The 144,179-nt window shown below is 47.4% G+C and overlaps 1 protein-coding gene and 1 long non-coding RNA gene across 2 annotated transcripts; one reads left to right on the top strand and one right to left on the bottom strand.

Annotated features, from left to right (window-relative positions):
- Positions 1 to 35,921: 35,921 nt before the first annotated feature.
- On the bottom strand, positions 35,922 to 115,265 carry LOC141047950 (uncharacterized). The gene is made up of 3 exons (XR_012219929.1): positions 115,052 to 115,265; positions 109,610 to 109,711; positions 35,922 to 36,606 (listed from the first exon to the last, which is right to left on the bottom strand). It is a non-coding gene; the product is annotated as an uncharacterized lncRNA (long non-coding RNA).
- EPPK1 (epiplakin 1) lies at positions 71,353 to 141,702 on the top strand. Its single transcript, XM_073543326.1, has 3 exons — positions 71,353 to 71,433; positions 99,959 to 100,026; positions 124,543 to 141,702. The coding sequence occupies exon 3, from the start codon at positions 124,587 to 124,589 to the stop codon at positions 141,039 to 141,041; it is 16,455 nt and encodes a 5,484-aa protein (XP_073399427.1). The 5' UTR covers positions 71,353 to 71,433; positions 99,959 to 100,026; positions 124,543 to 124,586; the 3' UTR covers positions 141,042 to 141,702.
- Positions 141,703 to 144,179: the final 2,477 nt, after the last annotated feature.

Below are 144,179 nucleotides of genomic sequence, written 5' to 3'. Positions count from 1 at the left end.
GGGAACACCTCCTGAGGACTGAGCCCGCAGCTCCACAAACAGGGAACACCCCCTGAGGTCTGAACCCGCTTCTCCACAAACAGGGAACACCCCCTGAGGTCTGAACCCGCAGCTCCACAAACAGGGAACACCTCCTGAGGTCTGAGCCCGCAGCTCCACAAACAGGGAACAACCCCTGAGGTCTGAACCCGCAGCTCCACAAACAGGGAACACCTCCTGAGGTCTGAACCTGCAGCTTCACAAACAAGAAACACCCCCTGAGGTCTGAACCCGCAGCTCCACAAACAGGGAACACCTCCTGAGGTCTGAGCCCGCAGCTCCACAAACAGGGAACAACCCCTGAGGTCTGAACCCGCAGCTCCACAAACAGGGAACACTTCCTGAGGTCTGAGCCCGCAGCTCAACAAACAGGGAACACCCCCTGAGGTCTGAACCCGCAGCTCCACAAACAGGGAACACTTCCTGAGGTCTGAACCCGCAGCTCTACAAACAGGGAACACCCCCTGAGGTCTGAACCCGCAGCTCCAGAAACAGGGAACACCCCCTGAGGTCTGAACCCGCTTCTCCACAAACAGGGAACACCCCATGAGGTCTGAACCCGCAGCTCCACAAACAGGGAACACCTCCTGAGGTCTGAACCCGCAGCTCCACAAACAGGGAACAACCCCTGAGGTCTGAACCCGCAGCTCCACAAACAGGGAACAACCCCTGAGGTCTGAACCCGCAGCTCCACAAACAGGGAACAACCCCTGAGGTCTGAACCCGCAGCTCCACAAACAGGGAACACTTCCTGAGGTCTGAGCCCGCAGCTCAACAAACAGGGAACACCCCCTGAGGTCTGAACCCGCAGTTCCACAAACAGGGAACACTCTGTGACCTTTGAACCTGCAGCTTCATCTATGTGGAAGCAGAGGGGCTCATCCTGATAGAAAACTATCACTGAGATATTAGAGAGGTGAGACATAGAGTATTATTGCTGTAAGCGGTCCATAGAGGTGGACTACGGAGAATTCCATGGGCCAACAGCCGCTGCGGGGTCCCTTACCATGTGTGGCCTCCTGAAGGACATTGCATTAATAAACAGAAACATTAGGCCCCTCCTTCCCACCAGGGGTCATGAGTGACAGCTCTATCGCCATAAGGCGAGGCCGCCCTGGCTAATCCTGCTGGTTCAGTGTAACATAATGTGATATAATGGCAGAGCACCGGATTCTGGGCAATGATATCATGCTGCAATAATCCCCCAACTAAGGCCTCTTTCACACTTCAGTTTTTTACAATCAGTCACAATCCGCCAGGTTTGGGAAAAAAACAGATCCTCAATTTTCTTTTGAGGATCCGTTTTTTTCTCCATTGACTTCCATTACTGGCGAATTGTGACGGATTGCCGTCCGTTGCATCCGTTTTTTTTGCGGATCCGCCAAAAGTTGCTGTCCGTCACCATCCTCAAAGATTTGAAAACGGAGCTTGCAACGTTTTTTTTTCTGGCGGATCCTCCAGACACTAATTTAACCCGAAATATTCTCATTCTCTCTCTCTCTCTCTCTCTCTCTCTCTCTCTCTCTCTCTCTCACCAGCGTTACCTTTAAATTTCCTCATTTTCAGGATCCGTCTGAAAACGGATCCTGTGCCATCCGTTCACATCAGTTGGGAACGGATCCGCTTATCTGCCTTTTTGGCGGATTTGAACTGATGCAAAAAAAATGAAGTGTGAAAGAGGCCTAAGGGAAAGCTCACCAGATCCTGGGGGTGACTATGGGAGAGGACTGGGGCAGCAGTTCTCTAGTCAGGGAGCAATACCCTCATCTTCCGCTAATCATGTATCTATGACATTGCACCTGGTGGACAAGCTCCACAGTCTGATGAGCGACAGATGACGTAAGAGGAAGAACTACACTAAAATAATTATAGTAGGAAGGTTATACTCCAGTCCCACCCAAAGCATCACACACAGAAAGCACACAGTCCCCACACAAGCAGCACCCGGCTCAGGGCTGTCTGCAGACAGGGAAATGATCGCTGATAAATCACAGCCCAGTCCCTGGTGGTCAGTGGTACAGTCACAGCTCGGTCCCTGGTGGTCGATGAAACAGTCAAAGCATAGTGGTGATTGGTGGTACAGTCACCGCACAGTCCCTGGTGATCAGTGGTACAGTCACAGCACAGTCCCTGGTGATCAGTGGTACAGTCACAGCACAGTCCCTGGTGATCAGTGGTACAGTCACAGCACAGTCCCTGGTGATCAGTGGTTCAGTCACAGCCCACTCCCTGCTGATCAGTGGTACAATCACAGCCCACTCCCTGCTGATCAGTGGTACAGTCACAGCCCACTCCCTGCTGTTCGGTGATAAGGTCAGAGCATAGTCCCTGGTGGACCGTGGTACAGTCACTGCACAGTCCCTAGTGGTCTGAGGTACAATGACAGCACAGTCCCTGGTGATCAGTAGAACAGTCACAGCACGGTCGGTTGTATAGTCTCAGCCCAGTCCCAGGTGGTCGGTGGTACAGGCACAGCCCTGTCCCTGATGGTGGATGGTGCAAAGCTCAGTCCCTGGCAGTCGGTGGTACAGTCTTGGCACAGTTCATGGCTGTCAGTGGTACAGTCACAGCCAAGTCCCTGGTGGTCGGTGGTACAGTCACAGCCAAGTCCCTGGTGGTCGGTGGTACAGTCACAGTTCAGTTCCTGGTGGTTGGTGATACAGTCACGGTACAGTCCCTGGTGTTCAGTGGTACAGTCTCAGCCCAGTCCCAGGTGGTCGGTGGTACAGTGACAGCCCAGACCCTGTTGGTAGATGGTAAAGTCAAAGCTCAGTCCCTGGCGGTCGGTGGTACCGCGAGGGCACAATTCATGGCAGTCGATGGTACAGTCACGCCACAGTCCCTGGTGGTCGGTGGTACAGTCACAGCTAAGTCCCTGGTGGTCGGTGGTACAGTCATATTTCAGTCCCTGGTGGTCCGTGGTACAGTCATAGTTCAGTCCCTGGTGGTCCGTGGTACAGTCACGCCACAGTCCCTGGTGGTCAGTGGTACAGTCACAGCAAAGTCCCTGGCTGTCGATGGTACAGTCACAGCAAAGTCCCTGGTGGTCGGTGGTACAGTCACAGCCCAGTGGTGATTGCAGGTCACAGTCCGGATTCACCTGGGACTTGTGGTGTGGGCCTCAGTGCAGATGTGAGTCTCACCACTCAGGAACTTTACCTGTTGCTCCCTGAGGGCTCCTGACAGGTGAAACATAAATTACAGATAATGTTCTGTTTCCCCCAAAGCAAAACTATCAGCGAAGCCGAAAATTCCAGCACATCTGAGGCTGAGATCACATTCCTCCACCACAGCGCTGCCGCAGGTCAGAGGGGCTGTGAGAATCCCCCCAAAGTGGGAACGGTCTGATCACAAGGTCCCAACAGCTTCACCTCGTGTATATCAAAGGGCACGAGGGGCCCCAGACCCCAAAACACCCATCAATCAGGAGGGGCCGAGTATATACAACCTCTGATCAATAAGCGAAAATCAGACATCCGGGGGGCGGCCGGGACCACCCCTCTGTGTCTTACCAGAGCGGTTCTCACTTTTTGGGACTGTGTTATCGCCCTTTTATGACTTTTTCGGACTTTTTTGCCCTTTTGTGACTTTTTCGGACTTTTTTGCCCTTTTGTGACTTTTTCGGACTTCATCGCCTTTTGTGACTTTTCTTTGTAACAGCTATGATAATTACATGGCCCAGGGACGAGGTAGCGACGGTGACAGCACAATGAGGGGCGCTGGTGAGCGCGGACGTTGCTTGGATTTCGGTAACAGAAATGATAGTGTTACTCGCCCTCGAGCAGCAGCGCGGATGTAAGGAGCAGATCACAGATTCTACAACTGGAAGGCCGAGAGTTCTGGGGCTGCGCACACATCTGCACCCTGGGTCGGAGGCAGAGCCTTCATGTAGCCACCCGTACAGCACTGCACTATGAAACACTCCACAGACGTCGTCCATTGGTTGCAAACAAGACTATTATCTTGCACACCTGAAATAGACCATGTTGTAAAAATGAGTACACCCCAAAGAAAGTCTTCGGAGTAAAGGACAAGAAGATCAGTGAAGCTTCACTCATCAGTCAGATACTGGAGCAAAAGTGATAGAAAATGGAAGAAAGATGGAGCTACAGCTTCTCACAGAGAGGTCCAGAGACTGCAAAGTCACCCCGTGGGCCTTTTATGAACTCCTCATTGTAGCGCCACCAGCGCTGCCCCCGTGGGCCTTGTATGAACTCCTCATTGTAGCGCCACCAGCGCTGCCCCCGTGGGCCTTGTATGAACTCCTCATTGTAACGCCACCAGCGCTGCCCCCGTGGGCCTTTTATGAACTCCTCATTGTAACACCACCAGCGCTGCCCCCGTGGACCTTTTATGAACTCCTCATTGTAGCACCACCAGCGCTGCCCCCGTGGGCCTTGTATGAGCTCCTCATTGTAGCGCCACCAGCGCTGCCCCCGTGGGCCTTGTATGAACTCCTCATTGTAACACCACCAGCGCTGCCTCCTTGGACCTTGTATGAACTCCTCATTGTAACACCACCAGCGCTGCCTCCTTGGACCTTGTATGAACTCCTCATTGTAACGCCACCAGCGCTGCCCCCGTGGGCCTTTTATGAACTCCTCATTGTAGCGCCACCAGCGCTGCCTCCGTGGGCCTTGTATGAACTCCTCATTGTAACACCACCAGCGCTGCCCCCGTGGGCCTTTTATGAACTCCTCATTGTAACGCCACCAGCGCTGCCCCCGTGGGCCTTGTATGAACTCCTCATTGTAACGCCACCAGCGCTGCCCCCGTGGGCCTTTTATGAACTCCTCATTGTAGCGCCACCAGCGCTGCCCCCGTGGGCCTTTTATGAACTCCTCATTGTAGCGCCACCAGCGCTGCCCCTGTGGGCCTTGTATGAACTCCTCATTGTAACACCACCAGCGCTGCCCCCGTGGGCCTTGTATGAACTCCTCATTGTAGCACCACCAGCGCTGCCCCCGTGGGCCTTGTATGAGCTCCTCATTGTAGCGCCACCAGCGCTGCCCCCGTGGGCCTTGTATGAACTCCTCATTGTAACACCACCAGCGCTGCCCCCATGGGCCTTTTATGAACTCCTCATTGTAACACCACCAGCGCTGCCCCCGTGGGCCTTGTATGAACTCCTCATTGTAGCGCCACCAGCGCTGCCCCCGTGGGCCTTGTATGAACTCCTCATTGTAGCACCACCAGCGCTGCCCCCGTGGGCCTTGTATGAACTCCTCATTGTAACACCACCAGCGCTGCCCCCGTGGACCTTTTATGAACTCCTCATTGTAACACCACCAGCGCTGCCCCCGTGGGCCTTGTATGAACTCCTCATTGTAACACCACCAGCGCTGCCCCCGTGGGCCTTGTATGAGCTCCTCATTGTAGCGCCACCAGCGCTGCCCCCGTGGACCTTTTATGAACTCCTCATTGTAACACCACCAGCGCTGCCCCCGTGGACCTTTTATGAACTCCTCATTGTAACACCACCAGCGCTGCCCCCGTGGGCCTTGTATGAACTCCTCATTGTAACACCACCAGCGCTGCCCCCGTGGGCCTTGTATGAACTCCTCATTGTAACACCACCAGCGCTGCCCCCGTGGGCCTTGTATGAACTCCTCATTGTAACACCACCAGCGCTGCCCCCGTGGGCCTTGTATGAACTCCTCATTGTAACACCACCAGCGCTGCCCCCGTGGGCCTTGTATGAACTCCTCATTGTAACACCACCAGCGCTGCCCCCGTGGGCCTTTTATGAACTCCTCATTGTAGCGCCACTAGCGCTGCCCCCGTGGGCCTTGTATGAACTCCTCATTGTAGTGCCACCAGCGCTGCCCCCGTGGGCCTTTTATGAACTCCTCATTGTAACACCACCAGCGCTGCCCCCGTGGGCCTTTTATGAACTCCTCATTGTAGCGCCACTAGCGCTGCCCCCGTGGGCCTTGTATGAACTCCTCATTGTAACACCACCAGCGCTGCCCCCGTGGGCCTTGTATGAACTCCTCATTGTAACACCACCAGCGCTGCCCCCGTGGGCCTTGTATGAACTCCTCATTGTAACTCCACCAGCGCTGCCCACGTGGGCCTTGTATGAACTCCTCACTGTAACACCACCAGCGCTGCCCCCGTGGGCCTTGTATGAGCTCCTCATTGTAGCGCCACCAGCGCTGCCTCCTTGGACCTTGTATGAACTCCTCATTGTAACACCACCAGCGCTGCCCCCGTGGGCCTTGTATGAGCTCCTCATTGTAGCGCCACCAGCGCTGCCCCCCGTGGGCCTTGTATGAACTCCTCATTGTAACACCACTAGCGCTGCCCCCACGGGCCGTGTATGAACTCCTCATTGTAACACCACCAGCGCTGCCCCCGTGGGCCTTGTATGAGCTCCTCATTGTAGCGCCACCAGCGCTGCCTCCTTGGACCTTGTATGAACTCCTCATTGTAACACCACCAGCGCTGCCCCCGTGGGCCTTGTATGAGCTCCTCATTGTAGCGCCACCAGCGCTGCCCCCGTGGGCCTTGTATGAACTCCTCATTGTAACACCACCAGCGCTGCCTCCTTGGACCTTGTATGAACTCCTCATTGTAACACCACCAGCGCTGCCTCCTTGGACCTTGTATGAGCTCCTCATTGTAACACCACCAGCGCTGCCCCCGTGGGCCTTGTATGAACTCCTCATTGTAACACCACCAGCGCTGCCCCCGTGGGCCTTGTATGAACTCCTCATTGTAACACCACCAGCGCTGCCCCCGTGGGCCTTGTATGAACTCCTCATTGTAACACCACCAGCGCTGCCCCCGTTGGCCTTGTATGAACTCCTCATTGTAGTGCCACCAGCGCTGCCCCCGTGGGCCTTTTATGAACTCCTCATTGTAACACCACCAGCGCTGCCCCCGTGGGCCTTTTATGAACTCCTCATTGTAGCGCCACTAGCGCTGCCCCCGTGGGCCTTGTATGAACTCCTCATTGTAACACCACCAGCGCTGCCCCCGTGGGCCTTGTATGAACTCCTCATTGTAACTCCACCAGCGCTGCCCACGTGGGCCTTGTATGAACTCCTCACTGTAACACCACCAGCGCTGCCCCCACGGGCCGTGTATGAACTCCTCATTGTAACACCACCAGCGCTGCCCCCGTGGGCCTTGTATGAGCTCCTCATTGTAGCGCCACCAGCGCTGCCTCCTTGGACCTTGTATGAACTCCTCATTGTAACACCACCAGCGCTGCCCCCGTGGGCCTTGTATGAGCTCCTCATTGTAGCGCCACCAGCGCTGCCTCCTTGGACCTTGTATGAGCTCCTCATTGTAACACCACCAGCGCTGCCCTCACGGGCCTTGTATGAACTCCTCATTGTAACTCCACCAGCGCTGCCCATGTGGGCCTTGTATGAACTCCTCATTGTAATTCCACCAACGATGCCCACGTGGGCCTTGTATGAGCTCCTCATTGTAGCACCACCAGCGCTGCCCCCGTGGGCCTTGTATGAACTCCTCATTGTAGCACCACCAGCGCTGCCCCCGTGGGCCTTGTATGAGCTCCTCATTGTAGCACCACCAGCGCTGCCTCCTTGGACCTTGTATGAGCTCCTCATTGTAGCGCCACCAGCGCTGCCCCCGTGGGCCTTGTATGAGCTCCCCATTGTAGCGCCACCAGCGCTGCCCCCGTGGACCTTGTATGAACTCCTCATTGTAACACCACCAGCGCTGCCCCCGTGGGCCTTGTATGAACTCCTCATTGTAACACCACCAGCGCTGCCCCCGTGGGCCTTGTATGAACTCCTCATTGTAACACCAGCAGCGCTGCCTCCTTGGACCTTGTATTTATAGTGGAGAAGACCAGGCTGTGTGTGCTGACAGGGCACCGGGTCTGGAACTGCTGGGTCGAACCTACTGTTGCAGGAGGGAAGGAAATTGGAGGAGACGGAGCAGATCCTTAACCTGTGAAGAAAAGGTGTGTCGAACCAGTATAAAAGGATTTGCGCCATTTGCGCCAGAAAAGAAAGGGGCTTCCCACCAGAGACAGGAGTCAGAGAGGACCAGCGCCGGGCTGCGGTGAAAGAAAGGCCGTATAGTAGCGATCGCAGCTGGACTCCCAGGTTTCGGTGGGCGTTTTTGCCCGCCATGAAGGTGACTTCGGCTGCGCACACCATCGCTCATGAAATCCCTACGAGGTGTGCTGCACCAGTTCTGGAAAGTTACCGACAGATACCTCCCCAGATGTACAAAGAAGAGAAAGAGATATTAGCTCACATGCTGCAGAGTGGAGTGATACGAGAAAGTCAGAGTCTGCGGGCAGCTCCCATTGTTCTGGTCCAAAAAAAAGATGGGACCTTACATTTCTGTGTCGATTACAGACGGATGAATGCCTGTACGGTGCGTGACTCCTATCTGTTACCAAGAATTGGAGTCCCTATCGGCCTTGGGACAGGCGAAGTACTTTTCTTCCCTTGATCTGGCCAGCGGGTGCTGGCAGATGCCCATGGCTGAACATAACCGGCCAAAGACGGCGTTTGTATTGCCCATGGGACTATCTGAGTTCAACCACATGCCCTTTGGCCTGACTAACGCTTATTTCTGTGCTGTTTTGTGTATAAATATGTGACTCTTCAGATTTTGTATTAGTCTAGCCTGATAAAGAGACCTGAGTAGTCTCGAAAGCTTGCAAAGTGTTACCATCTTTTCAGTTAGCCATTAAAAGGTATCAACCACTGAGGACTCTCAATTCTAAATATTCTTCTAACGCTCCCGGGACATTCCAGTGCTTAATGGAGAGATGCCTGGGGGATTTGAATTTCGAGGCCACACTGATCTATCTTGACAATATTATCGTCTACGTGCCTACCTTTGAAGAACACCTCCGGCGGCTGGAACAAGTGCTTAGTTGGTGATAGAGCCACGGCCTGAAGGAGAAGCCACAAAAATGTCTTCTCTTTCGCAAAGAGATTGAATATTTGGGGCATGTTGTGTCCAGGGAAGGGGTAAGACCTGTACGTGAGAAGGTGGGGACTGTGCAAGAGTGATCCAACCCCATTATGGTGAAAGACGTATGGGCCTTCCTGGGGCTTACTGGGAACTACCGAAAAGATTTGTGGAAAATTTCACCCACATAGCCAACCCATTCCTAGACCAACTAAAGGGAGTGTTGGCCGGCTCAAAGAACTGAACCATTCAGTGGGGAGGCCGTCAAGAAGAAACCTTTCAAACTTTGAAAATGGTCCTGACAGAGGCCCCAATATTGGCCTATGCAGATTTCTCACAGCCCTTCATTCTCTATACTGATGGAAGTGGTCTGGGAGCTGTACTGTCACAAATGCAAGGGGAGAAAGTGATAGCCTATGAGATCTGGTCTCTTCACGACTCGGAGCGGAACCCAGACAATTAGGCTGTAGATTGATCTAGATGGATTTCATGCCTTCCTTCAACCTTAAATACTATGTTACTATGCTATGTTACTAATTATAGCTCTTTCAAGCTGAAACTGGTAGCGCTGGTGTGAGCAATGACAGATAAGTTTGCAGAGTACTTGTCCGGTTTAGCGGTCCTGGTGCGGACGGACAATAATCCCTTGGCCCACCTGGAAAATGCAAAGTTGAGGGCCTAAGAACAATGATGGATGGCTCGCATGGCAAAGTACAAAATTGTCTATCGTGTTAAGGCCGAGAACACTCAGGCTGATGCTGTCTCCAGGATGACTCATGAGCTACCTGAAAGTGATCGAGAAAAAGAGCTTGAGACGGAAGAGATCCCTGACTTCCGAAACTTGGCCAAATCGTTAGTGGTGACCAGCATCGGACTGGAGCACCTTGGGCCCATCAGAGAAAGTCATTCTTGGGGCCCACTATGTAGCTACATAGAAATAAATACAAGACCACCAAGTGTGCGGTAAAACGCACTAATATCAGGGTATAATATAAGGTAGTACACATCTTAATTATGCCGCAGGGGTAGGGTAGCCTCCCTCATAGAATATAATGCAGCCCCCTCATAGAATAGAAAGTAGCCAACTCATGGACTATAAAGTAATCAACTCAAAGAATATAAATTAGCCCCTCATAGGGTACAATGCAGCCCTTCACAGTATGTAAAGTAGCCCCCTCATATAGTATAATGTAGCCCCCTCACAGAATATAATGCAGCCCTCATATAGTATAATGCAGCCCCCTCATAGAATATAATGTAGACGCTCTCATAGAATATAATTCAGCCCCCCCATAGAATATAATGTAGCCTCCCCTTAGAATATAATGCAGCCAGCCTCATAGAGTATAATGCAGCCCCCATAGGGTATAATGCAGCCCCCTTCATATAGTATAATACAGGCCCCTTATAGAATATAATGTAGCCCCCTCATAAGGTATAATGCAGCCCCTCCATAGAATATAATGCAACCCTCCTCATTTAGAATAATGCAGGCCCCAACAGAATACAATGTAGCCCCCTCAGAGTATAATGCAGCCCCCTCATAGGGTATAATGCAGCCCCCCTCATAGGGTATCATGCTGCCCCCTCATAGGGTATCATGCTGCCCCCTCATAGGGTATCTTGCGGCCCCCCTCATAGGGTATAATGCAGCTCTCCCATACGGAATAATGCTGCCCTCCTCATAGGGTATAATGCAGCTCCCATATAGGGTATAATGCTGGCCCCTCATAGGGTATAATGCTGCCCCCTCATAAGGTATAATGCAACTCCCCCTATAGGGTATAATGCTGCCCTCCTCATAGGGTATAATGCAGCTCCCATATAGGGTATAATGCTGCCTCCTCATAGGGTATAATGCAGCTCCCATATAGGGTATAATGCTGGCCCCTCATAGGGTATAATGCTGCCCCCCCATAAGGTATAATGCAACTCCCCCTATAGGGTATAATGCTGCCCTCCTCATAGGGTGTAATGTAGCTCCCCTCATAGGGAATAATGCTGGCCCCTCATAGGGTATAATGCTGCCCCCCCATAAGGTATAATGCAACTCCCCCTATAGGGTATAATGCTGCCCTCCTCATAGGGTGTAATGTAGCTCCCCTCATAGGGAATAATGCTGCCCCTCATAGGGTATAATGCAACCAGGACTCACTGATATATATATATATATATATATATATATATATATATATTAGATTATGGCCCGATGCTATCGCATCGGGAGGATGCGATAGCATCACACCTCTTGCCATGTTAACCCTCAACACACACACTTTTCTCACCTTTCACCATCTCCACTCACTCTTTCACTCCACATACGACCCCTTCTCTCACTCCGTCTCTCATACTCACGCCGTCATCGCCGCTGCTCCACGATCCCCGACATCTTCTTCCGCCGGCGCCATCCTGGATCCAGACGTCGTCCTCACCGGCGACATGTTCTTGCGCGACGCCATCTTGAGTATAAAGGGATTTCGCCGATCCAAAATAGCGTCGCCGCAGGAACATGTCGCCGGCGTGGATGCCGTCGGGATCCAAAATGGCGTCGGCGAAATCTCGCGTGATTTTGCCGACGCCATTTTGGATCCCGACGTCCTCCACGCCGGCGACATGTTCTTGCGGCGACGCCATCTTGACTATCGCAGGATTTCGCCGATCCAAAATGGCGTCGCCGCAAGAACATGTCGCCGGCGTGGAGGACGTCGGGATCCAGGATGGCGCCGGCGGAAGAAGATGTCGGGGATCGTGGATCAGCGGCGATGACGGCGTGAGTATGAGAGACGGAGTGAGAGAAAGGGTCGTATGTGGAGTAAAAGAGTGGACGTGAGTGGAGATGGTGAAAGGTGAGAGGAGTGTGTGTTGTGAGGGTTAACATGGAAAGAGGTGTGCGGTGACGTGACCGGTTACAACTGGACGGAAGTTGTTACAACCGGAAGCTGCTTAGGGCATTTATTATTATAGATATATTAAAACATAATACTCACCTCTCCTCCTCGCTCCCACGCTGATTCCGGCGGCGGCTCTGCTCTGATGTCAGGAGCTGCGTTGCAGTCTCACCAGCGCACAGTGGGTACGTGATGAAGTGACGTCATCGTGCACCTGCTATATATCATAAGCAGAGAGGAATGATGGCAGAGGGAACGTCATCTGACGCTCTCTTCTCCATTATTGCTTTCAACAGTTGGATTCTGTGTGCATCGGCGCTGACGTCGGGTCCCACTGACTTTGGGCTCCATAGCAGCCACGTGTGCTTGGGGCCCCTGGGGGAGCGGGGGTCCTGGTCTGTGGGCCCTGATAGAGGGCAGAGTTAGCCGCAGCCTGCAGCAAATACTGCCCGCTATTAAAGTGAAATGAATATTCAGATCCTCTCCACACCCACGTGAATATTCATTTCTCTTTAGCAGCAGGAACAGGCTTCAGCTTCCTGTCACCCGCTGCTGCTCCTCTGGCACCGGGGGCCTCCATAGCAGCTGCATGGTGTGCCGCTATTAGTGATAAGCCACTGGCTGGGGGCCCCTAGAGCAGCAGGGACCCTAGGCAGCTGCTGGCCCAGTATGCCAGCTGGTGTCAGTGCTGGGCCCACCAGAGAATCGTCCAGTTCTCCGATGGCCCAGTCCAACCCTGGTGGCGACGCAGGGACAAATCAAAGAGGTGTCTGAAGAACAGGTACTGGGATGGCCCCGGGATGACTGGGTTCGACTACAACAGATGGAGAAGGAGATTGCCCAGCTGCGACAGTGGGTGGCACTGAAACAACTCCCCAGCCGGAGAGAGAGAAGCGTCCTATCTTTAGGAACCTTGCGGATTATGGGGCAATGGGAAAGGTTCTATTTGAGGGATGGATTGTTATACCAGAAGGTACAGCAGTTATGAGAAGAGGGGGTCACTTGGCAAGTAGTGCTCCTGGAGAAGTTGGTCAGAGTAGTGGCTATGGAGGCTCAGGAGCGCGGTGCTCACTTCTGTCCAGAGAAGACGTTCCGGTGGTTACAGAAGTTGGTGTATCACCCACAATTGAGGACTGCAGTGGAGAAGGCTTGACAACAATGTCGAAGCTGTGAGCTGGCCACATTCCCAGAGCAGCATGCCCCGATACAGACCATTGTGACCTCTGCTCCCTTGGAGGTTCTGATGATCGATTACTTGACTGTAAGTCCGGCACATCTTGGACATGAACATTGCCTGGTAATGACCAACCATTTCACAAAGTTTGCTGTGGTAAACCCGACCAGAGACCTGACCGCTAAGTCAGCTGCGCAGGCCATCTGCCAGGATTTCATCCGCGTGTCCGGCTGTCCAAAGAGAATCCATTCCGACCAGGGCACCTGCTTCCAGGGGTGAGTGATGGAAGAATTACACCGTTTGTACCAGATTGAGAAATCAAGAACTATTCCTTACCACCCACAGGGAAATGGGGTCTGTAAACGCTTCAATCGGACACTGATCCAGATGCTGCAAACGTTAGAGGAAGATCGGAAGATACAGTGGCTGGAGTTTGTGGCGAAGCTGATGTGGGTGTACAATAACCGAGTGCACAGTATGACAGGGTTCACTCCATACACCTTGCTGTTCGGGCAAAGGGGCCGAGAGATCACTGAGGTGGAATTGGACCTGGAGGAGGACTACCCACGGATGGGGATGTCATCCTGGGTCCGAGAGCACTGGCATTGACTGCAGACTCTCCGTTGGCTGGTACAGACGAAGTTCCAAGAACTAAAGCAACAAGAGGCTTCACCTATCCGAGAGACAGTTCTGAGACCCGGGGATCGGGTGCACGGCCGGGTGCAGCGAGGACTCCCAGGTTTTGGCGGGCGTGCAACGGAACGCACAAAGAGTGGAGGATTGTGGTGAACACCACTTTGCTGCGCTGCATCATAACAGACTGAGGGCTCAGCGGGTAAGACCAGTGACCGCCCGCTGCCGACAGAAGTGAGACTGATTTGTTAGGCGGGGAAGCCGGAAGAACTCAGCATCAGCCTCAGCCGGCAGCCGATCAGCGTTACGATCAACCATCTGATCGTAACGCCACCAGCGCTGCCCCCGTGGGTCTTGTATGAACTCCACATCGCAACACCACCAGCGCTGCACCCGTGGGCCTCGTATGAACTGATCGTAACACCACCAGCGCTGCACCCGTGAGCCTCGTATGAACTCCTCATCGTAACGCCACCAATGCTGCCCCCGTGGGCCTTGTATGAACTCATCGTAACACCACCAGGCGCTGCCCCCATGAGCCTCGTATTAACTCCTCATCGTAACGCCACCAGCGCTGACCCCATGAGCCTCGTATTAACTCCTCATATTAACGCCACCAGCGCTGCCCCCATGAGCCTTGTATTAACTCCTCATCGTAACGCCATCAGCGCTGCCCCCGTGGGCCTCGTATGAACTCATCGTAACGTCACTAGCGCTGCGCCGTGGGCCTCGTATGAACTCCTCATCGTAACGCCATTAGCGATGCGCCGTGGGCCTCGTATGAACTCCTCATCGTAACGCCACCAACGCTGCCCCCGTGGGCCTTGTATGAACTCATTGTAACCCCACCAGGCGCTGCCCCATGAGACTCGTATTAACTCATCGTAACGCCACCAGCGCTGACCCCATGAGCCTCGTATTAACTCCTCATCTTAACGCAACCAGCGCTGCCCCCATGAGCCTTGTATTAACTGCTCATCGTAACGCCACCAGCGCTGCCCCCGTGGGCCTCGTATGAACTCTTCGTAACGCCACTAGCGCTGTGCCGTGGGCCTCGTATGAACTCCTCATCGCAACGCCACCAGCGCTGCCCCCATGGGCCTTGTATGAACTCCTCATCGTAACGCCACTAGCGCTGCGCCGCTGGCCTCGTATGAACTCCTCATCATAACGCCACCAGCGCTGCCCCCATGAGCCTTGTATTAACTGCTCATCGTAACGCCACCAGTGCTGCCCCCGTGGGACTCGTATGAACTCCTCATCTTAACGCAACCAGCGCTGCCCCCATGAGCCTTGTATTAACTGCTCATCGTAACGCCACCAGCACTGCCCCCGTGGGCCTCGTATGAACTCTTCGTAACGCCACTAGCGCTGTGCCGTGGGCCTCGTATGAACTCCTCATCGCAACGCCACCAGCGCTGCCCCCATGGGCCTTGTATGAACTCCTCATCGTAACGCCACCAGCACTGCCCCCGTGGGCCTCGTATGAGCTCCTCATTGTAACGCCACTAGCGCTGCGCCGTGGGCCTCGTATGAACTCCTCATCGTAACGCCACCAGTGCTGCCCCCGTGGGACTCGTATGAACTCCTCATCGTAACGCCACTAGTGCTGCGCCATGGGCCTCGTATGAACTCCTCATCGTAACGCCACCAGCTCTGCCCCCGTGGGCCTCGTATGAACTCCTCATCGTAACGCCACCAGCGCTGCCCCGTGGGCCTCGTATGAACTCCTCATCGTAACGCCACCAGCGCTGCCCCCGTCGGTCTCATATGGACTCCTCATCGTAACGCCACCAGCGCTGCCCCCGTGGGCCTCGTATGAACTCCTCATCGTAACGCCACTAGCGCTGCGCCGTGGGCCTCTTATGAACTCCTCATCGTAATACCACCAGCGCTGCCCACGTGGGCCTCGTATGAACTCATCGTAACGCCACTAGCGCTGCGCCGTGGACCTCGTATGAACTCCTCATCGTAACGCCACCAGCGTTGCGCCGTGGGCCTCGTATGAACTCTTCATCGTAATGCCACCAGTGCTGCCCACGTGGGCCTCGTATGAACTCCTCATCGTTAAGCCACCAGTGCTGCCCACGTGGGCCTCGTATGAACTCCTCATCGTAATGCCACCAGTGCTGCCCACGTGGGCCTCGTATGAACTCCTCATCGTTAAGCCACCAGTGCTGCCCACGTGGGCCTCGTATGAACTCCTCATCGTAACGCCACCAGCGCTGCCCACGTGGGCCTCGTATGAACTCCTCATCGTAACGCCACCAGCGCTGCCCACGTGGGCCTCGTATGAACTCCTCATCGTAACGCCACCAGTGCTGCCCACGTGGGCCTCGTATGAACTCTATTTCATTCAAATAAAAATTAACCTTTATTGAATAATATTAAAATTTCCTCTGGACAAGTAGACACAGTGACACAAAAACTGAATTTAAAAATTGGTTTGGTCTCACCAATAGACGCTTTCCCTCAGCAGATTCATCATGGACAGGAGTAGGATATATGATCCAGTACCTTTGCTTGGGAGGGAAGAGATTTTTCTATTCTTTTCTGTTGTGCTCCGGCAATGCTCTCGTCCTTACAAGGACAGTCCCCAAGTATGTGCTGCTATGGGATGCCCACCATCACTCAGTAATTATGTGTCCCTACGCGTTTCTTCCCCAATAAGGGGGATTCATCTGGGGAATCTCAAAGTCATGCAGTAAGTGGGAGAAAGATGTGTTTCTCCAAAGTAGAGTATATATAGTGGAGCCCTGCAGTGGCAGGTGTCCTCCTATCTAGGTGTGACCATTTGCATCAGGGACCCTGTCTAAGTGAATCCATTCATGCCATTCACTTAGACAGGGTCCGTGATGCACTCTACTCACCAGTATCTGGGGTGACATTATATTTGCCCCACCATGCTCAGCTCTCACCACAATTGTTGCCATTGATATAAAACTAAGTAGACCACCTGATCCTCTAAGTTTTATGATTGTTGTTTAGGAAAATGTTCTATTTTGCTCATATTGTTGGTTATATCGTGGTGTGCGCATCATTAGGTATCTCTTTCTCCTCTTATTCCATCATCTCTAAACCCAGGGAAACCTGGACCAGTCAATATAGTCTGAAGATGTCTGAGATGCCTCGATCACATGGTGGTCCTGGGGAAGAGTCCTAGAGTCCTGAGGAGATCATTTGCATATTCCCAGTGCCTTCTGGGATAAGTGAAGAGTCTCCGCGAGCTCAACGATCACTGGGTTTTGGCCATTGCAGGTGAACAACTGGCTACGTCGATGGTGCCGTCAGCAACGATTTGGATTTCTGGATCACGGAGTGAATTACCTTTACGATGGACTACTTGCTAGAGATGGGGTGCACCTTACGAAGACTGGAAAACATGTATTTGGAAGTCGCCTTGCTACACTTGTAAGGAGAGCTTTACACTAGAACAACATGGGAAGGGAAGCAAAAGAGCAGAAAAAGCCATACGCCTGACAAATGCTATTGAGAACTCTGCTATTAGAAGTGGAAAGGAAGAACAAAGACGAAAGAATCTAATTAATAAAAATATTGGAGAAAGAGAAACCAATCACAAACTAAAGTGTTTATATACTAATGCACAAAGCATGGGCAACAAACAAGGAGAATTGGAACTACTAACACAGGAAAAGAAATATGATGTCATTGGAATCACTGAAACTTGGTGGGACAATACACATGATTGGAATACAAGACTAGAAGGATACAACTTATTTGCAAGAAACAGGCTTTATAAACGAGGAGGAGGTGTCGCATTGTATGTTAGAAACGCGTATATCTGCACAGAGATCCAAGCTTCAGAGACTGGGAGTTCTGTGGAAACTGTTTGGGTAAGAATACAAGGACAGAACAATGGAAAGGACACCATTGTAGGCATTTACTACAGGCCGCCTGTGCAAGCTGAAGATATGGATGAACTCTTTATGCATCAAATGGCCAAGTTCTCCAAAAAACATGACATAGTTGTCATGGGAGATTTCAACTATCCAGACATTTGTTGGGAATCTCTCTCAGGCAAAACTAACAGGTCAAGGAAATTCTTATCCTCTCTTGCTGACAACTTTATCTTCCAAAAGGTAGGGGAGAAAACAAGGGGAACTGCAACCTTGGATCTAATCCTTATAAACAGGGAGGAAATGGTTGAGGAGGGAAAAGTGGCTGGGACCCTAGGAGGTAGCGACCATGCTATTTTAGAATTTTGGATAACTAGAGGAGGAAGACCTGTGAAGACTCAGACGTCAAGGTTAGATTTCAGAAAGGAAGATTTTAAGGGATTCAGAAAGAGAATTGGAGGGATCCAATGGCTGGATATCCTTAAAGACAAAAATGTCCAGGAAGGATGGGAAATCTTGAAAAATGAAATTCTCAAAGCACAATTGTTAACAATTCCGAAAAGAGGGAAGAATAGGAAGCATTTAAGGGAACCAGGATGGATGAACACGGAACTTAAGCACATGCTAAAAAGGAAGAAAAAAAGAAAAAATGTTTATAAAATGGAAAGAGGGAGGCATATCTAAAGAAGAATATAATGCTGTCTGCAGAACCTGCAGGGCACAAATCAGATTATTAAAGCTGACAATGAATTGAGGCTTGCAAGAGATGTCAAAAGCAATAATAAAGGATTTTGGGGATATGTCAAAAGAAAAAGAAAAGTCAAAGATGCTATAGGATTTTTACAGGATGAAAATGATGAAATGGTAAGACAGGATGTTGAGAAGGCTGAACTTTTAAATTCCTATTTTGCATCTGTTTTCTCTCAGAAAGGAAATGTAACATCGACTGTTCTTCACTGTCCTATTAAGGGAATAGAAGATTCCAGGATATCTATAAACAGAAAGATAGTGAGGAAACACTTAGTTAACCTAAATGAATTCAAGTCTCCAGGTCCAGATGAATTACACCCCAGAGTACTGAAGGAGATAGCAGAAGAAATTTTTGAACCCCTCTCCATAATCTTTGAAAATTCTTAGAGAACAGGAGAAGTGCCAGAAGACTGGAGAAGAGCAAATGTTGTTCCTATCTTCAAAAAGGGGAAGAAGGTGGACCCAGGTAACTATAGGCCGGTGAGTCTGACTTCTATACCAGGAAAGATCTTTGAACAAATAATTAAACAACATGTATGTCAGTACCTGGAAAAGAATGAAGTGATTAAACAGAGTCAGCATGGGTTTGTAACTAATAAGTCAAGTCAGACTAACTTAATTTCCTTCTATGACGGAATCACTGATTGGGTGGATCAAGGAAATGCTGTAGATATAGTATATCTTGACTTCAGCAAAGCATTTGACAAAGTATCTCATACAATCCTTATTGAAAAAATGACTAAGTATGGAATGGACAAGGCAACTGTTAGGTGAATTCATAACTGGCTTAGTGATCGGACCCAAAGAGTGGTCGTAAATGGCTGCACATCCAGTTGGAAGAATGTCTCAAGTGGGGTACCACAGGGCTCTGTCCTGGACCCTGTATTGTTCAACATCTTTATCAACGATTTAGATGAAGGAATTGAGGGTAAACTGATTAAATTTGCTGATGACACAAAGCTAGGAGGGATAGCTAATACTAGAGAAGAGAGAGAGAGGATTCAAAAAGATATAAATAAACTGGAGCAGTGGGCAGCAACTAACAGAATGGTTTTTAACAGGAAAAAATGCAAAGTACTACGTCTGGGCAATAAAAATGAAAAAAGCATATACAGAATGGGAGGAATAGGGCTAAGCAACAGTACATGTGAAAAAGACTTGGGTATACTAATAGATCACAGACTGAATATGAGTCAACAGTGTGATGCAGCAGCAAAAAAGGCAAATGCAATTCTAGGATGTATTAACAGAAGCCTACAGTCTAGATCACGTGAAGTCATTATTTCCCTCTACTCCTCTTTGGTCAGACCTCATCTGGAATATTGTGTCCAGTTTTGGGCACCACATTTTAAAAAAGACATCAACAAACTGGAGCAAGTTCAGAAAAGAGCGACCAGAATGGTGACCGGTCTGCAAACCCTGTCTTATGAGGAAAGGTTGCAGGATTTGGGAATGTTTAGTTTGCAAAAGAGAAGACTGAGAGGAGACTTAATAGCTGTCTACAAATATCTAAAGGGCTGTCATATTGTAGAAAGATCAACTTTATTCTCATTTGCACAAGGAAAGACTAGAAGCAATGGGATGAAACTGAATGGGAGGAGACACAGATTAGATATTAGAAAAAACTTTTTGAGAGAGTGATCAATGAGTGGAACAGGCTGCCACGAGAAGTGGTGAGTTCTCCTTCAATGGAAGTCTTCAAACAGAGGCTGGACAGACATCTGACTGGGATGATTTAGCGAATCCTGCTTTGAGCAGGGGGTTGGACCAGATGGCTCAGGAGGTCCCTTCCAACTCTACGATCCTATGATTCCTATGATGGATGTACAAGGAGGTCAAATCAGAGAAAAAATGATTCTTGGAGCCTGAGAATACATTTTGGAGGAGGAGACAGCAGCATCTCCTCTGAGTTCAAGCTGGACCCTACAAATTGTCAGCTGCTTCTTGGTGTGATGTTGGTCCTTCTACACTTTATCAGGTCATTTAGACCTTTCCACTGGCTGGTGGATCACGTCAGGGTCAACAAGTCATCTGAGTCTCAACCCGCAATCAGAACAATGGAGATTTCATCCGCCAACACCCCGGGGGTGTAGATGTTAGCTGAAAGAGAGAGGAGAACTACAGGTGAGAAGCTAAAGGGTGCAGCTGGGATCAGACAGGAATATGGAGATATGGGTCTGTAGATCTTGTTGTGGAAAGGCAACTCATCCATTTTGAAGAGCATCTTTCGGAGAAGTTTCTGAAGGAGCTGTTACAGGCCTCGATTCACCGCCTGTATTCGGTGCAGAAAACACAATACAATACAATGCTTTTCTTCCATGCTGTAGAGGAATCCCTCACTGATGGCATTATTAATCGATGGTGTAAAGAAGATGCAGAATACGTGGTCTCCTTGTGGTAGAACGCTAGATGCTAGACGAGGAAACCCAAGAATCCAAAGCCATTTTTGGATGAAAGATCAGCATGTCCTGCCAGCCTGGTGCCAACAGGTGGCAGACTCGGCCTGGCCTCAGAAGTCCGGCATGTTCCATGACTTTATTACTGGCGCTGGATGTGTCTCTTCCAGATGGCACTTTCCTCAATGTTCAGAGCTTGAGCGGAAAAAAATCCACCTGTGACTCTGAGAAGAGCAAGGTCTCGGATTACCAGAGACCTGAGGACAGCCCTGTGTCTTCACTCAAGCTCTCAAGCACAGTCTTGTGCCAAAATGACAAAAGGATGAATGGGCAGAGAGCAAAGAAAATATTTAGACTCCAATTCTCCTTTTTATGGAATAATCCATGAGGCTCCACTGGCTGAATGTTAGGGCATGTGTGCGAGGAGGTTGTTGAGGAGTTTTTGGAGTAGATATTCTCTTGGCTTAAGTGTAGGTTAAGTTTTTGGTACAAAAACTGAGCAGAAACTCTGCAAATCTTCCTGAATAATGCAAAACTACTCAAAACTTCTGAGTTTCTTCTCTGTTCCACAAAGCTCCGCAAAAAAGTCGTTGTGTGATTCCTCATCAAAGGGATTGAGCATAGGACATGGTGTCTGCCTGATAAAGTGCAGCAAAATTGAACCTAGTGCACAGTAATGTAACATCGACCCGTGCACAGCTAACGTCTATGTCTCTGACGAGAACCGCTGCAGGGTCCTGAGACCTTCAAGTGAATAAAGACGCAACCGGTCCGTTCTTCTGGGGTTTTCCACCACTTTATATAATACAAGTCAATGGGAAACTCAAGTCAATACCAGACATTTTTTGGAGCATTTTGCCATCACTTTTGCTTAAAAAAATACTTTCGCTAGTGGTTATAAAATGGAATGAAAAAAAAGGTGAAAAATGACAGTAAGAAAAGAAACAACAGCGACTAAAACTGTCAGGAAAAACGCTCAGGGAATGACCAGAAAACAAAATGACATAAAGTAAAAGACAATTCAAGAAAAAAACTCCAAAGTTTCCTGAAGGTTTTTTTTTCTGCATGAAAAATTTGTTGGGCTGACCAGAAGATCTGAAGAGTTTCCTGAAGATTTTTGGGCTCACCTGAGGATTTGGAGTTTCTGAAGATTTTTGGGCTCACTTGAGGATTTGGAGTTTCTGAAGATTTTTGGGCTCACCTGAGGATTTGGAGTTTCTGAAGATTTTTGGGCTCACCTGAGGATTTGGAGAATTTCCTGAAGATTTTTGGGCTCACCTGAGGATTTGGAGTTTCTGAAGATTTTTGGGCTCACCTGAGGATTTGGCATGTCCTGAAGATTTTGGGGCTTACCTGGGGATTTAGAGAGTTTCCTGAAGATTTTTGGGCTCACCTGAGGATTTAGTGAGTTTCCTGAAGATTTTTGGGCTCACCTGAGAATTTGGAGAGTTTCTGATCGGCAAACAGACTGCATCACATTCCCTAAAACATGAAAATTTCCTGAAATGGTTTCTGCTTGAAAAACTGATGATTTTTTTTAACTCTTTAAAGAACTTAGTGGGAACATAACCTTATTATTATTACTATTATTATTTAACTGACTTCGGCTCGCTTTCGAGCCATGGCGACTTGATGGTTGAACGCTCTGTAGGAAAATCGATCTTGTGGAGCCTAAATAGGACAAACCATGGTCTTCCCCGCCATTATCTTGATTTTATGAAGCCATCGGGTTGCTGGTCTTCCTCTTCGCCTTGTTTCTTCTGTTCGTCAGACCATGATGTCCTTCTCAAGTGATTGCCCTCTTCGTATGATGTGTTCACAGGTTGTGGCTCAGTCATCCTTGCTTCTAGTGACATGTCTGGCTTGGTTTGTTCTTCTTGCCATCAATGGTATTGATAACATCCTTTACCAGATTCTCATTTCGAAGGCGTTAATTCTTCTTCTGTCAAATTTCTTTATTGTCCAGGTTTCACATTCATATGTTACCACTGAAAAGACCAGACTATGTACTAGCCATGTCTTTATCGCCAGTGAAATGTTCCTCGATTTGAAGACCTTGTCCAGTGACTTCATTATTGATTTACCCATAGCGACTTTCTATAGATTTCCAGTGTCATCGCGGCATAATAAGAATAATAATAAATTTTATTTCTATAGTGCCGACCTATTCCGCTGCACTTTACATTTCAGAGGGGATTTGTACAGACAATAGACATTACAGCATAACAATAATCACATAGATCATAACAGATACCAAGAGGAGTGAGGGCCCTGCTCGTAAGCTTACAGTCTATGAGGAAAGAGGTAGACACGAAAGGTGGGTGGTAGCAGTTGCCCTGATTGTATGGACCAGCCATAATGTTAAGTGTGTAACAGTGCAGACGCAGAGAGCTAATGGATGCATAAAGCATGAGGGAACATGATGCGGGGAACCTGGTTATGGTAAAAACTTTTGTCTGTGCCACATAGGGATAGATTAGGTTAATGTGTTGAGGCGGTAGGCCAGTCTGAATAAATGCGTTTTCAGGGCACACTTAAAATTGTGGCGATTGGGGACTAATTGTATTGACCTGGGAAGTGCATTCCAAAGAATTGGTGCAGCACGTGTAAAGTCTTGGAGACGGGAGTGGGAGGTTCTGATTATTGAGGATGCTAACCTCAGGTCATCAGCAGAACAGAGGGCGCGGGTAGGGTGGTATACTGAAACAAGGGAGGAAATGTAGGGTGGTGCTGAGCCATGGAGAGCTTTGTGGGTGAGGGTAATAAGTTTATACTGAATTATGGAGTGGATGGGTAGCCAGTGTAATGACTGCGGCATCTTGAGTGATCATTGATCCCAGTAGGTAGAAGTCATTCGCAATTTCAAGTTCGTTGCCATCCATCTCGAAAGTGGCCAGGTCATACCTGGCAGTTGTCAATATCTTTGTCTTATCTGTTTGGAGAAGCAGTCCCATGTTCCAGCTTTCCATCTTGACGCTCCAGAATAAGTCCTTCACTCCACTTACGCTTGTTGCGATCAATGTTGTATCCTCGGCGTATTTAAGATTGCTGATGATTGGCCCAGCACTTGTGATTCCTTCTCCTTTTTCGGCTAGTCCAGCCGCCCTGACAATAGATTCAGCATATAAACTGGACAGGACTGGTGACAGGATGCCGCCTTGTCTGATGCCTCACTCTCCTCTGAGCCATGCTGTGTCGCCGTGCTCCGTTCAGACTTTTGCCTGTTGGGCGATATAAAGGTCCCTAGTGAGACTGATCAGATGGTTCAGCACAGCCATATCCTTCATGGTATCCAAAGTTTCTGGTGATCAACACAGTCAAAGGATTTGATGTAGTCGATGAAGCAACAATCAATCTCCATGTTGTATTCTTTGGCCTATTCCATTGTCCATCTAATGTTATAAATCACATCTTTTGTTCCTTGGCCTTCTCTGAATCCTGATTGTTCCTCTAGCCACTATTTATCAGTAAGGCTGAAGCCATCTTTTTAGGATCTTCAGGAGTATCTTGCTGGATTAAGGCATGAGCGCCATAGTCCGATAGTTTCAACAGTCGTTAGCATCTCCCTTAGGAATAGGAATAAACCCGGATCTTGTCCAGTCCATCGGCCATTTACCAGTTGTTCATATCTGCTGACACCAGTGAGTGATGACATCTGCTGCGGCTTCAGAAGACTTTATTATTGGAATATTGTCACCTCCAGGCGCTTTGTTGTTTGACAGAAGCTTTATCGCAGCAACAATTTTATCTTTCAGGATGTTCGTCTCTATCATCTCCAGCCTCCGTTTCAATTTGTGTGAGATACATCAGCACTAAATAGTCTAAGTTGTCGAAGGGAAGTGAGAAAAATATAAGCATGAATTAAATTCATAAAATAAATAATAATTGTCATGTGTATATCTATTCACCCCTTTTGCAATGAAGCCTCTATACATTTCTGGTGCAAGAAACTCCCTTCATAAGTCCCATGCTTAGCGACAGGACGTTCCCTGTGGGCAATCTGTCAGTGCAAAAACTTTACCTTTTCTGAATGGCCACAGAGGCTCCAACATAATTAAAAAGAGGCACTACTAACCAAGCACCACTATGAAGACCAAGGAGATCATCAAACACCACCTTGAAGATCTAGAAAATCTCAAAACACCATCATGGAGACCAAGGCGATCTCCAAACACCATCATGAAAAGCAAGGAGATCTCCAAACACCACCATGAAGACTAAGGAGATCTCCAAACACTACCATGAAGACCAAGGTGATCTCCAAACAACACCATGAAGACCAAGGAGATCTGCAAACAATACCATGAAGACCAAGGAGATCTCCAAACATCACCATGAAGACCAAGATGATCTCCAAACAACACCATGAAGACCAAGGAGATTTCCAAACAGCACCATGAAAGCCAAGGATATCTCCAAACAATACCATGAAGACCAAGGAGATCTCCAAACAACACCATGAAGACCAAGGCGATCTCCAAACAACACCATGAACAACAAGGAGATCTTCAAACAGCACCGTGAACACCAAGGAGATCTCCAAACAACACCATGTAGACCAAGGAGATCTCCAAACAATACCATGAAGACCAAGGAGATCCCCAAACAATACCATGAAGACCAAGGAGATTTCCAAACAACACGATGAACACCAAGGTGATCTCCAAACAACACCATGAAGACCAAGAAGATCTCCAAACAAGTCTGAGATTCAGTTATGGAGAAGTACAAGTCAGTGTTGGGTTCTAAAAAAATCTCCCAATTTCTGATGATCCCCGGAGCACCATCAAATCTATTATCATCAAATGCAAAGAACATGGTACCACAACAAACCTGTCAAGAGAGGGTGCCCACAAAAACTCTCACCCCCAGCAAGAAGGATATTAATCAGAGAGGCAGCACAGAGACCCAAGGTAACCATGAAGGCGTTGCAAAGTTCCCAAGCAGAGACTGGAGTATCTGTCCATATAACCACAATAAGCCATAAGCTCCATAAAGATGGCCTTTATAGGAAAGTGGGCAGAAAAAAAGCCTGTACTTACAGACAAAAATTGTAAGGCTCATTTTGAGTTGTCCAGGAGACATGAGAAAGATTTCCCAAACGTATGGAGGAAAATGTTGTGATCAGATGCGACCACAATTGAACTTTTTGGCCACCAAGGTAAAAGCTGTGTCTGGCGCCAAACTAACACAGCTTTTCACACCAAGAACATCATCCCCACAGTGAATCATGGTGGTGGCAGTATCGTGCTGTGGGGATGTTCTATGGCTTGAGGGACAGGGAAAATGGTACGAGTTGAGGGGAAAATGGATGGTGCAAAATACAGGGAAATTTTTAAGCAAAACCTGTTTCAGTCTGTCTGTGATCTGAGACTGGAAAGGAGGTTCACATTCCAACAAGACAATGACCCAAAGCATACTGCTAAAGAAACACTCGAATTGTTTAAGGGGAAAAGTGTAAGTGTTCTGGAGTGACTAAGTCACAGCACAAACCTTCATCCAATCTGTGGTCAGACGTGAAGATCGCTGTTCACCAGAGGAAACATCTAACCTGAAGGAGCTGGAGCAGTTTTACCTTGAGGAATGGGAAAAATCCTAGGGGAAGATGTGGAAACCCATAAAGACTTATCAAAAGTGACCTGCAGCTGTAATTGCTGCAAAAGGAGGATCTACAGAGTAATGACTGTAAGGGGTGAATAGTTATGCACACTGAAGTTTTCAGTTATTTTGTCCTATTTATTGTTTGCTTCACAAGAAAAAGAAAACAAAATTTTCACAAAGTTAAATTTCAGGTTGTGAGGTAGCAAAACATGAAAAATGCCAGGGGTGAATACTTTCGCAACTCGCTGTATGTGTTCATAGTTTCCCAGGCTTTTTTTTGTATCTGTGTCCAGTGCTATAAGTTGGCTTTGTAGACCATTCCAGAAAACTTCAGGTATGTTGTTCAAATTGTAGTTGGAAATGGCCTGTGGTCTAGCCTGAGCAGCTTGACGTCAGGAGGTCAGGATCAGTTCCACAGTAAGATCCTGGCCTTGTTTTCGCAGTAATGACTGACAACCTCCATCTTTGGCAAATACATACTGTATGTACTCAATCTGACCTTATATGCCCCTCTTGGTGATGTCCATGTGGAGAGTCTGCGTGATTCTGGAAGGAGGTGTTCATGATTGACAGTTGATTTGTCGTACAAAAGTCAATGATTCTTCCTGCATTCACAAAAGCCAAAGTTTCCAACAATGGTTCCATGTTTTCCGTGCTCCACCGTGGCATTTTCGTCTCTCAAAGTCTTGTTTTGGCGATTTCTTCTTGATCATAGAATAGCTCAACGTCCTCCTCCTCAGCATCTGCTGTTGGTGAGTAGACTTGTGTCTCTGGCATGGCTTGGTGCTTCTCGTGGTTGTACGGAGATGACTCTCACTGACCGCGTTGTTCTTCAGCACAGTGCTTGTCAGGGATTCGGGGAGAGTTTGCCCCCCAGTTGTCAGGAATTTATATATTATATATGGTCGGGTGATATATAAATTCCCACAACTTATGTCTACACTTTCAGTTCCGGTTCGGAACCTGCAGCTCTCTGGGTACCCCTTACCCTCAGGTCTGTCAGGGAACTGCACCTGGGATAAGTAATATTATTATTATTATTATTATTATTATTTATTTATATAGCACCATTGATTCCATGGTGCTGTACATGAGAAGGGGTTACATACATATTACAGATATCACTTACAGTAAACAAACTAACAATGACAGACTGATACAGAGTGGAGAGAGGACCCTGCCCTTTCGGGCTTACATGCTACAGGATGGTGGGGAAGGAGACAGTAGGTTGGTGGGTTGCAGCAGTTCCGGTGTTGGTTGAGGTGATATCACAGGTAGTGGTGAGAGAGAAGGAGGTAGCGGGGTCATTGCAGGCTGTAGGCTTTCTTGAAGAGGTGGGTTTTCAGGTTCTGTCTGAAGGATCCAAATGTGGTTGATAGTCGGACTTGTTGGGGCAAAGAATTCCAGAGAATAGGGACTATTCGGGAGAAGTCTTGGAGGCGGTTGGGTGAGGAGCGAATAAGTGTGGAGGAGAGAAGGAGGTCTTGGGAGGACCGGAGATTATGTGAGGGAAAGTATCGGGAGATTAGTTCAGAGACATATGGGGGAGACAGGTTATAGATGGCCTTGTAGGTCAGAATTAGTAATTTGAACTGGATACGCTGAGGGAATGGTAGCCAGTGAAGAGATTTGCAGAGGGGAGAAGCAGAGGAGTAGCGAGGAGAGAGATTAATTAGTCAGGTGGCAGAGTTAAGGATGGACTGGAGAGGTGCGAGGGTGTTAGCAGGGAGACCACAGAAAAGGATGTTGCAGTAGTCGAGGCGGGAGATGATGAGGGCATGCACAAGCATTTTAGTAGATTGAGGGTTGAGGAAAGGACGGATTCTGGAAATATTTTTGAGCTGGAGGCGACAGGAGGTAGAAAGAGCTTGGATGTGCGGTTTGAAGGACAGGGCAGAGTCAAAGGTTACTCCGAGGCAGCGGACTTCTGGTACTGGGGAAAGTGTGATGTCATTAATTGTTATAGCTAGGTCGGGTAAAGAAGATCTGTGAGATGGAGGAAAGATTTTGAGTTCAGATTTGTCTACATTGAGTTTGAGGAAGCGAGAGGAGAAGAAGGAGGATATGGCTGATAGACACTCTGGGATTCTGGACAGCAGAGAGGTGACGTCTGGGCCAGAGAGGTAGATCTGAGTGTCATCAGCATAAAGGTGGTAGTGGAATCCGTGGGACTTTATGAGTTGCCCCAGACCAAGTGTATAGATTGAGAAGAGTAGGGGTCCTAAAACAGAGCCATGGGGGACTCCAACAGAGAGAGGGTGGGATGAGGAGGTGGTGTGGGAGTCGGAGACGCTGAATGTGCGGTTGGAAAGGTATGAGGAGATCCAGGATAGGGCAAGGCCTTTGATGCCGAAGGAGGAGAGGATCTGTAGTAGGAGGCAGTGGTCAACTGTGTCAAATGCAGCGGACAGGTCTAGAAGCAGGAGTATAGAGTATTGTCCATTTGATTTGGCTGTAAGTAGGTCGTTAGTAAATTTGGTCAGGGCTGTCTCAGTGGAGTGATGGGGGCAGAAACCAGATTGTAGATTGTCAAAGAGCAAGTTAGATGATAGGTGGGAGGAAAGTTCAGCGTGGACATGCTGTGCCAGGAGTTTGGAAGCGAATGGGAGCAATGATATTGGGCAATAGCTGGACATAGCGGTTGGGTCGATGGTTGGCTTTTTAAGAATAGGCGTGATTGTGGCATGTTTGAATGCAGAAGGGAAGGTACCGGACGTTAGTGATAGGTTGAAAAGGTGGGTTAGGGATGGGATAAGAGTGGTGGTGAGGTTGGGGAGGAGGTGGGATGGGGTCATGTGCACAGGTTGTGAGGTGCGATTTGGAGAAGAGGCGATTAAGCTCCTCTTCAGTAATGTTGGAGAGTGAGGTTATGGGGTTTGGGCATTGGTCTGGTATACGAAGGGGTTGTGGTGGTTGAGTGAAGACTTGCCTTGGTAGTCCCCCGAAAGGCTGCCTTGTCACATACCGGCTGTCAGGCACTCAGCAGTGAGGGCGGTATGTATATCACGAGCCCCAGGCAGGGAATACACACCTAAACCTGCGATCCGTCACTGCCAGGGTTTGCCAATACCACCATAGGACTCAATTTGACACCTGGATTCATGACTCATTACATGGACACAGTTCGCACCGCCACAAAAAGGTCTTAAGATGTCTAATAGAACTCTTGCACCTCATTTGCATGTATAACAAGAACCTTAATTTGATTTCCTTGGCCTGTCTCCAGCATCACCTCATGTCCGTCCTGTTGTAATTCCTATTTAAATGTTGCCGTCTCTTCTCAGTAATTCACTTGTAATTTAGCCTGATGAAGGGGCCGCCTGAGCCCTGAAAGCTTGCACATATAATTTCTCTGGTTAGCCAATAAAGGTATCACTCCTTGAATACCTTTCTCATTTTTTTAATACAAAAAGGGTGGGGGAACAAGAGGCGCAATAGTGCCCTATCACTAGTGACACTACGATGTGAGTGGTGTGATGCAGTTCCACTCACCTATTCCAGGTAGGTCTGCGTAGGAAGGAATAAAGAAGTACTTTGTTACAACATCTTGCATCCCAGGTGATTTTGTGGATTCAGCAGCGCGGACTGTGGCACATCTTGCTTCCCATATTCTCTGGCAGTTTCTCATTTTTTTGGGACATAAGTATTTACACCAATACCACCAGGACACTTTGCTGCCACCAGCTCCTCGTTTGATAGCAGAGACTATATCGGGTCAGGAATCAACCCGCACGTAGCATAATCTGGCGCGAAAGACGTATCGGTTCGATCATAGAGCCAAAAGAACGAAACTAGTAAACTTATAAGTTTACTCCAGAAAATATAGGCAGTGTTTACAAAAGTACAAAAGATATTACAAAAAAAGAGACAAAATACAGCATGTACAGACAGTTAGCAAATAAAAGGGATTAAAATAAGAGACTTACTCTATCTCAGTCACAGATGTGACGTGTTGATAAAGGGGAGAGGAGTTCCCAAAGACAAAGATTCAGTCCACAGCATGGATGGTAGCTGTTTCCCCAGGTCTGAACACCTCCCTGATTGAGCATCTGAACTTTATACTTTTCTCTTGCTGACCTCACTAGGTGGGCTGAGCTAGAAGATGTACCCCTCTTTTTTAAAAGTTATTAAAACTTCTACTTGCCATATCTCTGACTGGGGGGCTCACAGAGTATCATATTTTCTCTTACGAAATTATCTTTTGTTTGAGACCAAACACGACACGTCTGCGTTTCACTGGGGGGCCGTAAATGTTTTTCTGGTTTCTGATGACCCAAGAAATCGCAAAATGTTGCCGTGTGTAGCCTAAATTCTACCGATTCTGAAAATATATGTTTCCTGTCCCTAGGATTATTGTGTGTTATTAAATTTGAGTTTGAACAGACAAAGGACCATGTGGCCGGTAGAAAAATGCATTGAACTGGTCTGAGTAATAAAGTGACCAACAGCTGACCCAATGTTCGTTTGAGTGGAAATGTCCGGACTGAGTCCATCTTATAGTTCATTAATTTCATGTAAGTCCCGTTCTGTCCATTTCGTCTTTGACGATGAGTCCCGCCGGCCTGTGTGCTGCCAGTGTCGGCTTTTATCACAGTCGTGAAATACATGAATGAGTCTGTATGAGAAACATCTAGAAGAAACTGAAAAAGATAAGAAGACGCAGAGGAGTCAGCGACGGCTTCTGGCCGATGGCCGTGGTGTCTGCTCACAGCGACCGCCATTGCTGCCACCGGTGTCCTCATGGTGAACTGATGCCGGCTTCTCCTGGCCTCACTCCCCGGGGCAGGACCACTCTTTCTGTGGCTGCTGATCCCTATCGAGACTCCTCAGTCCTGCACTGCGTTGTGGAAGTCCCCTACGTGCTGGATGAGAAGATTTGAGCTTTCTCATGTGAAGATTTCACTTCTCGTATTTCTGGTTCTTAAATTCTTTATTGCCCTGAGATTTCTGCAATTAATCACAGAGGCGTCTGCTGCTCCTCAGGGCGCCAAAGATCGGGCGAGACAAGGATTGATGGTGCAAGTCTGGGGGCTCGAATAATTTATACCCCCGACCCCATGTGTCATATAAGTCATGAAGGGTCAGCTTGGTGGTTATAGCTGATGTTACAGAGGTCACAGCGTGGTCCCTGAAGATCAGTGGTTACAGCGTGGTCCCTGGTGGTCAATGATCACAGCGTGGGCCCTAGTGGTCAGTGGTCACAGCGTGGACCCTGGAGATCAGGGGTCACAGTTCAGGCCTTGGAAGTCAGTGGTCACAGCTTGGTCCCTGGTGGTCAGTGGTCACAGCGTGATCCCTGGAGATCAGTGGTCACAGTTCGGTTCCTGGTGGTCAGTGGACACAGCATGGTTCCTGGCGGTCAGTGGTCACAGTGTGGTCCCTGGTGGTCAGTGGACACAGCATGGCTCTTGGTGATCTGTGGTCACAGCATGGTCACTAGTGGTCAGTGGTCACAGCACAGACCCTTATGGTCACAGTGCGGACTCTTGTGGTCAGTGGTCACAGCACGGTCAATGGTGGTCAGTGATCACAGCGTGAACCCTGGTGGTTACCGGTCACAGCATGGTCCCTGGTGGTTTGTGGTCACAGTGTGGGCCCTGGTGGTCAGAGGTCACAGCGTAGTCCCTGGTGGTCAGTAATCACAGCGCGGACTCTGGTGGTCAGAGCACAGAACCTTGTGGTCAGTGGTCAAAGTGCAGTCCCTGGTTGCCAGTGTTACAGTCATAGCCCATTACCTGATGGTCGGCTGTATAGTCACAATCCAGTCACCGATGGTCAGTGGTACAGTCACAGCCCAGTCCCTGGTGGTCAGTGGTACAGTAACAGCCCATTCCCTGATGGTTAGTGGTACAGTCACAGCCCAGTCCCTGGTGGTCAGTGTTACAGTCCTTGCTCAGTCCCTGGTGGTTAGTGGTACAGTCCTTGCTCAGTCCCTGGTGGTCAGTGGAACAGTCTTAGTTCAGTGCCCGGTGGTCAGATGTACAGTCACAGCACAGTCCCTGGTGGTCAGAGGTACACTCATAGCCCTGGTTGGACAGTCAGACATCATCCATTCTCACTAGGATATAGAGGACGCTCCTAGGACTCGCTGTATTTCAGAGTGCAGACTGTATAATCATTATCAGCGATTATTCTCAGGAATCCTTTACGGATGTAATTATAGGACATCTGCATAATTTCAGGGAAGTGTCTTGACTGTGTTGCAGGTGACAGCTCATAATGTCCGCAGGGCTCCGAATTCACCAATTCAGCTAATATGCAGTAGATGGAATCTCTCCCTTCTGGAAGCTTCAGCAATGACACCAGAAAAAAAGATTTCTATCGCTAACTATGGGCCCACCAGGCCCAGAACGAAGGACAAAAGTAAATCTCAAGCACACTCAAATCCTGATATATTGTCTGCAATGAAAAGTGAGGAAAGATGTCACAACCTCTAGAAAAGTCTCCAAACCAAAACAACACTGAGCCTACACCCTCTGCCACCTCCTTACTGCCCTCACACCCTCTACCGCCTCAATATTGCCATCACACCCTCTACCACCTCCTTATTGCCCTCACACCCTCTGCCACCTCCTTACTTCCCTCACATCATCTACTGCCTCATTACTGCCCTCACACCCTCTACACCTCCTTACTGCCCTCACACCTTCTATCCCCTCCTTACTGCCCTGACACCTTATACTATTTCCTTACTGGAATCACACCCTCTACCTCCTCCTTACTGCCCTCACACCCTCTACCGCCTCTTTACTGCCCTCACTCCCTCTACCCTCTCCTTACTGCCCTCACACCCTCTATGGCCTCCTTACTGCCCTCACACCCTCCACCGCCTCCTTAGTGCCCTCACACCCTCTACCACCTCTTTCCTGCCCTCACACCCTCTACGCCTCCTTACTGCCCTTAAACCCTCGATTGCCTTCTTACTGGCCTTACACCCTCTACCACCTCCTTACTGGCGTCACACCTTATACCACCTCCTTACTGCCCTCACACCCTCTACCACTTCCTTACTGCCCTCACAACTTATACTGCCTTCTTACTGCCCTCACACCTTCTACCAAATCAGTACTGTTTATTTGCTGCCCTCTACCACCTCCTTACTGCCCTCACATCCTCTACCTCCTCCTTACTTCCCTCACACCCTCTACCTCTTCTTTACTACCCTCACTCCCTCTACCATCTCATTACTGCCCTCACACCCTCTACGCCTAATTACTGTCCTCACACCTTCTATCCCTTACTGCCCTAACACCTTATACTACTTCCTTACTGCCCTCACACCCTGTACCTTCTCACTCCTGCCCTCAATCCCTCCTCCTTACTGACTCTTAGCCTCTGCCTCCTCCTTACTGCCCCACAGACTCTATTACCCCATGTGACAACACAGCATTTCTCCTTAATTATTGCAGACATAAATTCAGTAGCTATTGTCTGAAGTATTGACTCTTCTTGTAGGTTGAATTGATATTTATAAATAGACGAATGGTTATTTACCTCTTATTTCAGCTCCTACAGTTTATTGTACTGTTATTCTTGCAAAACAGTAATCACATCTTTCTCTTGAACTCTGGATGCTTGAATAACTGTTGTAGACTATATTAGAAGACTTTGCCTCTGTTCCAAGAGACTCTACAGGATGTCAGCTTAGGGGACCACGACCCCAGCTGGAAGAACACAGGACTACTTCATTGACCATCACTGAACCCTCAGAGACGTCTTGAAGAATCCAGGTCGGGGCAATCAGGCCACATACGTCACTGCTCTCAGTCAGATTCCTAAGTCTGTCATTAAATACTCTCTATGGGGGCCTGCCAAAAGCGGGGAGCCACTGGTGAGGGTAGTCGGCCCTGGAAGCAGCTCTAATCTCAGAAAGTCAGGAAGAGTGAGACTCTGTAATTTGCACCATCTTGGGTAATTGCTGGGACTGTTCTATATGCTTTTGTTTGTTGGTATTAAAAATTATTGCCACACTGTGTTACCCTCACCCTGTGTTGTCTGACTAGTGTTCTTCCCACAGGGAGAGAGAGCGGGTGTTCAGTGGGAAGAGCCCTGGTCCATGCAGTCCTTCTAAAGACAGCCAGGCTAGCGGACGGACGAGAGCATCTACTGACCCTGTGTCTCCACCCCTCCATACTGACCCTACAACCTCTACTGCCTTCTTACTGCTTTCACACCCTCTACCTCCTCCTTACTGCCCTAAACATACTACTGCCTACTTACTGACCCTACATCGTCTCATATATCCTTTCTGGCCCTACATTCATTACCGTCTCCTTACTGACACTCCACCATCTACCACCTTATAATTCACACTACAAGCCCCACCTGCTCCTTACTCACACTACACCCTGTGCCTCTTCTTTACTGACACTACACTCCCCACCTCCTCCTTACTGACACTACACCCTCCACCTCCTTCTTACTGACACTACACCCTCCACCTCCTCCTAACTGAGACTACACCCTCCACCTCCTCTTCACTGACACTACACCCTCCACCTCCTCCTAACTGAGACTACACCCTCCACCTCCTCTTCACTGACACTACACCCTCCACCTCCTCCTTACTGACACTACACCCTCCACATCCTCCTTACTGACACTACACCCTCCACATCCTCCTTACTGCCACTATACCTTCCACCTCCTCCTGACACTACACCTTCCTCCTCCTCCTTACTGATACTACACCCTCCACCTCCTCCTTACTGACACTGAACCCTCCACCTTATTGACACTACACCCTCCACATCCTCCTTACTGACACTACACCCTCCACCTCCACCTTATTGACACTACACCCTCCACCTCCTCCTTACTGACACTACACCCAACACCTCCTCCTTACTGACACTACACCCTCATCCTCTTCCTTACTGACACTACACCCTCCACCTGTCCTCCTCCTTACTGACAGTCCAGCCTCCACCTCCTCCTTACTGACACTACACCCTCCACCACCTCCTTACTAAAGGCCCCGTCACACTAAGCGACTTACCAGCGATCCCGACACCGATATCAAGGTGTCAGGATCGCTAGTAAGTTGCTATGCTGGTGAGCTGTCACACAGACAGCTTCACCAGCGATCAGCACAGCGATGCCGAGCGCCCGGCATCGCTGGCCATCGCTGTAAAAAATAGAATCAAAATAAAAAATATAGTTATTCTCACCTTCCGACGTCGCGTTCAGCCATCCCGCCTCTCTCCACGCTCCGGTCCCTGTGATCCTTTGCACGAATGACCGCGAGATGTCACGGTCTCGCGGGATAACAGAGTCTCGCGGTCATTCGTGCAAAGGATCACTGGGACCGGAGCGTGGAGAGAGGCAGGATGGCTGAACGGGACATCGGAAGGTGAGAATTACTATATTTTTTATTTTTTTTATTATTTTTTACACCTGATCGCTGGTCTCCCGCTGTCACACACAGCGATGCGTGCTGGCCAGCGGGAGACCAGCGACCAAAGAAATGTCCAGAGGTTTCTCGCAGCGATCAGCGATACCGGCAGGGGGGCCGCTCGCTGATCGCTGTCACACACAGCCATCTCGCTGGTGAGATCGCTGTTACGTCACAAAAGTTGTGACTCAGCAGCGATCTCGCTACCGAGATTGCTTAGTGAGACGGGGCCTTAACACTACACCCGTACAGGGGACACAGTGACTAAAAACCTGGGAATGGTGAACGATCACTTTAAGGTTTTTCACATTTTCGGGGCAGAGACTCTGTGTGGAAGGAGAAGAATCAATGACCACGGTGTGGCTGCATATCTCAGGCAGCTCTGCAGACAGCTCCTCTGATCTCAGCTTCCTCCTGTGGGTGTGACATTGGGGAGGGAGATATTAGGAATTTCTCCAGTCACACCTGTTTTTTTTGGCCTGAACTGGATCCAGGAGCAACGAAGAGCAGCGATAAACCCTCTAAGTCTTCAGTAAATAGGTCTGATCTCACGATCTCTGGAATTTTGGCTTCAGAGTTCATCCAGTGCTGGCGTGGGTGCTGAGGGCCCATCCTGGGTGCTGAGTGCCCGTCCTGGGTGCTGAGTGCCCGTCCTGGGTGCTGAGTGCCCGTCCTGGGTGCTGAGCGCCCAGCCCGAGCAAGGAGTCTGCCCGGCCAAAGCAAGGGGTTTGCCTGGTCCAAACAAGGGGTCCACCTGGCCCGATCAAAGGGTCCGCCCGGCCCAAGCACAGGGTTTGTCTGGCCCAAGCAAGGAGTCCGCCCGGCCCGAGGAAGGGGTCTGCTCGGCCAGGATAAAGAGTCCACCCAGCCAGGCCGATCCATGTGCTGGGGAATCTGCCAGTAATTGCGGTGCCGTGTGCGAGGTGTTCAAACCAGGTCTGCAGACCGAGCAGCAGGGTGTTATCTGATGAAGATACAATGACAGAACATTACAGGGCCCCGCTGCACATTATTGCCTATTATTTGCAGTGACTTTTTGAATTGTTTTTATGGCGTACAATATTTTTTAACCCCTTCATGACAGCACAATTTCCCACCTATATAAACATATCACCAACCTATTCGGCAGCAATTTACATTTCAGAGGGAACTTGTACGAACACAATAAAACAAAACAGAGTGACACATAGTTCAACACTTACAAGACTAGTGAAGGCCCGTTGCTCATAAGCTACAACTGAGGACGCACAAGGTAAAAATATAGTGTTTGGAGTTTACGGTCCGGCCATCAGTATAATCCAGAGGGGTCAGCAAATAACACTGCATGAACCGGTCACCGGCCAGAGTGTGGACAGTATGGGTACAAAGTGCTACCAAGTGTGTGGAAGAGACAACAGGGGATGGTTAGACTAGTGAGGTGATGGGACATTCTAAAGAGATGTGTTTTAGGGCATGCCTGAAACTGGGAATACTGGGAATCAACTTGATTATCTGGGGTAGTACAATCCAGAGGTCTGGTGCGGCAGGAGGAAAGTCCTGGGAAGAGAGATGGAGGTTCCGAGTATATTAGGGACATTAGTCTTAGGTAATTAGCAGAACGGAGGGTATGGGAAGGGTTACACAGTGATGAGGAGGCGATGTAGGGCGGTGCCGCACTGTGGAGAGGATGGGTAGGTGATAGATGAGGAGGAGATGTAGGGTGGTGCAGCACTGTGGAGAGGACAGGTAGGGTGATAGACAGAGATGAGGAGGAGATGTAGGGCGGTGCAGCACTGTGGAGAAGACGGGTAGGGTGATAGAGATGAGGAGATGTAGGGCGGTGCAGCACTGTGGAGAAGACGGGTAGGGTGATAGAGATGACGAGGAGGTGTAGGGCGGTGCAGCACTGTGGAGAGGAAGGGTAGGGTTACACAGAGATGAGGAGGAGATGTAGGGCAGTGCAGCACTGTGGAGAGGAAGGGTAGGGTTACACAGAGATGAGGAGGAGATGTAGGGCGGTGCAGCACTGTGGAGAGGATGGTAGGGTGATAGACAGAAATGAGGAGATATAGGATGGTGCAGTACTGTGGAGAAAACATATAGGGTTATACAGAGTTGAGGGAGGAGATGTAGGGCAGTGCAGCACTGTGGAGAGGGCAGGTAGGTGATAGACAGGGATGAGGAGGAGATGTAGGGTGGTGCGGCACTGTGGAGAGGATAGACAGAAATGAGGAGATGTAGGATGATGCAGTACTGTAGAGAAAACATGTAGGGTTATACAGAGATGAAGAGGAGATGTAGGGCGGTGCAGCACTGTGGAGAGGGCAGGTAGGTGATAGACAGGGATGAGGAGGAGATGTAGGGTGGTGCAGCACTGTGGAGAGGATAGACAGAAATGAGGAGGAGATGTAGGATGATGCAGTACTGTAGAGAAAACATGTAGGGTTATACAGAGATGAAGAGGAGATGTAGGGTGGTGCAGCACTGTGGAGAGGACTGGTAGGGTGGTAGACAGAGATGAGGAGGAGATGTAGGGCAGTGCAGCACTGTGGAGAGGACTGGTAGGGTGGTAGCCACAGATGAGGAGGAGATGTAGGGCGGTGCAGCACTGTGGAGAGGACTGGTAGGGTGCTAGACACAGATGAGGAGGAGATGTAGGGCGGTGCAGCACTGTGGAGAGGACTGGTAGGGTGCTAGACACAGATGAGGAGGGAGATGTAGGGCGGTGCAGCACTGTGGAGATTACTGGTAGGGTGAAAGACAGAGATGAGGAGGAGATGTAGGGTGGTGCAGCACTGTGGAGAGGATAGACAGAAATGAGAAGGAGATGTAGGATGATGCAGTACTGTAGAGAAAACATGTAGAGTTATACAGAGATGTGGGAGGAGATGTAGGGCGGTGCCGCACTGTGGAGAGGGCAGGTAGGTGATAGGGTTGAGGAGGAGATGTATGGTTGTGCAGCACTGTGGAAAGGACAGGTAGGGTGATAGAGATGAGGAGATGTACGGTGGTGCAGCACTGTGGAGAGGACAGGTAGGGTGATAGAGAGAGATGAGGTAGGAGAAAAAGGGCAGTGCAGAACTGTGGAGGGCTTTGTGGGTGAGACTGATAAGTTTATATTGGATTCTGCAGCGAATGGGTAACTAACTAGTGCAATGACTGGCACTAGGTGGAGTCATCGGTGTAGCAACTGGACAGGAATACACCCTTGTCTAGCATTTAGATTGGAGAGGCCAGAAGGAGACTGATTAGCACAGAGTTGCAGTAGTCCAGGTAGGAGTGAATAAGAGCGACAGTCAGAGTTTTTGCTAAGTCATAGATAAGGAAAGGTCGCCTTTATGGCTGCAAACTAAATGTTTGGTTGCTCCGGAATTAGAGCCATTATTGCAGGTTATATTGGATATGTGCTCCGCAATTCATTTTTTGAACTGGCAGGTTGTACATCCAATATAATTAACTTGGCAGTGCAGACATTGGATGCAGTAAACTACATGATTAGTGTCACAATTAATAAAGATGTAATAGTGTGATTGATGGTGGATGAAATGCAGAAAAATGTATTCAGGGCATAGTTATAGAGTTACATCTGTTGCCCCACATTTCTGGAAGCCCCTAATAGACAGCCAGGTGGAGGGAGAGCTGTGACTTTTTTAGGACACGGGGGATAGCATGTTGCAGAGGGTGAGACCCCTTTTGGCAACACATATGCACGTAAAGTGTCGTCTTGGCTGGTGACAGGTAGAAATTTTCAGATAATCTTGCTGATTTAAAGGAACTGGGGACTACAGGGAATAGAAAAGGTTAATGTGGCTGGGAAACTGTTCACACGAGACGTAGGTGCGGTGACACTTGGAGAAGGTCTCCGTTTGGTGGAATCAGAGTTGAAAGCTCTTGTGACTTTTTGGTTGTTGTAGCCTCTCAGACAGTCGTTTGTGGATAATGGCACTTTTATGATTGAAAGATGCTGGAGTGTAGCAGATTCATTTGGATCGATTACATTCTCCAATAGGAATGGCTCAGATCGTGTAGGGGATAGGAGCAAGAATGGGGTAACACAGTGTTACCAGATTTTTTTTGCAAAATAGAAAGATGTCTACCTTTTGTGTAATCATATCACCAAATAATGTTATATCAAAGACAGAAGTCTCCTTGGAGTGGCTGTGGCACCCCAGGAGTCCGGTTGCCACAATGGCATTGCCACTCTCACACGGGGTGATGTCAGGCCTGAAGCAAGGAGGGATCCCCTGACCAGGTATACACAGCAGCTGCATGCAACACAGTTCCTGCTCCGGGACAGCAGCTCTGAACCCAACTTCGGGGGAGCTGCTCTCTCTGGTCAGGAGGAGGAAGTTAAAGTTTCAGTCAGTCAGTACTGGGGGACTGGACGAGTGATGAGCTTGTCCCCAGACTGGAGTGCATTATGAGTCAAACAGGAAGAAAAAAGTACAGGGAAGCTTGGGAAGAGGAGCTGTGACCACGCTCATCCCAGAGCTCGAGAACTGGACACCGGAATCCGTGGCTGCAGACCACTATGGTCTCAGTAGCTAAATCCAGAGGGCAGAAGATTGCAGGTCTTCTGGCCCCATCACACACCTGAAGGCACAGCAGCAGGTTATAGCCTGGAGACGCCATGTGGAGCGACACCTGTGAAAGGCTCAAGCTGCCTGCCATGCGGGTAACGTTTTTTGACAGACAGTGAGAGGAACAGAGGACTGAGCAGAGCTTTAGGCAGCAAGGACCTCAAATAGAGCAGCACAGTAAGGAGGCCAACAACCCACCTGGCTGAGTGGATCCTGAGTTGCTTCAGGCTGCCAGGACCTACATTGTCATCTATAACCAGTATTCCAGTCTGCACCTCTATACCTCCAGTAAAGGTAAAGGAAACTACAACCCCGTTGTGTCCTCAGATTTGTTTGCTATACCATCTGCCCTGCACTACAACCACCATCATCATCTCATCACTCACACATACAGTCGCCCTGGGGCCTAGCTCTACCTGTGGAGAGCTGTAACAACTCTGCTGCATCACCATCATCCCCAGCGGACTCTGAAGCAGTGTCAGCTAACACCTTATTTGCCGATTACCACAGGTGGTGTCACAAACTAATTCCCTTTTAAATCATCCCCTATAAACTTTATTCAACATTTTCAATGGACGCCCAGGGCCACGGACTAGGTCACCGCTGTCGTTACACTTCCCCTTTAAGAACCCCATGGTCCTGGCGGGTGCGCCCCTGCCACTGACTGTGGATCTGAGATTGTGGCTGTTAGAATTTATATATGTGGAGAATATTGGCACTAAAGACGGATCACCCTGACAAACCAACAGTAAGTCGTCCACATATCTCCAAACCATAATATATCATTGAAGAAGGAACCATTGGTGGAGAAGATGAATTCATGCTCCCACCATGCCATATATAAAATGGCTAAAGATGGTGAGAACCTCGAGCCCATCGGGGCTTGTAGGTAGAATTTAGAATGGAGCATAAAGAAATGATGGTGAAGGAGAAACTGGAAGGCCAGAATGATAGAATGGTGAAGATTGGAGGTATACTGACAATACCGTGCAAAATGATGGGAAATAGCCATGAAGGCAAGATGATAGGGAATGGTAGAATGGAGATTCACAACATCAAATGTCATCATTCCATGTGAAATACATTGAGAACAGAGGTGATGTCCTTGAGATAAGCATGGGTTCTAATAACTAGTGGATGCAAATGGCCATCTACCGTTTGGCTCAGATTTTCATATAGGGACCTCATCATTGAGATAAAGGAGGGAAGGAGAAAATATCCCTTTGTGGGTTGTGGGCAGCCCATGAAATATGAGCATAATAGGATGATCCACCAGTAACCATCTGTGCATCTTATTATTAATGACCCCCCTCAAGGATATTTCGTCCCCTAAGACTTGGGATAAGACAAGTTTGAAAGTATCAGTGGGATCTGAATGCAGAGATGTATGTGTAGAGACATCACTAAGGATAATTTCCACCAGTTTAATGTAAAGCGATGGGTCAAGGGCTGCGATGCAGCTTCCCTTGTCATACTGTCTAATGGTTAGATTCAGGTCAGAGGAAAGGAAAGGAAAGTACAGGAAACGTTGCCCTGTGTGAACTGTGCTGTTGATGTGAAGAATTCAGATAAGAAGATGTCTGTGTTTGAACTGTGCTGTCTGAGATAAATATGCTGCAGTCTAGTAAAGTACAACTTTTGGAAAAGAACGGTGGCTTTGTGGTGTTTCAAGGAACCTGGGAGCCAGAAGTTGGAGTAACAGAGGTAACCAACTGTTTAGCAGTATCAGGACTTTATTTGTCTTTTCATGTACAATGTGTCGGGGTGCTCACTCATTGTTGCTTAGTAAACTTGCCCACAACTACCACCCCGTGCCACCTTGTTACAGTACCTTGGCTTTTGTTATGTAGAGTCTTTCCTGGAACATAGTCAGATCCCCTTTTGATAGTTCACAACTATTTTTCAGACCATCATCCACAGGTCAAGGGAAAGGTGTGATGAGGTAATCCCTCATTGAGTATTAAATCAATCTGCATAGTTTTTCCTTCACTGTTTTCTGGTCAACAAGCTGCATGGACTAATACAATGGGTAATCAACATATTAGCAAACCAATTGTTCCATTACCCTGCTTCTTTATCCTGCATCCCTGTCGTCCAGGTATAGCAGCACAATAAGTTGCAAACAAATATCAATTTAAGAGTCAATTTTCATGCTCATATGAACAAAGGCTTAGGTCTCTTGACCTGTTGAATAACATGTCTGACATAATCTCTATATTTAAAAATGAATGTGTGTGTGTGTGTATCACCAACCAATCACGAAGCATCTTTCATTTCACCAGAGCTGTTCAAAAGAAGCTGAGCTGTGATTGGTTGCTATGACCAACAGTTTTCCCACTTGACAACACCTCAGCAGACACTGACATGGTGGGAGAAATATAGCATCCCTGGGAACATACGCTCCCAGCCATTGTCTGCCCCCATGAAAGGAGCAGAGAGCACATGACAGAAATGAATCCCCCCTGCCGTGCCTATATACCCATCACACATCCTCTGTTGTGAGTTCATTTTCCCCTTCATTACTGAGGCCCGAGGAACTCCCTCTTCTGGTAAAGAAAGGTAGTGAGCCTGATTATCAAACACCTGAGGCTGATGATGATGACTGGCTGAGTGGAGTTACTGACTGGATATAAGGCTGCCGACGCCCTTCTGCCCTGCGGGTGATTTCTCTGTGGGATCCTTGGAGACCAGTCTGAATTCCTGCTCCTCTAAAGCTAAGTTTGCTGCTCGGCCTTTTGCTTTGGTGCTTTGACTTTGTTTTGCTTTGTTTTTCTGGATTTCTGCCATTCCCTGCTGGGGTGTGCTGAATTCATTTAGCTCTGTCTTCTGAAAATACCTGAGTGCTGATTTAGTTTTTGAAGCCTAGCTGCTTCAGGGCCTTTTTCATATCAGCTTGTTGGCTTATGTCTTTGATAGGGTTTTGGCAGATTGCAGACAGCAGCCTTCCTGTCCTTTCCTATCTAGGTAGTTTTGGCCCCGTCTTTGCTCAGTCTATCTTTCTGTCTGTGTTAGTATTTTCATCTTGCTTCACCGTCATTATATGTTGGGGGCTGCCTATTGCTTTGGGGTCTGCTCTGGGGCAGTTTAGATTTTCCCTTTCTTTCTTTAGGCCTATGTAATTCTCCGGCTGTGATCGAGGGGTCTAGGGCATCGTAGGAACCCCCCACGGCTACTGCTAGTTGTGTTGATAGGTTCAGGGGTCGGCAATCTGATAGTTGCCAACTTCTCTGGTTTTCTGGACTTAGCTTGTATTTCTGCTTTTGCCTCCTACGGTGACTCATTCATAACAATCCTCCATCTCAGAGTCACATCTTCCCTCTTAAAGGGATCATTGGTATGGAAGTCAGAGCAAATCCATCCAGCGCTTTGGTTTTCATAGAATCATAGAATCGTAGAGTTGGAAGGGACCTCCTGGGCCATTTGGTCCAACCCCCTGCTCAAAGCAGGATTCGCTAAATCATCCCAGTCAGATGTCTGTCCAGCCTCTGTTTGAAGACTTCCATTGAAGGAGAACTCACCACATCTCGTGGCAGCTTGTTCCACTCATTGATCACTCTAACTGTCAAAAAGTTTTTTCTAATATCTAATCTGTGTCTCCTCCCATTCAGTTTCATCCCATTGCTTCTAGTCTTTCCTTGTGCAAATGAGAATAAAGTTGATCCTTCTACAATGTGACTGCCCTTTAGATATTTGTAGACAGCTATTAAGTCTCCTCTCAGTCTTCTCTTTTGCAAACTAAACATTCCCAAATCCTGCAACCTTTCCTCATAAGACAGGGTTTGCAGACCGGTCACCATTCTGGTCGCTCTTTTCTGAACTTGCTCCAGTTTGTTGATGTCTTTTTTAAAATGTGGTGCCCAAAACTGGACACAATATTCCAGATGAGGTCTGACCAAAGAGGAGTAGAGGGAAATAATGACTTCACGTGATCTAGACTGTATGCTTCTGTTAATACATCCTAGAATTGCATTTGCCTTTTTTGCTGCTGCATCACACTGTTGACTCATATTCAGTCTGTGATCTATTAGTATACCCAAGTCTTTTTCACATGTGCTGTTGCTTAGCCCTATTCCTCCCATTCTGTATATGCTTTTTTCATTTTTATTGCCCAGATGTAGTACTTTGCATTTTTCCCTGTTAAAAACCATTCTGTTAGTTGCTGCCCACTGCTCCAGTTTATTTATATCTTTTTGAATCCTCTCTCTCTCTTCTCTAGTATTAGCTATCCCTCCTAGCTTTGTGTCATCAGCAAATTTAATCAGTTTACCCTCAATTCCTTCATCTAAATCGTTGATAAAGATGTTGAACAATACAGGGCCCAGGACAGAGCCCTGTGGTACCCCACTTGAGACATTCTTCCAACTGGATGTGCAGCCATTTACGACCACTCTTTGGGTCCGATCACTAAGCCAGTTATGAATCCACCTAACAGTTGCCTTGTCCATTCCATACTTAGTCATTTTTTCAATAAGGATTGTATGAGAGACTTTGTCAAATGCTTTGCTGAAGTCAAGATATACTATATCTACAGCATTTCCTTGATCCACCCAATCAGTGATTCCATCATAGAAGGAAATTAAGTTAGTCTGACATGACTTATTAGTTACAAACCCATGCTGACTCTGTTTAATCACTTCATTCTTATCCAGGTATTGACATACATGTTGTTTAATTATTTGTTCAAAGATCTTTCCTGGTATAGAAGTCAGACTCACCGGCCTATAGTTGCCTGGGTCCACCTTCTTCCCCTTTTTGAAGATAGGAACAACATTTGCTCTTCTCCAGTCTTCTGGGACTTCTCCTGTTCTCCAAGAATTTTCAAAGATTATGGAGAGGGGTTCAAAAATTTCTTCTGCTATCTCCTTCAGTACTCTGGGGTGTAATTCATCTGGACCTGGAGTCTTGAATTCATTTAGGTTAGCTAAGTGTTTCCTCACTATCTTTCTGTTTATAGATATCTTGGATTCTTCTATTCCCTTAATAGGACAGTGAAGAACAGTTGATGTTACATTTCCTTTCTGAAAGAAAACAGATGCAAAATAGGAATTTAAAAGTTCGGCCTTCTCAACATCCTGTCTTACCATTTCATCATTTTCATCCTGTAAAAATCCTATAGCATCTTTGACTTTTCTTTTACTTTTGACATATCCCCAAAATCCTTTATTATTGCTTTTGACATCTCTTGGAAGCCTCAATTCATTGTCAGCTTTAGATAATCTGATTTGTGCCCTGCAGGTTCTGCAGACAGCATTATATTCTTCTTTAGATATGCCTCCCTCTTTCCATTTTATAAACATTTTTTTCTTCCTTTTTAGCATGTGCTTAAGTTCTGTGTTCATCCATCCTGGCTTCCTTAAATGCTTCCTATTCTTCCCTCTTTTCGGAATTGTTAACAATTGTGCTTTGAGAATTTCATTTTTCAAGATTTTCCATCCTTCCTGGACATTTTTGTCTTTAAGGATATCCAGCCATTGGATCCCTCCAATTCTCTTTCTGAATCCCTTAAAATTTTCCTTTCTGAAATCTAACCTTGACGTCTGAGTCTTCACAGGTCTTCCTCCTCTAGTTATCCAAAATTCTAAAATAGCATGGTCACTACCTCCTAGGGTCCCAGCCACTTTTACCTCCTCAACCATTTCCTCCCTGTTTATAAGGATTAGATCCAAGGTAGCAGTTCCCCTTGTTTTCTCCCCTACCTTTTGGAAGATAAAGTTGTCAGCAAGTGAGGATAAGAATTTCCTTGACCTGTTAGTTTTGCCTGAGAGAGATTCCCAACAAATGTCTGGATAGTTGAAATCTCCCATGACAACTATGTCATATTTTTTGGAGAACTTGGCCATTTGATGCATAAAGAGTTCATCCATATCTTCAGCTTGCACAGGCGGCCTGTAGTAAATGCCTACAATGGTGTCCTTTCCATTGTTCTGTCCTTGTATTCTTACCCAAACAGTTTCCACAGAACTCCCAGTCTCTGAAGCTTGGATCTTTGGATCTCTGTGCAGATATACGCGTTTTTAACATACAATGCGACACCTCCTCCTCGTTTATCAAGTCTGTTTCTTGCAAATAAGTTGTATCCTTCTAGTCTTGTATTCCAATCATGTGTATTGTCCCACCAAGTTTCAGTGATTCCAATGACATCATATTTCTTTTCCTGCGTTAGTAGTTCCAATTCTCCTTGTTTGTTGCCCATGCTTTGTGCATTAGTATAGAAACATTTTAGCTTGTGATTGGTTTCTCTTTCTCCAATATTGTTATTAATTAGATTCTTTTGTCTTTGTTCTTCCTTTCCACTTCTAATAGCAGAGTTCTCAATAGCATTTGTCAGGTGTATGGCTTTTTCTGGTCTTTTGCTTCCCTTCCCATGTTGTTCTAGTTTAAAGCTCTCCTTACAAGTGTAGCAAGGCGACTTCCAAATACATGTTTTCCAGTCTTCGTAATGTGCACCCCATCTCTAGCAAGTAGTCCATCGTAAAGGTAATTCACTCCGTGATCCAGAAATCCAAATCGTTGCTGACGGCACCATCGACGTAGCCAGTTGTTCACCTGCAGAATCTTATTCCACCTCCTTGTTCCATGGCCATCCACTGGGAGGATGGAAGAGAAGACCACCTGCGCTCCCAGTTCTCCCAGTTGACACCAGGCCTCTCTTAAAGGGATCTCCGGTATGGAAGTTAGGACAGTTCCACTCAGCTCTGTGGTTCTGACCCCAGGGTCTCTTAAAGGGATTATTGGTATGGAATTTAGGGCAAATCCACTCTGCGCTTTGGTACTGACCCCAGGCCCTTCTTAAAGGGATCCCCAGTATGCAAGTCAGGGCAAATCCACTCAGCGCTCTGGTTCTGACCCAAGTCCCCTCTTAAAGGGATCCTCGGTACGGAAGTGAGGGAAAATCCACTCTGTGCTTTGGTACTGACCCCAGGCCTCTCTTAAAGCGATCTCCGGTATAGAAGTTAGGTTAAATCCCTCAGCGCTCTGATTCTCACCCCAGGCTTCTATTAAAAGAATCATTGGTATGGAAGTCAGGGCAAATCCCCCAGCGCTCTGGTTCTGACCTAAGTCCCCTCTTAAAGGGATCCTCGGTATGGAAGTTAGGACCGTTCCACTCAGCACTCTGGTTCTGACTCCAGGCTGACGGGATGATGTGGGATATTAGGGGTAGTAATCAGGTGGCTCTGGCTGACGGGATGATGTGGGATATTAGGGGTAGTAGTCCGGTGGCTCTCGCTGACGGGATGATGTGGGATATTAGGGGTAGTAGTCCGGTGGCTCTGGCTGACGGGATGATGTCGGATATTAGGGGTAGTAGTCCGGTGGCTCTGGCTGACGGGATGATGTGAGATATTAGGGGTAGTAGTCCGGTGGATCTGGCTGACGGGATGATGTGGGATATTAGGGGTAGTAGTCCGGTGGCTCTGGCTGATGGGATGATGTGGGATATTAGGGGTAGTAGTCTGGTAGCTCTGGCTGACGGGATGATGTGGGATATTAGGGGTAGTAGTCCGGTGGCTCTGGCTGACGGGATGATGTGGGATATTAGGGGTAGTAGTCCGGTGGCTCTGGCTGACGGGATGATGTGGGATATTAGGGGTAGTAGTCCGGTGGCTCTGGCTAACGGGATGATGTGGGATATTAGGGGTAGTAGTCCGGTGGCTCTGGCTGACGGGATGATGTGGGATATTAGGGGTAGTAGTCCGGTGGCTCTGGCTGACAGGATGATGTGGGATATTAGGGGTAGTAGTCCGGTGGCTCTGGCTGACGGGATGTGGGTTATTGGGGGTAGTAGTCCGGTGGCTCTGGCTGACGGGATGATGTGGGATATTAGGGGTAGTAGTCCGGTAGCTCTGGCTGACGGGATGATGTGGGATATTAGGGGTAGTAGTCCGGTGGCTCTGGCTGACGGGATGGTGTGGGATATTAGTGGTAGTAGTCCAGTGGCTCTGGCTGACGGGATGATGTGTGATATTAGGGGTAGTAGTCCGGTAGCTCTGGCTGACGGGATGATGTGGGATATTAGGGGTAGTAGTCCGGTGGCTCTGGCTGACGGGATGATGTGGGATATTAGGGGTAGTAGTCCGGTGGCTCTGGCTGACGGGATGATGTGGGATATTAGGGGTAGTAGTCCGGTGGCTCTGGCTGACGGGATGATGTGGGATATTAGGGGTAGTAGTCCGGTGGCTCTGGCTGACGGGATGATGTGGGATATTAGGGGTAGTAGTCCGGTGGCTCTGGCTGACGGGATGATGTGGGATATTAGGGGTAGTAGTCCGGTGGCTCTGGCTGACGGGATGATGTGGGATATTAGGGGTAGTAGTCCGGTGGCTCTGGCTGACGGGATGGTGTGGGATATTAGGGGTAGTAGTCCGGTGGCTCTGGCTGACGGGATGATGTGGGATATTAGGGGTAGTAGTCTGGTGGCTCTGGCTGACAGGATGATGTGGGATATTAGGGGTAGTAGTCCGGTAGCTCTGGCTGATGGGATGATGTGGGATATTAGGGGTAGTAGTCCGGTAGCTCTGGCTGACAGGATGATGTGGGATATTAGGGGTAGTAGTCCGGTAGCTCTGGCTGATGGGATGATGTGGGATATTAGGGGTAGTAGTCCGGTGGCTCTGGCTGACAGGATGATGTGGGATATTAGGGGTAGTAGTCCGGTGGCTCTGGCTGACAGGATGATGTGGGATATTAGGGGTAGTAGTCCGGTAGCTCTGGCTGACAGGATGATGTGGGATATTAGGGGTAGTAGTCCGGTAGCTCTGGCTGATGGGATGATGTGGGATATTAGGGGTAGTAGTCTGGTGGCTCTGGCTGACAGGATGATGTGGGATATTAGGGGTAGTAGTCCGGTAGCTCTGGCTGACAGGATGATGTGGGATATAAGGGGTAGTAGTCCGGTGGCTCTGGCTGACAGGATGATGTGGGATATTAGGGGTAGTAGTCCGGTAGCTCTGGCTGACGGGATGATGTGGGATATTAGGGGTAGTAGTCCGGTAGCTCTGGCTGATGGGATGATGTGGGATATTAGGGGTAGTAGTCCGGTAGCTCTGGCTGATGGGATGATGTGGGATATTAGGGGTAGTAGTCCGGTGGCTCTGGCTGATGGGATGATGTGGGATATTAGGGGTAGTAGTCCGGTAGCTCTGGCTGACGGGATGATGTGGGATATTAGGGGTAATAGTCCGGTGGCTCTGGCTGATGGGATGATGTGGGATATTAGTGGTAGTAGTCCGGTTGCTCTGGCTGACAGGATGATGTGGGATATTAGGGGTAGTAGTCCGGTGGCTCTGGCTGACAGGATGATGTGGGATATTAGGGGTAGTAGTCCGGTAGCTCTGGCTGATGGGATGATGTGGGATATTAGGGGTAGTAGTCCGGTGGCTCTGGCTGATGGGATGATGTGGGATATTAGGGGTAGTAGTCCGGTAGCTCTGGCTGACGGGATGATGTGGGATATTAGGGGTAGTAGTCCGGTGGCTCTGGCTGATGGGATGATGTGGGATATTAGGGGTAGTAGTCCGGTAGCTCTGGCTGACAGGATGATGTGGGATATTAGGGGTAGTAGTCCGGTAGCTCTGGCTGACAGGATGATGTGGGATATTAGGGGTAGTAGTCCGGTAGCTCTGACGGGATGATGTGGGATATTAGGGGTAGTAGTCCGGTGGCTCTGGCTGACGGAATGATGTGGGATATTAGGGGTAGTAGTCCGGTGGCTCTGGCTGACGGGATGGTGTGGGATATTAGTGGTAGTAGTCCAGTGGCTCTGGCTGACGGGATGATGTGTGATATTAGGGGTAGTAGTCCGGTAGCTCTGGCTGACGGGATGATGTGGGATATTAGGGGTAGTAGTCCGGTGGCTCTGGCTGACGGGATGATGTGGGATATTAGGGGTAGTAGTCCGGTGGCTCTGGCTGACGGGATGATGTGGGATATTAGGGGTAGTAGTCCGGTGGCTCTGGCTGACGGGATGATGTGGGATATTAGGGGTAGTAGTCCGGTGGCTCTGGCTGACGGGATGATGTGGGATATTAGGGGTAGTAGTCCGGTGGCTCTGGCTGACGGGATGATGTGGGATATTAGGGGTAGTAGTCCGGTGGCTCTGGCTGACGGGATGATGTGGGATATTAGGGGTAGTAGTCCGGTGGCTCTGGCTGACGGGATGGTGTGGGATATTAGGGGTAGTAGTCCGGTGGCTCTGGCTGACGGGATGATGTGGGATATTAGGGGTAGTAGTCTGGTGGCTCTGGCTGACAGGATGATGTGGGATATTAGGGGTAGTAGTCCGGTAGCTCTGGCTGATGGGATGATGTGGGATATTAGGGGTAGTAGTCCGGTAGCTCTGGCTGACAGGATGATGTGGGATATTAGGGGTAGTAGTCCGGTAGCTCTGGCTGATGGGATGATGTGGGATATTAGGGGTAGTAGTCCGGTGGCTCTGGCTGACAGGATGATGTGGGATATTAGGGGTAGTAGTCCGGTGGCTCTGGCTGACAGGATGATGTGGGATATTAGGGGTAGTAGTCCGGTAGCTCTGGCTGACAGGATGATGTGGGATATTAGGGGTAGTAGTCCGGTAGCTCTGGCTGATGGGATGATGTGGGATATTAGGGGTAGTAGTCCGGTAGCTCTGGCTGACAGGATGATGTGGGATATTAGGGGTAATAGTCCGGTGGCTCTGGCTGACGGGATGATGTGGGATATTAGTGGTAGTAGTCCGGTGGCTCTGGCTGACGGGATGATGTGGGATATTAGTGGTAGTAGTCCGGTAGCTCTGGCTGATGGGATGATGTGGGATATTAGGGGTAGTAGTCCGGTAGCTCTGGCTGACAGGATGATGTGGGATATTAGGGGTAATAGTCCGGTGGCTCTGGCTGACAGGATGATGTGGGATATTAGGGGTAGTAGTCCGGTAGCTCTGGCTGATGGGATGATGTGGGATATTAGGGGTAGTAGTCCGGTAGCTCTGGCTGACAGGATGATGTGGGATATTAGGGGTAGTAATCCGGTAGCTCTGGCTGACGGGATGATGTGGGATATTAGGGGTAGTAGTCCGGTAGCTCTGGCTGACAGGATGATGTGGGATATTAGGGGTAGTAGTCCGGTAGCTCTGGCTGATGGGATGATGTGGGATATTAGGGGTAGTAGTCTGGTGGCTCTGGCTGACAGGATGATGTGGGATATTAGGGGTAGTAGTCCGGTAGCTCTGGCTGACAGGATGATGTGGGATATAAGGGGTAGTAGTCCGGTGGCTCTGGCTGACAGGATGATGTGGGATATTAGGGGTAGTAGTCCGGTAGCTCTGGCTGATGGGATGATGTGGGATATTAGGGGTAGTAGTCCGGTAGCTCTGGCTGATGGGATGATGTGGGATATTAGGGGTAGTAGTCCGGTAGCTCTGGCTGATGGGATGATGTGGGATATTAGGGGTAGTAGTCCGGTGGCTCTGGCTGATGGGATGATGTGGGATATTAGGGGTAGTAGTCCGGTAGCTCTGGCTGACGGGATGATGTGGGATATTAGGGGTAATAGTCCGGTGGCTCTGGCTGATGGGATGATGTGGGATATTAGTGGTAGTAGTCCGGTAGCTCTGGCTGACAGGATGATGTGGGATATTAGGGGTAGTAGTCCGGTGGCTCTGGCTGACAGGATGATGTGGGATATTAGGGGTAGTAGTCCGGTAGCTCTGGCTGATGGGATGATGTGGGATATTAGGGGTAGTAGTCCGGTGGCTCTGGCTGATGGGATGATGTGGGATATTAGGGGTAGTAGTCCGGTAGCTCTGGCTGACGGGATGATGTGGGATATTAGGGGTAGTAGTCCGGTGGCTCTGGCTGATGGGATGATGTGGGATATTAGGGGTAGTAGTCCGGTAGCTCTGGCTGACAGGATGATGTGGGATATTAGGGGTAGTAGTCCGGTAGCTCTGGCTGACAGGATGATGTGGGATATTAGGGGTAGTAGTCCGGTAGCTCTGACGGGATGATGTGGGATATTAGGGGTAGTAGTCCGGTGGCTCTGGCTGACGGAATGATGTGGGATATTAGGGGTAGTAGTCCGGTAGCTCTGGCTGACAGGATGATGTGGGATATTAGGGGTAGTAGTCCGGTGGCTCTGACGGGATGATGTGGGATATTAGGGGTAGTAGTCCGGTGGCTCTGGCTGACGGAATGATGTGGGATATTAGGGGTAGTAGTCCGGTAGCTCTGGCTGACGGGATGATGTGGGATATTAGTGGTAGTAGTCCGGTGGCTCTGGCTGACGGGATGATGTGGGATATTAGGGGTAGTAGTCCGGTGGCTCTGGCTGACGGGATGATGTGGGATATTAGGGGTAGTAGTCCGGTGGCTCTGGCTGACGGGATGATGTGGGATATTAGGGGTAGTAGTCTGGCGGCTCTGGCTGACGGGATGATGTGGGATATTAGGGGTAGTAGTCCGGTGGCTCTGGCTGACGGAATGATGTGGGATATTAGGGGTAGTAGTCCGGTGGCTCTGGCTGACGGGATGATGTGGGATATTATAGTGAATGTGGCTATGCGGAGTGGGCGGGGCTCAACACTCATTTTTATATATATATATATATATATATATATATATATATATATAATCATTATAATTTGTTATAAGTAACCGTAGTTAGTTACTATGCTCGGGCAGCGCCGGGCTCTTCAGCTCGTTAAGAATACATGCTGTGTCGTCACTTACCCCCAATCGTAATAATTTTTTGAGGTTTTTTTGCATTTAGTTTTTGGTGAGTCCAGTAACATGATCCATCACACTGACTTTTTTGCGCAGTGGATAACACCATGTGTGCTTGCTGGTGGATTTATTTATGCCCCCATCTTAATTAGCCGGACGTGAAAAGCTTCCAATCATCCTTCTCCCCTTCTCGGAGACAGTCTATCAGCATTTCTTTCAGCACTGATACGAATGTAAGAAGTTTCACCTTCATGAGAACGAAACGTTCCAGTTTCTTCAAAACATATTCCATGTCTTCCTTGTGAAAAAACTCCTCAATCCCCACAGGTGTGCCACTGTCACGGGGCAGATGGGACAAAGCAGGAGACGTGGAACCGGGGCCCTGAACTGCCCCTCAGGCTAAGGAGGTGCCCTGACTTTCCTTAACTTGGGGGTACACTTGAAGGTAGTGAGGCCCAAGTCCCCGACCTGTCCCTGTCTCCTGTTTAGCCCTGAGCTAAACCCCCAACCACCTCCCCAGGAGGTGAGACAGGGAATAAAGTGTACTGCACAACACCCAAAGGAAAAACACCACAACACTTATCTTGCTCTGCTGCAGTCATCAGGCAGCAGAGTGAATCACCGGATACACTTTTCGCAGTGGCTCAACACCTAAGAGCCAGCTGCCACCTTCACCATCTGACTCTGCTGCGGACGCCGGGCAGTCAGAGTTCACACCAGTTTCAACAGTGGCTGTTCACCTCAGAGCCCCCGCTCACTTCACTGTGGTTCACATCCAAAAGGAAAACGCTGCTATTACCAACACCTGCTCATAGACCATGAGACCCTATATAGGAAGAGGGAATGGTCAAATGATCAGGGGTCAAAAGCTGCTATAACCCCAGTGACCACCGGGGGCAAAAGGTAAACTAAAGAAAGTATCAGATGTAATGACACTTGTGGCCACCGGGGGCAAAAACCCATATCAAGCCCCCAGAAGCCTGAAAATAAAGGTTTTCATGATGGAACCCAGACTCTGACACGGATCCAAGAATTGGACCGTGACAGTACCCCTCCTTCAATGAGGGGCCTCTGGACCCTCAACACCGTATTACACTGCATAACACCTACAGTGCGGACGCCTTGTTCCATGAGAGTTCACTTCAACCATCATCTGACACTCCGGGTCATGGCAAGAGTGGGTAGATGGAGGCGAAGACGTATACTCTGGAGGCCCCACAAATCTCCAGAGCGCCGACCTGGGGAACGAGCTAGGCCTGGGTATAACAAAGGATAACTCAGACACCCATGCAATCACGTACGCACCCAGGTCCGGACCTGAGCGTTTACTGCCATTCACTCTCCTGCCACTAGATGGTGAACTCCTCACAGCACCGACAACAGAGGCGTCCCCCCCGTGTCGTAACACTCACACCCCCACAAGGCTCAGAGGCAAACTCTCCTCTCTGCCCCCCCTCCTAGGAGGACTCCGACTCAGAGGGGCAGCTTGTGGTAAGGGTTGCGACTTACCCCTACTCCCTGGCAGCACCCCTGCTGCCATTACTGGAGGAGAAGGGGACGGGGATATGGAGGAAAAATTCACTCCTTGGTCGTCTTCCTCCACACGACCAGGAGGGGGCGGCTTGTTAGATGGTAAAGAATTTTCGGCGTGAGCCCTGCGGACCATATCACCAGTGTGCTCACTACAGGGACGTACCCCTTCACCTCGGGGAACCCCAGACAGCAACACGGGACACCAACTCCTTCCACCTGCCTAGGTGCGTCCGCCTGTATGAGCAAGTCCCACTCCCCAGCAGGGACTCCAGGGGGCATATTCGCCAAAGCCGCAAAAAACTCGTCCACCGACCGTAGAGATGGTGAATCAGCCGGCAGGGAGAAGTGTCATGAACTCATTTTCTGCTCCACCAGTTGAGAGTTCCCCTTCCGCTCTCCCTCTGGTGGTGACAGGAGGTAGTGCGGTTGGTTTAAGTGGTAGTGATCTGCCACCTGATGAGGAAGATAACGATTGGATCTCTGGAGTATCAGACTGGATATAAGACAGCCAACGCCCTATTTCAGAGTGCTGATATAGGTTTAGAAGTCTAGTGACTTCAGGGTTAATTTTGCTATCAGAAGTGTTGGACAATATTTTTGTAGGTTGTTTTTGGCAGATTACAGTGTCTTTCCTTTTCTGTCCTTTTTAGTTAGCCGGGCCCCATCGTTTGCTCAGCCTATTTTCGTGCCTTTGTTTGTATTTTCATCTTGTTTTACCGTCAATACATGTGGGGGGCTGTCTTTCCTTTGGGGTCTGCTCTGGGGCAGTTAGTTTTCCTCTTTTCCTGCTTTAGGCTTATGTAGTTCTCCGGTTGTGATGAGGCGTCTAGGACCAACGTAGGTACGCTCCACGACTGCTTCTAGTTGTGCGGTTAAGATCAGGGATCTGCAATCTGCATAGTTACCAACTTCTCTGGTTTTCTGAGACTTAGCTTGTTGTCTTGTTTTTCCTCCTCGGTTTCCCATTCATAACAGAGAAGGCCCAGGATAGGAGATCACCTTCAAGGAGAGATACAATGAATCCCACCCGCTGTACCTCACTCCCTAATAAACGAGGGCGGAGCCTGAAGTGTAGCTTGCAGGCCTCCTGAAAAAAACAAAAAACTCTCTCTCCCTCCAGAAAACCTGTCAGGGAGAGATAACTTGGGCTCTGGTTGAGCCTGCATCTGAGCTGAGGCCGCATACCCCTCCCACTGCTGCAGCTGCTGCTCCACCACACCACGCAGCACCCCACACTCCTCAGTGAGAGTCTGCAGCAATTGGAGACAGGTCTGCCTTAGGGCCATGGCTCACCAGGAAAAACTGTGATGATTGGTAATAATGTCACGGGGCAGTAGGGAAAAAAGCAGAAGACGTGGAACCTGGGCCCCTGAACTGCCCCTGAGGCTAAGGAGGTGCCCTGACTCTCCTTAACTTGGGGGTACACTTGAAGGTAGTGAGGCCCAAGTCCCCGACCTGTCCCTATCTCCTGTTTAGCCCTGAGCTAAACCACCAACCCCCTCCCCAGGAGGTGAGAACTAAAGAAAGTATCAGATGTAATGACACTTGTGGCCACCGGGGGCAAAAACCCATATCAAGCCCCGAGAAGCCTGAAAATAAAGGTTTTCATGGGGGAACCCAGACTCTGACACGGATCCAAGAATTGGACTGTGAGAGCCACAGCCTCCTCCGCGATTCTTCAGCTCAAATATACAGATTCGCCCGTCCTGATGGAACAACTCCTACAGCTCCATATCCCATATATCATCTGGTAAATTGTCCACGTAAATGCGCTCATTCCCAGAGTGCTGACCCCCGGGAGATGGCCACTCGGCGGCCTGGTAAATGGTGTTCTGGTGTAAGGATGCTGGATTTTTCCTTTGAGCCTGTTTGCCCTTGTCCAAGACGGAGTCTTGTGCATCGCCCTGTCCTGGAACTTCCTGTCTGTCCTGCTATTTAAGTCCAGCTCAGAAGATCCTCCTTGCCTGAGTATTTTGTTGCTTCTGGCTTATAAGCTTCCTCCTGGTCTGCTCCTGGAGTTCCTGCTGCTGCTGCTCGTTCCTCGGTGCTCTGCCCCTCCACTTACCGCTGCTTTCAGCCTTCTGTGCGGCTTCCTGATCCTGGCCGGTGCTACTTATTGTCCGGATTTCTAGTGTGGAGCTACTCATCTCTGGAACTGCTGTGGTCAGTAAGAGATTCTGACATCGTTATCATTTCTTGGACTGTGTGCTGTGTGGGCTGCTGTGCTGGACTCAAGCAGGACTTTTTAGCCCTAAAGGTACTTTTAGTAACCTTCTCCTGTTAATGCTCCACCTGTGTATTGCTGGACTTCTACGTTAAGTGCTGTGCACGCTCTTGCTTATATTATTGCTGGACTTCTAACTCTCCCCTCTCTCCCAAATAACCTGCAGGTAGATCCTCTTGGGAAGTTGAACCAGTTGCCATGAAGGTGGATGCCTTACAGCGGTGTGAGAGTAATGAGCGCAGGGAGCATAGTTTTCGGGAAAGTCTGTGTTTTTATTGCGGTCAGTCAGATCACTTCCTTATTACTGTCCCAAGCGGCCTCGCAAGGTACCAGCTGCCGTAGTGGAATACGAGAGTCGGGATGCTGAATCGGTTGCTTCTGAGTCCAGTTTTTCTGTGAATGCTGTTTTTAATTTCCTATCTGTGACTGCCTCTCCTAAACTACGGAAGGACAAAGAGACACATTGCTCCCTTCCCATAAAGATCCGGTTGTCGGGACAATGGATCACCTGTGCAGCCATGGTGGATTCAGGGGCAGGAGGTAACTTTATGGACTTAACCTACGCCAAGGAACATGGCATACAGACTCAGCAGAGAGCCGCCCCAGTAACCATGGAAACTGTGGATGGTTCCCCTCTAGTTTCAGGACCGGTGGATCAGGAGACAGTTCCTTTGGAGGTTTTCATTGAACCCAATCATCAGGAAATGTTATCCCTTATGTTAATTTCTTCACCACATTTCCCTTTAATTTTAGGAATTCCCTGGCTGCAGTCGTTGAATCCAATTATCAACTGGGAGACCAAGGAGATCACTTTTCCACCAAGGGAGACACCAGTAACGAGTCAGGCAAGTCCTCGGGATATAGCGTGTACCACTGAGGTATCTATGTTACCATCCATTTATAATGAATTCTCTGACATTTGTGAAAAGAAAATGGCAGACCAGCTTCCTCCTCACAGACCTTATGATTTCTGTTGTGAGTTCATTCTCACCAGTTGTGAGTTCCCCTTCTGGACTCCCTCTGGTGGTGATGGGAGGTGGTGCGGCTGGTTTGATCGGTGGAGATCTGCCACCTGAGAATGAGGATGATGATTGGATTTCAGGATTCTCAGATTGTATTTACGACAGCCGACGCCCTATTCAGTTGCTGGTGATTCCTTCTGGCTTGTCAGCTCTTGGTTTTCAGCTCTGTTCCAGTCATCTAAAGCTAAGTTTTTCTGCTAATGTTCACACTTGATTTTGTTGGTCTATTCAGTTTTTTGTGTGGTCTGCCAGCCCCGGCTGGGGGCTGAGCTGAATTTCCACTCTTATTTATCAGTATTTTCCCAATTGGCTTTTTGCCCCTTACTAGTTTGGTCTCTTTTTGCTCTGTCTCAGAATATTTCAGAGTGTTGATATAGTGGGAGAAGTCTAGGTGACTTCAGGGTTAATTTTGTTATCAGAAGTGTTGGACAATTTTTTGTAGGGTTTTTTGCAGGTTGCAGATAGTGTCTTCCCTTTCCTTTCTAGTTAGTTTGGGCCCCATCATTTGCTCAGCCTATTTTCCTGCCTGTGTTTCATAACAGAATCACCAGCCATGCCGCAGATTCTAGCGTACTCAAAAGCAGGAAAGAATTGTAAAAAAACAAACAAAAAAAAGTGTCAGAATTTTTTTTTTTTAATTGTATATTTTTCCTCTTTTTCTCTGGGGCCGTAGGAGGATTTTTTTTTTTTCAAATGGAGATTAAGCAATTGTCTGATCGTGAGGAGTAGCTCACTGCTGAAGTGCGGGGAATTTCCTCCAATCTCGCTCATTCATATGCTGCTGAACCAAGGATCCCTACTCCTGATGTGTTTTTTGGGGATCTGTCTAAATTTTTGAATTTTAAGAATAATTGTAAATTATTTCTTCCCTTGAAGCCTAATTCATCGGGGAGCCCCGCGCAGCAGGTTAAAATTGTCATCTCCTTGCTGCGCGGCGATCCCCAGGATTGGGCTTTTTCTCTGACACCTGAAGATCCTATTCTGACTAATGTGGACGCATTTTTTCAAGCCTTGGGGTTGTATGATGAACCTAATGCTGTTGATCAAGCTGAGAGAACCCTGTTGGCATTAAGCCAGGGTCAGGATTCTGCAGTTATACTGTCGAAAATTCCGAAAGTGGGTGGTCCTTGCTACCTGGAATGATGGTGCCTTGGCAGCCCTCTTTCGGAAGGGTTTGTCAGAAACCGTAAAAGATACTATAGTGGGATTTCCTGTTCCCTCTGGTCTGGATGGCTCTATGTCATTAGCCATTCAGGTTGATCGGCGTTTACGTGAACGTAAAACTACACGGGAGGCGCTGCCACCTTTTGAACAAATGTCAGAACCTATGCAATGTGATGGGGTTTTGTCTAGGGTGCAACGTCAGGAGTTTAGAAGGCGTAATAAGCTGTGTTTTTTCTGTGGAGACGCCTCTCATACTATTTCTGTCTGCCCTAAACGAGAGAAACGTTTTGCACACACATTTGCTGTGGGCAGTATACAACCGAAGTTTCTTTTGGCAATTACTCTGATCTGCTCCTTATCCACGTTTTCCACGAAGGCTTTTGTGGATTCAGGAGCAGCTCTGAATCTGATGGATTTGGACTTTGCTAAACGTTGTGGTTTTTCCATGACGCCTTTGCGGACGCCCATTCCATTGAGGGGTATTGATGCCACTCCTTTGGCAGAGAATAAACCTCAGTTTTGGACCCAGGTGGTAATGCGGGTAGCCCCGGACCACCAAGAAAATTGTAAATTTTTGGTGCTGCATAAATTGCATGATACCATTGTTCTGGGGTTTCCCTGGTTGCAAACTCATAATCCAGTTTTGGATTGGAAATCTGGGTCTGTGGTGAGTTGGGGTTGTCAGTGTGTTCTTAGGGACGCTCCTGTTTTCTCCACCTCTCCTCAGTCTCATGATATTTCTGATTAACTGGCTGATTTTTCTGATGTATTTAGTGAGAGTAAGTCTGCGTCTTTGCCTCCTCATAGGAGTTATGACTGTGCAATTGAGTTGATGCCTGGGTGTAAATTTCCCAAGGGTCGGCTTTTCAACTTATCAGTACCCGAACATGATGCCATGCGATCCTATATTAAGGAGTCGTTGGAGAAGGGTCATATTAGACCATCCTCTTCACCTTTAGGTGCTGGGGTTTTTTTGTGGCCAAGAAAGATGGTTCATTAAGACCGTGTATTGACTATCGTTCCCTTAACAAGATGACGGTTATATATCAGTACCCGTTACCTCTGATGTCTGATTTATTCTCCAGAGTTAAAGGTGCTTGCTGGTTTACCAAGCTTGACCTCAGGGGAGCGTATAATCTTATTTGCATCAAGCACGGGGATGAATGGAAGACGGCGTTTAATACTCCGGAAGGACATTTTGAGTACCTGGTGATGCCTTTTGGGCTCACTAATGCCCCTTCTGTCTTCCAATCCTTTATGAATGATATTTTCCGTGACCTTGTGGATAAGTTTTTGATCATCTATCTGGATGATATTTTGATCTTTTCTAGTTATTGGGATTCTCATGTGGAACATGTTCGGACTGTGTTCCGGATTTTGAGGGAGAATTACCTGTATGCTAAGGGATCGAAATGCCTCTTTGGTGTACAGAGAATTTCATTTTTAGGATTTATCTTATCCCCATCGACTATTGAAATGGACCCGGCCAAGGTACAGGCCATTTATGATTGGGTTCAGCCTACTTCTTTGAAGGCCCTCCAGAAGTTTTTGGATTTTGCTAATTTCTATTGTAAATTTATAGGTAATTTTTCAGGTATTGTCAAACCACTGACTGATCTGACCAAGAAGGGCGCTGATGTGCTGAATTGGTCTCCTGAGGCTATAGTTTTACGGCAACCTGATGTCTCACTTCCATTTCAGGTGGAGGTAGACGCTTCTGAGATTGGTGCAGGAGCTGTTTTGTCCCCAAAAGACCCTGTGACTTCTAAGATGAATCCCTGTGCCTTCTTTTCTCGAAAGTTCTCCCCATCTGAACGCAACTATGACGTGGGGAATCGGGAATTCTTGGCCATGAAGTGGGCATTTGAGGAGTGGAGACATTGGCTGGAGGGAGCTAGACATCAATTTGTGGTCCTCACCGATCACAAGAATCTGATTTATCTGGAGTCGGCCAAACGCTTGAATCCTAGACAGGCTAGATGGGCCTTGTTTTCACGCGTTTTAATTTTGTGGTCTCTTTTCTTCCAGGCACTAAGAATGTTAAGGCAGACACCCTTTCTAGGAGTTTCTTTGCCGATTCTCTTAGTGTGACCGAGCCTACTACCATCCTAGGTGAGGGAGTAGTTCTTTCTGCCATTTCGCCCGATTTGAGACGCGCCCTGGAGGAATTTCAGGAGGATAAACCTGAGCGTTGCCCTATGGGAAAATTGTATGTTCCTGACCAGTGGAGAAAGAGAGTGATGTCTGAAATTCACTGCTCCACATTGGCTGGTCATCCAGGTATTTTTGGTACCAGAGATTTGGTGAGTCGGTCCTTTTGGTGGCCTGCCTTATCTCGTGACGTCAGGAATTTTGTACAGTCCTGTGGGACTTGTTCTCGGTCTAAACCCTGTTCTCGTTCTAGTGGGTTGCTGATGCCCCTGCCGGTGCCCAAGAGGCCATGGACCCATATCTCAATGGATTTTATTTCTGATCTTCCTGTCTCTCAGAGAATGACTGTTATCTAGGTGATTTGTGATAGATTTTCGAAGATGGTCCATCTTGTACCACTCCCAAAGTTGCCATCTTCCGCTGAGTTGGTGCCCTTGTTTTTACAACAGGTGGTTCGGTTACATGGGATTCCTGAGAACATTGTGTCCGACAGAGGAGTCCAGTTTGTTTCCAGATTCTGGAAAGCCTTTTGTTCCAATCTGGGAATTCAGATATCCTTCTCCTCCGCGTTTCATCCCCAGACCAATGGACAGACTGAGAGAACAAACCAGACCTTGGAGTCTTATTTGAGATGTTTTATATCTGCTGATCAGGATGATTGGGTCTCATTTTTGCCGTTGGCCGAATTCACACTGAACAATAGAGCTAGTTCTGCCACTTTGATGTCACCCTTTTTCTGCAATTTTGGGTTTCATCCTCGATTCTCTTCAGGGCAAGTGGAATCTTCGTCCTGCCCAGGTGTGGACACTGTGGTTAAGAGAATGCAGCAGATATGGGACCAAGTGGTGGATAAGTTGTCACTCTCTCAGGAAAAGGCCCATCGATTTTCCAACCGGCATAGAACCATTGGTCCCCGGTTTAAAGTGGGTGATATGGTTTGGTTGTCGTCTAAGAATATTCCTATGAAGGTTGCATCTCCTAAATTTAAGCCAAGATTTATTGGTCCTTATAAGAATTTGGAAATTCTTAATCCTGTTTCTTTTCGATTGGCTCTTCCAGTTACGTTCAAGATCCATAACTTATTTCACAAATCTCTGTTGAAGAGGTTTGTTGAGCCAGTGGTTCCTATGGCAGCACCTCTTGACCCTGTGTTGGTTGAAGGCAATGTGGAATATGAGGTAGAGAAAATATTGGATTCTCGTTTGGTTAGACGGAAACTCCAGTATTTGGTCAAATGGAAGGGTTATGGTCAGGAGGATAATTCTTGGGTCCCTGCCTCCGATATTCATGCCAATAGATTGGTTCGTGCTTTTCACCGGGCCCATCCTGATCGGCCTGGTGGCGTGGATGAGGGTTCGGTGACCCCTCCTAAAGGGGGGGGGGTACTGTTGTGAGTTCATTCTCTGGTTCACCAGTTGTGAGTTCTCCTTCCAGACTCCCTCTGGTGGTAACAGGAGGTAGTGAGGCTGATTTGATTGGTGGAGATCTGCCACCTGAGAATGACGATTGGACCTCAGGAGTCTCAGATTGGATTTAAGACAGCGACGCCCTATTCAGTTGCTGGTGATTCCTTCTGGCTTGTCAGCTCTTGGTTTTCAGTTCTGTTCCAGTCATCTAAAGATAGTTTTTCTGCTAATGTTCACACTTGATTTTGTTGGTCTATTCAGTTTTTTGTGTGGTCAGCCAGCCCCCGCTGGGGGCTGTGCTGAATTTCCACTCTTATTTATCAGTATTTTGCCAATTTGCTTTTTGTCCCTTACTAGTTTGGTCTCTTTTTGCTCTGTTTCAGAATATTTCAGAGTGCTGATATAGTGAGAGAAGTCTAGTGACTTCAGGGTTAATTTTGCTGTCAGAAGTGTTGGACATTATTTTTGTAGTGTTTTTTGCAGGTTGCAGACAGTGTCTTTCCCTTCCTTTCCTGTCTAGTTAGTTTGGGCCCCATCGTTAGCTCAGCCTATTTTCCTGCCTGTGTTTGTGCCTTCATCTTGTTTCACCGTCAATGCATGTGTGGGGGCTGTCTATTCCTTTGGGGTCTGCTCTGGGGCAGTTAGTTTTCCCCTTTTCATGCTTCAGGCTTGTTTAGTCCTCCGGCTGTGACGAAGCGTCTAGGAACATCGTAGGCACGCTCCACGGCTGCTGCTGGTTGTGTGATAGGATCAGGGATCTGCAATCTGCATAGTTACCAACCTCTCTGGTTTCCTGTGACTTAGCTTGTTTTGCTTTTTTCTCCTCGGTGACCCATTCATAACACCCTACCCAACATTCCTACAGTCCCTATTCCTATCCCCTTCTGTACACCTGCTTTGGCAAAACTAATGTGTATTTAGTCCTGCCAATAAAGCTTCTTTGAATTGAATATATATAGGGGGTGTATATATAGGGGGTGTATATATATAGGGGTGTATATATATATATCTGGGGTATATACTGTATATAGGGGGTGAATATATATCTGGGGTGTATATATATATGGAGGAGATAAAGACTCTGCTCAACACAGTGTGCAGGAAACTAATGTGACTGGACGGAAACAACACCATTAATAAACCAGTCAGAGATCCGGTGTGTCCTACACAGCCATACTCATTACAAGGTATATACACTCAAGATATATAGAAAAATGACCTCACTTACAATCAGCAGCTGGAATATTCAGGGTCTCAACACCTTGGCCTTTGGATGTAAAACAAATGACCCTGACTTTATACAAAGACTGAGAAATATAGACATTCAGATCCTCCTGGAAACATGGACCAGAGCCGAAGACGAATCTCTGGTGCCCATCGGATACAGGGAAATCTCTGTCCCTGCCCTGAAAAATAAGAACATCAAACAGGGCCGGAGCTCAGGAGGAATACTGATCTGGTATAAAGAGGAGCTCCACCAGTACATCAAACCGGTGAAGAGAGGAGGCAGCCACATATGGATCAGGATCAGCAGCTCCATCCTCACCTCTCAGTCTGATGTCCACCTCTGCGCCACCTATATACCACCGCCAGAGTCACCCTACTTCAATCCAGACTGCTTCGAGAACTTACAAAGAGAAGCCGCCCACTATCAGGGCCTGGGCAAAGTTCTCATCTTTAGAGACCTCAATGCAAGAACAGGGAGAGAAAACGACTTCCTGACCACGGATGGGAACATCTACATATTTGGAGCAGAGAATGACGGCCAAGACTCAGTAGTCACAGAGAGAAACAGCTATGACAGTACAGTCAACAAAAGTGGTAAAAAGCTCCTGAACGTATGCAGAAGTTTAGGACTTCATATTCTTAACGGACGAACCAAAGGAGACTCCTTAGGGAGGTGCACACTAAACTCCCATGTAGGGAGGAGTGTAGTAGATTATGCCATTACAGATATGAACCTGGCAAATATCAGCGCCTTCATAGTCTCCCCACAAACGCACCTGTCAGACCACAACCAACTTCTTCTGTACCTGAAATCTACAGAGAAACCATCCACTCAAAAGCCACAGCAGAGCGGCCTCTTCACCCGGCCTCCATCCTATAAATGGCACAAAACGTCGACATTAAAGTATAAAGAGGTTCCCAGCAGACCTGAAATACAGCGGATGCTCCACCACTTCTACAACTACGAGTACCAGCCTAACCCAAAGGGAGTGAGTCAAGCTGCAAAAGACCTCAACAATATATTCTATGCAATGGCCAGACTGTCCGACCTTAAAAAAGTCAACTACGAGAGATCAAAAGAAAAACAGATCAACGGATGGTTTGACAGAGAATGTAAAGCCGTACGGAAGACCCTGAGAACAGCCTCAAACAAGAAACACAGAGACCCCAACCACCCGGGTCTGAGGGAAGCCTATGAAACCATACAAAGGCAGTACAAAACCATCCTCAGGAGGAAGAAGCAGAGTTACATCTCCACCAAACTTAACCAACTCCAAGACGCCCTCCAAGACAACTCCTTCTGGGAACTATGGAACCACATGGGCACAAAAGACCAGAAAAACAACATCCATATCCAAAATGGCAACATCTGGCTCCAGTACTTCAGAGACCTCTATAAAGACATTCCAAAGGAAGAACTAAGCCAAGAACAGGAAAACATAATGGCAAAACTAAAAGCAATGGAGGAAAAAGTAAAAAATTTCCAAAGCCCCGTGGATGCACCTATTACATTACAGGAAGTAGCAGAGAGAATCTCTTCCATAAGATGTAGAAAAGCCGGTGGCCTGGATGGAATCCTACCAGAAATGCTGAAGTACAGCCCACCAGAAATACAGGCCGCAATGGTTAAACTCTTCAATATTGTGCTAAGTGCCGGCTACTTCCCTCCTACCTGGAATCAAGGCCTCATCACACCCATCCACAAGAATGGGGACAGGTATGACCCAGCCAACTACAGAGGAATATGTGTCAGCAGCAACCTGGGAAAACTGTTCAACAGCATCCTGAACAAGAGGATCCTCAGTTTCCTCACCGAGCACAACGTCCTCAGCAAGAGCCAAGCAGGCTTCATGCCAAACCACCGCACTACTGACCACATCTACACCCTGCACAGCCTCATTCAGAGCCACATCCACAATACAAAGAACGGGAAGAAATACACCTGTTTCGTGGACTTTAAAAAGGCCTTTGATTCGGTGTGGCACCCAGGCATATTCCTGAAACTGCTGGAGAGCGGAATAGGAGGAAAGACCTATGATGTTATCAAAAGCTCCTACACCGAGAACCTCTGCAGTGTGAGTGTGAACGGCAGAAGAACGGCTTATTTCCAGCAGAGCCGGGGAGTCAGACAAGGCTGCAGCCTAAGCCCAACGCTCTTCAACATTTACATCAACGAGCTGGCCACCGCTCTGGAATCTTCCACAGCACCAGGTCTCACCCTCCACGACGTGCAGGTGAAATTCCTGCTGTACGCAGATGACCTGCTGCTTCTGTCACCAACCGAGAAAGGCCTCCAAGACAACCTGAAAATCTTAGAGAAATTCAGCTCCACCTGGGCTTTACCGGTCAACCTAAAGAAAACCAACATCATGGTGTTCCAGAAGAGAAAGAGAAAATCAGACCAGCACCCTTCATTTATCCTCAACAACTGCGCCCTTACAGGAACGGACAAATATACCTACCTGGGCCTAGAGATTCACCGATCAGGGAGCTTCAAACAAGCCATAGAGACCCTGAAAGACAAGGCCTGCAAAACCTTCTATGCCATCCGAAGGAAACTCTACCATCTAAAGCCACCAGTGAGGGTCTGGTTAAAAATCTTCCATTCTATCATCGCCCCAATCCTCCTGTATGGCAGCGAAGTCTGGGGTCCTCACACCTACCCAGACTGGTCAAGGTGGGATTCAAGCCCAACAGAAATATTCCACCTGGAATTCTGCAAGCACCTTCTCCAAGTCCATCGGAGCACCTCCAACAGTGCTTGCCGGGCCGAGCTGGGCAGATTCCCTCTACACCTAACGGTTGTAAAGAGGGCACTGTCATTCCGGGCTCACCTACACAGGAGCAATCCAAGCTCCCATCACCATAAAGCCCTGACACATGTAGGGGAAACAGAAAAACCAGGACCCTCGGAACAGCTCACCCAAACCCAACCTGACCAGAAAACCAATCACAACAACCTGACAAAAGCCGGAATCAGGAAGATGGTAGACGAAGGCCAGGAGAGGTACGTAAGTGACTGGAAGAACGACATCATCAGCTCACAGAAACTGACCATGTACCGGAGTCCACAGAGAGACTACAGACTGGCTCCATACCTGGAGAAACTCCCGGACCCCAGAGACCGCAAGATCCTGAGCCGGTATAGACTCAGTGCCCACAGTCTGGCCATCGAATCCGGCCGACACAGGCAGAGCTACAAGCCCAGGGAGGAAAGACTGTGCCAACACTGTGACCAGGAGGCCCTGGAGGATGAGACCCACTTCCTGCTACACTGCTCCAAGTACTCAGCAGTGAGGGACACTCACTTCAGGAGACTCTCACATCTCTTCCCGGATTTCACCACCATGAAGGAGGAAGAGAAAACATATATCCTGCTGGGGGAAGAAGAGAGAGCAGTGGAGATAGCAGCGCAATATGTGAGCGAATGCCATAGACTGCGAGAAAGAGAACTCTGATATGCCATGGACTTCTATGGCCCCCACCCTGGATATGCCCCAATCCCCCATCCACCTTCCCTATGCCATGGACTTCTATAGCCCCATCCTGGATCTGCCCCATCCACCTTCCCTATGCCATGGACTTCTATAGCCCCATCCTGGACCTACCCCACCCACCTTTCCTACAGCCCCTTCCCAACATCCCTACAGTCCCTATTCCCTTCTGTACACCTGCTTTGGCAAAACTAATGTGCATTTAGTCCTGCCAATAAAGCTTCTTTGAATCTTGAATCTGAATCTTGAATCTATATAGGGTGTATATATATAGGGGGTATATATATATAGGGGGTGTATATATAGGGCGTGCATATATATATAGGGGTGTATATATATGTGGTGTATATAGGGGTATATATAGGGAGTGCTTATATAGGGATATATGTGTGGTGTATATAGGGGTGTGTATATATAGGGGGTGTATATATAGGGGGTGTATATATATATATATATATATCTGTGGTGTATATAGGGGGTGTGTATATATAGGGGGTATATATAGGGGGTGTATATATAGGGGGTATATATATAGGGGGTGTGTATATATATAGGGGGTATATATATATATATGGGGTGTATATATAGGTGGTATATATAGGGGTGTATATATAGGGGGTGTATATATATAGGGGGTGTATACATATAGGGGGTGTATATATAGGGGGTATATATAGGGGGTGTATATATATATATAGGGGTGTGTGTATATATATATATATAGGGGGTATATATATATAGGGGGTATATATATATATATATATATATACAGGGGGTGTATATATATATGGGGTGTATATATATATATAGGGGTGTGTGTGTATATATATGGGGTGTATATATATAGGGGGTATATATATAGGGGGGTGTATATATATATATAGGGGTGTGTATATATATATATATAGGGGGTATATATATATATATGGGGGGTGTATATATATGGGGGTATATATATATATGGGGGGTGTATATATATATGGGGGGTGTATATATATATATATGGGGGGTGTATATATATATGGGGGGTGTATATATATAGGGGGTGTATATATAGGGGGTGTATATATATATATGGGGGGTGTATATATATATGGGGTGTGTGTATATATATATATATATATATATATATGGGGGTATATATATATAGGGGGTGTATATATAGGGGGTGTATATATAGGGGGTGTATATATATAGGGGGTGTATATATATGGGGGTGTATATATATATATATATAGGGGGTATATATATATGGGGGGTGTATATATATATGGGGGGTGTATATATATATATGGGGGGTGTATATATATGGGGGTGTATATATATATGGGGGGGTGTATATATATATATATGGGGGGTGTATATATATATGGGGGGTGTATATATACATGGGGGGTGTATATATATATGGGGGTGTATATATATATGGGGGTGTATATATATATATAGGGGGTGTATATATATATGGGGGTGTATATATATATATATATAGGGGGTGTATATATATGGGGGTATATATATATATAGGGGGTGTATATATATAGGGGGTGTATATATATATGGGGGTGTATATATATATAGGGGGTGTATATATATATGGGGGTGTGTATATATATATATATATATAGGGGGTGTATATATATGGGGGGTGTATATATATAGGGGGTGTATATATATGGGGGGTGTATATATATGGGGGTGTATATATATATAGGGGGTGTATATATATGGGGGGTGTATATATATAGGGGGTGTATATATATGGGGGGGTGTATATATATATATGGGGGGTGTATATATATATGGGGGGTGTATATATATATGGGGGTGTATATGTATATATATAGGGGGTGTATATATATATATGGGGGTGTATATATATATATATATAGGGGGTGTATATATATGGGGGGTGTATATATATATAGGGGGTGTATATATATATGGGGGGGTGTATATATATATATATATGGGGGGTGTATATATATGGGGGGGTGTATATATATATGGGGGTGTATATATATATATGGGGGGTGTATATATATATGGGGGGGTGTATATATATGGGGGGGTGTATATATATATGGGGGGTGTATATATATGGGGGGGTGTATATATATATGGGGGTGTATATATATATATGGGGGGTGTATATATATGGGGGGGTGTATATATATATGGGGGTGTATATATATATGGGGGGTGTATATATATATATGGGGGGGTGTATATATATGGGGGGTGTATATATATATATGGGGGGTGTATATATATATGGGGGGGTGTATATATATATGGGGGGTGTATATATATATGGGGGGGTGTATATATATATAGGGGGTGTATATATATATATATATATGGGGGGTGTATATATATGGGGGGTGTATATATATATGGGGGTGTATATATATATGGGGGGGTGTATATATATATAGGGGGTGTATATATATATGGGGGGTGTATATATATGGGGGGTGTATATATATAGGGGGTGTATATATATATATGGGGGGTGTATATATATATGGGGGGGTGTATATATATATGGGGGGGTGTATATATATATAGGGGGTGTATATATATATATGGGGGGTGTATATATATATGGGGGGGTGTATATATATATGGGGGGTGTATATATATATGGGGGGGTGTATATATATATGGGGGGTGTATATATATGGGGGGGTGTATATATATATGGGGGTGTATATATATATGGGGGGTGTATATATATGGGGGGTGTATATATATATGGGGGTGTATATATATGGGGGGTGTATATATATATGGGGGGTGTATATATATGGGGGTGTATATATATATGGGGGGTGTATATATATATGGGGGGGTGTATATATATATGGGGGGTGTATATATATATGGGGGGTGTATATATATATGGGGGGTGTATATATATATAGGGGGTGTATATATATATGGGGGGGTGTATATATATGGGGGGTGTATATATATATGGGGGGGTGTATATATATATAGGGGGTGTATATATATATATGGGGGGTGTATATATATATGGGGGGTGTATATATATATGGGGGGTGTATATATATATGGGGGGGTGTATATATATATGGGGGGTGTATATATATATATATATATGGGGGGTGTATATATATATGGGGGGTGTATATATATATGGGGGGGTGTATATATATGGGGGGTGTATATATATATGGGGGGTGTATATATATATAGGGGGTGTATATATATATATATATATGGGGGGTGTATATATATGGGGGGTGTGTATATATATGGGGGGGTGTATATATATGGGGGGTGTATATATATATGGGGGGTGTATATATATGGGGGGTGTATATATATGGGGGGTGTATATATATATGGGGGGGTGTATATATATGGGGGGGTGTATATATATATGGGGGTGTATATATATATGGGGGGGTGTATATATATATGGGGGGTGTATATATATATATATATGGGGGGTGTATATATATGGGGGGTGTATATATATGGGGGGTGTATATATATATGGGGGGTGTATATATATATGGGGGGGTGTATATATATATGGGGGGTGTATATATATATATGGGGGGGTGTATATATATGGGGGGTGTATATATATATATGGGGGGTGTATATATATATATGGGGGGGTGTATATATATATGGGGGGTGTATATATATATATGGGGGTGTATATATATATGGGGGTGTATATATATATGGGGGGTGTATATATATATATGGGGGGTGTATATATATATGGGGGGTGTATATATATATGGGGGGGTGTATATATATATGGGGGGGTGTATATATATGGGGGGTGTATATATATATGGGGGGTGTATATATATATATGGGGGGGTGTATATATATGGGGGGTGTATATATATGGGGGGGTGTATATATATATGGGGGGGGCTGTGAGCTCTGGGCGCAGTGCAGGCTCTCAGCAGACATTAACCCCTTCCTCCCCAGCCCTCGGTGGCTCCGCTCGCTCCCCCTGTCCTGGGCAGTGTGTGGGGAGCGCGTTGTATACGGGGCCCCTGAATTAACCCTTCCCGATGATTCCATTGTGTGTTAACCTGTTCATGGCCGGAGTGTTAACCCTCTCCTGACCTTCTGAGCGCGGAATGTGACAGAGGCGCCTCTTGTCCCCGGAGCTGACAGTCCATGAGGAGCAGCGCCCCCTGCTGACTGCAGCGGCTCCTGGGCGTGTCTCACCTGGCGGGGGCGGGGTCTGCTGAGCGCCGGTATATAATGTGCGGGCCGCGGAGAAGGACACAGCGCGGAGGAGACGAGACTGACGGCAGGTGAGCGGCTGAGGCACAGCACTGAGATACACCGCTGACAGGGGCTGAGATACACCGCTGACAGGGGCTGAGATACACCGCTGACAGGGGCTGAGATACACCGCTGACAGGGGCTGAGATACACCGCTGACAGGGGCTGAGATACACCGCTGACAGGGGCTGAGATACACCGCTGACAGGAGCTGAGATACACCGCTGACAGGGGCTGAGATACACCGCTGACAGGGGCTGAGATACACCGCTGACAGGGGCTGAGATACACCGCTGACAGGAGCTGAGATACACCGCTGACAGGGGCTGAGATACACCGCTGACAGGGGCTGAGATACACCGCTGACAGGGGCTGAGATACACCGCTGACAGGGGCTGAGATACACCGCTGACAGGGGCTGAGATACACCGCTGACAGGGGCTGAGATACACCGCTGACAGGGGCTGAGATACACCGCTGACAGGGGCTGAGATACACCGCTGACAGGGGCTGAGATACACCGCTGACAGGGGCTGAGATACACCGCTGACAGGAGATGAGATACACCGCTGACAGGAGATGAGATACATCGCTGAGATACACCGCTGACAGGGGCTGAGGTACACCGCTGACAGGGGCTGAGGTACACCGCTGACAGGAGCTGAGGTACACCGCTGACAGGGGCTGAGGTACACCGCTGACAGGAGCTGAGATACACCGCTGACAGGGGCTGAGATACACCGCTGACAGGGGCTGAGATACACCGCTGACAGGGGCTGAGATACACCGCTGACAGGGGCTGAGATACACCACTGACAGGGGCTGAGATACACCGCTGACAGGGGCTGAGATACACCGCTGACAGGGGCTGAGATACACCGCTGACAGGGGCTGAGATACACCGCTGACAGGAGCTGAGATACACCGCTGACAGGGGCTGAGATACACCGCTGACAGGGGCTGAGATACACCGCTGACAGGGGCTGAGATACACCGCTGACAGGAGATGAGATACACCGCTGACAGGAGATGAGATACATCGCTGAGATACACCGCTGACAGGGGCTGAGGTACACCGCTGACAGGGGCTGAGGTACACCGCTGACAGGAGCTGAGGTACACCGCTGACAGGGGCTGAGGTACACCGCTGACAGGAGCTGAGATACATCGCTGACAGGGGCTGAGGTACACCGCTGACAGGAGCTGAGATACATCGCTGACAGGAGCTGAGATACACCGCTGACAGGAGCTGAGATACATCGCTGAGATACACCGCTGAAAGGGGCTGAGGTACACCGCTGACAGGAGCTGAGGTACACCGCTGACAGGGGCTGAGGTACACCGCTGACAGGAGCTGAGATACATCGCTGACAGGAGCTGAGATACACCGCTGACAGGAGCTGAGATACATCGCTGAGATACACCGCTGACAGGGGCTGAGGTACACCGCTGACAGGGGCTGAGGTACACCGCTGACAGGGGCTGAGGTACACCGCTGACAGGAGCTGAGGTACACCGCTGACAGGAGCTGAGGTACACCGCTGACACAGGGGCTGAGGTACACCGCTGACACAGGGGCTGAGGTACACCGCTGACACAGGGGCTGAGGTACACCGCTGACACAGGGGCTGAGGTACACCGCTGACACAGGGGCTGAGATACACCGCTGACAGGAGCTGAGGTACACCGCTGAGAGGGGCTGAGGTACACCGCTGAGAGGGGCTGAGGTACACCGCTGAGAGGGGCTGAGGTACACCGCTGAGAGGGGCTGAGGTACACCGCTGAGAGGGGCTGAGGTACACCGCTGAGAGGGGCTGAGGTACACCGCTGAGAGGGGCTGAGGTACACCGCTGAGAGGGGCTGAGATAGACGGCTGACACGGGGGCTGAGGTACACACCGCTGACACTGGGGCTGAGGTACACACCGCTGACACTGGGGCTGAGGTACACACCGCTGACACTGGGGCTGAGGTACACACCGCTGACACTGGGGCTGAGGTACACACCGCTGACACTGGGGCTGAGGTACACACCGCTGACACGGGGGCTGAGGTACACACCGCTGACTGGGCATCGTAGTATCTCACAGGAGCAGTCTTGCATACAGTACTGACAGTACCACACACAAGGGGCTTAGATACAGTACTGACAGTATATCACAGAATGAGGATTAGATACAGTACTGACAGTATCTGATAGGACAGGGCTTAGATACAGTAGTATCAGTACCACTCACAAGGGGCTTAGATGCAGTATATTACAGGACCAGGCTTAGATACAGTACTGACAGTATCTGATAGGACAGGGTTTAGATTCAGTACCACACACAAGGGGCTTAGATACAGTACTGACAGTATATCACAGGACGAGGATTAGATACAGTACTGACAGTATCTGATAGGACAGGGCTTAGATACAGTAGTATCAGTACCACTCACAAGGGGCTTAGATATAGTACTGACAGTATCTGATAGGACAGGGTTTAGATTCAGTACCACACACAAGGGGCTTAGATACAGTACTGACAGTATATCACAGGACGAGGATTAGATACAGTGCTGACAGTATCTCACAGGACGGGGCTTAGATACAGTACTGACAGTATCTCACGGGACGGGGCTTAGATACAGTGCTGACAGTATCTCACAGGATGGGACTTAGATACAGTGGTGTCAGTACGCATCCAGTGTCCGCACACTATAGATGTTGATTTAATGATGAGGGTTGTAGTCCTGTGTGTGTATAACCGGCTCATGAATGTTATCTCTCTGTAATGATCCCATTGGGCACCGGTTTCTGTCTGCCCGGTCCTGATCACAACTGAGGGTTTGCTGCACTGTGTACATTCATGGCCACACTGCGGCTGCCTGTGCACATGGATTTTGCTGGAGATTTCAAATCGTGCAAAAACATAATATAATAATGGTGGGAAAGTGACGGACGTGTCCATTCTCTGACAACAAGCAGAGATCTTCAACACGTGAGGAGCTGAAACAGAAAGTACAGAAAGTAGTGCACCTCGTCCTGAGCAGCGCAAGTCACCGCGCAGTGTGTGCGCGCGGGCCCCGGATAGTTATGAGCTGGCGGCATCTCTGGTGGACTCGCCGTGGCTGATGATGTCTCTGGTGGACTCACCGTGGCTGGCGGCGTCTCTGGTGGATACAGCGTCTCTGGTGGATGCAGTGTCTCTGGTGGAGTCACCGTTGCTGGCGGCGTCTCTGGTGGACTCACTGTGACTGGCGGCGTCTCTGGTGGATGCAATGTCTCTGGTGGACTCACCGTGGCTGGTGGCGTCTCTCTTGGATGCAGTGTCTCTGGTGGACTCACCGTGGCTGGTTTCGTCTCTGGTGGACGCAACGTTTCTGGTGGACTCACCGTGGATGGCGGCGTCTCTGGTGGATGCAGCATTTCTGGTGGACTCACCGTGGCTGGCGGCGTCTCTGGTGGTGCAGTGTCTCTGGTGGACTCACCGTGGCTGGTTTCATCTCTGGTGGATGCAGCGTCTCTGGTGGACTGACCGTGGCTGGTGGCGTCTCTGGTGGATGCAGCATCTCTGGTGGACTCACCGTGGCTGGCGGCGTCTCTGGTGGTGCAGTGTCTCTGGTGGACCTACCGTGGCTGGTTTCATCTCTGGTGGATGCAGCGTCTCTGGTGGACTGACTGTGGCTGTTGGCGTCTCTGGTGGATGCAGCATCTCTGGTGGACTCACCGTGGCTGGCGACGTCTCTGGTGGTGCAGTGTCTCTGGTGGACTCACCGTGGCTGGTTTCATCTCTGGTGGATGCAGCGTCTCTGGTGGACTGACTGTGGCTGTTGGCGTCTCTGGTGGATGCAGCATCTCTGGTGGACTCACCGTGGCTGGCGACGTCTCTGGTGGTGCAGTGTCTCTGGTGGACTCACCGTGGCTGGTTTCATCTCTGGTGGATGCAGCGTCTCTGGTGGACTCACCGTGGCTGGCAGTATCACTGGTGGATGCAGTGTCTCTGGTGGACTCGCTGTGGCTGGTGGCGTCTCTGGTGGTGTCTCTGGTGGATGCAGTGTCTCTGGTGGACTCGCCGTGGCTGGTGGCATCTCTGGTGGGCGCAGCGTCTCTGGTGGACTTGCCGTGGCTGGTGGCATCTCTGGTGGGCGCAGCGTCTCTGGTGGACTCGCCGTGGCTGGTGGCTTCTCTTTTGGATTCACCGTGGCTGGTGGCATCTCTGGTGGGCGCAGCGTCTCTGGCGGACTCGCCGTGGCTGGTGGCTTCTCTGTTGGATTCACCGTGGCTGGTGGCATCCCTGGTGGTCTTTTGTATCACTGGCTGTTTTGCAGGAGACTCCAGAAATCTTCCTGTCTGTCATTTCCAGTGGTCTTGCTGGCGTCTGAAGATTTTGCTGACATTTCAGTGGGTCTAATAAATCAGATCCCGCTCACCCACATTGAAGTAGCCAACCTCCGCTGTATGATAGACCTATCCTGCTCGGTGGTAGCAATGGGGAAGGGTAGGGGGGATCCAGACGGTTTTTGAATAAAAATAGTCAAAAAATTTGTATTAGTAAAACGGAATAAAACCTGGACGATCCCAGTGCAAAAAAAACTCAATGTCAGCGTTTCCTACAGCATTCCGACTGAAGCTTGGTCCTCACTCGTGGGGCAGTTTTTTATGTGTTTTATCCCAAAAAAAAAGTCTGGATATCCGAATCTTGTTCTATTTCCAGTGATTTGCCTGTGCCGGCCGAATCCGGTGGTCTCTGCTGCTACTGCCAGGATTTTCAGAGGACATAGAAGTCACAGCTGCAATCAGTCTTCCTACTGCCAAATCCAGTTGGTCTTGTTGTTCTCCTTGGTTTTCCTATTGTCACATGCTCTCTTATTATCACACACTCTCTCGCTGCAAGTTTCCCTTGGTCTTGCTGTTGTCACCTGTACTCTCTCATTCGTTTCCCTTGGTCTTGCTGTTGTCTCCTGCTCTCTCATTATTCCTCATGCTGTTGTCACCTGCCCTCTCTCATTAGTTTCCCTTGTTCTTGCTGTTGTCACCTGCCCTCTCTCGTTATCACACACTGTCTCACTGCAAGTTTCCCTTGGTGTTGCTGTTGTCACCTGCTCTCTCATTATTCCTCATGCTGTTGTCACCTGCCCTCTCTCATTAGTTTCCCTTGGTCTTGCTGTTGTCTCCTGCTCTCTCTCGTTAGTTCCACCTTGGTCTTGCTGTTGTCACCTGTACTCTCTCTCATTTGTTTCCCTTGGTCTTGCTGTTGTCACCTGCTATCTCATTATTCCTCATGCTGTTGTCAACTGTCCTCTCTCATTAGTTTCCCTTGGTCTTGCTGTTGTCACCTGCTATCTCATTATTCCTCATGCTGTTGTCTCCTGCTCTCTCTCGTTAGTTCCACCTTGGTCTTGCTGTTGTCTCCTGCTCTCTCTCGTTAGTTCCACCTTGGTCTTGCTGTTGTCTCCTGCTCTCTCTCGTTAGTTCCACCTTGGTCTTGCTGTTGTCTCCTGCTCTCTCTCGTTAGTTCCACCTTGGTCTTGCTGTTGTCACCTGCCCTCTCTCATTATCACACACTCTGTCTCGCTGCAAGTTTCCCTTGGTCTTGGTGTTGTCACCTGCTCTCTCTCATTAGTCACCATTGCTCTTGCTGTTACCTGTTCTCTCTTATACACGTGGTCAAAATTGTTGGTACCCCTCGTTTAATGACAGAAAAACCCACAATGGTGACAGAAATAACTTGAATCTGACAAAAGTAATAATAAATCAAAAATCTATGGAAATGAAAGTCAGACATTGCTTTTCCACCATGCTTCCACAGAATTTATAAAAAATAAAACTCATGAAATAGGTCTGGACAGAAATGATGGTCCCTTAACTTAATATTTTGTTGCACAACCTTTTGAGGCAATCAAACGATTCCTGTACCTGTCAGTGAGACTTCTGCTCCTCTCCACAGGTATTTTGGCCACTCCTCAAAACTGCTCCAGTTGTCTCGTGTGTGAAGGTTGCCTTTTCCAGACGGCATGTTTCAGCTCTTTCCAAAGATGATCCATAGGTTTTAGGTCAGGGCTCATAGAAGGCCACTTCAGAATAGTCCAGTGTTTTCCTCTTAGCCATTCTTGGGTGTTTTTAGCTGTGTGTTTTGGTCATTCTCTTCTTGCAAGACCCATGACCTGCGAATGAGACCAAGCTTTCTGACACTGGGCAGCACATTTCTCTCTAGAGTCCCTTTATAGTCTTGAGATTTCATTGTGCCCTGCACAGATTCTAGACACCCTGTGCCAGATGCTGCAAACCAGCCCCAGAACATAACAGAGCCTCCTCCATGTTTCACAGTAGGGACAGGGTTCTTTTCTTGATATGCTTCATTTTTCCATCTGTGAACATAGAGCTGATGTGTCTTGCCAAAAAGTTCCATTTTTGTCTCATCTGTCCATAGGACATTCTCTCAGAAGCTTTGTGGCTTGTCGACATGGAGTTTGACAAATTTCAGTCTGGCTTTTTTATGATTTTTTTACAGCAATGGTGTCCTCCTTGGTCGTCTCCCATGAACTCCACTTTGGCTCATACAATAACGGATGGTGCGATCTGACACTGATGTTCCTGGAGCTTGAAGTTAACCTTCAATCTGTTTAGAAGTTTTTCTGGGCTCTTTCTTGTTAACATTCGTATTATCCGTCTCTTTGATTTGTCATCAGTTTTCCTCCTGCGGCCATGTCCAGGGAGGTTGGCTACAGTCCCATGGAGCTTACATTTCTGAATAATATGTGCAGCTGTAGTCACAGGAACATCGAGCTGCTTGGAGATGGTCTTATGACTTTTACCTGTAACATGTTTGTCTATGATTTTCTTTCTAATCTCCTGAGACAGCTCTTTCCTTCGCTCCCTCTTGTCCATGATGAGTGTGATACACACCATGTCACCACACAGCACGGTGAGGATCTGTAGCCTCTATACAGGCCACTCCCTGACTCCAGGATTGTAGACACCTGGGATGATAATTAGTGGACACACCGCAATGTAACATGTCCCTTTTGTCACATTATTGTCAGGGGCTACCGTCATTTCTGTCCAGGCCGATATTCATGAGTTTTGTTTTTTATAAATTCTGTGGACGCATGGCTGAAAAGCAATGTCTGACTTTCATTGGTTCATTTTCATTGATTTTTGATTTATTATTACTTTTGTCAGATTCAAGTTATTTCTGTCACCATTGTGGGTTTTGCTGTCATTAAACGAGGGGTACCAACAATTTTGACCACGTGTGTATTAGTTCCCCATGCTCTTGCTGTTGTCACCTGCCCTCTCATTAGTTCCTCTTGGTTTTGCTGTTGTCACCTGCTATGTGTCATGTTTGTCCCCTGCCCTGTTTAGTTCCCCTGGTCTCGTTGTTAGCTCCTCTTGTACAGAGCCCCTCACCCTCAGCCCTGCAGGGGTCTTGTCCACTCTCCTGTATTCTGTAATTACGGGCCCCATCATTCAGGTTTGGTCGGAGGCTCAGGACCCCTCCTCTCCAGAGCATTCAGGGGTCTGAATAGTGACTGGAGAGCAGCACAGGAATGCGGACTTGCCCAGACACTGGGCTCCCGGCCCAGCCTGCCAGTCTGGAGTAATTACACAAGACTGCAAATATCTGACAGTCGGCGCTAGTGATGTCACGGCTGACAATTGGAGGGTGGCGACTTCATGGCTGACAGTTGGTGGGCAGCAATGTCATGGCTGACAGTCGGCGCTAGTGATGTCACGGCTGACAATTGGAGGGCGGGCGACGTCATGGCTGACACCTGGCACTAGTGATGTCACAGCTGACACCCGACAAGTGGCAATGTCGCGGCTGGCATCTGGAGGGCGGTGTTGTCGCAGATGACTAACTGGAAAGGAGCAGCATCGTGGAGTCACATGGTCTAATAAGGGCTCATACCTGACTTGTGATAACCAACCAGTAACACATCAGATTGCGCCAGGCCCCCTGTCTTTCGGGGGCCGTGCAGATGAACCATGATTTCACTGACCGCACCTGTGTGACATGAATCGCAGTGTGAACGGTTTCCTCCAGAAATTGGATGAGGCTCCACCAATCCGGTCTATGGGTGTGAGGGGGAAAAAAGAAGCCTGCACCAAGCCGCAGAGTAGTCTGATTGTCCCGGATACTTTGTAAATCAGAAACTAAATGATTGATGGCAGCAGAGTAAAAAGCGACAAGCGAGGGAATCATTGCAGCACTGTGAAACGTTGAACGTGTGCATCCGCCCCAATGGGACCACAAGCTGATGGCTGCACCTTATACCCCTCTATTGTTACAGGGGTGAGCGGAGTTCGACAAGCGTCATCATCATCATCAGGCAACGTTCTGCACAGACCGTCAGTCATCCGGCTCCTGCCTGCAGCATGCGGGTGGTCAGGACACGTCCTCAGGTCGAGCAGGACTGTCCTGTATGACCTCTGGCTGCGGCTCCACTGCTTATTACTGAACATTCCCGAGAACACGTCCAAATCCAAATGTGAGGTTGTGTTCTCTGTTATCAGCCCAATCCAAATCAGGCATGTCCCTGCATTCTGGGCTGGGTCTGATGGCCGGTGTGGTCCCTCGGGGCGATGTGGAAGAACAGCTCGCACAGTGCGGAGGCAGCGAAGGCTGTGAGTCGCGTCTTCCATTATCCATCCACCCGAAATACAGAAAGATGGCGCAAAATGAAAGCGGCACAGTACCACTCCTCCTGTATATATACACTGCACAGTACCACTCCTCCTATGTATATATACACTGCACAGTACCACTCCTCCTATGTATATATACACTGCACAGTACCACTCCTCCTGTGTGTATATATACACTGCACAGTACCACTCCTCCTGTGTGTATATATACACTGCACAGCACCACGCCTCCTGTGTGTATATATACACTGCACAGTACCACTCCTCCTGTGTGTATATATACACTGCACAGTACCACTCCTCCTGTGTGTATATATACACTGCACAGTACCACTCCTCCTGTGTGTATATATACACTGCACAGTACCACTCCTCCTGTGTGTATATATACACTGCACAGTACCACTCCTCCTGTGTGTATATATACACTGCACAGTACCACTCCTCCTGTGTGTATATACACTGCACTACCCCAAAGACCGCAAGATCCTGAGCCGGTATAGACTCAGTGCCCACAGTCTGGCCATCGAATCCAACAGACACAGGCAGAGCTACAAGCCCAGGGAGGAAAGACTGTGCCAACACTGTGACCAGGAGGCCCTGGAGGATGAGACCCACTTCCTGCTACACTGCTCCAAGTACTCAGCAGTGAGGGACACTCACTTCAGGAGACTCTCACATCTCTTCCCGGATTTCACCACCATGAAGGAGGAAGAGAAAACATACATCCTGCTGGGGGAAGAAGAGAGAGCAGTGGAGATAGCAGCGCAATATGTGAGCGAATGCCATAGACTGCGAGAAAGAGAACTCTGATATGCCATGGACTTCTATGGCACCCACCCTGGATATGCCCCAATCCCCCATCCACCTTCCCTATGCCATGGACTTCTATAGCCTCATCCTGGATCTGCCCCCATCCACCTACCCTATGCCATGGACTTCTATAGCCCCATCCTGGATCTGCCCCATCTACCTTTCCTACAGCCCCTTCCCAACATCCCTACAGTCCCTATCCCCTTCTGTACACCTGCTTTGGCAAAACTAATGTATATTTAGTCCTGCCAATAAAGCTTCTTTGAATCTTGAATCTTGAATCACTGCACAGCACCACGCCTCCTGTGTATATATACACTGCACAGTACCACTCCTCCTGCGTATATACACTGCACAGTACCACTCCTCCTGTGTGTATATATGCACTGCACAGTACCACTCCTCCTGTATATATGCACTGCACAGTACCACTCCTCCTGTGTGTATATACACTGCACAGTACCACTCCTCGTGTGTGTGTGTATATATATATATATATATACACACTGCACAGTACCACTGCTCCTGCGTATATACACTGCACAGTACCACTCCTCCTGTGTGTGTATATATACACTGCACAGTACCACTGCTCCTGTGTATATATACACTGCACAGTACCGCTCCTCCTGTGTTTATATATACACTGCACAGTACCGCCCCTCCTGTGTTTATATATACACTGCACAGTACCACCCCTCCTGTGTGTATATATACACTGCACAGTACCGCTCCTCCTGTGTGTATATATACACTTCACAGTACCACACCTCCTGTGTATGTATACACAGGTATGGCTCCATACCTGGAGAAACTCCCGGACCCCAAAGACCGCAAGATCCTGAGCCGGTATAGACTCAGTGCCCACAGTCTGGCCATCGAATCCGGCCGACACAGGCAGAGCTACAAGCCCAGGGAGGAAAGACTGTGCCAACACTGTGACCAGGAGGCCCTGGAGGATGAGACCCACTTCCTGCTACACTGCTCCAAGTACTCAGCAGTGAGGGACACTCACTTCAGGAGACTGTCACAACTCTTCCCGGATTTCACCACCATGAAGGAGGAAGAGAAAACATATATCCTGCTGGGGGAAGAAGAGAGCAGTGGAGATAGCAGCGCAATATGTGAGCGAATGCCATAGACTGCGAGAAAGAGAACTCTGATATGCCATGGACTTCTATGGCACCCACCCTGGATATGCCCCAATCCCCCATCCACCTTCCCTATGCCATGGACTTCTATAGCCTCATCCTGGATCTGCCCCCATCCACCTACCCTATGCCATGGACTTCTATAGCCCCATCCTGGATCTGCCCCATCTACCTTTCCTACAGCCCCTTCCCAACATCCCTACAGTCCCTATCCCCTTCTGTACACCTGCTTTGGCAAAACTAATGTATATTTAGTCCTGCCAATAAAGCTTCTTTGAATCTTGAATCTTGAATCACTGCACAGCACCACGCCTCCTGTGTATATATACACTGCACAGTACCACTCCTCCTGCGTATATACACTGCACAGTACCACTCCTCCTGTGTGTATATATGCACTGCACAGTACCACTCCTCCTGTATATATGCACTGCACAGTACCACTCCTCCTGTGTGTATATACACTGCACAGTACCACTCCTCGTGTGTGTGTGTATATATATATATATATATACACACTGCACAGTACCACTGCTCCTGCGTATATACACTGCACAGTACCACTCCTCCTGTGTGTGTATATATACACTGCACAGTACCACTGCTCCTGTGTATATATACACTGCACAGTACCGCTCCTCCTGTGTTTATATATACACTGCACAGTACCGCCCCTCCTGTGTTTATATATACACTGCACAGTACCACCCCTCCTGTGTGTATATATACACTGCACAGTACCGCTCCTCCTGTGTGTATATATACACTTCACAGTACCACACCTCCTGTGTATGTATACACAGGTATGGCTCCATACCTGGAGAAACTCCCGGACCCCAAAGACCGCAAGATCCTGAGCCGGTATAGACTCAGTGCCCACAGTCTGGCCATCGAATCCGGCCGACACAGGCAGAGCTACAAGCCCAGGGAGGAAAGACTGTGCCAACACTGTGACCAGGAGGCCCTGGAGGATGAGACCCACTTCCTGCTACACTGCTCCAAGTACTCAGCAGTGAGGGACACTCACTTCAGGAGACTGTCACAACTCTTCCCGGATTTCACCACCATGAAGGAGGAAGAGAAAACATACATCCTGCTGGGGGAAGAAGAGAGAGCAGTGGAGATAGCAGCGCAATATGTGAGCGAATGTCATAGACTGCGAGAAAGAGAACTATGATATGCCACAGGAAAGATGTACCGTATATCTTTGTACCGTGTTAGCCAGTGGATAGAAAAATATTCAGGATTGAGAGTCCTCAGTAGTTGATACCTTTTAATGGCTAACTGAAAAGATGGTAATACATTGCAAGCTTTCGAGACTACTCAGGTCTCTTCATCAGGCTAGACTAATACAAAATCTGAAGTCACATATTTATGCACAATACAGCCTAGAAAAAATGCAATAGATAAGACAAGTGACGTGAAGCAGAACTATCAATATGGGAGAGGGAGAAACATAAATATAAACATTGGACCAGTTCATAGATAAGGAGTCTGGATGTTTTATGGTCCTCTGATTGGGGTCTAGTTCTGTGTTGCCCCGCAAGGTTTTAAAAGGAAATTCCTTAATTGATGTAAAAAGACATAAATCCATGCGACACATTCATTCCAGCACTGAGAGTGTCAAAGTTCGTCATAAATTTGTACTCCCAAACTCGTCTCTCTCTCTGAGATGTGAAGTTACCTTTCAATACCAGTAATTTCATATCCATGCTGCTGTGATCAGGGATACAGAAATGTTTTGCCACAGGTAGATCCATTCTTTTTTCTCTTATTGTGTGACGATGAGCATTCATCCTTGTTCTAAGCTTTTGCCCTGTCTCCCCCACATACAGACCCCCAGTTGGACATTTAGTACAAATAATTAAGTATACCACATTAGATGTAATGCAGGTGAAAGTACCTGGGATCTTGTAGTCCTGATGTGAGTTGGGGATCTTTATCTTGTCCGTGGTCATTATAAATGGACAGGTTTTACATTTTTTCTGGTTGCACGGAAAGGTTCCTGCAGCTGTTGAGGACAGGGAGCTTCTGACAATGATGCTTCTTAAATTTGGGGGCTGCCTAAACCACAGCAGTGGGGGGTCTGGAAAAATGGATTTTAATCGGGCATCTTTTTGTAGTAAAGGTTGTAATTTCTGTGCAGCTCCCCTTAGCACCTCCAGATTTGGGTTGTAGGTGACTACTAGAGGCACTCGGTTATTTTCTTCTTTAGCTTTGTAATGTAGCAGGTGATTCCTTGACAATCTGGTGGCTCTTGTAATTTGGTTTTCAATTGTTCTTGGATGGTAACCCTGATTCAAAAAGGTCTTTTTGAGGCGACCAAGGTGTTTGTCTCTATCCATGGGGTTGGAACATATACGATTGTATCTGATGGCTTGGCTATAGATAATAGAGTTCTTTATGTGTTTTGGATGGAAACTGTCCCATTTAAGGTATGTTGGACGGTCGATTGGCTTCTGATACAGGGATGTCTCTATTTCATTGTTTTTTAGCTTAATGATGGTGTCCAAAAAATTAATCTCGGTACTGGAGTAGTTGAGTGTTAAATTGATGGTGGGATGAAATTGATTAAACTGTTCGTGGAACGTCTTTAGCTGTTGCTCAGACTCCGTCCAGATGATTAAAATATCATCAATGAAGCGGTAGTAGGCCAGGGGCCTGATGGGGCATGAGGACAAAAAATCGCTTTCAAGCTTGGCCATGAAAAGATTTGCATACTGTGGAGCCATTTTACTTCCCATAGCTGTGCCAGTCTCCTGTAGATAGATCCTGTTGTCAAATTCAAAGTAATTGTGGGTGAGGATGAATTTTATAAGTTTCACCTTTCCGTGCAACCAGAAAAAATGTAAAACCTGTCCATTTATAATGACCACGGACAAGATAAAGATCCCCAACTCACATCAGGACTACAAGATCCCAGGTACTTTCACCTGCATTACATCTAATGTGGTGTACTTAATTATTTGTACTAAATGTCCAACTGGGGGTCTGTATGTGGGGGAGACAGGGCAAAAGCTTAGAACAAGGATGAATGCTCATCGTCACACAATAAGAGAAAAAAGAATGGATCTACCTGTGGCAAAACATTTCTGTATCCCTGATCACAGCAGCATGGATATGAAATTACTGGTATTGAAAGGTAACTTCACATCTCAGAGAGAGAGACGAGTTTGGGAGTACAAATTTATGACGAACTTTGACACTCTCAGTGCTGGAATGAATGTGTCGCATGGATTTATGTCTTTTTACATCAATTAAGGAATTTCCTTTTAAAACCTTGCGGGGCAACACAGAACTAGACCCCAATCAGAGGACCATAAAACATCCAGACTCCTTATCTATGAACTGGTCCAATGTTTATATTTATGTTTCTCCCTCTCCCATATTGATAGTTCTGCTTCACGTCACTTGTCTTATCTATTGCATTTTTTCTAGGCTGTATTGTGCATAAATATGTGACTTCAGATTTTGTATTAGTCTAGCCTGATGAAGAGACCTGAGTAGTCTCGAAAGCTTGCAATGTATTACCATCTTTTCAGTTAGCCATTAAAAGGTATCAACTACTGAGGACTCTCAATCCTGAATATGATATGCCATGGACTTCTATGGCCCCCACCCTGGATATGCCCCAATCCCCCATCCACCTTCCCTATGCCATGGACTTCTATAGCCTCATCCTGGATCTGCCCCATCTACCTTTCCTACAGCCCCTACCCGACATCTCTACAGTCCCTATTCCCTTCTGTACACTTGCTTTGGCAAAACTAATTTGTATTTAGTCCTGCCAATAAAGCTTCTTTGAATATTGAATCTATAGACACTGCAGAGTACCACTCCTCCTGTATATCTACACTGCACAGTACCACTCCTCCTGTATATCTACACTGCACAGTACCACTCCTCCTGTATATACACTGCACAGTACCACTCCTCCTGTATATACACTGAACAGTACTGCTTCTCCTGTGTATACCCTGCACAGTACTGCTCCTCCTGTATATATACACTGCACAGTACTGCTCCTCCTGTGTGCATACACTGCACAGTATCACTCCTCCTATGTATATATACACTGCACAGTACCATCACCTTCCTGTATATGTACACTTGACAGTACCACCCCTCCTGTATGTATACACTGCACAGTACCACTCCTCCTGTATATACACTGCACAGTACCGCTCCTCCTGTGTATATGCACTGCACAGTACTGCTCCTCCTGTGTGTATATATACACTGCACAGTACCACTCCTCCTGTCCTGTATATATAGACTGCACAGTACCGCTCCTCCTGTATATATAGACTGCACAGTACCGCTCCTCCTGTGTGTGTATATATAGACTACACAGTACCGCTCCTCCTGTGTGTGTATATATAGACTGCACAGTACCGCTCCTCCTGTGTATATAGACTGCACAGTACCACTCCTCCTGTGTATATATGCACTGCACAGTACCACTCCTCCTGTGTATATATGCACTGCACAGTACCACTCCTCCTGTGTATGTATACACTGCACAGTACCACTCCTCCGGTGTGTGTATATATACAATGCACAGTACCACTCCTCCTGTATATATGCACTGCACAGCACCACTCCTCCTGTATATATACAGTACCATCACCTTCCTGTATATGTACACTGGACAGTACCACCCCTCCTGTGTATATATACACTGCACAGTACCGCTCCTCCTGTATATATACACTGCACAGTACCGCTCCATGTGTGTATGTATGTATGTGTGTGTGTGTGTATGTGTATATATATATATATATAACACACACACACACACACGGAGCGGTACTGTGCAGTGTATATTTACAGGACAGGAGGAGTGGTACTGTGCAGTGTATATATACACAGGAGGAGTGGTACTGTGCAGTGTATATATACAGGAGGAGCGGTACTGTGCAGTGTATATATACAGGAGGAGTGGTACTGTGCAGTGTATATATACAGGAGGAGTGGTACTGTGCAGTGTATATATACAGGAGGAGTGGTACTGTGCAGTGTATATATACAGGAGGAGTGGTACTGTGCAGTGTATATATACAGGAGGAGTGGTACTGTGCAGTGTATATATACAGGAGGAGTGGTACTGTGCAGTGTATATATAAACAGGAGGGGTGGTACTGTCCAGTATATATATTATACTGGACAGTACCACCCCTCCTGTGTGTGTGTGTGTATATATACACTGCACAGTACCACTCCTCTGTGTATATATAATGCACAGTACCGCTCCTCCTGTGTATATAATGCACAGTACCACTCCTCCTGTGTGTGTATATACACTGCACAGTACCACTCCTCCTGTGTGTATATATACACTGCACAGTACCACTCCTCCTGTGTGTGTGTGTGTGTGTGTGTGTGTATGTGTATATATATATATATATATATATATATATATATATATATACATACACTCACTGGCCACTTTATTAGGTACACCATGCTAGTAAGGGGTTGGACCCCCTTTTGCCTTCAGAACTGCCTCAATTCTTCGTGGCAGAGATTCAACAAGGTGCTGGAAGCATTCCTCAGAGATTTTGGACCATATTGACATGATGGCATCACACAGTTGGCGCAGATTTGTCGGCTGCACATCCCTGATGCGAATCTCCCGTTCCACCACATCCCAAAGATGCTCTATTGGATTGAGATCTGGTGACTGAGGAGGCCATTTGAGTACAGTGAACTCATTGTCATGTTCAAGAAACCAATCTGAGATGATTCGAGCTTTATGACATGGCGCATTATCCTGCTGAAAGTAGCCATCAGATGCCTGTTCTTAGCTGAGAGGAGTGGTACCCGGTGTGGTCTTCTGCTGCTGTAGCCCATCTGCCTCAAAGTTCGACGCACTGTGCGTTCAGAGATGCTCTTCTGCCTACCTTGGTTGTAACGGGTGGCAATTTGAGTCACTGTTGCCTTTCTATCAGCTCGAACCAGTCTGCCCATTCTCCTCTGACCTCTGGCATCAACATGGCATTTCCGGCCACAGAACTGCCGCTCACTGGATTTTTTTTCTTTTTCGGACCATTCTCTGTAAACCCTAGAGATGGTTGTGCGTGAAAATCCCAGTAGATCAGCAGTTTCTGAAATTCTCAGACCAGCCCTTCTGGCACCAACAATCATGCCACTTTCAAAGGCACTCAAATCACCTTTCTTCCCCATACTGATGCTCGGTTTGAACTGCAGGAGATTGTCTTGACCATGTCTACATGCCTAAATGCACTGAGTTGCCGCCATGTGATTGGATGATTAGAAATTAAGTCTTAACACACAGTTGGACAGGTGTACCTAATAAAGTGGCCAGTGAGTGTATATATATATATATATACTCTGCACAGTACCACTCCTGTATATATGCACTGCACAGTACCACTCCTCCTGTGTATATACACACTGCACAGTACCACTCCTCCTGTATATACACACATTGCACAGTACCACTCCTCCTGGACTTCTATAGCCCCATCCTGGACCTACCCCCACCCACCTTTCCTACAGCCGCTTCCCAACATCCCTACAGTCCCTATCCCTATTCCCTTTTGTACACTTGCTTTGGCAAAACTAATGTATATTTAGTCCTGCCAATAAAGCTTCTTTGAATCTTGAATCTATAGACACTGCACAGTACCACTCCTCCTGTATATCTACACTGCACAGTACCACTCCTCCTGTATATATACACTGCACAGTACCATCACCTTCCTGTATATGTACACTGCACAGTACAACCCCTCCTGGACTTCTATAGCCCCCATCCTGGACCTACCCCCACCCACCTTTCCTACAGCCCCTTCCCAACATCCCTACAGTCCCTATCCCTATTCCCTTCTGTACACTTGCTTTGGCAAAACTAATGTATATTTAGTCCTGCCAATAAAGCTTCTTTGAATCTTGAATCTATAGACACTGCACAGTACCACTCCTCCTGTATATCTACACTGCACAGTACCACTCCTCCTGTATATATACACTGCACAGTACCACTCCTCCTGTGTGTATACACTGCACAGTACCACTCCTCCTGTGTATATATACACTGCACGGTACCACTCCTCCTGTATATATACACTGCACGGTACCACTCCTCCTGTGTGTATACACTGCACAGTACCACTCCTCCTGTGTGTATACACTGCACAGTACCACTCCTCCTGTGTATATATACACTGCACGGTACCACTCCTCCTGTATATATACACTGCACGGTACCACTCCTCCTGTGTGTATACACTGCACAGTACCACTCCTCCTGTGTATATATACACTGCACGGTACCACTCCTCGTGTATATATACACTGCACGGTACCACTCCACCTCTATATACACTGCACAGTACCACTCCTCCTGTATATATACACTGCACGGTACCACTCCTCCTGTATATACACTGCACAGTACCGCTCCACCTCTATATACACTGCACAGTACGGCTCCTCCTGTGTATATATACACTGCACAGTACCGCTCCTCCTGTGTATATATACACTGCACAGTACCACTCCTCCTGTATATATACAGCTGTGGCCAAAAGTATTGACACCCCTGCAATTTTGTCAGATAATACTCAGTTTCTTCCTGAAAATGATTGCAATCACAAATTCTTTGGTATTACTATCTTCATTTAATTTGTCTTGAATGAAAAAATACAAAAGAGAATGAAGCAAAAAGCAAAACATTGATCATTTCACACAAAACTCCAAAAATGGGCCGGACAAAAGTATTGGCACCCTCAGCCTAATACTTGGTTGCACAACCATTACCCAAAATAATTGCGACCAACCGCTTCCAGTAACCATCAATGAGTTTCTTACAATGCTCTGCTGGAATTTTAGACCATTCTTCTTTGGCAAACTGCTCCGGGTCCCTGATATTTGAAGGGTGCCTTCTCCAAACTTCCATTTTTAGATCTCTCCACAGGTGTTCTATGGGATTCAGGTCTGGACTCATTGCTGGCCACCTTAGAAGTCTCCAGTGCTTTCTCTCAAACCATTTTCTAGTGCTTTTTGAAGTGTTTTGTGTCATTGTCCTGCTGGAAGACCCATGACCTCTGAGGGAGACCCAGCTTTCTCACACTGGGCCCTACATTATGCTGCAAAATTTGTTGGTAGTCTTCAAACTTCATAATGCCATGCACACGTTCAAGCAGTCCAGTGTCAGAGGCAGCAAAGCAACCCCAAAACATCAGGGAACCTCCGCCATGTTTGACTGTAGGAACTGTGTTCTTTTCTTTGAATGCCTGTTTTTTTTTTCTCCTGTAAACTCTATGTTGATGCCTTTGCCCAAAAAGCTCTACTTTTTTCTCATGTGACCAGAGAACATTCTTCCAAAACGTTTTTGGCTTTTTCAGGTAAGTTTTGGCAAACTCCAGCCTGGCTTTTTTATGTCTCTGGGTAAGAAGTGGGGTCTTCTACCTTACAGTCCCTTTTCATTCAGATGCCGACGGATAGTACGGGTTGACACTGTTGCACCCTCAGACTGCAGGGCAGCTTGAACTTGTTTGGATGTTAGTCGAGGTTCTTTATCCAACATCCGCACAATCTTGCGTTGAAATCTTTTTTCAATGTTTCTTTTCCGTCCACATCTAGGGAGGTTAGCCACAGTGCCATGGGCTTTAAACTTCTTGATGACACTGCGCACGGTAGACACAGGAACATTCAGGTCTTTGGAGATGGACTTGTAGCCTTGAGATTGCTCATGCTTCCTCACAATTTGGTTTCTCAAGTCCTCAGACAGTTCTTTGGTCTTCTTTCTTTTCTCCATGCTCAATGTGGTACACACAAGGACACAGGACAGAGGTTGAGTCAACTTTACTCCATGTCAACTGGCTGCAAGTGTGATTGAGTTATTGCCAACACCTGTTAGGTGCCACAGGTAAGTTACAGGTGCTGTTAGTTACACAAATTAGAGAAGCATCACATGATTTTTCTAACAGTGCCAATACTTTTGTCCACCCTCTTTTTTATGTTTGGTGTGGAATTATATCCAATTTGGCTTTAGGACAAATCTTTTTGTGTTTTTTCATCTAAGACAAATTAAATGAAGATAATAATACCAAAGAATTTGTGTTTGCAATAATTTTCAGGAAAAAACTGAGTATTATCTGACAAAATTGCAGGGGTGTCAATATTTTTGGCCACAACTGTACACTGCACAGTACCGCTCCTCCTGTGTATATATACCCTGCACAGTACCGCTCCTCCTGTGTATATATATATATACACTGCACAGTACCGCTCCTCCTGTATATACACTGCACAGTACCGCCCCTCCTGTGTATATATACACTGCACAGTACCACTCCTCCTGTCCTGTGTGTGTATATGTGTGTGTGTGTATATATATATATATATATATATATATATATACACTGCACAGTACCGCCCCTCCTGTGTATATACGCACTGTACAGTACCACTCCTCCTGGACTTCTATAGCCCCATCCTGGACCTACCCCCACCCACCTTTCCTACAGCCCCTTCCAAACATCCCTACAGTCCCTATCCCTATTCCCTTCTGTACACTTGCTTTGGCAAAACTAATGCGTATTTAGTCCTGCCAATAAAGCTTCTTTGAATCTTGAATCTATGAATCTATAGACACTGCACAGTACCACTCCTCCTGTATATAGACACTGCACAGTACCACTCCTCCTGTATATATATACACTGCACAGTACCGCTCCTCCTGTGTATATATACACTGCACAGTACCGCTCCTCCTGTGTATATATACACTGCACAGCACCGCTCCTCCTGTGTATATATACACTGCACAGCACCGCTCCTCCTGTGTATATATACACTGCACAGCACCGCTCCTCCTGTGTATATATACACTGCACAGCACCGCTCCTCCTGTGTATATATACACTGCACAGCACCGCTCCTCCTGTGTATATATACACTGCACAGCACCGCTCCTCCTGTGTATATATACACTGCACAGCACCGCTCCTCCTGTGTATATATACACTGCACAGCACCGCTCCTCCTGTGTATATATACACTGCACAGCACCGCTCCTCCTGTGTATATATACACTGCACAGTACCGCTCCTCCTGTGTATATATACACTGCACAGTACCGCTCCTCCTGTGTATATATACACTGCACAGTACCGCTCCTCCTGTGTATATATACACTGCACAGTACCGCTCCTCCTGTATATATACACTGCACAGTACCGCTCCTCCTGTATATATACACTGCACAGCACCGCTCCTCCTGTATATATACACTGTACAGCACCGCTCCTCCTGTGTATATATACACTGCACAGTACCGCTCCTCCTGTGTATATATACACTGCACAGTACCGCTCCTCCTGTATATATACACTGCACAGTACCGCTCCTCCTGTATATATACACTGCACAGCACCGCTCCTCCTGTATATATACACTGTACAGCACCGCTCCTCCTGTGTATATATACACTGCACAGTACCGCTCCTCCTGTGTATATATACACTGCACAGTACCGCTCCTCCTGTATATATACACTGCACAGCACCGCTCCTCCTGTATATATACACTGTACAGCACCGCTCCTCCTGTGTGTGTGTGTGTGTGTGTATATATATATATATACACTGCACAGTACCACCCCTCCTGTGTATATACACTGCACAGTACCACTCCTCCTGTGGACTTTAAAAAGGCCTTTGATTCGGTGTGGCACCCAGGCTTATTCCTGAAACTGCTGGAGAGCGGAATAGGAGGAAAGACCTATGATGTTATCAAAAGCTCCTACACCGAGAACCTCTGCAGTGTGAGTGTGAACGGCAGAAGAACGGCTTATTTCCAGCAGAGCCGGGGAGTCAGACAACGCTGCAGCCTAAGCCCAACGCTCTTCAACATTTACATCAACGAGCTGGCCACCGCTCTGGAATCTTCCACAGCACCAGGTCTCACCCACCACGACGCGCAGGTGAAATTCCTGCTGTACGCAGATGACCTGCTGCTTCTGTCACCAACCGAGAAAGGCCTCCAAGACAACCTGAAAATCTTAGCGAAATTCAGCTCCACCTGGGCTCTGCCGGTCAACCTAAAGAAAACCAACATCATGGTGTTCCAGAAGAGAAAGAGAAAATCAGACCAGCACCCTTCATTTATCCTCAACTGCGCCCTTACAGGAACGGACAAATATACCTACCTGGGCCTAGAGATTCACCGATCAGGGAGCTTCAAACAAGCCATAGAGACCCTGAAAGACAAGGCCTGCAAAACCTTCTATGCCATCCGAAGGAAACTCTACCATCTGAAGCCACCGGTGAGGGTCTGGTTAAAAATCTTCGACTCTATCATCGCCCCAATCCTCCTGTATGGCAGCGAAGTCAGGGGTCCTCACACCTACCCAGACTGGTCAAGGTGGGATTCAAGCCCAACAGAAATATTCCACCTGGAATTCTGCAGCACCTTCTCCAAGTCCAACGGAGCACCTCCAACAGTGCTTGCCGGGCCGAGCTGGGCAGATTCCCTCTACACCTAACGGTTCTAAAGAGGGCACTGTCATTCCGGGCTCGCCTACACAGGAGCAATCCAAGCTCCCATCACCATAAAGCCCTGACACATGTAGGGGAAACAGAAAAACCAGGACCCTCGGAACAGCTCACCCAAACCCAACCTGACCAGAACACCAATCACAACAACCTGACAAAAGCCGGAATCAGGAAGATGGTAGACGAAGGCCAGGAGAGGTACGTAAGTGACTGGAAGAACGACATCATCAGCTCACAGAAACTGACCATGTACCAGAGTCTACAGAGAGACTACAGACTGGCTCCATACCTGGAGAAACTCCCAGACCCCAAAGACCGCAAGATCCTGAGTCGGTATAGACTCAGTGCCCACAGTCTGGCCATCGAATCCGGCCGACACAGGCAGAGCTACAAGCCCAGGGAGGAAAGACTGTGCCAACACTGTGACCAGGAGGCCCTGGAGGATGAGACCCACTTCCTGCTACACTGCTCCAAGTACTCAGCAGTGAGGGACACTCACTTCAGGAGACTCTCACATCTCTTCCCGGATTTCACCACCATGAAGGAGGAAGAGAAAACATATATCCTGCTGGGGGAAGAAGAGAGCAGTGGAGATAGCAGCGCAATATGTGAGCGAATGCCATAGACTGCGAGAAAGAGAACTATGATATGCCATGGACTTCTATGGCCCCCACCCTGGATATGCCCCAATCCCTCATCCACCTTCCCTATGCCATGGACTTCTATAGCCCCCATCCTGGATCTGCCCCACCGACCTTTCCTACAGCCCCTACCCGACATCTCTACAGTCCCTATCCCTATTCCCTTCTGTACACCTGCTTTGGCAAAACTAATGTATTTAGTCCTGCCAATAAAGCTTCTTTGAATATGAATATATACACTGCACAGTACTGCTCCTCCTGTGTATATACACTGCACAGTACCATCACCATCCTGTATATGTACACTGGACAGTACCACCCCGTATGTGTGTGTGTGTGTGTGTGTATATATATATATATATATATATATATACACTGCACAGTACCGCTCCTCCTTTGTATATATACACTGCACAGTACCACTCCTCCTGTATATTTACACTGCACAGTACCACTCCTCCTGTGTATATATACACTGAACAGTACCCCTCCTCCTGTGTATATATACATTGCACAGTACCACTCCTCGTGTGTGTGTGTATGTGTGTGTGTGTGTATATATATATATATATATATATATATATATATATATATACACACTGCACAGTACCACTCTTCCTGTATATACACTGCACAGTACCACTCCTCCTGTGTGTGTATATATACACTGCACAGTACCACTCCTCCTCCTGTGTATATATACACTGCACAGTACCACTCCTCCTCCTGTATATATACACTGCATAGTACCCTCCTCCTGTCCTGTATATATACACTGCACAGTACCACTCCTCCTGTATATATACACTGCACAGTACCACTCCTCGTGTGTGTGTGTGTGTGTGTATATATATATATATATATACACTGCACAGTACCACTCCTCCTGTCCTGTGTGTGTGTGTGTGTGTGTGTGTGTGTATATATATATATATATTATACACTGCACAGTACCGCTCCTCCTGTGTATATATACACTGCACAGTACCGCTCCTCCTGTGTATATACACTGTACAGTACCACTCCTCCTGTATATATATACACTGTACAGTACCGCTCCTCGTGTGTGTGTGTGTGTGTGTGTATATATATATATATATATATATATATATATATACTGTACAGTACCGCTCCTCTTGTGTATATATTTGTAGTGCAGGTGTAACTAGACAAGATGCATTAGCAGAATTGTGAGTGCAGCTCTGGCTGCACATAGGATGTGTCAAATGTTAGTGCGTTCATGTGGAGGTGTGGGCCGTGTCTCTTGCCGTTAGTCGTACTCCGGCAGTGGGTGCGGTGCGCTGTATTACACGAGGCCGTGTGTGAATATTAATTACGACACGAGTAACTACATAATGATTACATTGGTAGGACGGAGGCGCGATCCTCCGAGCCGGGATAGACAGAAGTCAGTACACCCCTGACATTTTAGTACATATTTTATTCTGCTTTTTCCTTGGACATCATTGAGATCTGACTGTGATATGATGTAGTCGATGTGAGGCTCGTGTAACAGTGATGTCTCCTCACAGCCATTAAACCGCTGGCAACTAAAGTGAGTACACCCCTCAGTGAAAATGGGCAGATTGTTCCCAGTGTGAATATTTTGTGCAGCAACCATTATTTTCTGCCTTATGGAGGTCACTTGAACGTCACCGGTGGCCCCTGGAATCCTCCTCCATGACGACATCACGGAGATGGTGGTTGTTGGAGACCTTGTGCTCCTCCACCTTCCTTTTGAGGAGGCCCTACAGATGCTCCATAGGGATCAGGTCAGAAAACACGTTTGGCCGCTCCACCACCTTTACCCTCAGTTTCTTTGTAAGGCAGGGGTCGTCTTGGAGGTTTTTTCGGGTCCGTATGTTGGATTACTGCCCTGCGGTCCAGTTTCCAGAGGAGGGGATGATGCTCTGTGTCAGTATATCACAGGACATGTTCGCATTCATGGTTTCCTCAATGACTTGTAGCCCCCCCCCCCCCCACAGCCGACCTCACTCGTGCAGCCACAAACAATGACATTCCACCACCATGCCTGACAGTAGGCAGGACACACTTGTCTTTGTGCTCCTCACCTGTTGTCACCACACGCTGGACACCATCTGAACCTAATAAGTTTCTCTTGGTGTCATCAGAGAACAGGACACGGCTCCAGTAATCCATGTCCTTAGCTGGGGGGTCTTGAGTGTTTGTTGCCTTCTTGTGATTCATCTTCAGAAGAGGCTTCCTTCTGGAACGACAGCCATGCAAACCATCGTGATGAACTGACAGGCCGATCCTCCACCCCTATAACCTCTTCAGCAATGTGTATGGTCTGTGCACTGACAGGCGGACCCCCCCTTACCCCTGTATGGTCTGTGCACTGACAAGCGGACCCCCCTCACCCCTGTGTATGGACTGTGCACTGACAGGTGGACCCCCCCCCTCACCCCTGTGTATGGTCTGAGCACTGACAGGCAGGCGTCCCCCTTACCCATGTATGGTCTGTGCACTGACAGGCGGACCCCTCCCCCCCCTCACCCCTGTGTATGATCTGTGCACTGACAGGCGGACCCCCCTCACCCCTGTGTATGGTCTGAGCACTGACAGGTGGACCCCCCCCCCTCACCCCTGTGTATGGTCTGAGCACTGACAGGTGGACCCCCCCCCCTCACCCCTGTGTATGGTCTGAGCACTGACAGGCGGACCCCCCTCACCCCTGTGTATGGTCTGAGCACTGACAGGTGGACCCCCCCCCCCTCACCCCTGTGTATGGTCTGTGCACTGACAGGCGGACCCCACTCACCCCTGTGTATGGTCTGAGCACTGACAGGTGGACCCCCCCCCTCACCCCTGTGTATGGTCTGTGCACTGACAGGTGGACCCCCACCTCACCCCTGTGTATGGTCTGTGCACTGACAGGCGGACCTCCCCTCACCCCTGTGTATGGTCTGTGCACTGACAGGCGGACCTCCCCTCACCCCTGTGTATGGTCTGTGCACTGACAGGCGGACCTCCCCTCACCCCTGTGTATGGTCTGTGCACTGACAGGCGGACCTCCCCTCACCCCTGTGTATGGTCTGTGCACTGACAGGCGGACCTCCCCTCACCCCTGTGTATGGTCTGTGCACTGACAGGTGGACCCCCCCCCCTCACCCCTGTGTATGGTCTGAGCACTGACAGGTGGACCCCCCCCCCCTCACCCCTGTGTATGGTCTGAGCACTGACAGGCGGACCCCCCTCACCCCTGTGTATGGTCTGAGCACTGACAGGTGGACCCCCCCCCCCTCACCCCTGTGTATGGTCTGTGCACTGACAGGCGGACCCCACTCACCCCTGTGTATGGTCTGAGCACTGACAGGTGGACCCCCCCCCTCACCCCTGTGTATGGTCTGTGCACTGACAGGTGGACCCCCACCTCACCCCTGTGTATGGTCTGTGCACTGACAGGCGGACCTCCCCTCACCCCTGTGTATGGTCTGTGCACTGACAGGCGGACCTCCCCTCACCCCTGTGTATGGTCTGTGCACTGACAGGCGGACCTCCCCTCACCCCTGTGTATGGTCTGTGCACTGACAGGCGGACCTCCCCTCACCCCTGTGTATGGTCTGTGCACTGACAGGCGGACCTCCCCTCACCCCTGTGTATGGTCTGTGCACTGACAGGTGGACCTCCCCTCACCCCTGTGTATGGTCTGTGCACTGACAGGTGGACCTCCCCTCACCCCTGTGTATGGTCTGTGCACTGACAGGCGGACCCCCCCTCACCCCTGTGTATGGTCTGTGCACTGACAGGCGGACCTCCCCTCACCCCTGTGTATGGTCTGTGCACTGACAGGTGGACCTCCCCTCACCCCTGTGTATGGTCTGTGCACTGACAGGCGGACCCCCCCTCACCCCTGTGTATGGTCTTACCAGTGACGGGTGGACCTCCCTTCACCCCTGTGTATGGTCTGAGCGCTGACAGATGGACCCCCCCCCCCTCACCCTTGTGTATGGTCTGAGCACTGACAGATGGACCCCCTGCCCCTGTAACCTCTGCAGCTCTCACATATCTATTCTGAGCAGACAACCTCTGGAGATGACGCTGAGCGTGTATACTCACCTTCTGTGTTCGTCCATGGCGAGGCCGGACCTGAGTGGACCCTGTCATACACCGCTGGGTGGTCTTGGCCCCGTGCTGCGGTCAGTGTCCAGATGTCGGTGATCTTCTTCTAGCCTCAACCATCTTCACATAGAACAAGTCTTTCTTTGGAACCTCAGATCTTCACCATAAGGAGCCATGATGACCCCAGTGACTGGTGTGAGAAGACCAAAATTGTTCCGGCCTTCCTCATTCACACCTGATACCTGTTGGCACTAATGAGTCACATGACACCGGGAAGCGGTGGGCTCATCGGGCACAATCTGGCTGCTTTCACTTAGGGGTGTACTCACTTCTGTAGCCAGCGGTGTAGACATTAATTTACGCTGTTACACTGTCCTCAGTATGTGGCTCGTTTAACAGACCTGCAGGAAGAGAGGATGGAATAATGGCGGGGATGTACTCATTTCTTTGATCTGTAGAAGTAGTAATCGTGGGGGTGTACTCTTTTCTGTGATCTGCTGTAGATGGAGTATTGGCGGGGCTGTACTCTCTTCTGTGATGTGCTGTAGATGGAGTAATGGCAGGGGTGTAATCTCTTCTGTGATCTGCTGTAGATGGAGTATTGGCGGGGCTGTACTCTCTTCTGTGCTGTAGATGGAGTAATGGCAGGGGTGTAATCTCTTCTGTGATCTGCTGTAGATGGAGTATTGGCGGGGCTGTACTCTCTTCTGTGATGTGCTGTAGATGGAGTAATGGTGGGGGTGTACTCTCTTCTGTGATCTGCTGTAGATGGAGTATTGGCGGGGCTGTACTCTCTTCTGTGATCTGCTGTAGATGGAGTATTGGCGGGGGTGTACTCTCTTCTGTGATCATACCCAGTACTGATATCACTGGCCCCAGGTGCAGCACAGACATGTTCAGTAGAAGTGTGATTGCAGCTCTGGATGTGACTGGAGCAGAAGTTGTGCTGTGCCAGGTGATGTCAGTCACCGGTGACGAATGCTCTGCGAGTGAGCGGAGTTATGTCATATCTATGGTATGGGGAGCCGCGCCTGGTGCTGGGGGGGCCGCGGGGGGGGAGGAACTGAGCTTCTTAATCATCTGCTTCACTTACCCTGACCTGCATAATCTCTCATCCTCCAGTCACCCCCAGAGCTGCGGTCACTATTCTGCTTCTATTCTATATGCAGACAGCGATTGCACAGTTTGAGTTGAGCTGTGAGGTCACGTGACTGCTGAGATGCAGCTTTGGCAGTGAGTGGAGCGGTGCCTGGTCCTTGGCGTGGTGTATCTGGATCCGTCAGGCACAATAGTAGGGAAGCGCGGTGTCAGCGGCGGTTCTCTCGCCCTCCTGGCCGCGCCCGGCCTCATCTTGAATCGCCACGTTTGTTTCCAGTGTTTACCTGCACACCGCAATAACAAATTACAGCCAGATCTGCCGCCAGGGCCGCCACCACAGGGGTGTCGTTACCCATAGCAACCAAGCGGCGCTCCTGTAATGTCTGGTATCGCTGGTGTCACACCCGACCAGACGGTGACATCATCGACCGCACAGAACAGTGATGATGTCATCAGCCGAGTGATGTAATGTAATAACAACGGTCGCCCCCCCCCCCACCAACAATGGTCCCGATACCGGGGACGCCGCCCCCCCAACAATGCTCAGGTCTCGGATGACTCCAGCGGACCTCGGTTCTGACCTGCTTCTCTTTCTCTCTCTCTCTCTTGCAGATCTTCACACTCTGTCTCCGCAGCGTAAGGACACCTGAACCGAGACCGGGGGATCCCGCTTGATACAGGTAATCTGCTGATGACCGGATTCCCACAGCTGAGGCTTTGTTACAATGTATCACTACTGACGAGACATTTGTTCTGCTGCTGTAAGTACACTGATACAATGCAGCAAACCTTCAGCTGTGTGAAAAGTGGAAACCCAAAAGTGTAATAGAAGATTACAGGACACAACATTATACTCAGAATCCCCCCAGCAGAATAGTGAGTGCAGCTCTGGAGTATAAAACAGGATGTATCTCAGGATCAGTAATGTATGTACACAGTGACTGCACCAGCAGAATAGTGAGTGCAGCTCTGGAGTATAAAACAAGAGGTAACTCAGGATCAATAATGTATGTACACAGTGACTGCACCAGTAGAATAGTGAGTTCAGCTCTGGACTATAATACAGGAGGTAACTCAGGATCAGTAGGTGGCGGTGATCCCGAATCTCTCCATCGCTCGCTTCCACCATCCACAGATCTATCTCTGTATAATTCTGTGGCAATAGCCTCAAAAATGTCCCCAATGTGTCAGAACCAGTTCTACCTGGAGAAAGTTGCGGCATTTTATAGATTGTCCTTGTGATATGGCATGCGAACGCCGCTGAGTAAAAAGCGCTTATCTGTGTGGGAGCATGACGGGTGTGGGAGAAGGGACGCGCTGCGCGAGTCAGGACTTCTTGGACTTGCCGGTTGTCAGGCGAGGACAGGATTCTTCTACTGATTGGTTGGGGTCACACCAGCGCACGGCTTCGGATCTGATCTGCTAATAAGCCCCCCGGCTCCGGCTCTGCTGCGGTGCGATCGGGCCAGCTGCGTTCCGCTCCACTCGCAGGCAACAGTCGGATCACCGGTGCGGAGTGACTAGTCTCCTCATCTCCTCCGTGGCCTATCTAGCCATATATTGGACAGTACTCTGATGACATATGAGTGCAGTCCGATGGTTAGCCCATAGACTGGTATGAATGCGCACAGTGCGAAATCGACATGAGATAAAAAAAGGCAGATCTGCCCCCGAGGATACCAGCGGTCTGATAACGCGTCACATAGCACCCCGCTAGTGTTACCCCATCCTTGTAATGAACGCCGTTCATACCGTACATGGCGGCTGCGGATGACGCACTGCTCTGTATCCCGGCTGCGCAGGTTGGGAGTTTCCACGTCAGATGTTAGAGGTGGTGGTGTTAGGAATGACCGGACCCCTCACACCCCTCAGACCCTCGTGTCGCCCACATCTGATCTCAGATGTTAATCTTCTCACACGCTGTTTTGCCATTTTGCCGTCTCACTTTTGCCGTCTCACCCTAAATTCCACACGGCCTGATCAGCACCATCCTGGGCAAAGGTCAAGGCTGCAAAATCCTGGCCCCCATCCCAGGACTGCGGGGCCGGAGTAGTCGCCAACTAACTGAGATGTGGGCGATGCTGACAATGGGAGGAATGTGCCGAGAATGCAGTGAGTGACGGGAGGAGCTGGCGAGGAATCCACTGCAGACCAGGTGTGATATCTGGGGACTGTATGGCAGTATTATCAGTCATTATATAGCTGTGATATCTGATGATAATACCGCCATACAGTCTCCAGATATCACAGCTATATGACTGATAATACCGCCATACTGTCCTCAGCTCCGCTACAGTATATGCAGGTGCTATATATATATATATATATATATATATATATATATATTCAAAAAAATAAAGGGAACACTTCCATTTGCAACAGGCTGTTTGTGGTCCCTTTATTTCTTTGAGGTGTGTGTGTGTGTATATATACATATGTATATGTGTGTATATTACGAACTGGATCCTCTCGTCACACTCCTGACATTTCCACCAGTGTCAGTGCAGTGTGCACTCCAAAGCATCGATATCTGCGCCCCCCCCTGTACCTCTCATGCTCCACTACAGTATATGCAGGCGCCATATATATAGAGAAGTCTCCTCAGTGGGTTATGGGGGGTCATACTGTGCCCCTGTATGTTACTCAGGGCTGTGGTCTTACAGGTCTCGGCTCGTTCTCAGCACCGACCTGTGAGGAGACTGTTGGCATAGCTGAGCGGGGCGAGGCCTGTCAGCCGGGGATGACGCCCCTGACATTATTCTCATTCACTCCTCGTGCCTGTAATAACAAATCATTTCTGACTGTCTCCACTCTCACCCCTAACCGGTTATTATGCAAAGTGTATTGCTGACTGTCTCCCATTGTTTTACAGACTGTATTCCTGACTGTCTCCGCTCTGACCCCTGACCGGTTATTATACAGACTGGATTGCTAACTGTTTTTGGTAATTATACAGACTGGATTGCTGACTGTCTCTGGTTATTATACAGACTGGATTGCTGACTGTCTCTGGTTATTATACAGACTGGATTGCTGACTGTCTCTGGTTATTATACAGACTGGATTGCTGACTGTCTCTGGTTATTATACAGACTGGATTGCTGACTGTCTCTGGTTATTATACAGACTGGATTGCTGACTGTCTCTGGTTATTATACAGACTGGATTGCTGACTGTCTCTGGTTATTATACAGACTGGATTGCTGACTGTCTCTGGTTATTATACAGACTGGATTGCTGACTGTCTCTGGTTATTATACAGACTGGATTGCTGACTGTCTCTGGTTATTATACAGACTGGATTGCTGACTGTCTCTGGTTATTATACAGACTATATTGCTGACTGTCTCTGGTTATTATACAGACTGGATTGCTGACTTTCTCTGCTCTCACTCCCAACTGGTCATTATACAGACTGTATTGCTGACTGTCTCTCATGACTGACCGGATATCATACAGACTATATTGCTGACTGTCTCTGGTTATCATACAGACTGTATTGCTGACTGTCTCAGGTTATTATACTGACTATATTGCTGACACTGCTGGGTAACTTCCAGTTTTTGAAGGTTCCTTACAATGCATCTTTCATCTGCTGCACTAAGTCTCCTCAGCCAATCGCTGCATCTTCATCTTCGGCGTCACACATTTCTTACAGCACTTTGTAACTCCCCTGTCGCTAAGACCTTTCCCCAGGAGACGCCTCACTGATGCAGTAGAACTACCTTGTGTCCTGTAGCTGTGCTCAGTCCTGCTCTGTGTGTGACGTGGAACTGTCTTCCACAACCTTACCCTTTGTAGCAGAGTTTGGTTGTTCCTCACCCACCTGCGTTATCAACCATCCAGTTTCCAGGACAGTTTTTAAAACTAGGGCACTTTTCCCTGTCTGTAAAAGAAAAAAAAAAACTAAAAAAAATTTAAGGCCTCCGTGATTGTTTTTTTTGAAGCTGTAGAAAGTTGTGCAGATTGTGACTGCAGTTATCATTTTCTTGTTTATAGTGACTTCTGCTGATGTCTCATTTTGGTTTTCCAATGTGTCTGTAAAAATCCAAACAAAAAGTCGGTCTGTGATTTTTTTTATTTTTTTTAATTTTTTTTTTAATAAGCTGACTCCCACATACACAGCTGTTTCTGTATCAGTTACTGACATGAAAATGATGGTCACTATCGCCCAGGTGGTGTAATTTGTTAGAATCATAGAATCGTAGAGTTGGAAGGGACCTCCTGGGCCATCTGGTCCAACCCCCTGCTCAAAGCAGGATTCGCTAAATCAATATGCCCAACCAGCCTCATATGCCCAACCAGCGTCGGACTGGGGTGTCTGGGGCCACAGAAAAGATGGACCCTAGGGGCCACCCTACAGTTATAGGCAAATACCTGCAAGCCGTTATCCCCATTATGGTGGAGTGTCTGCTGTAAAACACCGGCGGCTCCTGCACATCTTCTGTGTTCCCCCATAACTGGGATGTACAACTATGGGAGCTTACATTAAAGGGGGTCTTTGATTAAAACAAGTCAACGCCGATCTACAGGATGAGCGATCGTTTAGGTCCGACTATGAGAAACTGCACCAATCGGAAGAATTAGGAAGTTTTATCCCCATTTTATAATGCAGCAGCAGGTGCGATGTCTGACCACAGCTCCATTCATCCTCTTTGGGGCTTCCAGAAAAAAAAACAAGTGTAGCCATTGAGGTAATGACAGGATCAGTGGTTAAGGCGCACATGAGCTCCAGGCTAAGGCCGTGGCCACACTTGCAACTGCAATGCAAGAAACTCTCGTGTGTCTCTCTCCTTAATACCCGGCACTGGCACTCGGGACTGAAGCGTTCAGCTGCATAGAAATACATGCAGCTGCACACTCCAGTCACGAGTGCTGGCTTCAGTGCCAGGTATTGAGGCGAGAGACTCGCATTGCAGTTGTGACCTTATAGGGGTAAAAGCTCCACATTCTGCTGACTGGTGCCGATCCCAGACCGCCACAAATCAATTTACCACTTAACCTGTAGAGAGGTGATTACTTGTTTTCACTGGAGTCCCTGTAAGTTCATCTTGTTCCAGCTATTTAATCACTACTGGAAATAAAGAATGTTCTCCTAATTAATAGAGAGAACAAATGACCCTGATATACAGCACAATCCCCTATACCAAGACCAATGATACCACATACAAAGGAGAAATGCTGCTACACCATAACCAGACCACTGCCACACCATGACCAGACCACATAGTGACCGAATAATACCACATACAATGGATAAATACAGCCACACAATGATTGGACCACATATTACCACCACATAGTGTCCAAATAATACCACATACAAGGGAGAAATACAGCCACACCATGACCAGACCACATAGTGACCAAATAATACTACATACAAGGAACAAATACCACCACACCATGACCAGATCACATATTACCACCACAGAGTGACCAAATAATACTACATGCAAGTGAAAAATGCTGCCACACCATGACCAGACAACATATTACCCTTACATAGTGAATGAATAGTACCAACTACAAGGAACAAATACCATCACACCATGACCAGACCACATTACCACCACATAGTGACCAAATAATACCACATACAAGGGGGAAAATACTATCACACCATGACTAGACCACATATTACCACTACTCGGTGACCGACCAATACCTCATTGTGTATAAGGGAGAAATACCGCCACACCTTGACCAAACCACATATTGCCACTACATACAGACTGAATATTGCAATACGGATCATTAATAAATACCACAATACTAAGAACCCTGTTGTTACATTATACACAGGAACTCTGTATAAACTGTCAGTGTACAGCAAATACAGTGGTCATCAGTGACATTATACACAGCTCTGTATATAGTGTCAGTGTACAGGAAATATAGTGATCACCAGTGACATTATACACAGGAGCTCTGTATATTGTCAGTGTACAGGTAATACAGTGATCACCAGTGATATACACAGGAGCTTTGTATATAGTGCCTGTACAGGTAATACAGGGATCACCAGTGACATTATACACAGGAGCTCTGTATATAGTGTCAGTGTACAGGTAATACAGTAATACAGTGATCATTAGTGACATTATACACAGGAGCTCTGTGTATAGTGTACAGGTAATACAGTGATCACCGATGACATTATACACAGGAGCTCTGTATATAATGTATAGTGTACAGGTAATACAGTCATCACCAGTGACATTATACACAGGAGCTTTTTGTATAGTGTACAGGTAATACAGTGATCACCGATGACATTATACACAGGAGCTCTGTATATAATGTATAGTGTACAGGTAATAGTCATCACCAGTGACATACACAGGAGCTTTTTGTATAGTGTACAGGTAATACAGTGATCACTAGTGACATTATACACAGGAGCTCTGTATATAGTGTACAGGTAATACAGTGATCACCAGTGACATTATATACAGGAGCTCTGAATATAGTGTACAGGTAATACAGTGATCACCAGTGACATTATATACAGGAGCTCTGTATATAGTGTACAGGTAATACAGTGATCACCAGTGACATTATACACAGGATCTCTGTATATAGTGTATAGTGTACAGGTAATAGTGATCACCAGTGACATTATGCACAGGAGCTCTGTGTATAGTGTACAGGTAATACAGTGATCACCAGTGACATTATACACAGAAGCTCTGTATATAGTGTCAGTGTACAGGTAATACAGTGATCACTAGTGACATTATACACAGGAGCTCTGTATATAGTGTCAGTGTGCAGGTAATACATTAATCACCAGTGACATTATACACAGGAGCTCTGCATATAGTGTACAGATAATACAGGGATCACCGGTGACATTATACACAGGAGCTCTGTATATAGTGTCAGTGTACAGGTAATACAGTGATCACCAGTGACATTATACACAGGAGCTCTGTATATAGTGTCAGTGTACAGGTAATACAGTGATCACCAGTGACATACACAGGAGCTTTGTATATAGTGTCTGTACAGGGATCACCAGTGACATTATACACAGGAACTCTGTATATAGTGTTAGTGTATAGGTAATACAGTGATCACCAGTGACATTATACACAGGAACTCTGTATATAGTGTTAGTGTATAGGTAATACAGTGATCACCAGTGACATTATACACAGTAGCTCTGTATATACTGTCAGTGTACAGGTAGTACAGTGATCCCCAATGACCTTATACACAGGAACTCTGTCTAGTGTACAGATAATACAGTGATCACAAGTCAAGTGACCTTTTACACAGGGGCTCTGTATATGCTATATAGTGTAGAGGTAATGTAGTGATCGCTGGTGACATTATATACGAGCTCTGTATATAGTGTAAGTGTACAGGTAACATACTGACTCGCCAGTAACGTCTCTAGTTGAAGTCCTTCATCTTTGCTTTTCTTCATCCAGCACAGACCATCATTTCTTTCAGCCTGGACTCGTCTCTGCAGAAAATAAGTTATCTTTAGCTGATTGCTTCCAGAGGTCATTCCCCACTTTTCCCTGTTTTCTACACTACGCAGATAAAAAAAAAAGGCAACATGGTGCGCCCTGTAACAGTACCTCCCTTTTGTTTCCCCCATGGAATACTGTATTTTAAAAAGTAAATTATATTAAAGAAGTAATAATGTCCCCTAATTCACCCCTACAGAAATTATGACTGGTCACTTGCCATCATAAACCAGTAATGTAGGCTCCTCATTTTGGCCTCCATACAGTAGTTAAGTCCCTGGATCTGGCCCCTCTAATAATACCCCCCATTTTGGTCCCCCATGTCCCTCCTGGTGCCCCCCATGTCCTTGGTCCTGGCCCCACATCATGCTGCATCCACAGAAGAAGAAAAAAAAAACTTACCTGCCTGCACTCCTGGCACCGCGCAGCATCCTCTCCCTTCAGATCTGGTGCAGTCATGTTAAAATAACCGGCAGCTGATGTCCATGCGCCCGTTGAGGTCACTTTCATGCGCCGCCTGTGACGGGCAAACTGATGTCAGCTGCTGTCTTTTGATAGGTCGGCAGCCATATTAACTATTGCGGTGCAGACTTTCTTCACCGCAGTACATTTCAACTGAATGTGAGTCCTCATATCCGCATTCAGTTGAAACCAGTTGGCTCCCTGTATGTCCTGTTTAGGGGCCGCTGAGGAGGCGGGCTTACTGGAGAACTGTCCGTTGTTCCAGTGCTTCATTCTGACCCTTCACACTAATATAATCAGAAAAAGAAATGTGCCAAATACCTTAATAGGAAGACATGGCGGACTTATATACAAATATACCGCCATATTAATAAATATTCCACTCCTTAAACATGATATCAAATTCGAGAACAAAATGGAGTATCGGATTCAAATAGTAAAAAATTAATCATCAGTTTATTAGATAACAATCATATACAAATAAAGTACAAAAAGACCATTGTAGCAAAAAACACAGGACATAAAACTAGATGGGGGTCAATAACCCATGCAAAAAAGCACTCATTCCCATAACATGTATGAAAGATGCAAACCACACAATGTGGCAGCCTTTTCAGAAGTAGCGGAATACATCAGGCGCGCAACCGTCATACAAGTGTGCCCTAATGGGGAAGGTTGCACTGCCAGCATGAGGCGCTTACCAATAGTTAATGCACGGGCGCCCACAAGGAAGATGAAGGTCCACGACGCGCGTTTCGCGTCCACACCTGGTCTCTTTCTCAAGGGGAGTGGGGAATAGATGGCCGAATAGGACCTTTGGTAACGCTGGCAACAGGTCACATGGTCGGTCACATGTTAGCAGCAGACCAATCCGAACGGCGTAAGCGGCGCATGCGCCGTGTTACCCCCAAGGTCCTTCATGAGTCTAGGCGTTAGGCGTCCAGATGGACGCACAATAGAGTGCGCACGCATGAAGGCAGCAAAAACGCCAAGGCCCAGTGAAAGACACGAGAGGACAACGTGCATGCGCTCTGCCGAGGGTATAAAATACAATTCAATAAGTGAATGGCAATATAATATAATCGTACAAAATCCCTTAATGTGTACAAGTGACAAGAACTTGTGATGGGTGATCACCAAATATTGATGGGATTTACATTTCTTTTATTCATTCACTTTGCATTTTGTTAATAAAAATGAACAATTAACAGTTCTGTTTTTGATAGTATTCTTACGGTGCAGAATTTTTTCACACCTAACAAAAACAATCCCACAGACTTCATAAAACCTGATGACTCCTGGCAGTGCACCCTGTATAGGGTCCTTCTTTCCTTGCAAAATGTGAGGTGTATGGTCTGAATCAGTCGGGAGTTGCCTCTGAACCCTAAGAATGTGCCCCGGTTGGTGCCGGCGGTCACCTCCCATCACTGAGTCCAGAATTAACATGGCCACCTTACCCCAAGTGCCGATGGAATACAAAGTGTTAAGGCAGTAGTAACCTAATCACATATTAACCTTTGCCACTCCAGACATAGATTCAAATACCGTAACATTTTGGTGATCAGTATATGTCATAGAAATCTGCATTAGCTCCTTGTTTGCAGTTACAGATATGTATTAATATTTTCTCTGCTTGATGTAGGCCTAGATATTGCAACCTTCAGTACATTAGCATAGAGGCTTATGTGACATAAGGTTTGAGATTAAAGTTACCTAAGGGCTTCTTGTGGACCCCATTGCGGTACCTGCAAGATTATTCATTACATGTATAATCTCCAGTGAGCGTGTTATAACGTATAATTATTATTCCTAACCACTTTGTGAATCATCACTTATCATTAGGTGGAGTTCCCTAACGATTAATTACCAAGCTGAGGCAGACGGGACAAGATGAAGGAACCGATATCTATAAAGGGTTAAGGGTTATTTACATTACATAATAATGTAGCTATTATTATATTTGTGATCTTACCCACAGTGCATTTCACAATTCTACATTCACTTTCCATATAAATAAACTGAGAGCCAGGGAAGGGAATTTTCTCCTCTGATACCCAACCAAGCGTCATGATCTAAAGTGACTTGCAGAAATTACCTATGTATGAATGTACAAGGTTTGTGCTCATTTTCTGACATGTAAAGTTCTGATAGTTCAGTATGCATAAGCATACAATGTTGAGTGGGACCTACAGTTACCTCCATGGAGACCACATGAATACATTATAACACTGGAGCTAATACACGTATAATGGATGCAACTGAAGAAAGGACTGCTATACTGGAAGGTGATAGCTCTACTGTTCAATGGAGGGAATCTTACCTGCCACATAAGTTGAATGCTGCATAGAGAAATAGTCACAGGACGAAGTAGCTTGTAACTGTCGACAACACCAGTGCATCAGACTGCACTTGTCTATTGAATCTACAGAAACAGAAGTAACAATATAAAACATATATAAAAGTACAGATATGTTCAGATATCAAAGTCTATTGCTTTCGATTGGGTATTATTCATGGAGACCCCCTTAAGACTTGTACATTCTTCCTGTCTATTATATCCGATGGTCTCCTTCCTTCCTTCCTTCTTTTCTGATTTCAATGCTAGAATGCAGACAGGTTTAGGTAATCTCATAATTGACAATTATATTTTATTACATTTTAGTAACCCTGCTGTACCTTTTATGCATGGTGACCTGGGGTGTTATGTATGTATTTTGGCATTTTGCATCATTTTAGAACAGTGGCCTTAATATGAAATCAACGCAAATGCACATTTATACTGTACAGTTTCTGGATGTGGTTCAGTACACATTAACCAGTGTGTATTTATGAATTCTGTAGTGGATGACTGAGGGGTTAGGAGAACAAGAAAAGAGGGGCCTGGAGGAAGAGGAGGACAGAGGGCCCTGGAGGAAGAGGAGGACAGAGGGGCCCATAGGAGGAGGAGGAGGAAGAAGATGAGGACCGAGGGGCCCGTAGGAGGAGGAGGAAGAAGATGAGGACCGAGGGGCCCGTAGGAGGAGGAGGAAGAAGATGAGGACCGAGGGGCCCGTAGGAGGAGGAGGAAGAAGATGAGGACCGAGGGGCCCGTAGGAGGAGGAAGAAGATGAGGACCGAGGGGCTCGTAGGAGGAGGAGGAGGAAGAAGATGAGGACCGAGGGGCCCGTAGGAGGAGGAAGAAGATGAGGACCGAGGGGCCCGTAGGAGGAGGAGGAGGAAGAAGATGAGGACCGAGGGGCCCGTAGGAGGAGGAGGAGGAGGAAGAAGATGAGGACCGAGGGGCCCGTAGGAGGAGGAGGAGGAGGAAGAAGATGAGGACCGAGGGGCCCGTAGGAGGAGGAGGAGGAGGAGGAAGAAGATGAGGACCGAGGGGCCCGTAGGATGAGGAGGAGGAGGAAGAAGATGAGGACCGAGGGGCCCGTAGGAGGAGGAGGAGGAGGAAGAAGATGAGGACCGAGGGGCCCGTAGGAGGAGGAGGAGGAGGAGGAAGAAGATGAGGACCGAGGGGCCCGTAGGAGGAGGAGGAGGAGGAAGAAGATGAGGACCGAGGGGCCCGTAGGAGGAGGAGGAGGAAGAAGAAGATGAGGACCGAGGGGCCCGTAGGAGGAGGAGGAGGAGGAAGAAGATGAGGACCGAGGGGCCCGTAGGAGGAGGAGGAGGAGGAAGAAGATGAGGACCGAGGGGCCCGTAGGAGGAGGAGGAGGAGGAAGAAGATGAGGACCGAGGGGCCCGTAGGAGGAGGAGGAGGAGGAAGAAGATGAGGACCGAGGGGCCCGTAGGAGGAGGAGGAGGAGGAAGAAGATGAGGACCGAGGGGCCCGTAGGAGGAGGAGGAGGAGGAAGAAGATGAGGACCGAGGGGCCCGTAGGAGGAGGAGGAAGAAGATGAGGACCGAGGGGCCCGTAGGAGGAGGAGGAGGAGGAAGAAGATGAGGACCGAGGGGCCCGTAGGAGGAGGAGGAGGAGGAAGAAGATGAGGACCGAGGGGCCCGTAGGAGGAGGAGGAGGAGGAAGAAGATGAGGACCGAGGGGCCCGTAGGAGGAGGAGGAGGAAGAAGATGAGGACCGAGGGGCCCGTAGGAGGAGGAGGAAGAAGATGAGGACCGAGGGGCCCGTAGGAGGAGGAGGAGGAGGAAGAAGATGAGGACCGAGGGGCCCGTAGGAGGAGGAGGAGGAGGAAGAAGATGAGGACCGAGGGGCCCGTAGGAGGAGGAGGAAGATGAGGACCGAGGGGCCCGTAGGAGGAGGAGGAAGATGAGGACCGAGGGGCCCGTAGGAGGAGGAGGAGGAGGAAGATGAGGACCGAGGGGCCCGTAGGAGGAGGAGGAGGAAGAAGATGAGGACCGAGGGGCCCGTAGGAGGAGGAGGAGGAAGAAGATGAGGACCGAGGGGCCCGTAGGAGGAAGAAGATGAGGACCGAGGGGCCTGGAGGAGGAGGAAGAAGGGGAGGACAGAGGGGCTGTACAGTTTCTGGATGTGGTTCGGTACACATTAACCAGTATCTATTTATGAATTCTGTAGTGGATGACTGAGGGGTTAGGAGAACAAGAAAAGAGGGGCCTGGAGGAAGAGGAGGACAGAGGGGCCTGGAGTAGGAGGAGGAGGAGGAAGAAGATGAGGACAGCGGGGCCCGGAGTAGGAGGAAGAAGATGAGGACAGAGGGGCCCGGAGTAGGAGGAAGAAGATGAGGACAGAGGGGCCCGGAGTAGGAGGAAGAAGATGAGGACAGAGGGGCCCGGAGTAGGAGGAAGAAGATGAGGACAGAGGGGCCCGGAGTAGGAGGAAGAAGATGAGGACAGCGGGGCCTGGAGGAGGAGGAGGAGGAAGAAGATGAGGACAGCGGGGCCTGGAGGAGGAGGAGGAGGAGGAAGAAGATGAGGACAGCGGGGCCTGGAGGAGGAGGAGGAAGAAGATGAGGACAGAGGGGCCTGGAGGAGGAGGAGGAAGAAGATGAGGACAGAGGGGCCTGGAGGAGGAGGAGGAGGAGGAGGAAGAAGATGAGGACAGAGGGGCCTGGAGGAGGAGGAGGAGGAGGAGGAAGAAGATGAGGACAGAGGGGCCTGGAGGAGGAGGAGGAAGAAGATGAGGACAGAGGGGCCTGGAGGAGGAGGAGGAAGAAGATGAGGACAGAGGGGCCTGGAGGAGGAGGAGGAGGAGGAGGAGGAAGAAGATGAGGACAGAGGGGCCTGGAGGAGGAGGAGGAGGAGGAGGAGGAAGAAGATGAGGACAGAGGGGCCTGGAGGAGGAGGAGGAGGAGGAGGAGGAAGAAGATGAGGACAGAGGGGCCTGGAGGAGGAGGAGGAGGAGGAGGAGGAAGAAGATGAGGACAGAGGGGCCTGGAGGAGGAGGAGGAGGAGGAAGAAGATGAGGACAGAGGGGCCTGGAGGAGGAGGAGGAAGAAGATGAGGACAGAGGGGCCTGGAGGAGGAGGAGGAGGAGGAGGAAGAAGATGAGGACAGAGGGGCCTGGAGGAGGAGGAGGAGGAGGAAGAAGATGAGGACAGAGGAGGAGGAGGAGGAAGAAGATGAGGACAGAGGGGCCTGGAGGAGGAGGAGGAGGAGGAGGAAGAAGATGAGGACAGAGGGGCCTGGAGGAGGAGGAGGAGGAGGAGGAAGAAGATGAGGACAGAGGGGCCTGGAGGAGGAGGAGGAGGAGGAGGAAGAAGATGAGGACAGAGGGGCCTGGAGGAGGAGGAGGAGGAGGAGGAAGAAGATGAGGACAGAGGGGCCTGGAGGAGGAGGAGGAGGAGGAGGAAGAAGATGAGGACAGAGGGGCCTGGAGGAGGAGGAGGAGGAGGAGGAGGAGGAAGAAGATGAGGACAGAGGGGCCTGGAGGAGGAGGAGGAGGAGGAGGAAGAAGATGAGGACAGAGGGGCCTGGAGGAGGAGGAGGAGGAGGAAGAAGATGAGGACAGAGGGGCCTGGAGGAGGAGGAGGAGGAAGAAGATGAGGACAGAGGGGCCTGGAGGAGGAGGAGGAGGAGGAAGAAGATGAGGACAGAGGGGCCTGGAGGAGGAGGAGGAGGAAGAAGATGAGGACAGAGGGGCCTGGAGGAGGAGGAGGAGGAAGAAGATGAGGACAGAGGGGCCTGGAGGAGGAGGAGGAGGAAGAAGATGAGGACAGAGGGGCCTGGAGGAGGAGGAGGAGGAAGAAGATGAGGACAGAGGGGCCTGGAGGAGGAGGAGGAGGAAGAAGATGAGGACAGAGGGGCCTGGAGGAGGCAGAAGATGAGGACAGAGGGGCCTGGAGGAGGAGGAGGAGGAGAAGGAGGAAGAAGATGAGGACAGAGGGGCCTGGAGGAGGAGGAAGAAGATGAGGACAGAGGGGCCTGGAGGAGGAGGAAGAAGGTGAGGACAGAGGGGCCTGGAGGAGGAAGAAGGTGAGGACAGAGGGGCCTGGAGGAGGAGGACGAAGGTGAGGACAGAGGGGCCTGGAGAGAAAAAGAGGACGACGGAGGGGCTGTACAGTTTCTGGATGTGGTTCGGTACACATTAACCAGTATGTATTTATGAATTCTGTAGTGGATGACTGAGGGGTTAGAAGAACAAGAAAAGAGGGGTCTGGAGGAAGAGGAGGACAGAGGGGCCTGGAGGAGGAGGAAGAAGAAGAGGACAGATTTGCCTGTAGGAGGAGGAAGAAGATGAGGACAGAGGGGCCCGGAGGAGGAGGAATAAAAGGAGGAGAGAGGGGCCTGGAGGATGAAAGGAGGGCAAAGGGATCTAGAAGAGGAGGAGGACAGAGGGGCCTGGAGGAGGAAAAAGAAGAGGACAGAGGGGCCTGGAGGAGGAAAAAGAAGAGGACAGAGGGGACCGGAGGAGGAAAAAGTGGAGGATAGAGGGACCTTGGGAAGGAAAAAAGAGGACAAACGGACCTGGAGGAGGAAAGGAGGACAAAGGGACCTGGAAGAGGAGGACAGAGGGGTCTGGAGGAGGAGGGGGACCGAGGGACCTGAAAGAGGAGGACAGAAGGGTATGGCAATGACTTATTATTCTTACCCATCTGAAAATAAAATATTGAGTTACATCTTCTTTTAATTAGTAAAATACCTTTCAGCTAAATAAACTCGGTGATGGTTTGCAGCAGCGTGGCAGTTCTCTAGGCCGCCGGCATTCCCAGGAATGCACACATTTTTGCCAATTACAGGACATCTTAATTAAAGGATCATGTTGTATCTGGTATTGCAGAAAAAAGATATTCCAAGGAAAAACCATTATTACATGACCCAGATCTGGTTCCTAGGAATCTGCATTTTCTTAATTGCTGTTTCATTGACTCTTCCTGCTTAATGATTAACATTAATATGTAGGGAGATCTGCAGATAAATAGGGTCAGAACAGCATATGTTATCTTGTGGATCTACGCCAAATCCTCTGTAAACATCGTAAGCACGAGTCCGCAGGTTGCGACAAGCTTCACTTATTACGTCTCTCCCACATAAGGTTCAACTGTTTGTTAATGTCGCTAAAAGTAGAGCAAGTAACAGGAAAAAAGTGTTACCCGTCCTTAAATTCCAGCCGACCTAGAGAGGGTGCCGCTCATCACGTCACCCTTACCCCCATCATGCCACCATTATCCCCCATCATGCCGCCTTTACCCCTCCATCATGCTGCCTTTACCCCTCCATCATGCTGCCTTTACCCCTCCATTATGCCGCCTTTACCCCCCCATCATGCCGCCTTTACCCCCCCATCATGCCGCCTTTGTCCCCCATCATGACGCCTTTACCATCATGCCACCTTTACCCCCCCCCATCGTGACGCCCTTACCTCCATCGCGCCGTCCTTATGTCTGCTTATGCGGCCCCTACCTCGCACTGGACTGTGACACCCCCCAACATTATAATCAATTGTCCTCATAAGTAAATGTGATCCGTAATCTCCTTAGCGGACTGCAGCGCCCTCTGCTGGACACTCCCTGTATTTCAGTATTCCCCTTGTTTAATTTCATTATCTCTTTATTTTTTTATCTCTTCCTATAATAATAACAATAATAATGTTATTTCCATAGCGCCAACATATTTTGCAGCACTGTACATTAGAGGGGACTTGTAGAGCCAATAAACACATTGCAGAACAACTATAATCACATAAATCACCAGATACAGGAGCAGTGAGGGTCCGGCTGCTTGCAGCTACAGTCTATGGGGAAAGAGGGGAGACACGAGAGGTGGATGGTAACAATTATAATAATAAATTAATAATACATTTTATTTCTCTAGCGCCGACATATTCCGCAGCACTTTACATTTCAGAGGGGATATATACAGACCGTAGACATCACAGCATAACAATAATCACATAGATTATAACAGATACCAAGAGGAATGAGGGCCCTGTTCGCAATCTTACATTCTATGAGGAAAGAGGGAGACACGAAAGGTGGGTGGTAACAGTTGCCGAGTATTCCCCAACACACACACAGTAGGTGCTACGCCACAGGCGGTACAGCACCGTGGAGAGTATGGGTAGGTGGTTGAGACGAAGGAGGAGATGTAGGGTGGTGCTGAGCCATGGAGGGCTTTGTGGGTGAGGGTAATAAGTTTATACTGAATTCTGGAGTGGATGGGTAGCCAGTGTAATGACTGGCACAAGGTAGAGGCATCGGTGTAATGATTGGTGAGGAATATGATCCTGGCTGCAGCATTCAAGACAGATTGGAGAGGGGAGAGTTTGGTAAGAGGGAGACCGATTAGAAGAGAGTTACAATAGTCGAGACGAGAATGAATAAGAGAAACAGTAAGAGTTTTTGCAGAGTCAAAAGTAAGAAAAGGTCAAATTCTAGAAATGTTTTTGAGGTGCAGATGACAAGAGCGAGCCAGTGATCGAATGTGGGGGGCAAAGGAAAGCTCGGAGTCAAGAATGACCCCAAGACAGCGGGCATGTTGCTGGGGAGTAATAGTGGAACCACACACGGAAATGGCAATGTCGGGTATAGGTACATTAGTAGAGGGAGGAAACACCAGGAGTTCAGTCTTTGACAGGTTCAGTTTCAGATATAGTGAGGACATGATGTTAGACACAGCGTTTAGACAATTGCCGGTGTTTTCTAGAAAGGCTGGCGTGATGTCAGGAGAAGAGGCGTATAATTGGGTGTCATCAGCATAGAGCTGGTACTGGAAACCAAATCTACTGATTGACCAATAGGGGCAGTGTACAAGGAGAAGAGGAGGGGGCCTAGAACCGATCCTTGAGGAACCCCAACAGTAAGGGGAAGGTGAGAGGAGGAGGAACCGGCAAAAGATACAGTAAAGGAGCGGTCGGAGAGATAGGAGGAGAACCAGGAGAGAACGGTGTCCTTGAGGCCAATGGAAAGTAGCATAGTGAGGAGGAGCTGATGATCCACAGTGTCGAATGCTGCAGAGAGATCCAAGAGAATTAGCATGGAGTAGTGACCATTAGATTTAGCTGTTAGTAGATCATTAGAGACTTTATTGAGGGCAGTTTCAGTAGAGTGTAAAGAGCGGAAACCAGATTGGAGAGGGTCGAGAGGAGAGTTATCAAAGAGATAGCTGATAAGACGTGAGTGGACCAGGCGTTCCAGGAGTTTAGAGATGAAGGGAAGATTAGAGACAGGTCTATAGTTAGTGGCACAGTTTTGGTCGAGGGATGGTTTTTCAAGTAGTGGATGTATGATGGCTAGAGTTGAGCGATACCGTCCGATACTTCAAAGTATCGTATCGGATGGTATCGGCCGATCTTTAAAAAAAGTATCGGTATCGCCGATTCCGATACCGGAAGTCCCATTCAAGTCTATGGGACTTCCGGTATCGGAATAAGAAAAACCCTTTCCTGCCCTTGTACAGCCTCTCTGGGGTCTGTACGGGCCTTTCGGGGGGCTGTGCCGGCCTGCCAGGGGGTCTGTGCAGGCTCCGGTGGTCTGTGCCGGCCTGCCGGTGGTCTGTGCCGGCCTGCCGGGGGGCTGTGCCGGCTCCGGGGGGCTGTGCCGGCCTGCCGGGGGGCTGTGCCGGCCTGCCGGGGGGCTGTGCAGGCTCCGGGGGTCTGTGCAGGCATCGTCCGATGGGACTACAAGTCCCATCGGGCGATGCCTGCTACCATGACAGTGATTGACACATTAGCCAATGATGGGACAGTAGTAGTCCCATCATCCGGCTAATGTGTTAAATGTAAAAAAAAAAAAAAAATTACATGCTACATACATACAACATGCATACTACATACATGCTACATTCATACTACATACTACATACATGCTACATTCATACTACATGCAACATACATACTACATATATACTACATGCATGCTACATACATACTGCATGCTACATACATACCACATACATACTACATACATACTACATGCATGCTACATGCATGCTACATGCTACATACATAACACATATATACTACATGCATGCTACATACATACTACATGCTACATACTACATATATACTACATGCATGCTACATAATGCATGCTACATACATACTGCATGCTACATGCATGCTACATACATACTACATACATACTACATGCTACATACATACTACATACATACTACATACATACTACATGCATGCTACATGCATGCTACATACCACATACATAACACATATATACTACATGCATGCTACATACATACTACATGCTACATACATACCATATACATACTACATGCATGCTACATACATACTACATGCATGCTACATACATACTACATGCTACATACATACTACATATATACTACATGCATGCTACATACATACTACATGCTACATACATACTACATGCATGCTACATACATACTACATGCTACATACATACTACATATATACTACATGCATGCTACATACATACTGCATGCTACATGCATGCTACATACATACTACATACATACTACATGCTACATACATACCACATATATACTACATACATACAATACATTCATACAATACATACATAGACATACAGTACATATAACATAGAGTAACATACTTACCAATACTTGTCACATTGTTCCCCGAAGCCATTGTCTTTCCGGAATAAATATTAACATAACAAACCACAAAAATACTCACCCACGATCCGAAGCAGTCCACGAGTGTGTCCCACGACGATCTTGGGTAGAGAACGGCAGCATCAGATGATGCTGCCGTTCTCTACGGGCTGCAGGAATCCAATGACGGAAGGTAGGTATCCTTCCGCACTGTATTCCTCCGCCACTTAAAAAAAAAAAAAGTCCCTAGTCTCACTTTATGCCATTGCTGTGTGGGAAATTCCCACGCAGCAATGGCATAAAGTGAGACTAGGGACTTTTTTTTTTTTAAGTGGCGGAGGAATACAGTGCGGAAGGATACCTACCTTCCGTCATTGGATTCCTGCAGCCCGTAGAGAACGGCAGCATCATCTGATGCTGCAGTTCTCTACCCAAGATCGTCGTGGGACACACTCGTGGACTGCTTCGGATCGTGGGTGAGTATTTTTGTGGTTTGTTATGTTAATATTTATTCCGGAAAGACAATGGCTTCGGGGAACAATGTGACAAGTATTGGTAAGTATGTTACTCTATGTTATATGTACTGTATGTCTATGTATGTATTGTATGAATGTATTGTATGTATGTAGTATATATGTGGTATGTATGTAGCATGTAGTATGTATGTAGCATGCATGTAGCATGTAGTATGTATGTAGCATGCATGTAGTATATATGTAGTATGTATGTAGCATGCATGTAGTATATATGTAGCATGTATGTAGTATGTATGTGGTATGTATGTAGCATGTAGTATGTATGTAGCATGCATGTAGTATGTATGTAGCATGTAGTATGTATGTAGTATGTATGTGGTATGTATGTAGCATGTAGTATGTATGTAGCATGCATGTAGTATATATGTAGTATGTATGTAGTATGTATGTGGTATGTATGTAGCATGTAGTATGTATGTAGCATGCATGTAGTATATATGTAGTATGTAGTATGTATGTAGTATGTATGTGGTATGTATGTAGCATGTAGTATGTATGTAGCATGCATGTAGCATGCATGTAGTATGTATGTAGCATGCATGTAGTATGTATGTAGCATGCATGTAGTATGTATGTAGTATGTATGTAGTATGTATGTAGCATGCAGTATGTATGTAGCATGTATGTAGTATGTATGTAGTATATATGTAGTATGTATGTAGCATGTAGTATGTATGTAGCATGCATGTAGTATGTATGTAGTATGTATGTAGTATGTATGTAGCATGCAGTATGTATGTAGCATGTATGTAGTATGTATGTAGTATATATGTAGTATGTATGTAGCATGTAGTATGTATGTAGCATGCATGTAGTATATATGTAGTATGTATGTAGCATGCATGTAGTATGTATGTAGTATGTATGTAGTATGTATGTAGCATGCAGTATGTATGTAGCATGTATGTAGTATGTATGTAGTATATATGTAGTATGTATGTAGCATGCATGTAGTATGTATGTAGCATGCATGTAGTATGTATGTAGCATGTATGTAGTATGTATGTAGTATATATGTAGTATGTATGTAGCATGTAGTATGTATGTAGCATGCATGTAGTATGTATGTAGTATTTTTTTTTTTTTTTTTAACATTTAACACATTAGCCGGATGATGGGACTACTACTGTCCCATCATTGGCTAATGTGTCAATCACTGTCATGGTAGCAGGCATCGCCCGATGGGACTTGTAGTCCCATCGGACGATGCTTGCACAGACCCCCGGACATCAGCACAGCCCCCCGGCAGGCCGGCACAGCCCCCCGGCAGGCCGGTACAGACCCCCACAGGGTGCACAGACCACCGGCAGGCCGGCACAGCCCCCCGGCAGGCCGGCAGAGACCCCGGGCAGTCCACACAGCCCCCCGGCAGGCCGGCACAGCCCCCCGGCAGGCCGGCAGAGACCCCCGGAAGGCCCGAAATGACGGCGCATCATGATGCGCACACACCGCGCATCATGATGACGTCAGGCCGTCAATCAACTGAACTTCCGATTCCGATGCCGAATTCCGATATTGAAAAAATATCGGAAGTCGGTATCGGAATTCCGATACAGCAAGTATCGGCCGATACCCGATACTTGCGGTATCGGAATGCTCAACACTAATGATGGCATGCTTAAATGAGGAGGAAAAGATACCAGAAGAGAGAGGATAAATGTTTTAGTTAGGTGAGGGTTGACAGCAGGGGAAAGGGTCTGGAGTAGATGTGACGGAAATGGGTCACTGGGGCAAGTGGTTGGGCGAGAAGATGCAAGGAGCCTGCTTACTTCTTCTGTGACTGGTTCAAAATCAGAGCGTGAGCTAGATGCAGTGGGGGAGGGAGGACAGTTGCTTCTATTGTATGGTCCAGCCATAATGTAATAAATTGGGTGTTCAAGTAATGCTGCATGAACCGGTTATCAACAAGTGTGTGTAAAAGTACAGAAACGGGGGGTATCAAATGCATAAAGGGTGTGAGGACAGATGATAAGAGGGTCCTGGTTTTGAAGAAGTTTTTTGTATGGGCAAAGCAGGAAAAGTTAGAGCAATATGTTGAGGTGGCAGAAGGCCGGTCTGAAGAAATGTGTTTTTAGTCCACAGTCAAAACTGTGGATATTGGGGATTAAACAAATTGCCCTGGGTAGTGCATTCCAGAGAATTGGTGCAGCATGCGTGAAGTCTTGGAGACCGGAGTGGGAGGTTCTGATTGAAAATGTTAATCTTAGGGCATTAGCAGAACAGAGGACACGGGTAGGGTGGTAGACTGAGACGAGGGAGGAGATGTAGGGCGGTGCAGCACTGTGGAGAGCAGGGCTGTGGAGTCGGTAAGCCAAACCTGCGACTCCAACTCCGACTCCGACTCCTCAATTTCCCTTACACCGACTCCGACTCCAACTCCGACTCCACGTCTCCGACTCCGACTCCGACTCCCACACATATTGCTTATATTTAAGTGAAAAATTTATTGTAGTACAATGTGAACCTCAGACATTTAATCATTTTTATGATCCAATAATCAAGATATTTAGATAGAACAGAATATATATTGGTGTACTACCCGGTTTTCATTCTTTTTGGTACAGATATGATATGGATAGACAGATATGGATAAATGGATAGATAGAGCAGATTTCTAATCTGCTTTTGCTATTGAAAACATTATCTATGAGCTCAAAAACCTTTCAGGTGATGCGGTTTTTTAAAAAGATGATCAGCTTTTGCAGCTGAAAAACGTATCCTCAAAAAACACAGGAAAAACGCTGTGTGTGAATGTAGCCTTAGATCAGGAATAGAACAGCCATTTATAGGACATTTCATAACTTTCCCAAACTCCTATGAAAAAATATTCAGCACATCCTGCATTGAATTACTGTACCCAATTTATTATATATTTTAGGAGTCGGAGTCGGTCCATTTTATACCGACTCCAACTCCGAGTCCGACTCCACCAAAATGAGCTCCGACTCCGACTCCACAGCCCTGGTGGAGAGGACAGGTAGGTGATAAACAGAGATGAGAAGATTTAGGACGTGTGATGCAGTAACCTCTGTTACAGCTAGGGGGTGCTGTGTATGCGCTTCAGGATACGCTTGGAGGCATAATTATAATGGTAAGTTAGGGACTGGCATTATGGTAAATTGCTGCTATGTGTCGCAGAGGCTCTCTGCACTGTACGCCCAAAATGATATGGTTATTCTTGGACTTATAGTTCCACAAGTATTTGTGTATTCCTTATAAGGGTGGCTTATAGGGTTAGTCAAAGAGCTGGATGGGAATTGACTAACCACACATGTACTGCCCATCCATGGGGGTGGTTACAACCATATAATGTGACTGAGTTCTGGTCACATGGAGAGAGTGTGTGTACCTGAATGGTTCAGGGTGCAAGGTCCTGGAAGGTCTGTGTTGGAAGATCCTGGGAGTAGGATTGGATTCCTGAAGCACATGGTGAAACTTTGGACCTTGTGCCCTGGGTGTTGGATGAATGTCCTGAACAGCACCCGGACAGGCCACATGTGTGTGCAGAGCCTGGGTCGGCCCCACGCTGAGAAAGATGCTGTCCTGTTGAGGACCTTGGACTAACGAGGAGTCAGCCTGTGGAGCAGGAGCTCCTGAGAGGTAACCCCGGGTATGGGGAAAGAACTATGTGCACTGACAAATGTCTGTTACTGTACTGTGTGGTCACCCGGTGACTGGAGAGAGTCTGGCGTGACTAGTGAATGCTTTGTAAAGCCACATGTGATGAAGTAATGGACTATGTGTAAGCTGGTGATGTGCAACCTGGCTTACGGCGGTTTATGATGTTTAAATAAACCCTATGGACTGTTTTGTGTGAAAAACCGTGCCTGACTCAGTTAATCCTCTGCCAAGCGAGTATTCCCCAACACACACAGTAGGTGCTACGCCACAGGCGGTACAGCACCGTGGAGAGTATGGGTAGGTGGTTGAGACGAAGGAGGAGATATAGGATGGTGCTGAGCCATGGAGTGCTTTGTGGGTGAGAGTGATAAGTTTATTTTGAACGCTGGAGTGGATGGGTAACCAGTGCGATGACTGGCACAGGGTAGAGGCATCGGTGTAATGGTTGCTGAGGAATATGATCCTGGCTGCTGAATTCAGGACTGATTGGAAAAGGCAGAGTTTGGTAAGAGGGAGGCAGATTAGTAGAGAGTTACAATAGTCCAGACGAGAATGGATAAGAGCAACAGTAAGAGTTTTTGCAGAGTCTAAAGTAAGAAAAGGTCAAATTCCAGAAATGTTTTTGAGGTGTAGATAACAAGAGCTAGTCAGTGATCGGATGTGGGGGGTGAGTGAAAGCTCTGAGTCAAGTATGACCCAAAGACATCAGGCATGTTGCTGGGAAGTAATGGTAGAACCACACATGGACATGGCAATGTCAGGCACAGGTAGGTTAGTAGAGGGAGGAAACACAAGGAGATCAGTTTTTGACAGGTTCAGATAGAGGGAGGACATGATGTAAGATAATCGGTAAGCTAATCACTGGTGTTTTGTAGTAATGAGGGGTGATGTCAGGAGTAGAGATGTATAATTGGGTGTCATCAGCAGAGAGATGGTGCTGGAAACTAAATCTACTGATGGTTTGTCCAGTAGGGGCAATATACAAGGAGAAGAGCAGGGGGCCTAGGACTGATCCTTCATGAACCCCAACAGTAAGGGGAGGAAACCTATGACTGATCTTTGAGGAACCCCAACAGTAAGGAGAAGATGAGGAGTAAACGCCAGCAAAAGATACAGGAGGAAGGTGTGGTCAGAGAGGTAGAAAGAGAACGGTGTCCTTGAGCCCGATGAAGCAGAGCACTGTGAAGAATAGCTGATGAGCCACAGTGTGCAATGCTGCAGAGATCCAGGAGATCAACAGGGAGCAGGGAACATTAGATTTAGCTAATAGTACATCATTAGAGACTTTAGTGAGGGCAGTTTCAGCAGAGTAAAGAGCGGAAACCGGATTGAAGAGGGTCAAGAAGAGAGTTATCAAAGAGATAGCGGATTAGACGGAAGTGGACCAAGCGTTCCTGGACTTTAGAGATGAAGGGAAGATTAGAGACTTGTCTATAGTTAGCAGGACAGGTTTGGTCGGGCATGGTTTTTTAAGTAATGTATGTACAGTATGATGGCATGCTTAAACGAGGAGGGAAAGATACCGGAAGAGATGGAGGTTGAATATTTTATAGGTGATTGGTTACAGCTTTGCAAAGGGAAGAGATGTGAAGGAATAGAGTCACTGGTGCAAGTGGTAGGGTGAGAAGATGCAAGGAGCCTGATTACTTCTTCTTCAGTGACTAGTTCAAAGACTGAGAGTGAGCGAGATGCAGTGGGAGAGGGAGGACAATGCATTGTACAAGGAGATTGGGAGAAAATGTCCTGTTGGATATGGTCAATCTTTTCTTTGAAATAATTGGACAGAACGTCAGCGCTCAGATCCGTGGTCGAGGCCTGCACTTTTGGATTGAGAAGGGAATGAAAAGTGTCAAAGAGATGTTTAGGATTGTTGGATATTGAGGTATAAGTCACAAGTACCCGTGTAAACCCATATATAACCCATGTATAGCATCCTCATATGAGCCGCGACCACCATGCTGAGTGCAGAATAGGACCTTTATCTCAGGCTCCTTAGATAAAGGTGGTGATTGTTATTGGGATCATATTATACAGTGGATTGTGGAGAAGACGCCATACACAGCACGGGCACCTCCAGTATTCACCAGCATGTTCCTCAGTGCTACAAAGATCTCTTAGTAACATGTCCTTGTTCTGTCTATTTCAGACAATTACTTCCACATTGATCAAGACACAAGAAAATCTACATCGATGGAGCGAAAAAACAATCATTCAATGAAGCAAAGCATGTCAAGTCGTTCTATGAAACAGACATCCGGCAAGGTGGAGTCTCATCATTCATCTCAATCTGTGGGTTTCCATTCGGATTCCAGGCATGGTGTGGAATGCAGCAAGCAGCTTTCTGTTGAAGGTCACGGAGCCCACCATGCTGTTGAAGCTCACCATGCTCATGGAGCTCACCATGCTCAAGGAGGTGTCAATGTTCTTGAAACTCATCGTAGTCATGGAGCTCACCGTGCTCAAGGAGGAGTCCATGTTCTTGAAGCTCATCATGCTCATGGAGCTCATCATGCTCAAGGAGGTGTTCATGTTCTTGATGCTCATGGAGCTCACCATGCTCAAGGAAGTGTCCATGTTCTTGAAGCTCATCATGCTCATGGAGCTCACCATGCTCAAGGAGGAGTCCATGTTCTTGAATCTCATCATGCTCAAGGAGGTGTTCATGTTCTTGAAGCTCGCAATGCTCAAGGAGGTGTCCATGTTCTTGAATCTCACCATTCTCATCATGCTCATGGAGCTCACCATTCTTATCATGCTCATGGAGCTCATCATGCTCACAAATCTCTCCAGGGCCATGAAGCCCACAATGTTCTTGAGGCTTCCCAGGCTTTCAAAGCCAACCTTGCTGATCAAGCTGACATAAATGAATCCTTGAGCCTTCAAGAGGCGCTAGAAACCACTGAACCTGCCAAAGTCTCCCCCAGCATTGGAGGTTTCATAGTAGCTCAAACAAAGGAGAAAGTGAGTCTCTACCAGGCTATACTGAAAAATCTTGTGGCTGAGGAGGTCGCTGTGGCACTGCTGGAAGCCCAGGCTGCCACTGGTGGCATTATCCAACTGTCAGGTAACCAGAAACTAACTCTAGAGGCAGCTGTACAACAAGGCATTGTCGGAGCAGAGTACCAGCAGAAATTGATTATTGCAAACAGTGCAGCGCTGGGCTACAAAGACAAAGAAGAAACCATGTCTCTGTATGAAGCATTCAAGAAAGGTTTGGTTAGTAAAAATGATGCCACGCGTTTCCTGGAGGCACAAGTAGCCACTGGTGGGATCATTGATTATGTGAGTGGCAACCGTGTTTCTGTACCCGAGGCTCTGAAGCTCAACTACATAGATGAACATCTACTGAAAACTGTTACCGAAAGTTCTCTGCTGGCCAAGTTGTACCTTAATCCCAACACACAAGACTACTCCACATACCAGGAACTCCTGTCCAAATGCTTGACAGATGTCGACACTGGACTGCTCCTTCTTCCACTACAAGAAACTTTGCAAGGACTGAGGAAGTCCGTAACATATGAGCAGCTCTTCAATGCCCACATCATTAACCAAGTTCAGTATGACGAAATCATTCAAGGCAAGCTGACCATACAAAGCCTGGGAGGACTACAAGAGGTGCAGCAATATTTACAAGGTCAGGCAAGCATTGGGGGAGTCTACATAGAAAGCATAAAAGAAAAAATGAGTGTGTATCAAGCCATGAAGAAAAACTTCCTTCCATCGGACATCGCAGTTGCTCTTCTGGAAGCCCAGGCTGCCTCTGGCTTCATTATTGATCCAGCAAAGAATAGACGATTCACCGTCACTGAGGCCATTCAGGAGGAAATAATCGGACTCGAGCTCCAAGAGAAACTATTGACAGCTGAAAGAGCAGCAATTGGATTCAATGACCCCTACACTGGTAACAAAATTTCCCTATTCCAAGCCATAAAGAAAGAATTAATTGACAAAAAGTTGGGCATTAACTTGCTTGAAGTCCAAATTGCAACCGGAGGCATCATTGACCCACTCCACAGCTTCCATGTCCCATTAGACGTTGCCTACCAGCGTGGCTTATTTGATAAAGATTTGGCTAAAGTAATATTTGCCCCCAAAAATGACACTCATGGGTTCCTGGACCCCAACACTGATGACTTACTAACTTACCAGGAATTGCAGAAGCTTTGCACAATGGACCCCGACTCAAATACTTTAATCTTACCTGTGAAAATCACACTCAATGGCTTAAGAGGAAAAGTTACAAGTGCTGAACTGCTGGACTCACTGATCATTGATAAGACCACTTATGAAGATCTACAGCAGGGCAAGATATCCATCCAAGATGTTTCTGCACAGGAGAATGTAAGACGGTACCTTCAGGGAACTGGGTGTATCGCAGGAGTGGCCGTAGTATCTACTAATGAAAGAAAAAACATTTACCAAGCAATGAAAGAGCATCTTCTTATGATGGGGACCTCTATAGCCTTGTTAGAAGCTCAGGCCGCTACTGGGTATCTGGTTGACCCCGTAAAGAATTTGAAATTCTCAGTGGAAGATGCTGTGAAAAATGGACTGATTGGGACAGAGGTCTATGAAAAACTTCTATCTGCTGAAAAAGCTGCCGTTGGATACAAGGACCCTTCTTCTGGAGAAAAACTTTCCCTATTTCAAGCCACTAAAAGGGGATTTGTGGAGCGGAACCATAGTATCCACCTTCTGGAAGCCCAGCTTGCTACTGGTGGAATTATAGACCCTTCAAAGAAACATCGTGTCCCAGAGGAGGTGGCCTACACACGTGGCTTCTTTGACAAAGAAACTAATAATTCGCTTCTTGAGCCCATAAATGACTTCAAAGGATTTTTTGATCCAAGTGCAAAACAAAACCTAACCTATGGACAATTACTGGAGAGATGCTTGATTGATTGTCATACGGGACTCTACTTGATTCCAGTGTTTGACAATACCCATGATGCCCTGAAAACGCCACACTCCTTTGTAGATTATCAAGTCAAGAAGACATTGGAGCAGATAAAACTGACGGGAACATATGGGAGATTTAAAGGGCAAATGGTTACAATGTGGCAGCTTCTGTTTTCAGAATATTTCACCACGGAGTTTAGAGAATCTCTCTTTAGACAGTATAAATCTGGGAGTCTCACTATACAAGATTTGTCCAGCAAAGTCGATGGTGCCATTCAATCTTTGGTGTCCTCTGCTAAAGTCACTTTTGCAGGACTAAGGGAAGCTGTTACACCTGAGCAACTGCTTGAGTCCGAAATTATCGACAAGGATTTATTCCAAAAGTTGCAACAAGGAGAAGCTTCCGCGAAGGATGTGGTCAATATTGATACGGTCAAAACATATCTGCAGGGTACCGGAAGCATCGGCGGACTCCTCTTAACTGATACTCAAGAAAAGATTAGCATCTACCAAGCAAGGAGAAAGGGTTTACTATGGCCTGGAACTTCCTTAATCCTTCTTGAAGCTCAAGCAGCAACAGGTTTTATAATTGACCCTGTAAAAAACCAAAAGTATTCTGTCGATGAGGCTCTGAAGGCAAATATTATTGGTCCAGAATTCTATGAAAAGCTTCTGTCTGCAGAAAAATCAGTCACTGGTTATAAAGATCCTTACACTGGAGAAGTCATTTCTCTGTTTCAGGCCATGAGCAAGGACTTAATTGTCAAGGATCATGGGATTCGACTTCTTGAAGCTCAAATTGCCACCGGAGGAATCATAGACCCCATCAACAGCCATCGAATTCCGGTGGAAGTTGCTTACAAACGAGGATATTTTGACAAGAAAATGAATGTGATTCTCTCCAATCCGAGCGATGATACCAAGGGCTTTTTTGATCCAAACACCAATGAAAACTTAACTTATCTGCAGCTGAAGGAAAGATGCATCACGGACCCTTCCACCAGCCTTTGTCTTCTTCCATTGCAGAGCAGAAAACATCAGCTCATTGTCAACTCGTACATCAAAGATTCCTTCAGAAACTTAGAGATTTTTGTAAGATATGGAAGATTTAAGGGGCAGACGGTCTCAGCCTGGGTTCTGATAAATTCTGAATACTTTAGTGAATGGAGAAGAAGAGAGATTCTGGAACAGTTTAGACTGAAGAAACTGACCATCGAGCAAGTTGTCATATGGATTGAGGAAGAGATCAAGAAATGGACTGAAATCAGTGTCCCCGCACTGAGGGGACATGTGAATATTCACGACTTGTTGGAATATGAGATCCTTGACAAAATCCTATTTGAACAAGTTTTAGAGGGTAAAATTACAGCAGATGACGTCTTTAAGATGGAGAACGTTCAGAGGTATCTAAATGGATCTGGTGTCCTTGGCGGAATCCTCATTCAACCCTCTAACCAAAGAATCAGTTTCTACAAAGCAACACAGAAGAATATCCTACAGCCTAGTACAGTTCTTCCACTACTAGAAGCCCAGGCAGCCACTGGAAATATCATCGATCCTGTAAGCAACCAAAGACTGTCTGTAGATGAAGCCCTCAAAGCTGAAGTCATTGACCCACATATTTACAACAGACTTATTTCTGCAGAAGAAGCTGTCACTGGCTACAAGGATCCAATTTCAGGAAAGAAAATCTCACTCTTCCAAGCCATGCAGAAAGGCCTCATAGAAGAGAAGCATGCCAAGCAGCTCTTGGAAGCACAACTTGCCACTGGTGGAATAATCGATCCTATACATAACTTCCACCTCCCAAATTCCATGGCCAGAAAACTTGGCTATATTAATGACGAAGTGCATGAAAGCTTGACTAACCCTACCGATGACTCAAAGTCCTTCTATGACCCTAACACCAAAGAAAACGTTACCTACTCTGACCTCCTCAGTCGATCGCAGAAGGATGAATCCACTGGTATGTACTTGCTGCCATTGCCCCAAGACTTTGCTGAAGTTCCAGTGCAGAACATTTATACTGATGAAGAGGTACACCAAGTGTTCAAAAACACCCAAGTGAAAGAAAGAAATATGACAATTTGGCAATTGATTTACTCCGGATACTTCACCGAAGAGCAAAGAATTGAAATTCTGATCAAATTTAAGTCAAAGAAAGTGACCTTGGAAGAGCTGACTAAAGAAATTTTGCAAATCGTCAAGAACAATGAAATTAGGATGACAACTCATTTAAGTTTTCAAGGATTGCGAGGAAGCGTGCCATTGGTATGGCTCCTGGACCTGGGAATTGTCACACAGAAAACCTTTGATGAACTGGTTCAAGGGGTCAAGTCCATGGAGGAAGTCTCACAATTGAGCAATGTAAAAAAATATTTGCAAGGCACCGGATGCATCACAGGCATTTTCTTACCATCATCACAGGAGAAGATGAGCATTTATCAAGCCATGAAAAAGAACCTCGTCATGCCTGGCGTTGGTATAATGCTTCTAGAAGCTCAGGCTGCTACTGGGTTCATCATTGACCCAGTAAAGAATGAGAAACATACAGTGGACAGTGCTGTGAAGTCTGGTGTTGTTGGGCCAGAACTTCATGAAAAACTCCTGATTGCAGAAAGTGCGGTGACAGGATACATTGACCCTTACACGGGCAACAAGATATCACTGGGTGAAGCAATAAACAAAAAACTTATTCCAAAAAAGGACGGACTACCACTCCTACAAGCTCAACTAGCTGGAGGAGGAATTGTAGATCCTATTCATTGTCATTATGTTCCATTGCAAGTGGCATACAAGATGGGGTTTCTGGACGAAGAACTTTCCAAACAAACAGACTCTCTGAAAATTTACTTGGACCCTAACACAAAAGAAAAACTGAGTTACCAACAACTGAAAGAAAGATCTTACACTGACTCGGAAACTGGATCTTTGCTTCTGTCTCTTTCGGAAAGTGCGGCATCATATGCCAAACAACACGTCACTGATGTATTAAAATCGGTTACAGTCACCGTCAGTGGTGGAAGATTCAGTGGCCAAAGCGTGTCTCTGTGGGAACTTCTGAATTCAGAATATGTGACTGTTGATAAGCTGAAAGAACTACTTCTGCTATACAAAAACAGCAGCTCCGAGGCTCTGCAAGAGATCATAAAAACCGTCACCACCATCATTAAGGAAACCGATGCAAGCAGCACCAAAATCAAATTTAAGGGCTTTCGCAAACAGGTGTCTGCAAGCGACCTTTTCCAGTCAAATGTCATAGACAAGCAAACGCTGGATGAACTTAACTTGGGCAAGAAAACCATTGTGGAAGTAACAGAGATGGATAGCGTGAAACGCTATCTACAAGGTACAAACTGTATTGCCGGAATTCTCCTACAGTCCACCAACACCAAGATGAGTATATACGATGCAATGCTGAAACGTATCCTGAGGCCTGGAACCGCGCTGGTCCTCTTAGAAGCTCAGGCGGCCACTGGGTTCATTGTGGATCCAGTGAAGAATAGGAAGCTATCGGTGGACGAGGCTCTGACTGAGGGCTTGGTAGGCCTTGATGTGCATGCTAAGCTGCTCTCTGCTGAACAAGCAGTAACCGGTTACACTGATCCATATACAGGAGACAAGATTTCCCTGTTTCAAGCCATGCAAAAAAAAATAATAGTTGAATGTCATGGAATCCGTCTTCTGGAGGCCCAGATTGCCACCGGAGGTATTATTGATCCAGTGCATAGTCACAGAGTTCCTGTAGAGGTTGCCTATCAACGTGGTTACTTCAATGAGGAGATGAATCGAATCCTTTCAGATCCCAGTGATGATACTAAAGGTTTCTTTGACCCAAACACTCACGAGAACCTTACCTATCTTCAGCTAGTAGAGCGATGCATCCCAGACCCTGAAACTGGATTGTATCTGCTACAGGTCGTACAAAAAGGAGAAAACTACTTCTATATCACTGACCAAATGAAATCAGATCTCACCTCAAGACACATCAGACTGCAGGTTGGAATATTTGCCAATCGAACAGTAACCGTCTGGGAAATCCTATCTTCCCATTATTTTACAGAGCTAAAAAGGAGAGAATTGATAAAACTGTACACATTGGGTGTGCTTAACATAGAAAGCCTGATCTCCAGCCTCACCGCCATCATCGAAGAGTATGAAGCTAAAAGTAGCATCCTGAAATTCCAAGGACTCAAGGGCGAAGTGAGCGCTACGGAGCTGTATAACGCGGACATCATTGACGAAAAGACCATAGGTGACCTGAAGGAAGGCAGAAAAACTATAGAAGCTGTGTCTCAACAAGAGAATGTTAGGAAGTACCTCAGAGGAACTGGTTATATAGCTGGTATTCTCACCTTACCCAACAATGAAACCATAGGCATTGTTGAGGCTATGAAGAGAGAGATTATATCTAGAGACATTGGCTTGAAACTTCTGGAGGCTCAAATCTCAACAGGATTTCTGGTCGATCACTCAAATAATCAGACCCTCAATATCTCCGAGGCAATGTCTGCAGGTCTCATTAGTGAGGAAGATCGGCAACATCTTGACATTGCTGAAAAATCATTTTGTGGATTTACTGATCCAGAATCTGGAGGCAAAATCTCACTATTCCAAGCAATCAAGAAAGGAATCATACCAAAAGACCAAGGAATCCTACTTTTAGAATCTCAGCTGTCTACTGGGGGCATCGTCGATCCCATTAACAATCACAGACTTCCTTTACACGTGGCCTACAGAAAGGGTTATTTGGATGAAGACTTCTACATTATGATTTTCAATTCTGTTAGTGGAAAGGGGAGATTTGTGGACCCCAATACCCACGAAAGAATTACATACAAAGACTTATTGGAACGATGTGTCAAAGATGCAAATACCGGAATGTACCTATTACAAGTTGCAGAAAAACGTGATGACTACTTCTACATTGATGAACCAACTAAAAACATTCTCGTATCCACCGCTGTGAAGATGAATGAAGGCAAGTTCAAGGGCCAGGATATTTCACTATGGGACCTCTTAAACTCAACTTACATTTCAGAAGACAATCGAAAAGACCTAATAAAGAAGTACAAGTTGAAGACCTCAACTACAATTAATGAGATAGCAAATAGAATTCTGTCAATTATCGAAGACCAGGAGAAAGGTCAGAGCGACATCTGGTTCCAGGGATTGAGGAAACAAGTGACTGCAGCAGAACTGTTTGATGCAGGTATAATCAGCAGAGAGACTCTGGATGGATTACAGCAGGAGCCAAGGACAGTGGTGGAAGTGGCAAAGACGGACTCAATTAAAAGATATCTCGAGGGGAGCAGCTGCATTGCTGGCGTACTTATTCCATCAACGCAAGATCCCACCAAAAATGAAAAGTTGAACATCTATGATGCCATGCTGAGACGCTTACTAAGACCTGGAACAGCTCTGGTCTTGCTGGAAGCGCAGGCAGCGACCGGCTTTGTAATCGACTGCGTACGAAACAGGAAACTTTCAGTCGACGAAGCTTTACCCGCTGGAGTAATTGGTCATGAGATCTATGAAAAGCTTCTAACTGCAGAAAAAGGAGTGACTGGCTACACAGACCCCTACACCGGTGACAAAATCTCCTTATTCCAAGCCATGCAGAAAGATTTAATTGTCAAGGAACATGGCATTCGCTTGCTGGAAGCCCAGATTGCGACTGGTGGCATTATTGACCCGGTTCACAGCCATCGTGTCCCAGTGGAGGTAGCATACAAACGAGGTTACTTTAATGAAGAAATGAATCAAATCTTATCTGACCCTACTGATGACACAAAGGGATTCTTTGATCCGAACACTCATGAGAACCTCACGTACCTTCAGCTCCTCCAGAGATGCACTCAAGACCCAGACACTGGATTATACATGCTGGAATTAAAACCCAGTAGATTCTCTATATCCCAGGTCCAAACTACATTGAACACCAGGATGATTCAAGTCACCTCCGGAGAATTCAAAGGAAAGAGTATTTCTATTTGGGAGTTCCTTAACTCTGAGCATATTACGAAAGAGAAAAGAAAGGAGCTTCTAAAGAAATATGAATCTGGAATATTGACCATTGAAGACATTATAACTATAGTCATCAAGATCAATACAGAAGAGATGGTAAATGTGTCTCAAGTCAATACAACAGACTCATCTAATCAAGAAGTCCAACTTCAGGAGAACCTCAAGGCGGAGGTAGTGGATGTATCTGTAGGTGACTTCCAAGGGCAGAGTATATCATTGTGGGATCTTCTAAATTCACGTTACTTCTCAGAACATAAAAAAGTAGAAATCCTTCAGAGGCTGAAATATGGGACATTAACCCTTCAGGAAATTATTACATATGTCATTAAAGTCATTACGGAGGCTGAGACGATCAAGACTGATACCTTCCAACAAAAGGTAGCAGTGACTGTAGAAGTATCGAAGGAAGCGGAGACATCTAGACAAGATGATGAAATTCAGAAAGCTCTGCAAAGCATAAGCATGCACATTGAGAGAGGGCAGTACGCAGGACAGGAGGTTTCCGTGTGGGATCTTCTTCACTCCACACTCATCCCTCATGAGACACAACATGAACTGCTGGAAGATTATAAGGCAACAGTCAAAGACATCATGAAGATGGTCGTACAGTTAATTAAGGAGGCCGATGAGGCATTGAGGCTACAATATAATTTGAAAGAGGAAGTTTATAAAACTTTGCAGACTGTCAAGATTGAAGTAGTTGAAGGCGAGTTTAAGGGGCAGACCCATATCCTGTGGGATCTATTGATGAGCAAATACTTTTCGGAGGAGAAGAAGCGGGAGCTTCTCAGCCAATTTAATTCTGGGGCGATTACTGTAGACAAACTGATCAGAAAAATGATCACAGTTATTTCCGAGACGGAAGAACGTAGCAGAAAACTGAAATTTAAGGGTCTCAGAAGACAGATCACAGCAACTGAACTTGTAACATCAGAAATCATTGACCAGGATGTTCTGACAGAGCTGGCTCAAGGAAGAAAGACTTTAGAAGAGGTGACCCAAATGGACAGCGTAAAGAGATACTTGGAGGGAACAAGCTGTATAGCGGGAGTGCTAGTACCATCTCTAAAAGATCCGTCAACAAAAGAGAAGATGACTATATATAATGCCATGTTAAAGAATATTCTTAGACCCGGGACCGCACTCGTTTTGCTAGAAGCTCAGGCAGCCACTGGATTTGTTATCGATCCAGTGAATAATACTAAGCTTTCTGTGGATGAAGCTGCTGCTACTGGTCTAATTGGTCCAGAACTTCACAAAAAGCTGTTGTCAGCAGAAAAAGCTGTAATTGGGTACAATGACCCATACACCGGAGATAAAATTTCTCTCTTCCAAGCCATGCAAAAGGAACTGATTGTAAAAGAGCATGGCATTCGCCTCCTGGAGGCCCAGATTGCCACAGGAGGTATCATTGACCCAGTGCACAGTCATCGTCTTCCTGTGGAAGTTGCTTCTAAACGTGGCTACTTCGATGAAGAAATGAATCAGATCCTTTCAGATCCTACAGATGACACTAAAGGTTTCTTTGACCCAAATACACATGAAAATCTTACCTATCTTCAGCTGCTTAGTCGATGCATTCAAGATCCAGATACTGGACTCTACTTGCTGGAAATGAAAGACAAAGCCACACTGGCTACTGAAAAGACCTTGGAAGCTGTCTTGACAACAAAATATGTTGAAGTTAAAAGTGGCCAATTCATAGGCCAGAAGAAATCCATTCAGGAACTCCTTCAGTCTGAATATTTTACAGAAGAAAAGAGACAAAAACTCCTGAAACAATACAAATCTAGAACTATAACCGTAGAAGAACTTACTACAACTGTTGTAAAGACCATCGAGGAAAGAGAACCGAAAACAACCAGGCAGACTGTGAATGAATCCAGCACAACACAAGCAGAAAAGTGGGAAGGGAAATTAAAGTCTGACTTGGAGCAGTTCACAAAGGGAAAGCTCCAGGAGCAAAAGGTTTCAGTGGCTAAAGAGAAAGTAGTTACTTCCGATGAGGTCGATGGTGTTTTCTCTTTTCCAGATAAAGTGGTCAAGTCTGAAATACAGAAGGTTACCGAAGGAAAGGTCCAGGAGAAAAGGGTCTCAGTAACCGAAGAGAAGATTGTGACTTCTGAAAAGACTTATCGCGCCCCGTCTTTGACAGAAAAAACAGTAAAACCCGCTATCGATGGAGACCTTCATAAGACATTAAATATATTCACTGTCCATGTCCAAAAAGATGAATTCCAAGACAAAAGAGTGTCTCTATGGGATATCCTCCACTCCAAATACATCTCGGAAGAGCAGAGAAATACCCAGCTAAACAAATACCAGATCTCTTTAGAAAAAGTGAAACAAACCATTCTAAAATTAGTTGAAGGCTCAGAAACAAAATGTGTGAGAGATATACAACAGGAATTAGAAAATAGGTTTACAGTAGTCACTGTCGGAAAATTCAAGGAGCAAAACCTTTCTGTCTGGTTTCTTCTTAAGTCAAAATACTTCAGTGAGGAGAAGAGAAAAGAACTGCTAGAAAAGTACAGGTCGGGGGCATTAACCTTGGAGGAACTTCTGAAAACCATTACAGTAATTATTGAAGAGACTGAAAAAAGTCGCAATTTAAAATTTAAGGGTTTCCGAAGACAGGTGACCGCCACCGAACTTCTGCAATCCGAAATCATCGATCAGAATACTCTGAATGAGTTGACCGAAGGCAGTAAGACCGTCGAGGAGGTCACAAAGATGGACAATGTAAAGAGATATCTTGAAGGAAGTAGTTCTATTGCTGGCGTATTTGTGACCTCCAAGAAAGATCCTTCACAAAAAGAAAAGATGACCATTTATAAAGCCATGCTGAATGGGAGACTAAGACCTGGAACGGCTTTGATTCTCCTCGAAGCTCAAGCAGCTACTGGATTTGTGATTGACCCTATTGAGAACAAGAAGCTTTCTGTAGATGAAGCTTTAGATGCAGGACTGATTGGACGGGAGACTTATGATAAACTCTTGTCTGCAGAAAGAGGAGTTACTGGCTACAAAGATCCCTACACAGATGAGAAAATCTCATTATTCCAAGCCATGAAAAAAGAGCTTATTGTGAAAGACCATGGAATCCGCCTTCTGGAAGCCCAGATAGCCACAGGAGGCATAATCGACCCAATCCGCAGTCACCGTGTCCCGGTGGAAGTCGCATATAAGCGAGGTTACTTTGATGAAGAGATGAACCAGATCCTTTCTGATCCCAGTGATGATACAAAGGGATTCTTTGATCCGAACACTCATGAGAACCTCACCTACCTTCAGCTCCTCCAGAGATGTGTGACTGACCCAGACACGGGTCTCAGCTTGTTGGATATCAGTGGGAACAAATTTCCTTCCACTCAGATTGGCCTAGAAAGTATATTGAAGTCCAGAACAATTACAGTCACACAAGGTCGCTTTAAAGGAAAAGATATTGCCATCTGGGAGATTCTCAATTCTGAACACATTTCAGTAGAGAAAAGAGAAGAACTGATAAAAAAGTACAAATCTGGAACTTTATCCCTTGAAGAACTTACCACTGTACTCCTAAAAATCATCCAAGAAACTGAGAGAACCTCATCCACAGACCTTCCAGTCATCACTGAGATTAAGGGACTGAATACTCTGACTGCTCAGCAAGATATGGCGGCAGAGCTGCTAATAAAGACTGATCCCACCGTACAGGAGGAAGGAATCCAGAAGGCTCTAGAAAGCATCCACATCGAAGTCCCAAAAGGACAGTACGCTGCACGGCAGATGTCTCTGTGGGATCTCATTCACTCCAAATACATATCGGAGACTAAAAGGCAAGAACTTCTAGGCAACTACAAGTTAACTGTCAAAGACATATTGCAGATAGTCACACAGTCTATTGAAGAGTTTGAGCAAAAAAACATCAAGTCAACCATTGAAGCAGATGGCAATCCAAAGGCAGAAACAAGCAGAGCCATCCCAACACAAGAGCAGGAAGATGTCCTGAAGTCTGAATTAGTGGAGGCCTCCAAAGGAATACTCCATGGACAAAAGGTCTCCGTCTGGGAACTTCTGCACTCTGAATTCATCCCCGAGGGTAAAAAGAATGAGATCTTACAGAATTATTCTTCCGGGGTCTGGAATCTGGAGGAGATCCTAAGAATTATCACAACTACTATTGAGAATACAGCCTCTGATGAGACTATAAGACCTAGTAATGGTGAACTCCACAAAGCTCTGAATGTCATCTCTGTAAACCTCACAAGTCACGAATTTCAAAAACGAAAACCATCGCTCTGGAAAGTTCTCCACTCCAAATATCTCTCAGAAGGCAAGAGGAAGGAACAGCTGAGCAAACACCAGGTCACTGTAGAAAAAGTGAAGCAAACTATTCTACAATTAATAGATGAATCTGAACTTCAGAACGACCAAGAAATCCAAAATGAACTGGAGCGTGATTTCACTGAAGTAAGTTCTGGAGAATTTAAGGGACAGAATGTCTCTGTATGGTTCCTTCTCTATTCCAAGTATATTACAGAAGAAAAGAGGCAAGAATTAATTCAGAAGTACAGATTGGGAGCATTGACCTCGGAAGAACTTTTGAAAGCTATTATAACAATAATTGAAGAGACAGAAAGAATTCGCAGCTTGAAATTTAAGGGTTTCCGGAGACAGGTGACCGCCACTGAACTTCTGCAATCCGAAATCATCGATCAGAATACTCTGAATGAGTTGACCGAAGGCAGTAAGACCGTCGATGAGGTCACAAAGATGGACAATGTGAAGAGATATCTTGAAGGAAATAGTTCTATTGCTGGCGTGTTTGTGACCTCCAAGAAAGATCCCTCACAAAAAGAAAAGGTGACCATTTATAAAGCCATGCTGACTGGGAGACTAAGACCTGGAACGGCTTTGATTCTCCTCGAAGCTCAAGCAGCTACTGGATATGTGATTGACCCTATTGAGAACAAGAAGCTTTCTGTAGATGAAGCTTTAGATGCAGGACTGATTGGACGGGAGATTTATGATAAACTCTTGTCTGCAGAAAGAGGAGTTACTGGCTACAAAGATCCCTACACAGATGAGAAAATCTCATTATTCCAAGCCATGAAAAAAGAGCTTATTGTGAAAGACCATGGAATCCGCCTTCTGGAAGCCCAGATAGCCACAGGAGGCATCATTGACCCAATACACAGTCACCGTGTTCCGGTGGAAGTCGCATATAAGCGAGGTTACTTTGACGAAGAGATGAACCAGATCCTTTCTGATCCCAGTGATGATACAAAGGGATTCTTTGATCCGAACACTCATGAGAACCTCACCTACCTTCAGCTCCTCCAGAGGTGTGTGACTGACCCAGACACAGACCTAAGCTTGTTAGATGTAAGTGACAGCAAGCTGGCCCTACAGGAGGAGCAAAAAGTAAAATCCATTCTACAGTCTAGAGGCGTACAAGTCGATTTTGGGACATTTAAAGGAAAAGAAACTTCTGTGTGGGATCTTCTATACTCTCAGTACATATCAGTGGAAAAACGAGAAGAACTACTGAAGAAGTATCGGGCCAGCACACTGACCATTGAAGAGCTGATGACCATCCTTATAACAATTGTCACTGAAACTCATAGTAAATCTGTGTCCTCCGTAGAAAGAAGCTCAATTAAGCAGTCTTTTCAGTGTGTTACAGTAAAAATATCTGCTGGAAATCTTCAAGAAGAATCAATGTCCCTCTGGGACCTTCTACATTCAAAATATATCCCGGAGTACAAGAGGGAAGAATTAATCGAGAAATACAAGTCAGGAACATTGACAATTCAAGAAATCAAAAACATCGTCTTATCCATGATTCATGAGTCCTCAAAAACTGAAGTGATTGTAAAGGAGGAGGTCAGAGTAACATCAGCTCCCATCCACGTCGATCATTGGCCATCAGAACAGCAAGTCCAAGATGCTCTTCTAGTAATTCCCAGTGTCTTGTCAGAAAAACAATTGCATCAGGAGAGCGTTTCAGCCTGGGACCTTCTCAATAGTGAACACTTGCCAAAGGATAAGAAGAATGAGCTTCTACAGACACTTACAGCTTCTGTCAGAGAAGTTCTAAGCACCTGTAGCAGAATCCTTAAAGACCCTTCAATCAAAGCTTCTGAACTTATTACTATAAGCGGACCACAGCAGAAAACATTCCAGTCCTCCACATCTCTGGTGTCCATAGGTCATACTATCACTAGCAGCTCATCAATTCTTGGAAGTGAAGCTGCTGAAGCAAAGAGGACTCAGACACAGGACTTTCTTAAGACTGTGGACCTCACACTGACTGTAGGTCAACTCAAGGATCACAAAAGTTCTGTATGGGAATTACTGCATTCTTCATATGTTACACCTGAAAAGAAGAATGAACTCCTGGAAGGGTATGAAAGCGGAAGGCTTTCTCTTGCAGAACTTATGAAATGTATAATGGAAATCTTTGTGAAAGCTGAGAAAGCCACCTTAGAAGTTTCATGTCATCATACCGTCAGAGTATCATCTGAGAAGACAGATGCCGAGTATCCAGAGGCAATCCAGAAATCTCTGCAAGCATTTTCTCTTGATAATTATAGTGGTGAATTTGCTGGACAGAGCATTTCCCTGTGGGATTTACTACACTCTGCAGCCATTACCCAAAGCATACGCAGCCAACTTCTCACAAAGTACTACACCACGGTCAAAACCATTGTTACCACACTGATCAATGAAGGCCAAAAGAAAACCTTCTCCATCAAGCCAGACACTGAGACGTTCCTCAGATCAGTCAAAGTACAGGTCAACATCGGCGAATTCAAGCTAGAAGGCAAAACTCATTCTCTTTGGGATCTTCTTCACTCAAAGTATCTCACAGAAGACAAAAGAAGGGAGCTCATCGAGAAATATGAATCCAAATCCATAACATGGGAAGAAATGTTCAAAAATATTACTGCAGTCATAAAGGAAACCGAGGAGAAGAGCCGAAATATCAAGTTTACTGGTTTACGGAAGCAAGTGTCAGCCTCTGAACTGCTGAAGTCGGAAATTATCGACCAAGACACTCTCCTTCAGTTGGCTCATGGAACCAAATCCTTACAAGAAGTGACTCAGATGAATACTGTGAAGAGATATCTGGAGGGAAGCAAATGTATTGCTGGTGTCCTTGTTCCTTCTAAAGCTGACCCAACCGTCAAGGAGAAAATGAGCATCTATGGCGCCATGCTGAAGCGCATATTAAGACCAGGAACGGCACTGGTTTTACTTGAGGCTCAAGCAGCCACTGGATTCATTGTTGACCCAATAAAAAATGCCAAGCTCACCGTAGATGAAGCTGTAGCTAGTCGTGTAATTGGCAAAGAGCTTCACTCAAAACTCCTGTCTGCTGAGAGGGCTGTGACGGGCTACAATGACCCAACTACAAACCAGAAAATCTCTTTGTTCCAGGCAATGCAGAAAGATCTCATTGTCAAGGATCATGGTATTCGCCTGCTGGAAGCTCAGATTGCAACTGGTGGTATTATTGACCCAGTGCACAGTCACCGTGTCCCCGTGGACGTGGCCTACAAGCGAGGCTACTTTGATGAGGCGATGAACCAGATCCTTTCTGATTCCTCTGATGACACCAAAGGTTTCTTTGATCCAAACACTCATGAAAATCTCACCTACCTGCAGCTGATCCAGAGGGCTGTCCAAGACACTGATACCGGACTGCTCATGCTAGAGGTGGCCAACAAATAAATTCACCTTAACAAGATTTCCTTATGAAAACTTATACTTTATGGTTGGAAATCTAAAAAAAAGACCTTTAACCTTATGTCACTCGGGGTTTTACTAACAAAGGAAAACCATTCTACATTTCTTGGGTTTCTGTGACATCTAGAACTTTCTTTGAAGGGAAAACTGGTGTTTGGACTTTTTGCCTGTGGTTTATGGCTATATCTCAGCAGGACTTACTGAATTCTGCAAAATTAACATTTCCTTTTATATCTTGATGTGAGAATCTAACAATTTTGCTTTCTAAAGAAATGACTGTCTGACATAAAGTTTGGTGTCCACTGTTACTTGTCAGAACTCATCTGCCCATTGAGCAACACAAGTGGTTCCAAAAGTTAAAAGAAACATATAATTGGGGTTGGCGGGGCCCAAAACGACCAATGTATGAAGTTCATGTAGACTCAACATTCGTGCCGCTGGTCTTTTCATAAGTGCTTGCTTGTACTGGTAATTGTGCTGGACTTTCCTCCAGCGAGGTTCTCAGTTCCGGTGTCAAAGAATTGGACGATTGCAAATCAAATCAACTTTGTTCCTAATTTCAAAGCAAGATGAAGAAAGAATCCTGTCCCCTGTGCTTTACACTGCTTGTTCTGAAAATTTTGAATAAACTTGTAACTTCATTTTATCCGGTGGCATCTCAAACTTTTCTTAAAATGTTTTATTTTTTGCAGTTAAAGGCTTAGGCTAGTTTCACATTAGCGCTTTTTAGCACTGCGCTTCATGTGCAATAGAATCGCATACAAAAAACGCATCGTGCGTTTTGTATGCATTTGCTTTTTTAGCCATGTTAACTCTTAAAACGCATGCGATTTTAAACGCAGGCGTGCGCATGTCCATATGTTCCCATAGACTGTAATGTGATTTTTTTTGCGCATTCCGTGCACATGCGTTTTTTTGAGACAGGTCGGACGGACCAAAAATGCAACGGGTTGCGTCCGGCGTGCCTAGGCGCACACTACAAAAAAAGCATGTGCACAAAAACGCATACGAACACGTGTATACGCTAGACCATGCGCCCCCATGTTAAAGATAGGGGCGCAGGACGCATGCGCATGGACGCGCACGAAGCGCAGCGCTAAAAAACGCTAGTGTGAAACCAGCCTTAGTCCACAACTTGGACAACCCCTTCTTCCCAATAAAAAGAGTTCTACTCCTCTCCGGCACCATTCCAGCAGTGTCGGCAATGTCTCCCGGTGCTCATGTGACATTATGTCACACAATCCCTGACGCCAATCAGCGGTGGCTTCTCTCTCAATCAAGACTTCTGGAGGAAATGAAAGCAGCTGCTGTTGCATGTCCTCCGGAGGTCGATTATGTCCCTAGGGGGAGATCATGTAGCCGACATTGGCCACAGTGATCATGTGACATGGGAGAGCCACCGCTGAAAACTCATCGGAAGCGAATATAAGTGTTGTGTTATTAGGGGTAAGCCTAGTGAATCAGCAGCATCAGTCATAGATCACTCTGTCCCATGACTGCACAGTTTGTTTTGTTGACCTTTCATCCTGTGACTTTGGTTTGGACCTTGGTACGGGCCCCATTAAGGCTTACTGGGAGTATTGCCATCGCAAACATATTGACAAGCTTTACCATAAATGTGTGGTAGCTGTGTATCCAACTGAAGGGCCATGCATCTGTCCCCAGTACGGGGCTGTGCTGTATGATAAAGGGCTTTGCGGAGTCTGTCCCCAGTAAGGGGCTGTTCTGTATGATGCAGGGCTTTACGGTGCATCTGTCCCCAGTACGGGGACTGTGCGGTGCATCTGTCCCAAGTACGAGGGCTGTGCAATGCATCTGTCCCCAGTAAGGGGCTGTGCCGTGTGTTAGGCGTCAGATTTCTGAGACTGCACAACAGGAATCCAGAGCCGTACATCCAGCGGTCTCCCATTCCCCTCCGACCGCTCAGGGACCTTCTCAGCAATCTCGGCGATCCAGGTGTTCTGCTCAGACCCGCTCTCTGAGTCTGGATGATGCTGTAACCTCTGGTCCAGCAATGGTAGCGCAACCTGCTTTGCAGGGAACCGCTCCAGAGGCTAAGTCCTCTCGCCGTGCTACTGGGCATGCCCACAAGGCGACCTCTCAGTGGAGATCAGGGGTCACATGCTCAGGTCCTGCTTCGGATCTGATTGGTCCTTCTCAGAAGACTGGAAGGTCCCGGAAGCGCATGGCTATAAAAAGCCCGCATGGTGGCTCGGCCATGCACTAGTGTAGACCTTATTTGCTATGTGTGTATGGTGACGGATGCATGTGTCTGGTGACTGACTCATTGGAAACCCCTACCCTCTGATATTACGAATGTGGACAGAGTGTATGTTTTAGTCAGTGCCAGATAGTGGCAAGCTATGCGCCACTGTGCTTACCGCACCTTACATTAGCGTCCGCCGGTGTCCGGTTCCCTGGCACTGTCGTTAAGCGGCTGTACCTTCCGCCGCGCTGCACTCTGCAGCACCTCTTGGCGTTCGCGGCTGCGACGCCACACGCCGGCTGGCCCTGTGAATTAACAGGCCCGGCGTCTATGCCTTATTTTACTCTAGGGCATCTCTGTGCCTAAAACAGTCTGTCCTAGCACCTCGGGTGACGTCAACCCGAGCGCAGTACTCCGCCTCCTAGCGAGACTGACATTATCCAGCAGCGGTCTTTACATCTACCGCACGGTGGACCCCGGGCGGCGAACGCACCTCCTATTATTTATATTTGGTGTGTTCCGCTGTCCCTAACATTACACTAGCGCCAGGGTCTGGCTGGTAATGGCAGACCTGGAGCAGCTGCAGCGCTACATTTGGCAGCTGGAGAGCAGGTTGGCGGCTATTGAGAGCACCACCTCAGCCGCGAATGCTGCGCTAGCTGCTGCTCAGACAGTCGCAGAGGCTGTCTCACGCGTGCCCGCACTTACGCCCACGCTGACAATTTCTCGCCTCCCGCTCCCCGACAAGTTTTCGGGTGACAGCGCCACCTGTAGGGGATTCGTGAGCCAGTGCTCTATTCAGCTCGAGTTACTGGCTGCACGGTTGCCTACAGAGCGGGCTAAGGTGGGGTTTATTGTCTCCCTTCTGTCTGGCAGGGCATTAGAATGGGCTACGCCATTGTGGGAACGTGATGATC

This window comes from Dendrobates tinctorius, unplaced genomic scaffold (assembly GCF_039654945.1).
Source record: "Dendrobates tinctorius isolate UK_male_01 unplaced genomic scaffold, ASM3965494v1 ptg000130l, whole genome shotgun sequence".
NCBI lineage: Eukaryota > Metazoa > Chordata > Amphibia > Anura > Dendrobatidae > Dendrobates > Dendrobates tinctorius.
The sequence above is the reverse complement of the archived record's forward strand: the minus strand, read 5'-3'. Positions and strand labels throughout refer to the sequence as shown.

Coding starts and splice junctions, on each gene's coding strand:
- EPPK1 (XM_073543326.1), top strand. CDS start 124,587: ATGGAGCGAAAAAACAATCATTCAATGAAGCAAAGCATGTCAAGTCGT.